The sequence below is a fragment of the Lycium barbarum genome, chromosome 12, assembly GCF_019175385.1.
Source record: "Lycium barbarum isolate Lr01 chromosome 12, ASM1917538v2, whole genome shotgun sequence".
NCBI lineage: Eukaryota > Viridiplantae > Streptophyta > Magnoliopsida > Solanales > Solanaceae > Lycium > Lycium barbarum.
Window position 1 is genome coordinate 100,764,363 of NC_083348.1, and position 144,179 is coordinate 100,908,541.

General features: G+C 35.7%; 10 protein-coding genes and 1 long non-coding RNA gene across 19 annotated transcripts; 6 read left to right on the plus strand and 5 right to left on the minus strand.

Moving 5' to 3' along the window:
• Positions 1 to 7,860: 7,860 nt before the first annotated feature.
• On the minus strand, positions 7,861 to 10,576 carry LOC132622810 (protein GAST1). Its single transcript, XM_060337480.1, has 4 exons — positions 10,325 to 10,576; positions 10,044 to 10,103; positions 9,913 to 9,946; positions 7,861 to 8,326 (listed from the first exon to the last, which is right to left on the minus strand). The coding sequence occupies exons 1-4, from the start codon at positions 10,382 to 10,384 to the stop codon at positions 8,145 to 8,147; spliced, it is 336 nt and encodes a 111-aa protein (XP_060193463.1). The 5' UTR covers positions 10,385 to 10,576; the 3' UTR covers positions 7,861 to 8,144.
• A 3,817-nt stretch (positions 10,577 to 14,393) lies between these two features.
• LOC132622219 (DNA-directed RNA polymerase 2B, chloroplastic/mitochondrial) lies at positions 14,394 to 26,304 on the minus strand. Of its 4 annotated transcripts, none has more exons than XR_009575847.1 (20): positions 25,189 to 26,303; positions 23,045 to 23,254; positions 22,826 to 22,959; positions 22,645 to 22,711; positions 22,449 to 22,507; positions 22,085 to 22,202; positions 21,864 to 21,977; positions 21,583 to 21,718; positions 21,005 to 21,417; positions 20,150 to 20,200; positions 19,634 to 19,704; positions 18,489 to 18,573; positions 18,107 to 18,259; positions 17,558 to 17,632; positions 17,055 to 17,144; positions 16,919 to 16,966; positions 16,598 to 16,712; positions 16,418 to 16,521; positions 15,422 to 15,982; positions 14,394 to 14,690 (listed from the first exon to the last, which is right to left on the minus strand). XR_009575847.1 is itself a non-coding variant. In XM_060336780.1 (19 exons), the coding sequence occupies exons 1-19, from the start codon at positions 26,098 to 26,100 to the stop codon at positions 15,872 to 15,874; spliced, it is 3,066 nt and encodes a 1,021-aa protein (XP_060192763.1). In that variant the 5' UTR covers positions 26,101 to 26,303; the 3' UTR covers positions 15,277 to 15,871. The 4 variants fall into 4 exon arrangements, 2 of the variants coding, with proteins under 2 accessions (XP_060192763.1, XP_060192764.1); XR_009575846.1 differs by lacking the exon at positions 14,394 to 14,690 and adding an exon at positions 14,703 to 15,007; XM_060336780.1 differs by lacking the exon at positions 14,394 to 14,690 and having other exon boundaries at positions 15,277 to 15,982.
• A 1,620-nt stretch (positions 26,305 to 27,924) lies between these two features.
• On the minus strand, positions 27,925 to 35,241 carry LOC132622220 (uncharacterized). Its single transcript, XM_060336782.1, has 7 exons — positions 34,555 to 35,241; positions 32,143 to 32,179; positions 31,819 to 32,055; positions 31,686 to 31,733; positions 30,267 to 30,694; positions 30,042 to 30,127; positions 27,925 to 28,293 (listed from the first exon to the last, which is right to left on the minus strand). The coding sequence occupies exons 1-6, from the start codon at positions 34,854 to 34,856 to the stop codon at positions 30,055 to 30,057; spliced, it is 1,125 nt and encodes a 374-aa protein (XP_060192765.1). The 5' UTR covers positions 34,857 to 35,241; the 3' UTR covers positions 27,925 to 28,293; positions 30,042 to 30,054.
• A 15,336-nt stretch (positions 35,242 to 50,577) lies between these two features.
• Positions 50,578 to 51,627, plus strand: LOC132624733 (uncharacterized). Its single transcript, XM_060339464.1, has one exon. It carries the CDS (start codon positions 50,578 to 50,580, stop codon positions 51,625 to 51,627), a length of 1,050 nt encoding a protein of 349 aa, XP_060195447.1.
• A 3,810-nt stretch (positions 51,628 to 55,437) lies between these two features.
• Positions 55,438 to 57,888, plus strand: LOC132622604 (F-box/kelch-repeat protein At5g15710). The gene has a single exon (XM_060337230.1). The coding sequence runs from the start codon at positions 55,846 to 55,848 to the stop codon at positions 57,160 to 57,162; it is 1,317 nt and encodes a 438-aa protein (XP_060193213.1). The 5' UTR covers positions 55,438 to 55,845; the 3' UTR covers positions 57,163 to 57,888.
• Positions 57,889 to 63,379: 5,491 nt separating this feature from the next.
• LOC132625059 (uncharacterized) lies at positions 63,380 to 65,504 on the plus strand. The gene is made up of 3 exons (XR_009576629.1): positions 63,380 to 63,820; positions 63,917 to 64,051; positions 64,863 to 65,504. It is a non-coding gene; the product is annotated as an uncharacterized LOC132625059 (long non-coding RNA).
• Positions 65,505 to 66,859: 1,355 nt separating this feature from the next.
• On the plus strand, positions 66,860 to 72,071 carry LOC132621345 (calcium/calmodulin-regulated receptor-like kinase 2). 2 transcript variants are annotated; one of them, XM_060335572.1, is made up of 8 exons: positions 66,860 to 67,043; positions 68,142 to 68,529; positions 68,876 to 69,029; positions 69,919 to 70,045; positions 70,761 to 70,843; positions 70,926 to 70,997; positions 71,128 to 71,331; positions 71,432 to 72,071. In XM_060335572.1, the coding sequence occupies exons 2-8, from the start codon at positions 68,204 to 68,206 to the stop codon at positions 71,723 to 71,725; spliced, it is 1,260 nt and encodes a 419-aa protein (XP_060191555.1). In that variant the 5' UTR covers positions 66,860 to 67,043; positions 68,142 to 68,203; the 3' UTR covers positions 71,726 to 72,071. The 2 variants fall into 2 exon arrangements, with proteins under 2 accessions (XP_060191555.1, XP_060191556.1); XM_060335573.1 differs by lacking the exon at positions 66,860 to 67,043 and adding an exon at positions 67,122 to 67,385.
• Positions 72,072 to 72,804: 733 nt separating this feature from the next.
• On the plus strand, positions 72,805 to 75,057 carry LOC132621346 (uncharacterized). Its single transcript, XM_060335575.1, has 4 exons — positions 72,805 to 73,057; positions 73,147 to 73,254; positions 74,023 to 74,097; positions 74,483 to 75,057. Exons 1-4 carry the CDS (start codon positions 72,924 to 72,926, stop codon positions 74,712 to 74,714), a joined length of 549 nt encoding a protein of 182 aa, XP_060191558.1. The 5' UTR covers positions 72,805 to 72,923; the 3' UTR covers positions 74,715 to 75,057.
• An 844-nt stretch (positions 75,058 to 75,901) lies between these two features.
• On the minus strand, positions 75,902 to 99,666 carry LOC132621344 (auxin transport protein BIG). 2 transcript variants are annotated; one of them, XM_060335571.1, is made up of 15 exons: positions 99,215 to 99,666; positions 97,283 to 97,389; positions 97,015 to 97,180; positions 90,853 to 96,917; positions 88,118 to 88,735; positions 87,836 to 88,016; positions 87,234 to 87,468; positions 87,004 to 87,136; positions 82,589 to 86,700; positions 82,273 to 82,495; positions 81,186 to 81,590; positions 80,857 to 81,000; positions 79,564 to 80,589; positions 78,176 to 78,682; positions 75,902 to 77,050 (listed from the first exon to the last, which is right to left on the minus strand). In XM_060335571.1, the coding sequence occupies exons 1-15, from the start codon at positions 99,459 to 99,461 to the stop codon at positions 76,229 to 76,231; spliced, it is 14,991 nt and encodes a 4,996-aa protein (XP_060191554.1). In that variant the 5' UTR covers positions 99,462 to 99,666; the 3' UTR covers positions 75,902 to 76,228. The 2 variants fall into 2 exon arrangements, with proteins under 2 accessions (XP_060191554.1, XP_060191553.1); XM_060335570.1 differs by having other exon boundaries at positions 82,589 to 87,136.
• Positions 99,667 to 108,483: 8,817 nt separating this feature from the next.
• LOC132621642 (vegetative cell wall protein gp1) lies at positions 108,484 to 110,179 on the minus strand. Its single transcript, XM_060335979.1, has 2 exons — positions 109,716 to 110,179; positions 108,484 to 109,616 (listed from the first exon to the last, which is right to left on the minus strand). Exons 1-2 carry the CDS (start codon positions 109,903 to 109,905, stop codon positions 108,703 to 108,705), a joined length of 1,104 nt encoding a protein of 367 aa, XP_060191962.1. The 5' UTR covers positions 109,906 to 110,179; the 3' UTR covers positions 108,484 to 108,702.
• A 27,080-nt stretch (positions 110,180 to 137,259) lies between these two features.
• Positions 137,260 to 142,975, plus strand: LOC132621202 (E3 ubiquitin-protein ligase At3g02290-like). Of its 4 annotated transcripts, none has more exons than XM_060335376.1 (5): positions 137,260 to 137,463; positions 138,548 to 138,701; positions 139,289 to 139,721; positions 139,986 to 140,095; positions 142,666 to 142,975. In XM_060335376.1, exons 2-5 carry the CDS (start codon positions 138,585 to 138,587, stop codon positions 142,690 to 142,692), a joined length of 687 nt encoding a protein of 228 aa, XP_060191359.1. In that variant the 5' UTR covers positions 137,260 to 137,463; positions 138,548 to 138,584; the 3' UTR covers positions 142,693 to 142,975. The 4 variants fall into 4 exon arrangements, with proteins under 4 accessions (XP_060191359.1, XP_060191356.1, XP_060191358.1 ...); XM_060335373.1 differs by having other exon boundaries at positions 137,261 to 137,463; positions 138,394 to 138,701; XM_060335375.1 differs by having other exon boundaries at positions 137,261 to 137,463; positions 138,435 to 138,701.
• The last annotated feature ends 1,204 nt before the right edge of the window (positions 142,976 to 144,179 follow it).

Here is a 144,179-nt window from a genome sequence, read left to right on the forward strand (position 1 = left end):
GATAAAAAATGGCGTTGTAATAGCCGTGCAATAGTATTTCAAAAATTCACAGTAAATAAACGCTATTATTTAATTATGCAAAGATAAATGCGATGTGTGTGCATAAGCTGGTAAAATGCCGAAAAAATTGTGAATTATAATAATAATAATAATAATAATAATAATAATAGTAATAGTAATAATAATAATAATAATAATAATAGTAACTGTAATAGAATAATGAAACGTGGGTATTAATAAGAGGCTAATAATTATAGTAAAATATAAATATATATATTTTAATTTTTTTCGAAATATTAGAAGCGTAACTAGGTATTTCGGAGGAGAGGCGGGACAAAATTGGGTGTCAACACCTATACAATTGAATATGGCTACGATCAACAAGACTAGACCTAGTTGTGCTAGGGTCAAGGTTTTAGTAGATTTGTTAGCGGATTTACCCAAAACAGTGAGGATGGATATTGAAAATGAAAAAACAGGAGCAATAAGGACTATTAATGTTCAGATTCATTATGATTACCTTTCTAAGTATTGCAAGGAATGTAAATTACAGGGACATGATGAGTATGATTGTAGAATTATAAATCCAGAGCTTGCTCAGCATGACAATGAAAGGGAGGAAATGCCAAAGGAGAATGACAACACAAAACTTCAGAAAAGCTCTGATGAAGTGCACAATAGTAAGGAAAGCAATAAAGATCTCCAAGAGGATAAAGAAACTGAAGCAAAAAAGGCCAAGAGATTACAAGCAGAGGAGCAACAAAATAAAAAACAGGCTAATGACAAAGGCAAACAAAAGCAAAAGGAGGGAAACCAACAAGGATATGAAGAGAAAAAGAATTATGGGAAATACAATTATACAAGATACAAAAATTTGTACAATTATTCTGCTAGAGTGTTGGCAGGTGGAAGAGTGTTAGGAAATTCGGGAAATTGGAATCCCATCAAAGACAACAGAAACTTTAATGCTGAGAAGGGAAGTGCAAATCATAGCAAACAGAAAGAGACAACAGTCACTGCTACATGCAATAAATTTAACACTTTGGTGAACTTGGAGGAGGAACAAGAAAATCAAAATGAAACACAAGAAGGAAGCACACATAGTAGCAATCCTGCTAAAGAGACAACTAGGCCACGGGTGGATGCTGCCTTTGGGAAACAAATAGAAAATAACAAAGCTATGAAGGAGCAGGGAAAGATAGATAGCAGACAAGAGCAAGATAATAAGAAGGAGAAAGGGGTAGGGGATAATCAGTCAGAGGAGATAGCCATACAAGATTCAGAAAGAACAATTACAGATATCGTGGAAAATGATAACAAAAAAGAAGATGATAACAAACAGATTCCTGAAGGCCAAGACGTACTTCAACCCATAGAAGTACAAGACAGTGTTAATTCAAGCTCATATCAGCAAGTGGAATCAAATGAATAATATGGGTGAAGGAGATACAACATCATCTGCAAATAAGGAACAAAATAATGAAGCCAAGACACCAAATAATGAAAGGGCAACACAAGCAAGGGATCAGAGAGATCAAAACAACAAAGATACAGACAAAGAAATTCAGGCAAGTTCAGGGAATAATAAGTCTCAACTGGTAGAAAAAAATCATGAAAATACAGCACAAGAAGAAGTGAATCAGAATAAAATAGATATTGGAGAGGAGGAATCAGGTGAAACTATTAGTTCTGATTTAATGGAGGGCAACAATAAAGGAGATATTTCCCCTCAACACTTGACAAAAACTAAAAAGGGTCACAAGGCAAGGGATAAAAGTGTTCCTCCCAAGACAGTGGGAGGAGTACAAACAAGGAAGGCCTATTCTAAAGGAGTTTCTCAATGAATAGCTCATTAATATGGAATATAAGGTCTGTAAACACTCAATAGGCCTTTGAGAGGGTAGTACTATTGCATAGACAGAAACTTTTTAATTATGTTGCCTTACTGGAGCCTTTCCAGCATGTTAGACATATTGACATGTATAAATTGTGGCTAAATATGGGGACAGCATGGCATAATATGAATGGGAAGATTTGGATTTTTGTGGATGCAGAAATTCAAGTAGAAATAATGAGAGATACAGAACAACTGTTATCTTGTAGATTCACTCATTTGGGTGATGGGCAAGAGTTGGTGCTTACAGTTGTTTATGCGAGTACTGATAGAAGTGGGAGAATAACTCTATGGGAGGATCTATATGACATGTCTTCACACATCACCATCCCATGGCTTGTGGGTGGGGATTTTAATGTCATTACAGATGACATTGAGAAATTTGGGGGTCTTCCTGTACAGTTTGCAGAAACAGAGGATTTTAGACAATGTATAGACATTTGCCAACTGATGGATCTTGGTTTTACTGGAAGTATGTTCACATGGTGGAATGGGAGATCTGATGAGGCTTGTATATTTAAAAGATTGGACAGATGCTTGGGAAATCAGGCTCTGCAGAATTGTTTTCCTAATTTGGAGGTAGAACATCTCATTAAACAAGGTTCTGACCACTCTCTTTTGCTGGTAAATATGAGAGCAGACAGTAGACCAATTACAAAATCTTTCAGGTTTCTTAATTTTTGGGTGGAGCATGAATCTTTTCTAGATGTAGTCAAAGAAAATTGGGTGGAATCTTATGGCTCAGACCCCTTCTTTAACTTTCATAATAAGTTAAAAAAAGGTGGGAAAAGCTCTTTCTAAGTGGAGTAGGGAAACTTATGGTGATATCTTCAAGAAAATTGCAACTCTGGAGGAAGTGGTGCAGGTGCATGAGCAGGAATTTGAACAGAATCCTACAGGGCTTAACAGGGAAAGGCTACAAAGGGTATAAGCTGATCTAATCAGGTTTTATGCTATTGAAGAAAAATTTTGGAGACAAAAAGCAGGGATGCAGTGGTTTCAGGATGGAGATAGGAACACAAAATTCTTTCATGCTCATGTCAATGGAAAGAGAAGAAAGCTACAGTTACAGAGAATTCAAGATCATACAGGTACATGGCTGGACACTGAAGAGGAGATTGCGCAGGAAGCAATCAGATTTTTCTCAAACCAATTCAAAGAGGAAAATATCCCTACAGATTTATCTATGCTTGATAAGATTCCTAAAATGGTTACAGAAGAACAAAATCAACAGCTCTATGAAATGCCAGATGAAGCAGAGGTGAAAAGAGCAGTTTTTGGTTTAAATGGAGACAGTGCAGGGGGTCCTGATGGTTTCACAAGAAGATTTTTCCAAGCTTGTTGGGAAATTATTGCAAATGACTTGGTGAACATGGTGAGATCTTTCTTCTGTGGGCATGAACTCCCAAGGTATGTAACTTGTACCAATTTGGTATTGATACCAAAGAAGAAAGAAATTAATACATTTTCTGATATGAGGCCAATCAGCTTGAGTAACATCACTAGCAAAGTTATCTCAAGAATCATTCATGAAAGGTTGATATATCTGCTGCCTGAGATCATTTCACCTCAGCAATCAGGATTTGTTAAAGGTAGGAGTATTGTAGAAAACATTTTGTTGGCTCAGGAAATTGTACATGATATTAGGATTAGAGGAAAGCCTGCAAATGTTGTCATTAAGCTTCATATGGCAAAGGCTTATGACAGGGTATCATGGTTATTTCTAACTAAAGTCCTGAGGAGAATGGGGTTTGGTGAATTTACTATTGATCTGGTGTTTAGAGTTATCTCAAATAATTGGTATTCCATTCTGATTAATGGGCAACCTCATGGTTTTTTCAAATCATCTAGAGGAGTAAAGCAAGGAGATCCACTGTCCCCTACTTTATTCATTTTGGCTGCAGAATGTTTGTCTAGGGCTCTGAATGCATTGCATACTGAGGCTGATTACAAGGAATATGGGATGCCAAAATGGAGTCCATATGTCAATCATTTGGCATATGCAGATGATACTATCATTTTCACCTCTGCTAATGAACAGTCTGTGAGATTAGTGATGAAGACTTTGAGTAATTATGAAAAGGTGAGTGGTCAGAAGATCAACAAGCAGAAAAGTGTTGTTTATATGCATAATTTGACATCTCATAACATTAAGGAGTTGGTATTTTTTGTCACTCAGATTCCTGAAAAGGATTTTCCATTCACATATTTGGGTGTACCAATTTACTATGGAGAAGAATGAACATTCACTACAAGGAGATAATAGAAAAGATTCAGAATAGACTGAGCCCATGGACTGGTAAGTTGCTATCTATTGGAGGAAGGACAACATTGATTAAACATGTTTTACAGAGCATGCCTATACACCTACTATCCGCTTGTGACCCCCCTAGTGGTGTACTTGCTCAGATTCATAGATTGTTTGCTAAGTTCTTTTGAAGCAACTCTGTGGGAAACTCAAGTAAGCACTGGCAACTTGGACAACCTTATGTCATCCACAAGAAGAAGGTGACATGGGGTTCAGAAGCCTGCAAGATATATCTAAAGCCCTCTTTGCTAAACTGTGGTGGAACATGAGAACTAAACAATCCTTATGGAGAACTTTCATGAGTAATAAGTACTTAAAGAAGTTTCATGCTGTGATAGCCCCTAGCGGGTCAGGTACTTATGTGTGGAAGAAGATAATTAAACACAGAGATGAGATGGAACATGAGATATGGTGGAAGCTTCAACAAGGTAATTCTTATTTTTGGTTTGATAATTGGATAGGACTGGGATCCCTATACCATATTACTCCACCAGATTTTGAGTGTGATCTCACAATCATCCTTGTAAAAGAAATTGCAGAAGTGGGGCAATGGGATGAACAGTTGCTAAGAAGAATCCTTCCTGAGGATCTAGCAGACCATATTGTGCAGCACATTAATCCACCAAATGAAAATGGCCAAGCAGATAAGGCTTTCTGGAAGTTAGATTCGAGGGGGAAATTCACAGTTGGGTCTGCATTTCAATTGCTCAGACAGAGAAAGGATCCCAGTAATTTGTATAAGCAGATGTGGATTAAAGGACTACCAATAAAGATATCTTTTTTTATGTGGAGATTTTGGAAGTTCAAGCTACCACTGGATGATAAGTTGAAGAAATGGGGACACCAATTCCCTTCCAGATGCTATTGTTGTCAACATCCAGAAGTGGAAGATACCTCCCAGTCTTTTTACACTCACCAACAGCTCAGGCCATCTGGAAGTATTTTTGTGGACCAGTGGGAATAAATATTGAGAATTTGCAAGTTACCCAAATAATTAACAGATGGTGGGATATGCCTAGTAGACTACATGTCAAATGCATCAACCAAGCTATCCCTGCTATTATTATTTGGGAACTTTGGAAGAGGAGAAACACTATGAGACATGAAGGGAAGGTGTCAATCACAAAACTCATTTACCAGGTGATGCATACTTTGATTCAATTCATGAAGGTGAGAAGGAATTTTTTTAGATATGCACCATATAATTGGAGTGTGATTGTGGAGTCATTACAGAGATATTCTCCAAAGATAAGAGTAACACCAGTGACTTGGAGAACTCCAGATATTGGATGGATAAAAGTCAATACTGATGGAGCCTCAAGAGGAAACCCGAGTAGGAGTTCATGGGCCTTTTGTGTAAGGGATGAAAGGGGAGATGTGATACAAGCACAGGCCAGAGAAATAGAGGATCCTCAAAGCACCAACACTGAGGCAGAGGCCCTGGCCATTTTACAGGCTCTCAGGTATTTAAAAGACAATCAATGAGATCAAATAATGATAGAGACAGATTCACTATTGCTGAAGAACATTATTCAAAGGACATGGGAAATTCCTTGGCAAATCATTAATATGGTGGAAGAAATTTAGAGAATAATTGAGGAAAAAGTGGTGGTGATAGAGCATACTTATAGGGAAGGAAACAAATTAGCAGATCACTTGACTAATTTAGCTTTGGACACAGGGGACATACAATTCAATTCCTTTCATGACATGGAGAGCCACTGTAAAAGAATGGTGAACAGTGACAAATTACAGCTGCCCTATCTAAGAATCAGATCATATTAAGGAGACTGAATATAGGGGAAGGTGGGAGAAAAGGAGGTCCTCACACTCAAATCCTTTAGGAGGAGAATGTGAAGGATTTGGTTTATACTAACTGTTTGCTAATGGTTGCAGGTACACAATCTAACATAAATGGAGGATTTTTAATTCAACAGGTACCACAGAACAACCACACTGAAGGAATACCAACAAGCAGCGAAACACAGTGTAATCAGGATACAGGAAACAGAAAAAAAAGAAAAAAGAATACAGATGCATACCAAATATGATCAAGATCCAACTCAGGAAAGCCTCAAAGGGGATTTTAATTAATATAAGGTTGATCGATGTTCAATTCGTGGTATTAGCACCAAGTTGTGCTCAATCGAATGGACAAAAGTCAATTTTATATGGGTTAAATCACAAAGAGGAAGATACATATTTGCTCAGCCAAGCTTTTCAATCGAAACATAGAGAAGACAGAACAATGGATATTACAAAACAAGCAAGAATCAAATGCAGAGATACAGAGAAGGTAAATATAGCAAAGAGAGAGGAAGGGACATACCAGATCGAATAGGAGAAAGGCAACAACAAGCTCAGTGTTCATACAACAATCTCAGCATCACAAACGAGCTGGAATCGAAACAACAACTTCAGCAGCGGTGGTTCCCGGACTACCTGATACTTGGAACTAGTTTCTTTACGCAACACTGATTATACCGTCAGCTCAAAACAGCAAACAATCAGTGGCTTGAAATGGAAGGAAGCGGATAGGAGTGGAAATGACAAAATTAAGTGAAATCAGTTACAGCCTCTCACCACTCATTTCAAAGCAGAAACAGAGAAATTGCCATGGAGAGCGCTCTTCTTTCTGCTTCCCGCTTCACTACTACTCTACACAAAGCAGAAAGAGAAGATACATACAGAAGCAGGCCAACAATGTCTATGATCTTGTCACTCAACAAGAAAGAACATCATGGCAAAAGGAATGTTTGGTGGTTGTAATTATGGGTAATTATTATGTCACTCTTTATCCCTATTATAGTACTTCTGGACCTGGTCCTACTATTAATAAAAAAAAATAATAACGTAAAAAAAAAAATGCTATGGTGGCACCTACATGGAAATTAAAAAATAATTCTGCATTATTTTTAAAAAAAAAATCAGCATTTTTTATTTAAAAAAATCTGGATTTAAAAAAAATATGAAAAAAAATAATATTTTTTGTAAAAAAATATCAAAAAATTTAGAAAAAAAAATGATTTAAAAAATGGAAAAGTTGATTTTCTTTTTTTTTTTTTAAATTTGAAAACTAAATAATCAGTTTTCTTATTTTATTTTATTTTAAAAACTTTTCCATTTTTAAAATTTTTTTTTCTATAATTTTTGATATTTTTCTACAAAATTTATTATTGTTCAGTTTGTTTTTTAAAACAATTAGTTTTTTTTTTAATTTCCATGTAAGTGCCATTGTGACATTATTTATCCACGTGGACAACACTTGGCAACAGTTTTTATATAAAATGGATAGTGTAGATCACATGCCATTCAAGAATAATTTGAGGTGTGTTTTGCAAACTAAATAGTGATAGTTTAGGTAGTTTTCTCAACCTTCTGATAGTTTAGGTATGAAACTAAAAAAAAAGTGATTGTTTTAGTGTGTTTTTGACCCTTACCTCTATAATTTAGCGAACGAAAAGGGAAAAAAAGAAGAAGAGAAACAGAGACTATGAAACATCAATTTTGTACTTTCCACTCAGAGACTATGAATCAGGAGAATTCACTGTAATTCAGTTATGCTACAGCCTTTCTGTCACTCCCCATTCATTTTGTTGCTGTAACAATGAGTATAAAAATTGCTATAATATAACATCATTGATTCACACATTGGAAGGAACACCAAATTGGCCTTGGATTAAATGACTTAAAATACATGTTAATTCTTACACAAAGGTACACCAATAAATATAGTACTAACATATTACCATAAAATGGAGTGACATAAAAACAACTGCATAATGTCATGCTATACTATGTAGCATAATCTTCTTGGCTTTTTGCCAAAAAGAGATAATATCGGGGCCTAATAATTTGCTCATTTACTAGCTAATAATACAGCACTTGAACCAAGTGTTGATTAATTACTACTAATAGATTTGACAGAAGTAGGGTAATGGATCATGGGCACTTGGGGCCACCTCTCTTGGTCTTCCAGTTATTGTAGCAAGGGCAAGTTTGCTTATTGCCATAGGTACCAGCAGGAACACAGAGACACTTTGCACAGCATTTCTGGCAGTAAAGCATGCATGGCTTCTTGAATGATGTCTTTGAGCACCGATACGTGCATTTCGGTTGACAATCTGTAAACAACAAAAACAAAGTTAATAGAGTAACCTATATTACAATTGAGTTCAAGGGCAGAGCTACCTTCAGTGAAGCGATTTAGAGCCTGTTTGGATGGGCTTAAAAAAAGCAGCTTATAAACTGCTTTTTTTTAAGCTAAGCCAAACGGGCCAACTTATTTTTTTGGGCTTATTTTAACCACAAAAGCAACTTATAAGCTAAGCCAAATGGGCTCTTAATTGAGTTCTTTTTCGTAGAAACATTATACGGTACATAAATGATAAAATCAGCTTTCTTATATATATACTAGTGGCATTTGGCCCGTGCTAAGCCCGGGCCCAAACCTAAAATGAAAAGTTAAATTTGTAATTATTTTTATTATTCCCCGCTCTTTGTAACATTAAGTTATAGAAAAATTAGTTTGATAGTTTCGGCAAAACTCTATCACGGGCCCAAAACTAAGATTAAAAAGTTAAATTTGTAATTCTTTCCCGCTTGTTGTGATATTAAGTTATTGAAAGATTAGTTTGATATTTTCTGTAAACTCTTAAAAACTAAAGACTTCCCATATATTTAGATTGCATAAAAATACTTAAAAATTGAACAAAATTTCCTTTTTTGTCCTTACGTTAGACCCCTTTTTTTTTTTTACCTTCAAAGAGCTATGTGACATAAAGTCCTTAATTTCTAACATCACCTAATATGAACTACAACGTTTTCTTCCAAAAATAAGACATCAACTATATATGCTATATTTATTCTTTCGTTGAGATTTTAATGAGGTTACTTATAAACAAAGATAAATTTCAAATAAATAAAACAAAAATTTTACACTTTACTAATATTTGTAGACGACAATTAATTAAATTATGCAAAGTATATTGAAAGGATGAAGAAAATCATTCACAATTTCTTAAGCGTTTTAAGAGGACTTTAAAAGTTTCTAAATTTATCAAAATTAGGTGTGGCACCTCAAGTAATTAAGAAATAAAGTAGGATTAAAATAAAATATATGAAGAAGTTAGTACAGTTAGTACATGTTAAATCACCTTAAAAAAAAAAAAAGTTAGTCTAGGGAGTTTTGATTTTTTTTTTTTAAAGTGTCTAGATATTTTTAAAACACCCTATAATAGATGAAACAATATAAGACAAATATAGGGATAAATTTGGAAGAGGCAACCTTTAGTTGGCAACCCTTAGTTGTAATGTAACCAAGACTCTAACTAAGGACTACAAAAAAGTAACATTAGCCCTTATTATATATAGTAATATATATATATATATATTGTTGAATTTCCTTTATAGAAGAGGGGGTAGTAGCAAATGTTGTTCAAAATTTGTTTTAACTTGCACGTTCAAATGTAATCCATGTGTGGTAATCTTGCACTTCTTTTATCCTTTGTTAGAATTTCTTGTTCTGCCACTACTTGTAATTTAAGCTTTAGTAGTAAGTTATTTGCTTTATTTTCTATGTAAGTAGTTTCCCTAATTATATATAGGCATTTATTTACCGTAATTATATTTTAGATGATCTGATAGTTATAGAAGTTAAAAGTGAAAATTAGTAGCTGAGCGTATGTCAAGTTGAAGTGAGTGTCTATACCTTGAGGATGGAGGCTTCCCTGACTAACACCATACTGCAAACACCACATTTTACAATATAAATTTAGCCATGGAAATTAAATTACCTAAAAAGTCCATAAATCATAATGTACAAAAAAAGATGGATCTTACCATTTGGTTATTTCTCTGTCGTTGCAGTTGCTCATCAAGCATTTCTTTGGCCCTTGAAACCTGGCCACACAGTTCGCATTATTATACCATAAAATTGAAAAAGAAAAAAAAATGCATGCCTGAACCGTATGAAAATGAGACAAGAAGCAGAGCCCCGACAATATTTTTTAGAAAATGTTTTCCTCCATACTGAACACACTCTTCATTTAAATATACTTTCAACAATATATGTATATAATTCGAGTCGAATAAATAGGGATACACAATAAATTTGGGCTCACCTGATTTTGGATCAGAAAAACCACCAAAAGAAACAAGACAATGCTCAGTTTCCCAGCCATTGCAGTAATTTGTCTGAAGCAAATAGAATATTTTGAAAGAGCTAAGAGGAAGTGAATTGTGCAGAGCTTTGAATTAGGAGGCTGCTATTTATAGAGAGGACTTCACTACTGGATTAAGCTCTTTAGACTAACACTTGCTGTTGTCACACTTGAACAGTAATCCCTATGCATTTTTCATATAATTCAAAAGTTTTCTTATACTCGAGTTCAAAAAAGACACTCTCTTTATTTATTTTATTTAATATAGTGGTGTTTGATAAAATTTTAAAAACAAAGAAAAATTTATAAACATGTTGGATGGGTGGGGTCCATTCATATATAAAGGGTGCTTGTTAATCCATCAGTTTGTCCTTCTACTAAACCTAAATGTAATCAAGTATATAAAAACACCACTATGGGTGTTGGGCAGAACTAGATTTTCCACCATAATATGACTCTCTGCATCTTCCTAGACCATATCTAGTCTGTGAAGATGGAGAAATTCATCCGTCTCCTAAACTAATATGTACAATTAATTAAATACGACATAACATAATCTAAAAGTATATACATTAGGTACCAAAATTGTCATTATCAACAATTAAAAGAGGATGTAAGAGCTCACATGTCCTTTTTATATTTTTCTCTCCTCTTAAAAAGGTGGACTTTTGCATGAAGTGGCCCCAACTGGTCATGCCATTAATGGCAATTGTTTAATTAATTTCCAAGTATAGAGATGCGCCAAACAATTTGTTTTTTTAAGAAATATGCTATATAAATTGAAAAGAGCCCCTGGTATGTGAAAGATGTTTCAACTTGATCATTCAATTCTTAGTACCAACTACCAAGCAGGAAGAAGTGGGAGGGTCACTAATTCATTAATATCTTCTCACAATGCACATGGCGCTGTTCTTCATTTATTCGGGATAAATAAGGACGAAAATTTGAAAGCTAAAACGTTTCTCCAAATAGTGATGCAATGAAATTGAGAAGGACAAAAAGATATAAAACACAAAACTGCTGGATCTTGTGTTTAATCGATGAAAATCACCGCTTTAATCGCAATTCACCCACATTATTTAATCATTTAATTAGTAAGTGAAAAAAAGCACTCAAGTGGTTCATTTTTGGGGAGAAATTGCAAATTCAAATAATTTTAGTTCTAATGGAAGTTGCAAAGATTGGGCACTGAGTTTGAAGAATAAGGATTTTTGAAAGTTGTGATATGAAATAATTGATAGATTTTTGTGTGATTATAAATCATTTCATTAAGCATAAAATGAGAAGTTTAAAATAAAATTATTAAGTGCTAAATTTAGAAAAATATCAATCTTTTTTAAACTGACTATTTAAAAAAGAAAGAGTGTCACACACGGAAAGAGTATTATTTTCCGGCAGCGAGTGAAGCATACTCACTTACTTCACCAAGCAGTCAATCAACTACACTTCAATTTTAAATAGTTTGGACTCAATTGTATAAATCTTATGTAATACATACACTCTATTCAAGTACATTTCACAGGCGTTTGGACATGAATTTGAAGTTTGACGAAATAATGTTTGGATATCAGAGTCGTATTCGAACATGCATCTTATTTGAAAAACTCGTTATAATCAATTTTATAAACTTGAAAAATTCAACTCCAAATTAAAGTGAAAATTAACTATCAAAAAATTTATATATCGAAAGGGCATGTTTAATCATCATCAACACAAAACTTTTACATCTATTTCGATATTTTCTCCTCTCAAAATATGGTAAGAATTTCGAGAGCGGTCTATTTTGATATTGCCATTTAACCTGCTATCCACTTTTTAAAAAAAGTTCACACATGTATCCACTGCAGACATACAATATCTATTAGACTTGATAAAACCAAACTTCGAACAGAATGTCTGAAGTTCATGCATTTCTAGCTGAAGTTCAGACAAAAAATGATTGGAATTTAGTCAGTTTTGTCTAAACTTCAGCCATATATGACAAGTTCAGTCATTTTTGTCTGATTTCACCCATTTTTGCTTGAACTTCAGTCATATGCGCATGAACTTCAGACAAAAATGATTGAAGTCGGGGCAAAATGTCTTAACTTCAGCCTTCTGTACTTGAAACGAAATTTGATGCTGTCCTAGAGTAGGTACACGTACAAAAGAAAAATTTAAAAGCGGACAGAAGTTAAATAACGACGTCAAAACGGGTATCAATGCACTTAAGGAACTATGTAGTAAAATTAACTTGTCATAGCTACTCCTAAGACTTAATTATGGATAGTAACTACCTTTTTTAATATTTAAGTTTAGTAGCTATATTATTCAAAATTTACATTTCATAGCTACCCCACCTTTTTTAATTAAATGTGCTGCACCATAATCCCTAAGTTTTTGCTAATTTAGCTTCATGCCCACCAAGCGTATTTTCAGTGTATACAATCGTTTTCACGCCTATTTTCAGTGTATACAGCCGTTTTTTACTCAACAACGATTTTGTATTTTGTTGTATTTCGAAAACGCGAACACGACCGGACTCAACAGCGATTTTGTATTTCGTTGTATTTCACTGTATTTTGAAAACGCGAACATGACCAGACTCAATAACAATTTTGTATTTCGTTGTATTTTTCGCTGTATTTCGAAAACGCGAAAATGACCAGACTCAACAGCGATTTTGTATTTCGTTATATTTCGAAAACATGAAAATGACCAGACTTAATAACAATTTTGTATTTCGCTGTATTTCGAAAACGCGAAAATGACCAGAGATACAACAAAAGCAGCTACGAATTGTAATTTTACAACTTGTATGTTATAAATTGTTAGAACCTATTAAAAGGTAGTTATTTGTGCAAGTTTTACAAATATGTACCTACAGAAAACTTGGACCCATTGTCATAAAAGTACTAAATAATTTTAGAGGAAACAAGTTGGGGTGAAGAAGTTTTCTATAATCTAACATCAGCATGTGCAAATGAAAACAATGAAAGCGATAGGATACCTTTCACCATGTGCAATCACATGCCCTTTCTAGAGGCACACATTTCAAGCTTTCAATTTATTTGCCCACCACACTACTGTAGGTACCAACAACAACAACAATGAACAGCAACTCCCAAAATATAAATGGACTTCAACAATATATCTTCTATATCCAACTAACTACTAATAAAGTGCCTGACTCACAAAGTTATATCTACAGATTGTTTTGAGTGGCTACTATTCTTCTTTCAGAATTTGAACATGATGGATTCAATTTTTAATTTTCTTAACTCACATACTTTTGAAATTGTGAGTTCGAAATTCAATAAATCTATATTTCGTGTTGAAAATACTGAGTTCGGTTGAACGTTATAGCTCAAAAGCTACATTCAACCACTATTTAATGGGGCCATAATAGCAATTTCCATTTTCCTCTGCCACTAGCTCAGCCCATGATACATTTCTCACTCATTCCAAGTTCAATAATGCAGTCCAAGTTTTGCATTTTTTCTCTTCAAATTGGGGTTGAGTGTGGGTCAGGGAAGGGAGTAATTGGGTGTATTCATAGAACAATAGAGAAAGTTCCAGCTTTTCATAAGCTTGTGCAGGTACAATGCCTGCAGGATATTAACAAGTAAGCGTATGTATACTACACATCCAGAATATATTCAGATGATTGAAATTCCTCCACTCCTTATCGGAAGACCCAGATTCTAAGTCTATAAAATCGTCCACACACTCGCACTCTACACATCATAAAATAAAATATCGGCCACTCTAGATCACAATAAATACAAAACATATCGCCCAGACTAATGTTTAGATCACAATACATATAAGACATATAGCTCACATATAAGCCTTTATCACTTATTATTGGTTAATTAATAGATTTTCCTACTTTAATATTTGACTCCTACAAATTGTTGAGTTTGATATAAACATAGAGAAGTAATTACTAGCACTTTACACCCTTAACTGCCCTATTCAGCACACAATTTGGATTATCTCACCAGTGAACTTCTGATATGAGATTATTAACATGAAGTAAAGAAAGAAAGAACATCCATATGGTACCATTTGCATACAATTACAGGTCAATTGGCTTTGTAGCCAGTAACTCTTTACAAATTTATTCTTTGTTTTATATATTTTTTTCTCGCGAAATCTTTATGTTTACACATAAAAGATCTCCTACTAAATTAACACACAAGAGATCTTTGAAGCACCTAGACATTTATTCAAGAAATTACCTAAAGCTACTGTAAAGAAAAGGAGTCGTTCTTGATCGCGTCGTAGACTGATACATAAATGCGAGATCCGGATAACTTTTAGATTAAAAAAGATGTTGTAGCATCTATATACAGAAGATATAAACAGATTTTGTTAGCATCAAAATACAGAATTCACCACCAGAGCATCTTGTGACAATATTTAATGAAAAGACAGATAACATTGTGTCCCAAATGTTTTTTGTGTGGAGATAAAGCAGAGACAGTTAACCATCTATTCCTACATTGCGAAGTGACTGAACAGCTGTGGAGAATTTTCTTTAACCTTAAAGGCATATCCTGGAAAGATTACAGAAGCTTTACAGAGTTGGGAGGAAGCAGGGTCTATGGCAAAGAACAGAAGTAGATGGAGAATTGTCCCTGCTTGCATCTGGTGGACAATCTGGAAGGAGAGGAATTCAAGATGTTTTAAAAATATAGAGAATAGTATGCAGAAGATCAAACTGAATTGTCTTTTGCTATTATGTTTTTGGTGTAAACAGATATTTTCAGATGATACTGCTACCATAATTGATGTGCTAGATTCAATATGAGGTAGATCAGTTTAGCTTCTGAAGTACAATTGTAAATATGGTTTCAGTACAACCCATGTACTGTGTTGCCCACTTATATATATATATAAAATAGTTACCATTATCAAAAAAAAAAAAAAAAAAAAAAAATCTTGTGACAATATTTTCTCAACTACTATACATCTTATAATCTCAAACGCATGCCTCGAAGCTTGCAAATTTCACATCATCAGTTAAAGCAAAAACTTTTTCTATTTACAATTTGAAAATACAAAGAATATCACCTGACCAGAGATATAGGCGAACAGCCTGCAAAACCTGGAGATCATTTCTATCCTTGCACCTCAAAAGCTTCTGCGGTAGAGTTTAGACCCTACAGGCTACAGCGATCATTTATATTTCTCAACAAGCTTTCTTGGAACATATTCTCCATAATCTGTTAGAAACAGGTCGGGAAATCTGTCTTCTCATTGCATACAAGCTTGGACTGGAAACTTCTGCCCCAGGTGCACTAGGGAGTGCAGGCTACACGATCAAGAAGAGAACCAGAGCATCCGGGGTTTAAGATGCTGACCATTTTTATATATACAGTCAGAACCTGCATCTCACCGAATACTATGTAGTAGCACAAACTTTTCATCATCTTCCCCACTATGGCATTTGAAAGCACAAGAACACACTGGCCAGTTTTAGTACTTCAAGGGTGTGAGTATGAAGGCTACTCATGAACCCAATCAATTGAAGAAATAGGGAGATTCTAGGACATCTCTCAAATCAAAGTCTCCACGTTCAGGCAAAGGCGGGAATGACAATGTAGGATAGGAAATTTGGAAGCTCTCCAACAACTGCGGAAAGATGGAAGAAACAAATATGAGTGGACAATCAAGTAACATATCAAACGCTTTAAACTAATTTTAGTGAATGGTTTCAGTCCTTTGATCACGGGGCAGGTTCTCATTCTTGCAACTATTTCAGAAGGAAAAAGAAAGCGAAGAAATAAAATATGATAGACATTGGGTTATTTAAATGAAAGAAATTAGTCATTCTCATCAAACTTCATCTTTGATGTAACGAGGAAGAGCTGCAATCAATCTATACAGAATTAGTTCTTCCAATGCTCAAAGGCAGACACACACTGCTAATTTTTTTAAACGTTCTAATGCCCCTATTATACTTGTTTAAAAGGTGGAGTGCGGATTGTTAAGTAATACTAAGAAGCACCGGAATCAATATAATGATATTTTCTACTTTTCTGGTTATGTTGACAGGTTGATACTTACTTTCTCAAGAACTGGCGTTTCATAAAGCTCTACAAACTTCTCTCTCAATATCATGTTCAACTTATCAACATCGCATGCATGCGTCCAATACGAGTCATGAACACCTGCAGCAAAAAATGTTCAATTGTTTTCTTTGACAGAGCAAGCATAAAGTGAGGCAAAAAAGGGAACTAAAAGAACCTGCAAAATTTAATCCTGCCCTTCTGCATGCAACAGCAGTCATCATCATATGTGAACCATCAAGGGAGTGAATGAAATTTGGTGGAAAAGCTGTCCTTTGCCTCTTGGCCATTACCTGCAAAGGGCATAGAAATATACACAATTTTATACTGGAAGTTTACCAAGTTCAATCTCAATAAGAAGAAACATTGAAGAAGAATATACAAATGAAAGTGAAAAATGAGCATTCATTTGTATACCCAGCAGTTCCCACCTTGTTGCTATAGAACAGAATATTACGTAGATAACATAAAGCATGAGAGAAAAAGACCAGAAAAGTACCTTTTCTGTGTCGCGTTGCAAAGTCAAAATTTGTAAAGAAGTCTTAATCTGCAACAAGATTTACCAAATAGAGATTCAATGACTCAGAATTTCCTATAACATGGGGACCAAAAATGAAAAACATAGTAATACTCACAAGATGTCTTCCAATTTTGCGGTAAGGTTGAACAACAGGAAGTCCAAGAGGAGTTGTCCATCTGACTGGTTCATTTTCAGAAGCAATTATCTGTTGAAACTTCGAGGTCAATGAAAGATAAATTGAAGCAGGAGCAAGATTCTTGCACCATTTATCACTGTGATCTACCTCACCGAATCCATTTTATCAGAATAATAAAAAACCTTTCGCCAATTAAAATCGTCATCATCATGTGTCAAAACAACATGAACATATAATTACAGACATCACCAGAAACAAAAGTAGAAAAACAGGGTCAAGCGAATTTACACAAACAATTTTGACTAAGATAACTAAAAGATGACCACTGAAGTTATTACACACTAAGAGCTTGTGCAAGAGTTAGCCAGTCCAGTAGTGACACCATAGCGAAACAACATTTTAACTGCTTGTCTGACCTAAACAGAAGAGGAACTGAACTTACAACACATTTAAATGGTGGTGAAGTACAAAATTAGGCATACCTTAGCACACTCTCCAAGCCAAGTCATGATGCTCCGCGCAGCTTCAAACATCTCTCCTAATGCAGTTAATGTGACCTAATCAATGTGTCAAAAGGTGCTAGTCATTGACCAAGATAAGAACTAATTATATGATGTAATGGTCGTCTATTTACCAACCAAGTTCGTTAGCACTCTATAAACATCACGACATTGGTGATATCTTTTTATAGAATTTCATGTGATACAATACATCGATTATGTTTAGATAAAATAAACAAAGCACGTGACAAGTGGACTAAGTATGGGTAGTTAGTGTGAACACACACAAATTAACGGTCATTCAAGGCAAGCAGAAACCAGATCCAACTGCCACCAGAAGTTCAGCAGTTCTAATTAATTGGTTTTAAGCATTTGAAGAGTCGATTTTCAACCGATGACAGTTAAGCCTAGAAGGAGCTACCAAAGGGGTATAAATTATAATAACAACCCATTTATCATGTTTCAATATATCAAGATATAGTAGACCTATCAAAAAATGTATCAACATATAGTACTCCATCTTGCCCTTACTTTTGCAGCATAGCAAGCAGCACCAAATAGCTCAGAATCATCAGCAATTGCTCCACGCTCCTTTAACCTCCTCTTTATTTGATCACGAGCACCAATGTAAGTGACGCCATAGACTGATGTCATCACCGTCTGCTTCACCAACTTCCTGTCAACCTGTATGACAGCCATAAACCAGTCCTCAGTGATTTAGTTGCCTTATCAACAAGCAAACCGGTCCTCAGTGATTTAGTTGCCTTATCAACAAGCAACTGCAACACATTAAGCTCGTGAATATCAAAAACAACAATTATCCATCTGTCAAACCTCAAACTGCCAACAAATGCGGAAATAGGGAGTTGGTAATGAAACGACAGTGGCCTTAACAAGGTGAGCAGTATGATACCTGATTAACTAAAACCCTTGCACGCACAGCATCTGGAAATTCTTCAGGATCTCTCTGTGCATCTCTTTTCATAATATCAAGGACCCTGAGAAATAGCAACATCAAAATATTGTTATCTTTCCTTATTCCTAAATACTTACTTCCAAAGGTTTAAACTTAATTAGCCAGAATTGTTAGACAAAGACAATGAAATATTCCAACTCAATGCTGCTTTTGACAAGAACAACTCTGAACCTATAAGCACTTGAACCCTGTCATCACGACAAATAGAATGACACTCCAAAGTGAATACGAAATTTTGAAAAAGAAAGAGCTTCTAGTTATAATTCTGATAAGGTCAAAAAGTGTATGTATTGTTGTCACCTCCAAAACTCTGATATTGATCAGTTCTCTCGTGCACATACTGAGCAATCGTTTTTCATCTTTTTTAAGATTTTCATGAGCACAACATGGAATCTCGGAAAATTTCGTGACATTTCCTAGAGTTCATAGATGATAGGTTGAGACCTCCACAACTATTATTCCAGAAAGTTCAGTTAGCGACTCCAGATTGTCTTACACGATTTGATGCAGCTCAGCAACAAATTTTGAAACCAAATCATGTCATGTGGGGGGTGTCTGTGGCCTATAGGTTGACTGTTTAATTTTAAGTGTTGCTTTTTACATGCTGCACTCTTTTATCTAAAAGATCATGGCAAGCAATAAAGCAAAGCATAAATAACATTGACACCATGTTCAATACAGTTTGTTCTCTGGCATGAACAGTAGAAACTACCAAAAGCTTTGTTATGGCAGGAAAGGTCAATCTGCACCACTCCTAATGTTTTCTTAATAAAGTTATAACATTTCATTCATGAAGGGCATAGAAACCCGTACAAGAAGTACACCAGAGAGAGAGAACCTCACAAAAAATATGGCTCTCTACGAAAGCCACCCAATCATCTATGCTTAAGGGTAACTCTTAATGTTGTAGTCTGAAGCTGGTCGCTGGTTTGACAAATGCTAATGATCAAGTGTCGGCATTCACTATGCTTAACCGTGAGATTATTGTTTGCTTCACTTGCAAGTAGAGGTTAAGAGAGAGAACACCTCATGGTCTCTTAGTCTATTATATATCTTACAGGAGAAAGGATTAACAAACTCACCTAGTTGCTATGCCAGAGTAAACATCAGCAGGTTTTTCTCCAGCAACCAAATTGACTGCAGCAGCTCCCAACTGAACCGATGATTGTCAATAGAAGAGTTGATTCAGTAGACGCCAGAGACTATAATAGATAACAAAAATAGAAGTGCTAAAATAGTAGTGTGGCTTATCTCACAAAGAGAAGGAAAATGAACTCTTCATGCTTAATTAATGAGATTGATGCAAACACTCTAAATGTGCATTTGTTTTGTTGATTGTGACAAATGTTAATTGTTCATTTTACTGAACCACCTAGGATTCTGAATCACAAAGGGGGAAGTAGCGACGAAGATACAAGAAGAAAATAGCGGTGGGCTAGGTTTTATTATTAATTCAAGCAAGTTAAAATAAGTTAACCCCACCATCCCCCCCCCCCCCCCCCCCAAAAAAAAAAAATTAAAACAAGTTAACAATATTGTCACTCGAGAGATGCCGAATGTATACTAATGTTAGCGCCACACTTCATGCTTTTTACTACCTCATCTCTTCCAAGGGCAGCATAATGTTGTAAACCATTGCAGGAACCATCCTGAAGATTACAACAGAAAAATACAACAGAAGTTTATGAGATAAATTATACACACAAATGCAAAATATTACAGAGAAATTAATCACAAAAGATGAAGTACTCGGGCAGCAAGTGGTCTCAAAGCCATGAACATATAAAATCTCTTCAGTTGAAAACTTATATCAAGTAAAATTTCTCGAACAACAGTTAGTTTGAGACATAAATAGGTGTCCAGGTGCAACTTGAGTTGTCTAGCCCAACTCCTGTAATCTACATGATATAAATAGACCAATTTCATCAACCTATATCCAGTGAACCTGATATAAGACCAAAAAGAGAATCCTTTTGTTTTAACTTTTTCATTAGTCTGGGACCAACTAATGAAATCTGCCAGCTTGTTCACAATATATTAGTTTGTTATGGAATTCAAACCCCAAAAACTGTTCGAAACACATGCTCATCAACTTGTGAAGAAGGTAATATATGGAGTTTCCTATGGACCTTTTCTCTTTTCTTGTGAAATGGTAATATATTATCAATATGGCACTATGGAAGTGCAGTGAAATATGCACAAATAGTTATCCGAAGCAAAGATACTAAGACAGAACTTCAAACATATCCCTAGCCTTATTGTTTGTATGGTTTCTAGGAGTTCTAGCGTAGATTCTTGCATTATTTTCATGTAATTCTTTACACCACAATGAAAAACACGACTTGATCTTGTGTATATTGTTGAATTTGCCCACAAGGCATCTAAGGTTTCTTTCTCCCCAAAACATCAACAGACAAATTAAACATGTAGGACCCAATAACAATGAAACTTACCTGGTGCACAGGAAGATGAGAAATCATCGTCTCTGGGGATGAGCTTCTGACAGCTTCACTAAGATTAATGCATGCAGCCAGGCACTGAAGAGGATCCTCTGCATTCAACCACCAGCGTCTTCCTTCGAGCGGTTTGTCAGCAGAATCAAATATATCATCCAAGTGATTTTCAGTAAAAGCTATTCTGCCCTCAAGAGATAATTTATCCACACCACCAGCAAATAAATTTGCAAGATGTATCTTCAACCAGCGCAAGCCCGACTCTCCAAGAGGACGACCTTCTGCGAACTCCAGGACACCCCGACAGATATCAGAACCAAGATGGTTTAAATGTGGATGCATGGGGTATGCACGACCTCGGAAATCAACGTTGTGCGGATAGAAGAAACCTTCTTCATCTTTCATTCTACGTGCTACCTGTTCAACCATGGAGAAGCAAACCTCAGGAAGAAAATCAAACAGACACAGAAATTATATGAACTGTGATGCACCTGTGCCAAAATAAGATTTTATTTGTGATTCCAGATGTTATTGGAAGTTTAGTATCTCAAAAGATAAAAGAGAGAAGCAATTGGAACCTACAGCAAGTTTGAGCTCGGTGTCACATCGTTGTGAGTGCCTTTCTCTGTTCTCTTTCTTGACAGATTTTACTTTCCACCTCCACTTTGTGCGTACTGCCTCATCTTCCGTATCTGGTTCTTCTGGCAAAGGGACCTGCAACAGAAATATTAAATTGATTGGCAGTTCCTTCAACATAAACCATATTACACAACTTATGAAATTCATTTACTTAACAATGAAAAAGAAAGTAGCTTTTGAATCTCAATATAGGACAGTTAAAAATTATAGAGTAACTAACATCATCACGGTCAACCAAATTAGCCAGACGACCGCCACCAGCCCATATTCTATCAACAACAGAAAGTACCCTTTTGTTTATCCTCCATTTGGTACTTCCCAGAGTATCAAGAGCCTAGATACAATTAAAAAGAACACACGCCTTAAGTTTCATGAGGTGAGCAAACAAAGGAAATACATGATCTCAAGATTTAAGATTGAATAAATCATTGGCAAATGAACCTCAAAAACTGGTCGCAACTGGTTCCGGGAGGCTCTCTTTACTGCTTCACGTTGTTGTCTTGCTCCGTGTGTCCGCATCACATACGAAGGCAGATAGAGGTGTCCACCCTTGTCATAACTGAAGCCAGAAAAACAAGATATAGTTACATTTTCTTATAAGGAAAAACAAGATATAGACACGTACATATATACAGTGTGTGTGTGTGTGTATCTATGTACATATATATATATATATATATATATACACACACAACAACATACCCAGTGTAATCCCGGGCTCTATATATATATAAAGTGAAAGAAACAGGAAAGGGAATGGGAAAACAAACTTGATAAAAGATAAATCTAAAAGAGATTACTATACCCAGTCCACTTCACTGGAGGCACCAACATTGGCATGTAAGGTATCACCATGTGTCTGGCCTGTTTGCAGGACAAAGGTAAACAAACCACTGAGGATAGTTCTCATATCAGGTAGCTCAACAAAACATGGCTAGCTTAATCAGAACGAAGTTTTTAAGTAAGTCATATATCTCCCAAATGGGAGAAAAATTACTTACAGTTTTTTCAAGTCCTTTAAAAACCAGTTCATCACATTGGATAATACCATATCTTCTGCTCGCACTCCTGTGAGGGAATAATCCAAGAATTAGCGCCAATTGTTTCTTTTCGAAATTATCATCAATTAGTAGTCAGAATTAAAATTAAAAATAATTAGACATAAAGGGAGTGAACCAGTACTTTGTTTCTTTGGATACAGTTCTAACACTGTGTACAAAGGCAGGTCGAATGTCAGGTGGATCAACTGCTAACTGATCAGCAGGAGACTGTATATAAGCTGTCTGTAGAAGCAACTCAATTAAACGGCTTCCAACCTGGTGAAAGAAAAAGCTATGGTCAAAGTTGAACATATTATACATAGCATAATTTTGAATTTTCAACAACAAGGGTAAGCCCAACCTTTGCTTTAGCATCTTGGCCCCAGGGCTTTGAATCGTCTTGACTTCTCACTATCTGGTTCACTGCACGTAACTTCTGTTTTTTCATTAGACTAGTGACTTTCTTGCGTAGTTTCTCTTGTTCTTGAGTGACATGCTCTCCATCTTCCATTTTTGTATCTTTCTCGGCTTTATGCTTCTTTGTTTTCTCTAAGAACTTGTGTATTCTAACCTGATGCATGAGGAAGTGCGTGATCAGCTCCAGGTACTACCAAATGGAAGTCTCTGTCCTTTTTAAACATTTCTCCCCACCATTTCTTGAAACTTGACACAGGGTAAAGCCAAAATAAAGTCGGTCAAGGGTTAGCCAACATAACACCCAATACACTCAGTTCCAATATGCTCGGAAACTATCTTCTATAACATTTAAGATGTTGACAATACAGTTTAATTTATCAGTTACATAGATCTAACATACAGACATTTCTAATATTCTTGTCATCTAGAGCAACCTTGTACAGTTTAACCCATCAATCCAGAGTTAGTTAAACTAACCTGACACATTTACATCACTACAGTAATTGAACATTTTGAACGTGCAAATTAAGAGGCTAAAGTATGTAATATTGTGCACTTATTATGACCAGTCTTTGTTTTCAAAACTTGCAGTTCATTTTCTAATAGTCAGACTTCAGAATCTAGTCCAAAAAGCTGTGAACTTTGCATTACTCGAAGAATATTGCTCCTCCTTCTACCTCCATGGTCTTCATTAGATTCATTTCCTTTACATCTCCTTTCCAGTTTATACCCCTAAACGTCATTAGTTCTCTCTCCTAAACCTACAAAAGTAACTACTCTACAGGTCCATAGGAGAGATTGAATTTAAAAACAATCAGAATGGACAAACGTCAGCAATATCTTACCGAGGTAGTCATATTTGTTTCAATAATGATGCTCTCATACCCCTGAACCTGCTGGATTTTATCTATACAAATCAAAGCAGGTGAAGTTTCACATTCTAATTTTACCTGGAACTACATTGACAACTTCAACAAGGAAATTCTAGACTATAATATTCAAACTGGTAGCATGACTTTTTCTTTTTGCGCTATATCATGATTAAAAACACTAGTTGTCATGGAATTTAGGTTAAATGTCCAATGATTCTATTGCAACTAAGTTGTTTAAATGGACAACTAATTAGAAGTATAAAATGCTTAAAAGATTTTGATGTAATCCTCTTTCGTGTTTTCAGGTGCTATAAAGTCCCTTAATCAATCAAGACGGATGTCAGTCCAGATACATAATTAATGCCTTTGGACCTAAGTGGAATTGTATTACCTTACTATATTCATTCACATATATGTCCTTGGACAGTAGTGCTTCCTTCACTTCTACACACTTCTAGCTTTGTCGGTTCTACGTGAGTATCACTGTCCACTATTGATAGTTTTAAGTGTTGTATAATTGGTCCACTGAACTCCGAAGTTTCTATACTGTCTTAATATGCTGACACAAAGCTTTTTCACCATTTATTTGTACAAATTTCACAAAAGTCAAAGTGATATTCTCCCAGACACTCTACTGCTCCATCACACTACACAGAATAAGAGGGGCTGAATATTACTGAAAGAGAAACTTATGAGAAAGTTCATAATGCAGCAAGTTTGATGCAAAAAATTGTGTTCTAAAGCGGTGTGTTTGGTAAGGAGGATATCATTTTCCAGAATGTGTTTTCCAATTTTCTCATGTTTGGTTGATCAAAAAGTTTTGGAAAATATTTTCTCTAGGAAAATGACTTCCCTAATGGAAATAGGGAAAACAAGTTTCACAAGTGACATTCCAAGTTTATTGTCTCCTCCCCACCGGCCCGCCCACCCAATGCCCCCAACCCCTCTCCTTGACAATCCCACCCCACTCCACGCCCCATTCCACAACACACCCCCCCCCCCCCACCCCCCACAAAAATAGTGTTTTGCCACAATACATATAAAGAGAATAATATTTTTTGCTTACATACCAAACACTAGAAATGAGTAAGAAACCACTTGTTTTCCAAGAAAACTCCAGGAAAACATCATCCTTCATACCAAACACACCCTAGATCACACACAGAAATTTCATTTCATTAGACTCACAGCTGACATAAGTTTCAGGTTAACCAACCTCCTGTTCAATTGCATCACCAATAACAAGCGCAGCTTGGACCACTCTTGCAGTACCATGGTCGCCGCCTGTCATCAATAATCCCATCAACTTATGCATAGTGATAACCGCCATCATATCTGCAGGTAACTGGTGAAAATACTTAGAATAAGCTGCTTTACTCTTCCCTTGACTACAAAATTCCTGCTCTTCAGCTATCTTATCACGCAAAGGCTCAAACCATCCTAAAAACAATGACTTAACATATGGCAAATTAGGTGCTAATTTCTGCTCACACATATCAAACAAAAGCTCCCTGTACTCTTTTGCTGCTAGTTCCCATGCCTCTGTCTCTACCTTAACTTGCCTCCTCTTAAGTGAGTTATACTTCCTATGGCCCATACCACTAGTCAACATCCTTTGCTTTCGCCGCATAAAATCAAACTGTTTTTTCTCTTCTTTCTTAAATTCTGTTAACAATTCTTGAACTTCACCAACTACAGACACATCTTTTGTGTCTTCATCAGCATCAGTGGAAGATGCTGCTTCAGCCTCAGCTACACTAGCATAGTTCTTTCGACAAAAATCTTGACTTTTCATAGCATACAATAAGGGTCTGTTTAAAAACTCATCCCCAGGTAAAAATTCACCAAGATTCTGAAACCCCATTTCAGGAAATCCACTATTTAAACAAGAAACAGGGATAAATGATCTTAATTTTGTTTTATCTTTAAAAATAGAATCTTGGCTAAAACCGAGAAAGCTATAAGTACGATTCTTGGAGTTAAGAAGAAGCTTTTGTGGGGTTCTTGAAGAGAACTGTTTAACTATGTTTCTCCACATAATAGAGGAATTCTGATATGGTTTTGTTTCTAAATCAGTAAATTGATTGAATTTAATTGTGAGGGAAATGGGGGTTTTAGTGCTGGACATCAAAGTGTTCAAGAATTTTTTTGTAGGAAATAGTGTTGTAACGAAGAAAAAATATAGTAGAGAAACAAATTGATGGATTAATAGAAGTGCAGATATTCATGAGACTGAAATGTAAGACGAGAAAATAGCGGAGGTTGATATTTCTATAGCAAACCGACCTTATAAACCCTTCATAAACCTTTGGGTTCGTTGTGGCTAATAAGCAAAGCTGCAGTCTATGCCCTTTAAGTAATTTTATTTGTACTTTGTGGTTTCATTCTGCTTTACGAGCTAGCCCCAACCAAACTACACGTCACACGTGTATGCCTCTCAGAATTTTGGACGAAACTTTTGATTCATTAAGACACAAAAAGAAAAAGCCATCTTTTTGTTTTTTTAACGTGTGTTGGGGTGAGAATTTTTTTGAAGTGGTTAAATCCATTTTAAATATTTTTATCAAATCCGTGTACAATTGTTTGATATAGTTTTTGGGTCAAGTCTTCTTTCATGACAAACATTGAACTTTAAAAAAATATCATTGTATAACTTATTTTTCATACACAAACTTTTTGCGGACGTTTTGACATAAAAATGTGAAATTTGAAAAACAAAAATGAGTATTTGAAAAAGAAAAGGATATTTGAAAATTGTATTTGTATTTGGACATGGATATAACTTGGGAAAACGTTGAACTTTTGTGAATGATTTGGAATGAAAAATGTAAAAACAGATATATAGAGTTTTTCGAATTCCAGAAAATTACAACAATTTTATGTCCAAACACGATTTTGAAATCAAATTCCGGAACAGTGTAAAATTTATCCATGGCCAAACAGGCCCTTACATTAGAAAACCTTTAAAAAATAACCAAAACAGCAAAAACTCCCTGTAATATTTAACAAATTGATAGTCTACCAAGCTTCTAAAATCAACTTATTTGGAAAGAAAAAAAATCAATTTTTTTTTTCAAAATAAGTACATTTGATGAGCAACAATTTGTATTTGATCAATTAATTTAAAAATCACTTTAATTAGCAATTAGTGTTTGGTCAAGCTTTTAAAAAGTGTTTCTAAATGTATTTTCTCAAAAATATTTTTGAGGAAAACAATTTTTTAGCGTTTCTTCTACTTCCTAGAAATACTTAATTCCTCCCAAAAAATTTGGCCAAACACTGCAATTTTTAAAATAACCACTTTTGACCTTCCAAAAGCTTGACTAAACATGCTATGAGAACAGGTTTTAGAAAGCTAATACGTCATTACCGGCCCAGATAGAGGACACGACATGTAGATGATCTCCTTCAATGAAAGTATTAGTCGTGCTACAGTAGTAGTTTTGAAAATGAAAAAAGAATCTTAATCATTAGATCAGCTATATTTTGAAGATTAATTTGAAATAGGCATTATCACGGCTATGCATTTCTGAAATTTAACTTAAAAGATTAAAACTGTGTTTCATTATCTTGATCAAGTTCAATTTTCATCTGATTTTACCGAGAGCTTTTTTTAAGTTAAATTTAAATCCAATAAGATGGGAAAATTGCTGTTGAAACAACTATCAAATATTACACATTTCCAACTTCAACCTCAAACCCAAAAAAAAAAAAAAAAAGACAATCATCATCCCTGGCCGTTACAGTTTATTTCCCCTCAAACGAAAAAAAATAAAAAATAGATCTAGAGGATCCCTGGTCATTACAGTTTATTTTAGTTTCAGCCGCTGCTCCAACCTGGTGTCGGAGTGGGGTGTTCCATCAGGATTGTCTGAATCCACAACAAAATTGGTTTCCTTCATGGTATTCTAATTCTAGCATATAATTTGGCAGAGGCACGGAAGAGAGAGAATGGTATAAAATAACTGGTTATGATTTAAATAGAAGAATATGACCATACAAAGATTTCATGTCTTTTTTCATCATCGACCTCCTACGTCATAACATATAGATCTATGAAATGGGTCATATAATTAAAAGAACATTTGTAATGGGTCATAAAACCAGCTAACCAGACTGGAGAAACCCCAATCACTTTTACCTGGTTATTAACCCAATTCATCTAATTGTAGGATCCCCTGTGATAACTATCATGCTAAGATCATTTTGGTTCGCCGTGGTATCTACAACCAGTGTTTGCATTGGAATGTTCAGTTGAGCTCGGGAGCATGCACATTCTTGGTAGAAATTCCAGCATCGTTGCATGGTATAAAACAGGTATCTGAAAGCAATCGAATAACTGTAAGCAAAAGTGTTCCACAAAACTCTACTAATAAAACATATAGGTTTTTCGTGGTCCATCAAAGCAAAACTGGGCAAAAGTTGAAATGAAAATATTACCATCTCCAATCCAAGTGATGAAACGACAAATCAAGCATTACATTCTACAATCAACCCATTAAAATGTTTATTTTTTATTCACACCAGCTCATCAAAGGGGCTTAATGGATGGATGTGGGATCTCTAAGCAAAGCTACCAGCAAAGCAGTGGCAAAATGCTTACTTTGAAGATGATTTATGACCTGCATTCTTCCAGTAGAAGGGCCAAATCCATTCCTAATCAACAGAAGGAGATCCTTTCTATGATTTCTGCAGCCTATTACTTAATCACTAGAAATTTACTCCTTAGGTGGTGCTCAGCCAACTTTTAAGAGATAAAGGTTTTATCTGAAGGCCTTATTTCAACAAATAGTTTAGAAAATCTTATTAGTAGGCGCATTAGCGCATTATAATTTCTTGTGCTTTGATTTATGTTATTATTTGCTACTTTCTGTACTTTGATTACTCTATTTTATCTGTGCCGCTTTCGTGATTTGCATTTCCATATCGCTTTGAATTCCTTGATTATCCTGTTTTACTGTGTCGCTTGCATTATTTCATTGCAATATCGTTTTAAATCTTTTAACCTTATCTGACCCCCTTTTTATGCTTCTATTGAGCCGAGGGTCTCTCGGAAACAGCCATCCTACCTTGGTAGGAGTAAGGTCTGCGTACATTATATCCTCCCCAGACCCCAAGATGTGGGATTTCACTGGGCTGTTGTTGTTGTTGTTGTAGTTTAGAAAATCTTCCGATACATGAACACCTATTGCAGTAACTTTATACTGCACAATGCTGAAAAGAAACATATAGCAACTACAAGAACCTCAATTGCACTTCAGTTTAGTGATTCTTTAGAGATTTCAGCTGAATGATACATCAACGAGGCTGCAGGCACCAAAATTCACACGACACACACATGACCTATTTCGGTATCAAATATATGGAATTGTTTCCAGAACTAAAAAAGAACATATACTCATGCAGACATTTACATGTGAAAGTTTACCTATGCTGACATTTGGCAGGAGAGAGTCAAAATTTAGGCAATCAACAGATTCTTTTTGTTAGTGATAAGTAAATTAGGCAATCAATAATTCAGAGAAACAGAACAGATTTTAGCCACAGATTACAAATAGGAGTATATACAGTTGGTATTATAAGCATTCTTACACTCTTCCGTTAGCCAGGTGCCAGAATAACAGATAAATCTCTTTGCTTTTGAATTTTAAGAATTGTCTGATAAAGGAAACATATTGCTAAAATGCATAGGAAGAGCAGTTACAATGTTACAGTCATCATGACTGTGCACTAAAAAAGGTTGGAGATTAGGTAATCAGATTAAATATTGAGTTATTTGAGGTGAATAAACCTAGCCCAAGGACTTCAAACATTGACCAAATTGCTAGCCAATGTATTTTAAGAAAAAGACGTAAAGACTCCAAAATTATGAAGCAAATCAAGCATAAGAAAGAAGAGAAAAATCAATTAGTTTTCTTAGGAACATATTGCATACACAATTAGCCTTTTTAAAGCAATAGCTCGTAGAGTTTGGAGAAGGTAAAAATCGAAGATGGCACCATTAAAACCAAACAAATAACCAAAATGCTCAAATGCCGAAAGTGGAAAAGACTGCCCTTTTAGACTAACCTTCATCAGACATTCAGCCCTTTGCTCCGACAGGCTTGAAGCAATCAATATTGCACAATACAGCAGATTTCATCAATTCGCCAAAGCTGCCACCAATAGCATCCGTCAGTTATTAAAGCAGTTATCGCATTTTATACACGATCAGGCTATTCTGAATTAATTTAGCGGTAAAAGAGACTTAAAAATAAATAAATTGAAGAACTCTTTAGCCAGGGGTAATCTAACCGATCAATGCTGTTTCTAGCTTTCTCTGGTTGTTCTATATTATTATTCGTCTTCTCTGAGAGATCCATACTCTTGCTTGATTTTTCCTTGCGGTCGATGCTAGCTCTGGATTTATCTCTTCGATCTGTGCTTGTTCTAGGCTCTCTATTGTCTGTGATTTGCCTATATTTCTCCCTGTGATCTGTGCTTGACCGGGGTCTACAATCTGTGCTGCTTCGAGGGTTATCTAGTTGGCTCATGAGAAGTGCAGATGAAAAAATTGATTTCTCAATAGCTGATATGAACTTCTTCAGATGTTTTATATACTCCGGGAAGAGCTCCAAATCACAATGATTACCAGCTTTAATCCACAATGGCTCATATTTCTGCTTAGATAGCTCAAAAAGCTGTTTGCCATGGGAGCAATCAACTACATCATCTGCAGTGCCCTGGATACTCCCAAAAAAAAAAAAAAATCAGATATCAGCTAGCAATTGTGAATCCAAGAGTTACCATTATAATATAACTAGGAAAAAAAAAAGTTCTAGAGAGGGTACATCCAGAAAACAGAACACTATTTTAGAATATTAAAAAAAAAATGGATTTGTGATGATAAAAAATGATAGGGTACGGAATCAATTTGTCTCCGAGAAACTACTCTTAGCCTTTTTGTAAGGCAAATAACTCAAAATTATCTGTACTATTTGCATCACCTGCATCGACTTGCATAAAGCTCTAGAGGAAACAGTCCAACTGAGATTTTACATTTGAGTCTTCAAAGACATCTTTTAACAAAATAGCTGGAAAGTGTAAAAAGGGAATAAAAATGTAGATAAAATTTAAAGAACCAAAAAAAGGATGTAGATACTTTCAAGATAACATAAAGTGGCACCACTATATGTAACTTGACTATTGGAATATGGAGGACATATGCCATTGAAGGAAAAGAGGTCATATCAATGGGATAGACTAAAATAGAAAGGTCAACCAAAATAGGATGAAGGGCATGGAGTATGAACAACCCAACAAATAGAAAGGCACGACTTTATAATAAACAATTCTAATAAGAAAAGAAATGGTTAAAAACATTCTAAAACTCAAAACTTGTCCCAGAAGAAAAAACGATGTGAAGATTGGCAGGGGCGGGGGTGGAGTAGACTAGTAGAGGTTCGTAAGTGGAGGCTAAAATGGAGAAATCTGAAGGCATAATTGCCAAGAACACTAGATATTAGTCCAACCTCTATTCTGGTCCTCCTTAAACACAATCTAGCAAAGAAGATTTTATATACCCCAATATGCATAATCCTAGTGACCCATTTTATATCTAAAGATCACAGTTTAACCAGTGAATTAATTTTGAAACATATGACAACACTCAATTTTATCAATATAAATGTGGTAGTAAATGTTGAAATTTGAAAAAGAAAAATGAATACTCACATGAATAACTAGGACAGGACATCCAACCAATGGTATTTTGTCAATATTCTGCATCATATACAAGCAACTAGTTACACAATGAGCTCCAGTCCTTCAAATGAACTTCACAAACTGCTAGAAATATAAAGTTAACCTTATATATGTCAAACCAATATGTACGCTTCACTGGATACATTACACGAAGTCCAGAGAGTATTGGGCTGTGAAGAACCACTGCCCTCAATCTTGACAATCGTGATGCCAGATCCAGTGTGGGTCCACTACCAACTGATTGTCCGTATAGTATGACATCTTCCTCTTTCACCCCATATGTCTCTTCAAGACATCTATATGCAGCTTCTATGTCGGCATAAGTGTTCTGCTCACTAGGCTGTAAGAGAGAAAGAAAATAAGAGTTTAACACTTCAATCTCAACATACTTCTCTCTTAATTAATCATCAAAATAAATCTTTAATACCTTGCCTGTGGACCGCCCATACCCTGAATAGTCATATCTGCCAGAAGAAAGGTTTAAGGTAATTTGAACTTCAAATATGCATAAGCCCGTGTACTAAACACAGGGTTCAAAATCAAGTTTTTCACTAGCTTGTTCAAGAGGATGAGAGTAAGCAACTTTTTCCAAAACTCAGGGTAATCTTTCCCTCCAAGTTCCATCCAGATATAATTTACGCAATCAGGAAAAAGGACGAAAGGACCTGAACACAATGGTCCAAGTAGGCAGATCTCACTCGGATATCATAAAAGTTCCAAAAAGAGCTTAATGATTTCCAAGCCAATACATGAGCAAGGTAAAAATGTTACTTCTACAGCCCGTGGAGTCCAGATGTAAGAAATGCTTATCTCTTACCATAAAGAACCAAGCTTTTCGACATTACTTCTCATTCACCAGGTCTGACTGGAAAACTAATCCTAGCTTTCATCAACTTCAGCAGTACCGCAAGGAACAAATTCTCAACCAATCTTCTCTTCATATGAAATAACATATAGAAAAGCATCAAGAATAATGCCCCTTCATCCCAAAGTATTTGACACCATTTTATTCACATACAGCTTTTACAACTTTCAGGAAATAAAATAACTTCCGAATGCAAAAATTTGATGGGATGTTTTCTCACACAAACTAACTTTATTTATATATAAGACACAGATTAATGTCTTAAATCCGAGCGTCCAATCACATAAAATGGAACAGACGAAATATTTCAACTTCAATTGTGATGTGAGAACAAATTTTTCAACTGGTTTTCTCTATGTATCAAGCAACATATTAAAAAAAGTCAAGGATAATAGACAACTATGACACTTGCGAATAGGGATGGCAACGGGGCGGTGCGGGTGCGGGGTGGGGCAGGTTTAGACTTATGCGGTGCGGTGCGGGTATAGACATATGCGGGTGTGGGGCGGTGCGGTGCGGTGCGGGGCGGGGCGGGTCGAAATAAATTATTTTAACATTCTTTACAGTGCGAGGCGGGTGCGGGTTAGTGTTTAAAATTTTGAATGTGTTTGCTTTCATCGTGTCAGCTGGCACTTCTTCCGTGTATTTCTCAACTCTCTAGATAATGGTATGAAAATAAATTTGAAAGGCAACTGAGTGCCATTTTTCTCGGCATATATACTAACTTTATAAATAACACTTAAATTTACATGATCATTTTCATTTAATTTTTCCAGTAAGAAAAAATAATTTTGATATAGTTTACTTAACTAAGACAAGATTTCATTACCATTTCATGTCCACGTAGATAATATTCGCATAAGTGTGTATCTGATTATCATTTTAAGAAGATTCCGTCAAAGTTAAAATAAAGTCCATCTTATTTTAAAGTAAGGGCCATCAATTTTCACTGAGTAAAAGTAAACTCTTTGATAAAAATAGCATTACATGTGTACATAGTAATAATTCTTTTAATTCCTAAATTTTCAGATTCCCCCAAAAACAAAAACTAAATTTTTATATATTAATTAGTAAAGTTAATTTTTGACTAACGTAAACTAAAACTAACTATTATATTAGTTACTGAAAGTGAGCCTAGATTTATTACGTGGAGGATTATTACACTTAATAAGATCAAATAAGTAATTTTGGATGAAAGCAACAGAAAGATTAAAATAATAACTTAGTTGCCAGTGGGTGGTTAACTGGATATTATCTAAAAGGACTCATTTAAAGTCCAGTTATTCTCAACAGAGTTAAAAAATAAATCAAGAATGGATCATCATTATTGGGACAAGTTATACCCGCGGGTGGATGCGGTTTGTGCGCGGAGCAGGTGGACGCGGGTATAGATGCTTCGCGGGGCGGGGCGGGGCGGGTTGAAAATTTGTGGGTTAAGATAGAACCCGCCCCGTTGCCATCCCTACTTGCGAATTTCCTGATGCAAGATCTGAGATGCATCATTTGGATTAGACTTAAGGAAACTTAATTGTTCTAGAAATTGGCAAGGATAAAAGGAACTTCTAAACTACCTTGATGTATACACTGGATCCTATTACTAAATCAAAAAACAACTGTTTCATTCTCATCCGACAGCAAGGCATCTACTTTTCACCCCAAAAAGGAAAAAGCAAAAAACCTTAAATAATTAAAGTTAAAAAACAAATATTCCCTCTGTCCCAATTTATGCGAGACACTTTTCGCTTATCAAGAGTCAATTTGATTAATTTTAAAGTTAAAAATGGAGTAGATCAACTCAATAAGATAGCAATTTTTCTTATCTAATAATTTATACTGAATTCTACTGTTGAATCAAAAAAGCAACTAACTGTTTCATTCCATCTACTTTTCACCCTAAAAAAGTTAAAAGCAAAAAACTTTAAATAATTAAAGTTTAAAAAAATAAAAATAAAAAGTAGTAAGTAGTAAATATACCCCATTAAATTGACCCGAAGATGTTGACTGAGTTCAGTAAACAAGTCATACATCTGGCCTAGATCAGCTGCGTTCCCATGGGAGTAGAGCACCGTCAATATCGCCGCCGGATTCCTAATATACACCGCCACAATCTCCGTTCCTTTCTTCGTCGGTAACTTCAAGACGTCCACGTTTTCCTTCCCTGCCACGTCACTCAACTTCAATTTCCCCGTCGTTTCTTCCACCACCACACGATATGACGGTGGACTTGGCGGAAAAAACGCAAACTTTGCTGCCATTGATGACGTCACCGCACCCATTGCGTACAACAATATTTACACACACACAGCAAAAAGGTAAGAGATTTTATAAGTGTAGAATCCCACTAAATTCTAGATTTAGGGTTCCGAATCGAAATCCGTAATTATGGTAAGAATATCAACGTATATTGGTATGTATAGATTTATGCGTTTGAACGGGGAAGAAAAAGGAAGAGCGTGAGGGATTTCCGGCGTTAAAAAGGAAGAGACCACGTGTAATACAAGGCTGCTTGGAAAATTTTGTGTTGTACGCTGCTGTTGTACGGTAGGACAATGTACTACTCATGTGACTGTTTGACACGTGTCAGATTGGGTTTTACTGGTCCGTTGATGGCACACAGATGTGTCTGTTTTACTGGCGATGATGAGAATTGTGTTTGTATTATGTAATGCAAGATTACTACTTTGTGTAGTTTTACGTTTATTTGTACTCCTTTTATTTCTAACTTATTTTTTCTTTTTAATCCATTTAAATAAAATGTATTTTTCCTTTTCAGTAACTCTTTAATTTTAACTCTCCAAATAACATATTTAATATCACAAAATTAAATAACATTTTGATACATTTCGCATAGGCGTTTGGCCATGAAAATTAAATATCTTTCACTTTTTTTAGAATTATGAAGCTGGAGTTGGAGACGGAGTTGTATTTGATTATAAAATCATACAATAAATTGAAATGGAGGGAGTAATTTTGTAATTAAACTATTTAATTAAAATAAAAAACGTAACAAGTAAGTAGTACACTGGAAAATGTTTTTTAGTGAAGAAAGCGTGGATGATTTGGTAATAATTGACTTATGAAAACATGGGATTTTGGAGGGTTCGAAAACAACGGCTTTGGACAGTGTTGGGATTAAATAGTCTAAAAGGCTATCATGTTTGTCTAGTAAAGTCCTTCTCGGTTGTGCACAGCTTAACGTGTGGTGTATACCTTTTTATAATGATGAAAAGGAAATGAACAATATCCTGCTTGAATTTGTACTTAAGTTAGAGGCGATCCAGGATTTAAATTTTAGGATTTAACCTTAAATTTTTAGTATTTAATTCATTATATATTTAAAGTTATGAGTTCATATCTACTATTTGTTAGAATTTTAATATTCTTTTATACATAAATTTATACTCCGCATCGAAAGTTAAGAATTCAATTGAACCCATTTACTATGCTAGATACGCCACTGCTCCAAGTGTTAGTCCACTATTATTCAAATACTATTTGAATAAAATGATGTATACCAACTTTGCAGTTATCAGTCTTTTTCTTTTGTATAAGCATTTACTATTTGATACCACCTAACAGGATATTTAAATGTGTATCGCTTAAGATTCGAAAATGCTTCTTATCAGGAATTTTTCTATTCTAGACTAAAATTTAGAATGCCGGTCCTATTCATCCCACTACACTCGTTGATGGTAATTATTTGGATGTGCTTTCAAAAAATATGTTGTTTTTGCTCTTAAAAGAATTTGTTTGGCCAAGCTTTTGGGAAGCTAAAAGTTTTTTTAAAATTTAAAAAATATTTATCTTAGATATTTGGCCAAATTTTTAGGGCGGGGGAGGGGGTAAGTGTTTTTTAGTTATCTGAAAAATATAGCTTCTCCCCGAAAATACTTCTGGAACCTTGGCAAGCACAAACTAAAGCTCTAATATTAATAAAGGTGTTTTTCAAATTGATTAGTCAAATACAAACAACAACTGGCCAAAATATTTTTGAGAAGCACTTATAATGTAATGCACTTTAAAATAAGTGAATTTTGAAAGTTTGGTCAACTAAACTATATTTCTAGTAATCTACACAACTCTACTGTCTCGTGTGGATCATGTTACAACTTACAACCTTCAAATTCCGTTACGTAATTTTTGTTATAGGTAATACTACTTATTAGTGAAGTAACTCTTATAAATGAGTTACAAAATTACCACATGTAATTGATAGGAGAGTACTTTTATAAAATTACCACTTCATTGGAAATTTTGGATAGAGATTTACTATAAACCTATTACGTGTTCGAGGGCTTAAATATTAGTAAACTATTTCTCATTAACTCATTCGCATAAAATAAGTCAGTGTCAACATCAAATGACTCGGGATCTATTAACTGATTGATTAAGTAGTCAATATGAACTCAACATTTCAAAATTAATTGACGTGGATATATTTTTACCACTGTGTTGATGTTGAGCTTGATAAGTCCTGCAATCAATAGAAACTCTACTATGTTGACTCATGTAATGTAAATCACACGACAACCCTCGAGCTCTACTAATTTTTATTATAGGTGATGAAATCCTTCTTTGAAAAATTGAAGTGCCTATAATTATATTGCACCGACGTCACTTTTTAACACTCGATAGCATAAAACATTTTATTATTTCATGTGCTAAAATTCTTTCTTTCTTTTTTGAACTTATATTTGTGAATAGATATATTTGATCTTGAGCCAATCTTTATTGTTCTGAAGAAGAAGAATCCACCAAAATAATTTTGTATATTGGGTTCATATAAATTGATTCACATAGCTGGAGCTATATCAAGGACCCCTTTACATATTCTGATTACATTATTAGTGAAATTATTCTTCAACGATTGCAATTTATTCTTAAACTTATATTTGTGATTTTCTTTTTTTTTTCATATTAGCTCTGGTCAATTGCACTATAAATTAAGTGGAATTCCAATGTTGGAATAGTTACAGTATTGGGAACAAGAGTCTCCCATCGGTGGAATTAGAAGAAATGTAAAGGTTTAAATGTGTTACTTGATCAAGTGTCTGTGAATGTGTGAGCCGCCAAATATATTAGTATGTGTCAAATAATTTTATATTATATACTAATAAACTTATCCGCGCTTCGCGCGGTCAAATACAACATTAGTAAAAAACAATCTACCTTATGAAATATCTTATTTATCTAAAACTTCTTATAATTTACACAAAATATTAAATTACAATTTATATAAGTCAAGATATACATATTACCTTATGAAATATCTTATTTATCTAAAACTTCTTATAATTTACACAAAATATTAAATTACAATTTATATAAGTCAAGATATACATATGAAAAGATGACACCTTCTCAACAATCTTTCCCGCATCACTACATAGAGTAGATTTTTGATGAAACAAAATACCAAAAAAAAAAAAAATAGAAGAATTGCTTCGCTCAATTTAAGATGACCGATTAGGACATGGGGTAAAAATTTACCCCCACCGAGTATTACACTAAATCAAAAACAAAATAGAGGCAAAACTTCCTCCGATTCAGCATGAGTAACGGTTAGCCAAAGAATACTCCACCTGGGCAAAACTTCTCATTGCATAAAGGATCATATTATTATTTTCATGGCTTTTGGCTTCGTAGTGGAAGGGTAATTAGAAATGGGGTAAAACATAGGGAGGGAAGATGAAGAGTGTGCCGTGGCCAAATAAAATTTACAGAGTATTTATACTCATTCATTTATCATGAGTTAATGAAACTTAGAAGAGTTACAATAAGTCATCTTGGCAACGTATGAACCTCTTATCATTTTGACTAATGAAGACCATGTTTTAATAGCATTAACTGAGTATTAGTGGAGTAATTAAACCTTACTCCAATAAACGTACAATTTTTTAGAATGGAAGAAAAAAAATTAAGTTTTTACAAAGAGGTACATAACTGACTAATTAACATAGCACATTTAACATAATTAAGAGGGTTAAATGAGTGACTTTGATTTGTTTTTAATATAGATAAAACATGGGGAAAATAGAAAAAATGCCCAAAAAAAAAGAGGAAAAAGATAATTGTGTTTCTACGCCTTAGAGAGGTGACACATCATCTTGTCGATGCCTAGCTTTATATTATATTAGAGTACTTGTCCGCGCTTCGCGTGGTCATAAAAACGAATTTAAAATAAAATTGAAATCATAACAATATGTATAAAGCTACTTGACCGAAAGATTTTGGCCCAAGAGAGATGTCATATCACCTTCCATATTCCCAGAATTTTTCATATATCTCTGCTATTTTGTAATCTTTTCTTAGCCTGCTCATAGTGAGAAAAGTCATGGTCATGTACCTATTCCAGAAGGTCCGATATGAATGAGTACATTTAACTAAAATATCGGATGATGTCAAGTAATTTACAGATAATGTATTTAAATATACAATCAACAAATTCATCACACTTTGCATGCGGATATTGTTTATATATCCACGAAAAAAGTTTAAAGTCCCATAATCATAGTTACTTTGAGTCATAACGTATATTAGTTAACCATTTTTCAAATGAAAAGTGAAACGGGAGAAGCAATTCAGATCAATATTTAAATTAACCAACAACGAAAGCTGCATGAACAAATTTTCCAACAATCTCTCTATTCTCAAATAGTCACCCCCTTCTTTCCTTTCTTTGTTGCCCAACAGGAAGTTTGCCACAGATTTAACGTCAACTTATCTAACTTTTGTATTGTTGGAAAATGACTTCAACTTGATAAAAAAAAAAGTAAAAATAAATTAGAAAAGAAAGTCAAAAGTTGGATGGAAAATGCTATCCAAAGAGAGGACATCAAAGCTTATTTAAGGAGATGAAAAATGTGAGGATGAGGCGAAGAATTAATTCTCCAATATCACCACATTCAAAGATATATTAAACTAAAAGCATTGATTTGCTTTAGGTTTATAAGAACCTTGTCCATTTCTATAATTTTAATAATCCACCATTATTCATTCAATATAATCAACTGTTGGCCATTGTTACTCTTAATTGCTTCACACGTCTTCAATTAAGAGAAGCGACTTTTGGGTTTTTATCCCAACACATATTTTTTTAAATGAGATTAAAGAATAGATAGTTTTCTTGGCCAAAGGAAGATGTCACGTCACCTTTTCTATAACAGTTTCAAAAATACTAACTCATAAGAAAATGTACATGAGAAAGAACATCAATACATATGAAGCACCATAGGTATATGGTTAACACACCCATTATTGAAAAGGATGCTACTGATTAATTAAAACCATACATGTTTTGATAAAGTCAAATACAATGATAATAATATCTCGATCCCAACTCCAAAACATACCAAAAACATATGGTTATGAAACATGATCTGAACACAAATAATACATACCAACTGACTTTCAATACATCAACCTCAAAACTAAAGAAAAAAATGCCAAACTTTTAATAACTTGGCTTAAATCTTCATTATTTTTTGGTCCTCTGTTCTCAATACTGTTTACCCCGAATTTGGTAAATCAATTGAATTTATACGCGGGTATAGGATATGTGTTTGAATCTCGATATATTTGATGGATACAAGATTCGTATGGTTAAGATGTGAAGAAAACGATGATGCTTAGAGGACCACTGTGGATTTATACACCTACTAACATATAAATATTATTTGTTTGAACAAGTAATAGAGATGAACACAATGATTCCGGACCAAAATCTAATATTGAGAGAGAGATTTGTATATATCTTCTAGTACAAAAATGTTGATGATCCCAGGGAGCCAGCCCCTGCAAAGGAAAGGGATGTGCTCTATTTATAGTGTGATCTCCATGGGTCTCATATGATGTGAGCTAATAAAATAATATCAACAAGGACAGCTCTGCACGGATTTGGTGGGATTAGACTGACGGCGCCGTCTGACACACGCATAGTTGGTAGCCGACCATGATGTGACACCACTGATGCGCTTTAGCAACGGTCATAACGGACCAACGGATACACGGGCAAACGGCTGTCCGGATCAATGGTGATGAACCCTCAGGAAGAGTCTCCGAACCATCGGTGGCATAGAGACCGGGCCAAAACGGACTAGCGGCCACGATTTCCCGGACCAACGGCCACAATCAGTTCGGACCAACGGCCACGATCAATTCGGCTATGGAGGAACCGGACCAGATGACGATATTCCCTCTTTTCCTTCGATCTCTGGTCTTACCAGTTCTAACATATGTCCGATTTTTACCGTATACAGATAGCCCCCACACTTTCCGGACCGTAGTTTTATCGGAGTACGGGAAGTGGATGAATCACGGCTTCATTTCATTCTTCCTCCATTTTATTTTCTTCACTTCACTTTATTCTCTCTTCATTTCGTCACCTCTAATCATCTTCCATCTCAGGTTTGTTACTGATTTAACCGTTTATCCCCTTTGGTTCATCGCTTGTATTATGAATGGTGGAAGTCTCGGAGGGTCACCCTTGAGCAAGCCGGGCATAGTTTCGCAGATCTTCCGGCCCTGATACTTGAGGCTAAGAGGGTCGAGGAAGAAGCTAAGAGAGTCCTCGAGACTGACTCCCGCGACTCCGAGCGGACAATGTCCGAACACTCCGGATTCATCCATATCGAATAGACCAGGGGCTGTACTTAGCCTTTTGTTTTTTGCTTTTGTAGGGGTTTCCGGTGTAAAGACCTTCGCATAAATGGAACACACATTTTTCTTGATTTTCTTTATTCTTTTGCTTGAATATCTGTTATGACCTTCGCCCGAGTTGTCGGTCCGATTTAAGGGCAAGTAGACTCGGAGTCATTATTCTGCGCTGTGCCTGAATATTGGCTTTTCTCTTCATCTGGTATGTTTTGTCCGGAAATTTGATGGAGTTTTTGCCTGTGGGACTTATCTTATGCTTTGTGAATTCAGACGTCTCCGAATCACGACAGGCATTTTTAGGGCCGGTATTTTTTGGACACCTGAATCTCAGCCTTAACTAAATTTCGATGTAATAGTCCCCGTTTGAGGGGTTAACGATTTTGGCTCGGTTCACTATGACCTTGTTGCCTTTGTCGAATTTCGACCGTAGTGCCCGGAATAGGGTATACGAATGAAGTAATGCCGAAATACGGCGATAATCATCGGGGTAGAGTATTTTAACAAGAAGACACTCGAGATATTGTTATACCAGCTTTTGCGTTTGCAAAATGTTTGTACATATGGGAATTTTAATTCCTTCTGCCTTGTTGTAGTAAATGAAGAATGGGACACGATTCATTATGATCGTTTGGTCCTTACATCGGAGGCTGTGGCCGGTGGCCGGGCCTTAGTTTTGCCGTAGCAAATGTTGAATGGGACACGATTCGTTATGATCGTTTGGTCCTTACGTCGAAGGCTATGGCCGGTGGCCGGGCCTTAGTTTTGCCGTAGCAAATGTTGAATGGGACACGATTCATTATGATCGTTTGGTCCGGTCATGACTTGTTGAGCCCCTCCGTTTTCCACTAACCGGGGTAAACCTCGATGTGGGTATAAGTCCCCTAGTATTTATCCGAGCTGCGAGGTCGGGTGAGTGCTATCAAGCCCCCACTTCGGAGGGTGTGACCTCGAGTTTCCGGGTGCTGGTCCCTTATCTTTGTTGAGTAACACGTTGTACTTGTTGCCTCATTAAAAACCTAGTTGGAAAACCCATTTTGGGACAAAACCGTACTAAGGAAAAGAGTGCAACACGTGTTTTCAGACCTAGATTCTAACTTTATCCAGTACTTGACTTCCTGCAAAAAAAGAAAGAGGTCAATAGAAAAACACGAGGAGTCCATACCTTAGTCCGACCTGAAGCTTGGTTTCTCAGGATGAGAATATGGCCGATACCTCTCCCTTGACGATCTGGCCTCCGGTTCGTAATTCTTCCTTGGTCTCTCCAGACTTTTATTCATATTTACGGGCCCCGGGGGAAGCTCGAGTTGGTCATCCTCCACCCGAATCTTCGACTCGTACCGGTTATGGACATCTGCCCATGTCACAGCCTCGTATTCCACCAAGCTTTCCTTTAATTTGAACGAAGCCGTCGAGCTCCGAACATTGAGCCCCTTTGTGAAAGCTTGTGCAGCCCATTCCTCCGGAACCGGGGGAAGCTCCATTCGTTCCCTTTGGAACCGACTGACAAATTCACGCAGTAACTCATCATTTCTTTGGGCAATACGGAAAATATCCGCCTTCCGAGCCTGCACCTTTTTGGCTCCGGCGTGTGCTTTTATGAAGGCATCGGCGAGCGTTTCGAAAGAAGTGATTGAATGCTCGGGCAGATGATCGTACCAAGTCAATGCTCCTTTTGCCAGAGTTTCCCCAAATTTTTTCAACAACACGGATTCGATTTCATCCTCTTCCATATCATTGCCTTTTATAGCACAGGTATATGAGGTCACGTGTTCGCAAGGGTCCGTTATGCCGTCATATTTTTGGATTTCCGGCATTTTGAACCTCTTCGGGATCAATTTCGGGGCCGCACTCGGAGGAAAAGGCCTTTGAATGTACCTTTTCGAGTTTGGCCCTTTTAGCAAAGGTGGAGCCCCCGGTATTTGATCCACCCGGGAGTTATACGTCTCGACCCTCTTTTCGGTCGAGTCTACCCGTTTCGCCAAAGTTTCGAGCATCTTTAGAACCTCGGTGGAGGAACCGGCTCCGGAACCGTTACTCTCGACCATCCGTGGCTCGTTTCTTCCGATTTCGACAACACCCTTCGTCTTCCCCGGGGTTGCTTCATCTCCTCTGTTTTGCAACCGGGCTATTGCGATTCCCTGTTCATCAATCGCCGCTCTCTGTTCCTGCAATATTTCAAAAATTAAACGCAAGTCAATATTATCATTCGGGGTATCCGGTTCTTTCCGGACTTGTGTCCCGGACAAAGTAATCGAATTGTTAGCATTTAAAGGGTCAGTGGGGTTTGGCAATCCTCGCGGCCCGCTGCTTTCATTTTCGGCCACGATCTCGTTGTTGTTGACGTGACCAGATTGCCCACTGTTAGCCATTTGGTCCGTTTCTTCCGAGACGGACAACAGATGTTTCCGATTTTGATGAGTAAGATAGAGATCAAGATCAAAGACCACTATTATCCTAGCCCCACGGTGGGCGCCAAACTGTTTACCCCGAATTTGGTAAATCAATTGAATTTATACGCGGGTATAGGATATGTGTTTGAATCTCGATATATTTGATGGATACAAGATTCGTATGGTTAAGATGTGAAGAAAACGATGATGCTTAGAGGACCACTGTGGATTTATACACCTACTAACATATAAATATTATTTGTTTGAACAAGTAATAGAGATGAACACAATGATTCCGGACCAAAATCTAATATTGAGAGAGAGAGATTTGTATATATCTTCTAGTACAAAAATGTTGATGATCCCAGGGAGCCAGCCCCTGCAAAGGAAAGGGATGTGCTCTATTTATAGTGTGATCTCCATGGGTCTCATATGATGTGAGCTAATAAAATAATATCAACAAGGACAGCTCTGCACGGATTTGGTGGGATTAGACTGACGGCGCCGTCTGACACACGCATAGTTGGTAGCCGACCATGATGTGACACCACTGATGCGCTTCAGCAACGGTCATAACGGACCAACGGATACACGGGCAAACGGCTGTCCGGATCAATGGTGATGAACCCTCAGGAAGAGTCTCCGAACCATCGGTGGCATAGAGACCGGGCCAAAACGGACTAACGGCCACGATTTCCCGGACCAACGGCCACAATCAGTTCGGACCAACGGCCACGATCAATTCGGCTATGGAGGAACCGGACCAGATGACGATATTCCCTCTTTTCCTTCGATCTCTGGTCTTACCAGTTCTAACATATGTCCGATTTTTACCGTATACAAATACAAGCTCTTAAACCAGCCTATAAACACTAAAAGAGGGGAATACGGAAACTAAGAACTTCAAAATAAGAACTCCACTATTCAAATTCTACATTACTTCCCAAATGTACTGAGAGCAGTTATTGAAAATCCTCCGTCCACTTCATTATTTAGAATCCATATATTTGAATTCGACAAAGAATATGATTTTTCAGCAACAAATTATTGCTTAATGATAAGAATCAATTCATATTTTTAAATGAAGCGAGATCGAGACCAGCCCCTTGTGTAGGTATAGGGTTTAATAATTTAATTCATTACTATATTATGTCTTTCTTTCTGAAGGGCGACCTCTACTCTAATCCAAAGACTAAAGGCTCCTACTGAAGAGAGGTTGTCAAACTACGACCGATAGTTTCGCCTTTTGAGACACACATCATTTCACATTCAAAGATTTTCGTGCCCAACTAAGTTGGAGAAAATATAGTCAATTTTGAAGTCTTTATGGAGCAAATAGAACTCACTTTTCTCTTGATCACTTCCAGAATAAATACAAGTAAGGAATTTCGTTTTAATTAAGAAAGCATTTTATAAAATGGTTAGTAAACCAAAATATTCATAACTTATCAAAGAAAAGCAATGTAGGAAAACAAAACACAAAACATAAGCGCATGAGAAGAGATACAATAAAGTGTAACCTCTTAAACTTTTCGCAACACTGAGAACCGTTGGAGAAAGGAATAAATTCATAACGTAGAAATACAAGGAAATAGTAGCCTTGTCGTACTCATCGTAAGTGTAGCGTTTACTTATTTGGTTGAAACTTGCAACATATACAATATATCCATGGATTAAGATCCATTCGAGAGCGTCATAAATTATCACCAAGTGCTTACGGCCATAGGAAAAAGAATCTATCTAGACAATAAAACAAATAAGATCATCAGTCATATGTATAAAGATAAACAAATTAAGTGCACGGTATGAAATGATTAATTCACAAACATGAATGAAGGAAAACAATAATATGATTATTCCATTTTCGCAAACTTATATATAAAGGAAATCATATGTACAGTTGCAGAAAAAGAATGTGTGCTAAATATCATATATCCCAACAAAAAACACTGGATAAAAAATAATAGAAGGATTAATATAATGGGAAAAATGATTAATTAGTATATACAACAAACACCAGAGGAATGCATGTAAAACTTGTTGGAGGACATGCCAAGAAAGTAATAACGATTCTAGCCGCTTGGTTGTAATCATCTATGAATGATAGTGAATGGATTTAGACATTTTTTGGAGCATGGTGACACGCACCGACTCTTCATCCTTAAATGTTGTAGCAATTTTGTATTCCACCATAGGTTAGCCTTTTAAGATGCAAACATATCCAAATACTTAAAGCGTCGGTTATGGGGCGTGTGGAAGTTGTAAAAACGTTTTTCTTTCTGTTGTGGTTTCATTCAAGTGCACATAACAGTCTAAAGGCAAGGGACGATTATAGTTTCTTAATGGATGTCCACGAAGAGACACAAGAAAGCGAATGTTGGATGTCAACGAAGAGACACAAGAAGGCGAATGTTTTATTGTTTAAATTTGTTTTTCCCCTTATTTTAAGATGGGAAAAATGCTAAGTTCTAGAAAAATAGATAAATAGGAATGCTGGCTTTTGAGACATGCCACGTCACCGGGCCTATGTCCTTGCTTTATATAGATATATAGATATAGAAGATTCCTGAATGATTGAATCCTATAATTGTAGAAATTCTGCAAAATGAAAAAAAGTTTTTAACTAAAGAAGTAATTATGGAAAATGAGGAAAAAGGATTGTTAATATTGTCGGTTTCAGTGAAAAATGCTACAAAATCAGTCCACCTGAAATTTTTTGAAGCCTTTATTTACGTGAGAAAGAATGCAAGGTACTCCTTATTGTGACTCTTCATTGTCTTCGATTTACTACAATTCTTAATTCTTAATTATCTCTTCAATATTGTCTTCCATTTACTACAATTTTTAATTCTTGATTGTCTCTTCATTATTGTCTTCCGTTTACTACAATTTTTAATTCTTAATTGCCTTCATGACTCTTCATTTCCCTTCTCTTTTACAACAATAACGAATCAACACAATCACTCAAGACCAAACATGGAAGAAACACTGTGATAATCACTCACAATAATATTGAAGAAGAGGTTAACATGGAGGATTCATCAGTAGACATCTCACAAGCACCTCAAGAGACAGAACAAATTAGCTCCATCATGATTCAAAAGACCACCAGATGGGACAAAGCTATGATTTCCAAAGAAAAGAAAAAGACCACTAAACTTCCCACAAACAAAAAGAACTACAAGAAGACTACACCAGAGAAAGAAGTTGAATTCCCTGATGACCTAGACAATCCACAAATCATGAACACTAAACTGGTAAATGTGAACCTGGAGGAAATGAAGAAGGTAAACCATAAGGGAAGGAAATTTAGCTCTAAAGTTTCCATTCCTAGTGAAGTAATTTTTGATAACGGGGGGACTCATGCAGAGCTCATCAACATTCAAAGACCACCCCTTTTTGGCTTGGACCCTAAGCTTGTAGAAAAATATGCAAGCTGGAGGAATCAGGAGAGGGGGCATGATTTTCATTTTGTGGAGGAACCAACAGTTCTATTTGATCCAGGAGACAACAATCAAGGGACTCTTGGCATAGAATCTGTTTCTATCAATGGACCTCGGGATCATGTTATGGCTATGGATATTTCATCTGAAGACATGAACTACTCTAAGTCTGATGATGAATTAATGAGGGGAGCAGGAGAGTATCTACGTATCAAATGTAATCCTGAATCTTCTTCCATATCCAGACAGAATATTACTTGTATTCATAACCTCTCTCCAAGAGGCCTAGGTGATCAGAATGGAGAAAAGTCCTTTTTTGTTCAAACTGAAGGATCAAATCACATGAATTCTGAATGGGACCTTAACTCCAATGTTTTCCAATGATTAATACATTATCATGGAACATTAGGGGAATAGGGTCCCCAGGAGCAGCTGACAGACTCAAAACTATCAAAAATCAATACAACATCCCTATTATTTTCCTACAGGAACCTTTGGTGATGGCAAGGAAGATTGAAAGGTTCAAAAGAAAGCTTGGATTTCAATACAACTTTCATAATTGCTCTAACAAGATCTGGATATTCTGGACTTCTGATTATGAGGTTAATATCATGGAAGATAAAGAACAACAAGTTTTACTTCATATTTCTCAAGCTCAATGTACCTTTGCATTTTATGTCACGGTTGTTTATGCTAAGTGTGATGAGAATCTAAGAGGTGTCCTATGGGATGAACTGAGAGATTCAGCAGGCCGAATCAATGGCCCGTGGGGCGTGGTTGGTGACTTTAATGTTTCCACTAGTCCAGAAGAAAAAATCGGAGGAAGGCCATATAGGTCTGAAGAAGGTTTTGATTTCTTATCTTGCCTGACAGATTGTCATTTGCAGGATGGTGGTTTCTCTGGGACTCCCTTCACTTGGAGTGATAATAGAGATCCCCCGAACACCATCTGGAAGAGATTAGACAGACTAGCTTATAATGAAGAATGGTTTGACTTGTTTGGGCGTACAACAGTGACTCATCTTTCTAGAACCTGCTCAGACCATGCCCCTTTAATTATTAAATGTGGAATTCCTGTCAATGACCATATTAGCTATTTTAAGTTCTTTAACATATGGGTAGAACATGAAGACTATTTGAATATCTTCCAACAATCTTGGTCTAAAGAAGTGCAGGGACATCCTTTGTCTGTTCTACATCAGAAGACCAAGAATGTGTGCAAAACTCTCAGTGTTTGGTCGAGATATACATTTGGAGATATCTATGAGGAACCAAAGAAGCTGGAAAAACTCATCAAAGACCTTGAAGATGAGGCCACTATTAACGACAATCAGGAGATCAGAACTAAGATATCTAGTGCTAAAGTTGAGTTCAACAACTTCCTGAAATTGCAAGATAGTGTTCTCAGACAGAAGGCCAGAATCAAGTGGTTGACTGAAGGAGATACCAACACTGCATATTTTCATGGTGTGATTAAAGACAGGAGAAAGAAACTCTCCATTCTTAAGATTAAAAATGATGAAGGAACCTGGGTGGAAGGGACTAATGATGTAGCTGGAGCAGCAGTCCAGTTCTTTCAGAAGTTGTTTAGTGCAGAAAACACCATTGAAGATTCTCAAGTCCTTAGTGTGGTAAAAAAAATGGTGTCTGATGCAGACAATGAGACTCTCACTACTATCCCTACTTTGCAAGAGGTCAAAGACAGTACCTTCTCTATTGAGCCTGATAGCTCACCTGGACCAGATGGTCTAAGTGCCAAATTCTACCAAACTGCCTCGGATATTATTGGCTATGATGTACATAAGGCTGTTAAAGCCTTCTTTAATGGTGCTACACTGCCTAGATTCATTACCCACACTTGCCTTATCATGTTACCGAAAGTTAATTCTCCTCAGCAATTCTCTGACATCATACCTATTAGCCTATGTAATGTATTCAGTAAGATTATTGCTAAGCTGATAAATGCTAGGCTGAGCACTATCTTGCCTAGAATTATCTCTCTTAATCAAAGTGGCTTTGTCAAGGGAAGGGCTATAAATAAGAACATATTGTTGACTCAAGAGATTGTGCATAACATTAACAAACCTAGAAAAGGGATGAATGTTGTGATTAAATTGGATATGTCCAAAGCTTATGACAGAGTATCTTGGCCATTCCTATGCTTCATGCTTAGACAACTTGGTTTTAAGGAAGAGTGGGTTGACTTAATTTACAGATTTATCTCCAACAATTGGTACTCCCTGATTGTAAATGGAAGCAGACATGGGTTCTTCAAATCTGAACGGGGACTGAGGCAGGGTGACCCTTTATCACCCTCTTTATTCATACTCAGTGCCGAGCTTCTTTCTCAGATGCTAAATGAGCTCCACGACAACAACAGATTCAGAGGTTACTATATGAACAACCAAGGGCCTCAGGTTACTCGTCTTTCATTTGCTGATGATACCATCATTTTCTGTAGTGGAATTAAGCAGTCTCTCAAACTTGTCCTGGATACTTTGGAAACTTATGAGAAAATTAGTGGACAGCTTATCAATAAAAATAAAAGTTGCTTTGTTATGGCTCCTAAAACTGCTCATAGTACTATCACTAGAGTTGGGAGAATATTGGGCATGCGACAGGGCAAATTGCCTATACAGTATTTGGGTTGTCCTATTTACAAAGGAAGAAAAACTCTTTCTATCTTCTCTGACATGGTGAACAAGGTTATTAACAAGATTAAAGGGTGGCACTTGAAATTTCTTTCAACGGGAGGTAGGGCTGTGCTTATTAAGCATGTCTTACTTGCTCTCAATACTCATACACTTGCCGCTATTCAACCCCTTAAGGGAACCTTGGAGATAATTGAAAAGTATTTAGCCAAGTTTTTCTGGTCAGGAAATACCAATGGTGAGAGACATCATTGGGTCTCTTGGGAGAAGCTTTGCTCCCCATACAAGGAAGGAGGGATTAGTTTTAGGAGTTTGGTGGATATTTGTAATGCCTTCAATGCAAAGCATTGGTGGAAATTCAGAACTACTAACTCTCTGTGGTCCCAGTTCATGAGATATAAATATTGCAGTGAGACCAATCCTATCTGCGTAGAATGGAAGAAAGGGCAGTCCCATTGCTGGAAAGATATGTGCTCTATTAAAAACAGTGTGTAAAGTAACATACTTTGGAAAATTGGGAAAGGAAATGTAAGTTTTTGGTTTGATAATTGGTCTCCTCTTGGACCTCTCCATACTAACATGCATGATGAGATTAATATTGATGATATCAAGCTGAATGAAGTGTTCAAAGATGATCGATGGGACTGGTCTGTGCTACAGATTCAACCTATTGATACCGTTAAGGAGACTCTTTCTACTATGCATAGCAATCTACAACATGAGATTGAAGACACTCCTATTTGGACTGGTACCACAACTGGGAAGTTCACTGTTGCCAGTGCCTGAGGACTAACTAGAAAGAAGAATGATATATGTTCATTTGATGCCAATATTTGGCATAAAGATGTGCCTTTCAAAATGTCCTTCATGGCATGGAGAGCTATACATAATAGAGTGTCTACTAATGATAAAGTCAACAGACTGGGTATTGATAATGATATCATGTGTAGCTGTTGCAAAGGCAATGGTATTATCCCAGGCCAGGAAACTGCCAACCATTTGTTCTATGATGGACAATATGCTCAAAGGATATGGGGCCATTTTGTTGGCAATCTAGGTATAGATTACAGAAACACTAATTTGAGGACTCTTCTTCTCAGATGTTGGAATCACAAGGCCAAGAATCCCATTGCTTCCTACATTCATAAAGCTCTTCCTACTATCATTATTTGGGAGCTATGGAGATCCAGATGTAGCTCGAAATTTGATATGGAAAATCCCTCTTTTCAAAGATCTAAGGATTTTATTTCTTTTAACATTTCTCAATTGATTAGAACTCAATTCAAGAAGATAGATAGTGGAAACACATGGGAAGAAATTTGCACTCTCTATGAAGTTTCTATGAATGTTAATAGCTTTATTGTGGTGACATGGCTCAAACCTCCCTTACCATCTGTGAAACTTAACAGTGATGGGTCATGTATTAATGGAAAGTGTGGAGGAGGTGGAGTGGTAAGGAACTGGAAAGGTAAACTCATTATGGCCTACTCTATATCTTTGGGACAGGGCACAAGCAGTGAAGCAGAAGCTGGTGCCCTCTTATTTGGGCTTGACTGGTGCATCAACAATGGTTTTAATTCGATCGTAGGGGAGACCGACTCTCTATTGCTCCAAAACTCTATAAGGGGTACTTGGGAAATTCCTTGGAAGATCAAGGATACAGTGGATAAAATAAGGATACTAGTAAATAGTCATGATATTAGCACAAGACATTGCTACAGAGAAGCAAACAAAGTTGCTGATAGATTGGCTGCTCAAAGTCACAGCCAAGATGGACTATGTATATTCAATACTTTTGCTAGCCTACCTGAACAAATTAGGGGCCTTTTAAACACGGATAGATGGAACTTACCTTCAATTAGAGTCAAGAAGAAAAATGCAAGGATGCTCACCTATGATCCACCTTGAATGTTTCCAGCTTTATTGTCACTTTGCTACTGCCTTTTGCGAATGGCTTTTTAGCTTGTAAACTTGGTTCTTCAATGTCTTATCTTGTAGTAAAAGGTCAGGTCCGACCCCCCTTTTACATGATTATTCTCAAGTGGCAATAAAGTGTTTTTACTAAAAAAAAAAAAAAGAATAGAAGAGGAAGAGAATTAAGAGGGGCAATTAAGAGAGTAATGTTTTATTTTTGATTATAGCAAACTATTTTTTGAATGAGAAAAAAACTCTAAAAAACATAAATGTCAATGAAGACCATATAGAGGTGCCACATAGGATTGACTATTCCTAACTTTATATTATATATAGATTTAAATGACTATGACTTGAGGCTTGGGGCTTGCGAGTGTTACGTACCCTGCCGGTATCTGTTTGTCTAATAATGTTTGTAGACATTTTTGACATAAATATAGGAATTTGATAGATACCAAATAGTTGGCTAATATAAGTCATGCATCCACTCTCGTAATACATCCTACGTTATTTTGATTTACGCGGTAGTATTTCATTACACCTAATTTATTTGACTGGCTTTAGATTCATCCCGTTCTTTATGACTTGAAACCTACTACTATATGATTATGAGGCACTGTTAATACTGATTAGATTTGAAATTCTCATTTATAGATATTATGGTTTAAATTCAAATAAGCTACAATTGAGTTAATTTGAAAAGGGTTAATTTAATTTCGAAAAGGTACTTTGAGGTAACTTATAAGTTCCATACAACACAGTCTAAGAAAATTTTACACAATTAAGTCACATTTACCTGTAAATATCCTTTGAGAGATATGCCAATGTAAAAAATAAGGTGTATATAACTTAAACTTATTTGAATCTATAGATCAAACATTGTGGAGAAATTTTTGGTGTATATATGCAACTTATTGAATGCTAATAAATCGCATGTCAAATGGCATTTATAAATCGCATGTCAAACGGCATTTATAAATCGCATTTGTTAGACGACTTAAAAATTGCGTTTATTTGCTACTTATAAATGCTTATCAATCGTATGTCAGGGGCATTTATAAATTGCATTTGTCAGACGCGACTTATAAATCACGTTTATTAGATGCCACTTATAAATCTCACTTATCAGTGCGCTTATAAAGCACGTGTTTGCCAAACACAACTTATAGAAATTTTAGGAAAAATGAAAAAAAAAAATGCAAAAAACAAGTTAAACAGATGATTAAAAAAAACTCAAATTTATAAAAATTTCAAATAAACACCACCCAAAGTATGAAATACTAACTAGTAATAATGTAGTACCAATTTTTTATTTTTTTTTGTTGACCAGTGAATGGCCAGCTAGCGCCCGTGGTGTGGCCTCCACCAATAATAGGACAAGCCTATTGGTGCTGTCTAATCCCATATAATTTTATATAGGCAGCAAATTAATTTAAACTAGTTTTTTACTAACGACAAAAATAACGAACTCTTCTAATTTTGCCCTTCTTTCTATAAACAAGTCTTTTTTTTTCATTGATAACCCTGAATTGTTCAATCATTGCAGCACTTACATTATTTTAAAACATTGGAATTACTTTTAAATTGCATTTCGTTTCACTTCAGTTTTCCAATCACAAGTTTTGCTTTGTCAGAAGAGGCAAGAAGCTAACCTTTCGATTCTTTGCATGTGAAGCGTGAAAGTGTTTTTGTCCTGTTTTGATTTTTTTTTTCTTTTAGGAAAAGAAATAAGTTGAATTTATTTTTTCATTATTTTCTTAAAGCTGTTTTTATTATTTAAGTTTTTTTGTAGGGAAATGGGGAGGTAGTTACAAGGTGGGGAATCGAGTTCAAGTAGCCGACCAGCTAAGGTACTAAGGTTTAGTGTTTGAGGAAATTGTTTAGGCAGATTAAATGTTATGATTTTGTTATTTCAAAATGAAAAAAAAAATTGTTTAAATTTGGTTTCACTTTTTCTACCGACCTAAATTTAAAAAAAAAAAAACCTATAACGAGTCTATCACCTATCTTAAATGGGATATTTGGTGCGTGGATATTTTGGGATTATGGAAGAAATAGAATATTTGGGATTATGATTCCTTCGATAATTAATGTTCTTTTACTAGAGAAAAATATACTTGAAAAGACAAATTATATTGTTTTACTGAGATAAAAGAAAATATATTTATATAAGGTGGAATTATTCTACGATTTACACTATGAAGTCGTTCTTCAATTTAGACCTAATTGACTTAAGTGTCAAAACATTTTATACCATATTTAACCTATAAACAAAGTGAAAACCATTTCTTTTTCATTTTTTGTATTCCATAGGGCCATAAGGGTAGGGGAAGAGAAAATTGGAAAGGAGATTACAACGTTGGGATTCGAACACTCACCAACAAGGTGAAAATTCAGGTAGCCAATCAACTAAGCTACTAAGTGAAAACCATTTGGAAATTCAAAACTTAGATGAATTTTGTCATGCCACCATTTGAAATTTTGAAGGGAGAACACGCACAAAAGGTCCTCCTCTAGGACATTTTTTTTTTTTTGTTCAAACTTAAGTTTCAATATTCAGCACAAAAAAATTATCTTAATATTGGAATTATGATTTTAAAACAATGGATGCGAAATACCATCGCAGCCACTACTATTTTGTGATAGTAGCGCAAATGTAATATAAATATATAAAAATTCTAAAATAACACATTTTTTTATGTTTATACATAGTCTTTACAAATGATACTGGAGGTGGAAAGCCATTTTAAAAAGTAAATTCTCTTCTTTAACAATTCCAATTATTCCTGCAAGGATGCTTTGGGAAAAATATCTTGAGAAGCTTCTTTTGGAAATAATTATTGATGAAGTATCCTAAAATGAAAAGAAAATGTGCTTGGATAATAATTCTCTTGAAAGTTACTGCCTATCCATTTTATATTCTTTCTTTTTTGGTGGAACATACATTTTATTTTTATACAATCCCTTTTGAGACGGAACTAAATAAACTTAATCGGGGTGTTTGAATTGGCTTTTTAAAAGTAACTTACTCTTTCCGTTCATTTTTACTTTTCATGTTTTGACTTTTCACGCTGTTTAAGAAACAATGATCAAGGTAGGTATTTTACCACAATACCCCTATTACATGGTGTATAATTGTATTGAAGTTGGGAAAATGATTTGAAATGAGTAATAAATGCTAAGGGTAAAATAAAAATTTTGATATGTGAAAATTGACAAGTAAAAATAAAAATCTATAAAGAGAATAGTGGATAAGTAAAAGTGAACACGAGGAGTATAAGCCAAAAACTATCATTAGTTAAAAATACCCAATTTTTGACTTTTGACTTATTTTTATATATTTTTGCCTAAAAATAAGTGTTAAGAACACTTTTTATCTTTCTTAAACACATCAGTCAAAATATAGAAAAGAGCTTAAAAATCAATAACACTTAAAATAAAAGTACTCTCTCCGGATAAAAAAAAGAGTTCGCTTAGCCTTTTTTTCTTGGATTAAAAAAAAAGTTCACTTAGCAAATCAAGAAAAAATTAACCTTGTTTTACCATATTTGCCCTTATTAAGTGTTATATGATCAAATTTCAATGCCTATTTAATTAGGGGTAGTTTAGTCAAATTATTTATTTTTATCTAAGAGTTAATATTTTCTTAAGGGGTGTACAAATGATTAAGTAGATTTTTTTTTTTTTTTTATCCGGAGGGAGTAAATCCAAACGCCATTTATTCTTGTCAAATTAGCAAACATTTCCGAATTACTGTATATTTTTTACTCTCTTTACGAGTATCTTTTTTCCTAAAATTTACCGAGCTGTATTTCTATTTCTGAAAAATTAATGTACTACCTACTCTGGAGTTCAAAAACACCCAAAATACGAGAGACATGACTAACACAACTCACGGTTTTGTATAATCTACACATCAAATTCTGATTGAGGTAACCCTTTTTTTCCCAACTCTTATCATTTTCGATTTTGTTCTCATTATGCATCTTGAATTGTTCGAATCGGATCTGTGAAACCCAGTTGGAAAAAGATTCGATCCATAGGTCCATGTTCCTTGTTGTTAGTGTTATAATCAATCAAGATTGCACATTTCTAAGTTCAATTGAGAAAAATGCATATCACAGTGGACAAGAATTGAGTTTAGGGTTGAGAAATTTGTGTTTGGCAAGTGAACTCATTTAGGATTGGGTTTTGTACTGGGATTTTGATTGAATGGTTGAAATAGCGGAATCTTCGGAATCTGGGTCGGGGTTATTGAACTCGACTCTAGTAAAAATTGGGTGTTTGGCTGAAGAGGATAATTGTCACAGGCAAGTTAGCAGCTTTGGAAGTAGTGGGTCCAGGAATACAAGCCCATTAGGGCGTATATGCTCAAGAAACACGAGCCCTTCAAGGCAGAAAGTGGTTAAGACGAAACCGAGGGGGTTGGATGAAGAGACAGTAACCACTTTTGTTAAAGCTGTTCAACCAGATGTTCAAATGGAAGATAATATCTGGCCGATGCTCCCAGAAGATTTGCTGAATGAAATCTTAGCTAGAGTTCCACCATTCATGATATTTCGTCTCCGATCTGTTTGTAAAAGGTGGAATTCAATTTTGCAAGATCATAGCTTTTTGAAGTTTCACTCGCAAGTGCCATCCCATGGACCTTGCCTTCTCACGTTTTGGAAGAATTCACAGACCCCTCAGTGTTCCGTATTTAGCTTGCCACTGAAACAGTGGTTTAGAATACCATTCACTTTCTTACCGCAGTGGGCATTTTGGCTAGTTGGTTCTTCAGGTGGTCTTGTTTGTTTCTCTGGATTAGATGGGTTGACATTCAAAACTTTAGTTTGTAATCCCTTGACACAGACTTGGAGGACATTGCCTAGCATGCATTATAATCAGCAGAGGCAGTTGATTATGGTTGTTGATAGAAAGGATAGGTCGTTTAAAATTATTGCCACCAGTGATATATATGGTGACAAGTCTTTGCCAACGGAGGTATATGAATCAAAGATCGATAAATGGTCGCTTCACCAGACAATGCCTGCTGTAAATCTTTGCTCCTCCAAGATGGCATTTTGTGATTCAAGGCTGTATTTGGAAACTCTCTCCCCTCTTGGTTTGATGATGTATCGGCTCGATACAGGGCAGTGGGAACACATCCCTGCTAAGTTCCCACGCTCATTGTTGGATGGGTACCTAGTTGCTGGCACTCATAAACGCCTATTTCTGGTTGGAAGGATAGGGCTCTATAGTACTCTTCAAAATATGAGGATATGGGAACTAGATCACAAAAAAGTTGTCTGGGTTGAGATAAGCAGGATGCCTCCAAGGTACTTTCGTGCACTTTTAAGACTATCTGCTGAAAGATTTGAATGCTTTGGACAGGATAATCTAATATGCTTCACATCGTGGAACCAAGGAAAAGGTCTTCTTTATGATGTCGATAAGAAGGTGTGGTCTTGGATTGCCGGGTGTGCTCTTCAATCATATAATAGCCAAGTCTGCTTCTATGAGCCAAGATTTGATGCTTCAATATACTAAACTAGTGCTTAGCTTAAATTTCCAACATACTTTTTACCAGGGGACATTAGCTATCTGGATGATTTAGCTATCTCGGTTCCTTCAATTCCCGTACTGCCTGCTGTTCACCGCTGAACTTTCCTTAGGATCGATTCTCAAGCTTAAATTTAATCCGTCGTAATCTATCTGGTAAAAGTTTCGAACTCGTGTGCTTATTCCCCTAATGAGCTGAAGTGATTTGGATAAAGGTTTCCTTCTGCACATTAATGGCTGAGTGTCATTCAAGGAGGAAGAAGTTAAAAACATTTCCTTGCTTGGACGAGGGTTCATGCAGACCTGAGTGTCGGGAATCTTTGTGAGATGACCGTGAGGATGGACAATTCGGGAGTATGGATGTAAGATAAAGTTTTGTTTCCAGCTTATGTACATTGATTTTCTCTTTGTAAGTAATTAGCACATTCTTGTTGCGTTTCCTAACTGAAGTAACAAAAGATGTCTCTTTATCTTACATCTCAGCTCTTTTTTTTTTTGAAAGGATATATCTCAGCTCTTCCTTATCTCACAACTATCAAAAACTGCTTTAATATACACTTTCATGTTGATTTAGCTATAGGATTGTTAGACATTGCATGCTAGTTATTATTTTTCTTTTTTGAGAAAGGTAACAGCATTGCATGGTAGTTATTCAGATCCACTTATCTTTTGTGCAGGATTGATGTTTATAAGGGTTTGCTGCTGTCTTAATTATGTTACGTATTTCTTATATTTTGAAATTGTGCCTTTCTTAGTGTGTCATTATCAGTAACACACTAGGTTTAAATGGGTAACTCTCTTGTGCTTGTCTTTGTTGCTCTGCTATTTCTATGGTTGATACTTCATTTTTCCCCATGTTCATTCTTAGCTTCATCTTGCGCTTGCTAAGATGCTTACTATAGGGTATATATGAAACATTATTTGTCCCACTTAGATAGCATTTTGTCGGTATAACATGAAGTTTAAATGGGTAACTCTCTTTTGTCTTTGTTGCTATGCTCTTTAGTGATTGATGCTTCATTTTCCCCCATGTTCATCCTTAACTTCATGCACTTGCTGAGACACTTACTGGAGGGTATATATGAAATAATACTTGTCCCACTCAGACATCGTTTTGTCCCAATGCGTAACCCTAGTGAGTTGATGAACTGTATTCTTGTATTTTGATGTATTATCCTTCCTATTTCATGTTCAGTTGAACATTCTTGGCGAAGCATGTTGTTGAATCTACTGGCTAGGAGTAGCATCTCTTCATAGCTTCTTTTTTTTTTTGATGAAGTAATTAAAATGTATTAGAATGGCATCAAGAAGATGCAGAGGTTACAACTAAACATAGATCTGCTTCAAACAAGAATTAACATGAAGCGAGCTGAGCAAAAATTTGTAAACCAGTCAAAAGATCCAAAAAGATATCCCCTAAGACCCTACTGTGCTAGAGTTAGGGAGCTAACAAAATCCAAAAAATTATCCACACTGTTTACAGGGGAGAAAAAGTGCCAACTGAAAAGAGTAACTAAACATCTAGCCTTAATGATACTTATGGAAGTTGATATTCCATCAAAACATCTGCAGTTTCTCTCTTTCCAAATTCTCCAAAAGATTGCTGCTGGGATCATCCTCCAGATCATTTTGATGGTCTTGTCAACTCTCCAGCATATCCAGCTAACATAAGCATCTTTGATGGAAAAGGGCATCACCCATTGGAGGCCAAACAAAGAGAAGAAGAAATGCCATATGTTAGCTGTTATGGGGCAATGCAAAAAAAGATGATTGACACTCTCATTGTCTTGTTTGCAGAAAAAACATCTATTGATGAGAATGATGCCCCTTTTCCTGAGATTGTCTTGAGTAAGGCAAGCCTTATGAAGGGCTATCCAGGTAAAACAGGAGACCCTAAGAGGTTGTCTTGTCCTCCAAATATGTTTCCGGGGAAAATCTTCAAGGATGCCATTCTGGGCACACCCAAACTTGTAACTTTGTTTCACAGTGTAGACCCCTTGCTTGGTGCTGCCCCAAAGTAATCTATCTGAGATTTGTGCATCTAAGTTGCATTCTTCAAGTGTCTGTAGCAGAAGAAGAAGTTCATTAATTTCCCAATCATTCAGGTTCCTTCTGAAGATTGGGCTCCAAGTATTGTGCAACTGTTGCTTCCTTGTTGGTAGATATTGGTAGCTATCTGGAACAGCCTAGGAAAGGATTCCTTCAGAGTAGTGTCCCAATCCATTTGTCTAACCAGAATCTTATCTTGATTCCATTACCAGCTTTGAAAAAGACTTTCTGGAAAAAATCATCCTGAAAACTGCTAATGTGTTTCCAGACTCCTACACCATGAGGTTCTGTACTCTTCTTTGGGCTCCAATGGTCATGAGATCCATGCTTTGCTTTGATGATGTCCCTCCAATACCCTGCCTCATTCTGCCCATATCTCCAAAGCCACTTCATAAGCAAACTTTTGCTATGCAGCTTTAGGTCTCTAATTCCCAACCCCCCTTGAGCCTTGGGTAGAATAACTTTCTGCCATTTCACCAGAGAGAACTTATGAGTTTGGCTGTTACCTTCCCACAAGAATTTTCTCCTTAACCTGTCTATCTGCTTCAGGACTGAACCTAGCAAAGGAAATAAAGACATAAAATATGTAGGAATACTATCCAACCGCCTTTTCTCCCTCCCTTATTTTTCCTTCAATGCATTTGTAGTACCTTGGAAACTAGGCCAAGTATAAGTTAAGAGGGTGCAAAATTGTGTCAATCTCTGTCAAATGCATAATCTTCTGCTGGAATCCATATTTGCAAGTTACAGAGGATGAACAAATAGAAGAAAAAAAACTAATCCTGCTAAGCTTACAGGGATCCTATGGTTTCTGTGAATAATTCAGCTTCATCAACATACTTTTATACTTTTCTTTACACCAAAAGTGAAATAACAAAATATATTTCATCTTAATCTTCTGTAATGAGCTGCGTCTGTCTTCAAAACTCCTTGTGTTTCTCTCTTTCCATACTGTCCGCCAAATGCATGCTGGGATAATTTTTCACCATTTCTTCTGTCTCACACTGCCACTTGCATTGTCCCAGCAACTCAAGAGCTCCTTTGTAGTCCTAGGCATACACCATTTGAGTCAAACCATGCTAAGAAACAGCTGCCATAGTTGATCAGAAACCTTACACTTACAGTGTAAAAATAGTTGACTGCTACTCTCTGTTTCAGCTTGACACTGACAAGTGCTGGAGAACATACAAATACCCCTTTTCTTCAATTATCCTGAATAACACAAGTTTGCTTAGCCACCAACCAAGTGAAATAGGCCACTTTCTGAGCACATGGTCAATATTCTTTTTGTATTATCTTTTACATAGATCATAACTATCAACATGCCAAGTCATGTTTTAAGCACTAGTATGAAGTTGCTAATTGTTACTGGCCAAATAAGAAAACTTGAACTTCTGAGGACAATTAATTTTCCAAATCCAGGTCTAAGTAAATTTACATAAGGGTGGTTCCTTGAAGGGTAACGGTTCCTTGAAGGGTAACAGAAAGGAACGTCAAATAATGAGAAGATTGGGAATTAGGGCCTAGGGGGGTTCCAAGAATTTTTCATCAATCTCTTACATTGAAATAGTTTTAATCTGATCAAAATTTCTATTCTGTAAGAGTAATAATATCAGCAACAGTAAGTTCATCAAGTTTCCAATCAGGATCTCTGGATCCATAACTGTAGTTTCTCCGTATATTCGACATTCCACTTTATTCCTCACTTAAATCTCATCCATCATCCTTATCTTATCAAGTATTGCAGTCGGTACTTTGCAACTACCAGTCTCATCTGTCATATTGTTTGCTTATAAGCTTCTGCCTTTTGTGGAGACGAGTTCTAAAAGTTGCTGATTGTGTGTGAAAGTCAAAAGAAGCAATTTTTCTTGTTTCAGTTCTAATGTTTCTACTAGAAACCTCTGGAATAGAAATAGAGATAGGAATAGCTAGCTTCATAGCTATGATGCCATTCCTATTTGTTGGGGAGACTTCTGTGTTGTCTGTTGACAGGCATGTTCTGTCTGCACAAAGCTGATCGTGTTTAGATGAACCTTGAATTGCCTTTAGCCAGTAGAAAAGTGGAGAAATGAGTCTGTCCCTTAGATAGTCCACTGTAGTCCCTGGCCTTGGTTATCGATTGCCATGTCGTGGCTAGTCCCTTCTCTATCACAGAGGCAAGATCGATCATGTACTAGATTCGTGAAGATGCAGATGATAGTTGGAGTCTGTTTAAACGTGATATTTCCTTGTTTCTCTGTTGCATTGTTTTCAGCTTAATTCCTGGAGTTAGGCTAAGGCTGCTTTATGAGATAGCTAAGAAGGGATATGTGTTCCTTTCTCTCTCTTGCATAGCTTGGGAGCCTCAATCTGAGCTTTCTTTCCATCTCTACACGCCGTTTTAAGTCCTGAGCCTGTCGCTCGTGGGACTTTGAAATGGATTTTGGAGTTTATTACTACTAACATTCTCTAGAAAGATAGTGTTAATATGGACTTTTATATGGTTAGAGATAGTGGCAGAGCCACCCTTGTCCAAGGGACGCCAATTTATCCTCTTCTTTGGAAAAATACACTGTATTGATAGTTAATTTTCTTAATGTTCTTTGTACTTTAACTCATCTTTGTGAAAAATTTGGCTCCGCCACTGGTTACAGAAGCAAAAATTTACCAGTTATGTGCAGGTCCCTTTGGTAGCAAGATTTCGAATTCTAAAATCCGCAGCTCCCTGTCAATTAAAGCGGATGATACTTGTGAAGTGGTGATTTATCAACTAAAAGTAATCATTGTCAGTAAAGAAGCATTATTAAAGAAAAAGTAAGGAGCTAGTACAATGTTATCAAGAGAGAATCTTTTTTAGGGATGTAGAAACAATAATTTCTTGATCATATTGAATACAAACATCGATTAGCCGTTCTTTTTAGTAGTGAGAACATGGATGTATCCTCATTAAAGTACTCAAAAAACTTGTGGCAAACTTGCCGGAAAAGAATAGTTTACATTTAATTGTGAAGATATTTTGCCTAGGAATCCTCTGCTCTAGAGCATCGAGCAGTCAATTTTTTTTTGGTAATTAAAAAACTTTATTGACCAAGATTTTTTTTGTTTTTTTGTTTTTTTGGTGTAAATTGGACAGGTTGTCACATTCTACAAAATTTATTTACGTTTAGTTTGTTTAGAATCTATTTTACTCGCCATGTTAAAAAACTGACAATTGGTTAAGATAAATAGGGAGACAAGGGCTTTGGTACTCGTAACCTTACCCATCCTACACGTGGCTAATCCTTACCTATGGGATTTAATTATCTCCTAATTGGCCTAATTTCGTACGAGCAAATACAAAACCTCCTCATGTAGTTTATCGTATCTTAATTTGTCATTTCTTGATGCTGGTCTGTCAAATATGTCTATCTAATGTTTTGTGAATGTTGGAGTTGAAGTCTGTACATTAATAGTGTATAAATTTTCTACTTCATTAGGATAAATTAATCTATAATAGGTATGCTCGATTTAATGTATATAAATTAAGTAGTAAAAAATGTGTTGATTTCCGTTAAGACCCTGCAGTTCCCGCAAAACACAGCAAGTGGAACCAGCGGGGAAGAAGGCAAGGAAACCGAATAGGAGCAGAAACACAGTTTTCAAGGGAAACCGACAAGGATGCTCATATTTGATCTTTGGATTTGAGTTAAATAAAATAGTAACAGTTATGGGTAATAATTTTTTACACCATCAGTGCTAATTAAATTAGTTATAATACGTTACTTATCATTTACTACTAAATATAATCACCTGCAATGATCCTTAAGTGACATGATTATGATTATGTAAATGCTTTTTAATCGTTAGTGCGTAAAACTAGATACCTTGTACTTATTAATTCCATTCATATTAACATCACTAGCCCAATATGGAAGAAAACACTGGCGCCCAAATGGCATCCAAGGCAGGTAAATACTAGTAATTGTTTATGGTTCTACTGTAGAACTTGTACACACTGTTTTACTTTACCAAAGATGGTGCAAAGAATCTGTGACTCATGTTAAAGTACATAATACATTTACTGATAATAATTCACTCTCCGTTATCTACTGATGATTTGCATGGCGGGTGTGGAAGTATAACAGCTCATCATCTCATATAAATTACTGACAAATTGTGTGTAAAGTTTTTTTAAAAAAAACTATGACTTGTTTAAAATATTTGATGAGTTGAGATTTCCCAAGTAACGCAGAAGTCGGGCCGGGTTGATATTAGAATAAGACAGGTGTCGGAATCCTAACTTTGACTCAAGTTTGATTTTTTAAACTCTATATAATCCCACATTATGCTTCTTCCACTATACTACTCATTACTCCCTCTCTATTGATGAGGAAAAAGAGAAAATTAATCTATGCTTCTTAAGAAATAATGGTGTCACTTAGTTTCATTCGGTTGGTACTCGTGGCTTTGCTCGTCCTACATCAGCTCTCATCAGCTCATGCTCTGTTTGGTAAATAGTCTTCAATTCGTACATATTCTCAATAGCTAATGATAAATCATTTACCTATTTTGTCCCCTGTCTTTAGGAAAGCTAAGGAAGAAAGAGTGGCTAGAGTTTACCACTATTCGAAAAGATCATGTATGTATATATAAGAAAGTTTCATCTCCTATTGATTTCCACTTATAGTAGTTATTCTAAGTAGTACCACCATATTTCCTTTTGAAATTTATGTAGGATTCTGTTTCTGTGGATGGTATCATTGGCTCTGGTGGAGGAATTAGAAAAATGCTGGTGTATCAATTTTCCGGTAAGGTTGTGAAACAAGAGCATATGGCTTATGGAAGAGCCTCTCACATGAATGCTGATCAGGTTCTAATCTCTCACTTTCAAGTTCAGGAGTTAAAAAATATGAAGTAAATACATGCAAAGAAACCAAGAGAGTTCAACATGTATTATATATGCATAAAAAATAATTTTAACGTTATATATACATTGTAATTTTTCGTCCTCCACCCCGGCTCCGGCCACAGGGGAACAAATAGACACACAAAGCTTAAAAGATGCTAGCATCCACGCTCTAATTCACGGGCACACACAAGTACTGATCAGTCTGCTCTCACAGTTTATTAAATGGATTTAACTTAATTACCTGCAAACATAAAGAATAATATAATACTAGCAGGTAACATGCCTTCATTACTTTCAGGATATTAAGGTAGTTTGATAGAGTAGAAATTCTTTTACAATAGATAAAGTTTAAACTCCAACTTTTCTATATCACCGTAGAAATTAACATGCTCGTTGTAATTTCACCGGTTCCAATAGGCCGTTTATCCCTTTTCAGGAAATCAACCTATTACATTGCAATTATAAATATTCAATTGACTTTTAACAGCTGATTGTGATTTTTAGCGGATAAAATTTAAACTCTAATGTTATACATGAACCACATAATTGTAGATAGAGACGCTCGAGTTTGTACGTAACTTAGTACGAAGTATAACTTAATATTTATACATGCTAGAAACTTGTAGAAAGGTATCACCTACTAGTAATTTTTATCTCTGTTGAGATTTGAACCTGATTCCGTAGATTTGCACAATTCATCGACCACTACACCTTTGGATGTAGCATCACCCTTTTCGTCCACTTGTCTACTAATAAAGTGAATTTACGCTAGGTGGATAGCCAAATATTCGAGAAGAACACACGAAATTCCCAGGGCACAGTCCACTTTCCAGATCAACAGAATCATGAAAGAAGTAAGAAAGAAGAATCAAAGGAGTATGTTCATGCAGAAGATGAAGTAGCAAAGCTTATGAGCAGAGACTACAGTGAAAGAAGTGGACCTCGCCGCAAGCCGCCCATCAACAATCACAAGCCTACAGACTAATCATAACCTATGTTGCTCGGACTCTTTAAAAATGGTGTCAGGTGCGTGTTGGATCCTCCCAAAATAGTGCATTTTGAAGGATCCGTCACGAGTGTGATGGTAATATTGGAGAGTCCCAGCAACATAGATCACAATATCAATAAAACTTTATACTGACCTAGTGACAGTATTACATTTTGATATAGTAGTAGTAGCTTTGTAGCAGTATTCAGATTTGGGCCTCACAATTTTGCCCCCTACAAGTGAAGGCCCAAAAAATTATACCTTAATTAGGATCAAATAGTGATAAAATTACTGTTCTTGGTTTTCTTTTTTGGTCATGAGAACAGTAAATAGAAGTATTGTCTCTAGTGATTCTACCTTGACTGGAATGTCACTGGCGGCCGAATCATGTTTGTTATTGTACATTTGTTTTCTTTCTTTCTTTCTTTATATATATCACTCCATTAAATTCCGTTTAACTTGTATATGGTGGTAACTTATTAAGAGGGAATTTGAGGAATAGATAGTCAAATAAATTATTTTCTGGCATTCTTCTCTTCCATTTTCTAAGTTAAATATTTTAATTAAGAATTTATGATTGGTTCTCTTTATGGTCAAGGGGAATTGCATTATTTCCTTTTAATTAATGTTCAACCAATTGTCAAAACTAATCTAATGCATGACATAAACTGTTGGATACAATTATTCTTTTTTCAAACAGACACAAGCAAGCAACAACTAAATTAAGTTTCTCTAACATGTTAGTATTTTCTAACATGCTAGTATTGTAGTATTTGGATGACCAGTTCAGGAAAAGGAGGAGCGTAAGCCAATACGCACGTGACGGCATCAAAAACAGTATTTATGAAATGATTTTTGGGGACCAATTCTTGGCACAACCACAAAACCAACCAAAGGAATATTAATTTTACTTCAATTTGCAATCTGGCAGGACCCTTTCTAGGTCACTTCAAACCTAAGTAACATTGATCTGCTTTGAGAAGTGGTCTTTGGGACCCACATTGCCCCATATACTTATATGATGCCAATGATTCAAGTATCAATTTAAGAATATACTCTAGTTGGTGATTTTTTCTTATCAATTTAAGTTTTGATAATAAAACTCGCATAACTATAAGTGTAGATAAAGATGTAGTAGAATTACACCCAAATTGAATCAAACAAGTCCCTGTTAAAAAAATGAAGATTAAAGTCTATTGCTCCAGGATGTTTACATCAAACCAATAAATATAAGAGATACATCTTGCATATACAATTTTTAACACTCAACCATGTTTGAATAATTACACCCCCTCCCCCCGCTCGGTTCATTTTTACTTGTCACGTTCCACTTCTCAAGAGTCAATTTGACTAATCTTCGAAGCTAAATTGAATTAGATTAATTCAATAGCCTATAATTAAAATTACATATTGAAAAATTATACGAAAAAATACATTAAATTGCAATTTTTCTCATATTAATATAATAAAAAAATACATCTTAAAACGTTGATTAAACGTGACAAGTAAAAGTGAAATATATATTTTTTGCTCTGACTTATTAATGCTTAAATTTAATTACGTCTTTAATAAGGAGAAAGAAAGCAAGTAACTAAAAACTAGGAGGCGACCAAAATGGGGGTCGCAGTGGTACATTGAAAAATCAAAGAAAGACAAACATGGAAACTAGGCAACTCCAAAGGCGGACTCGTCCAAGTTGACTCAACCCCCTAACATACGGGCTCATTAATGTGTCCTTTAGCCACCGAAATCTAGTGGGTTTATTTTTTTATTTTATTTTATAATACTAAACCCATTCACTAACATTTGTTCCTTCTAAAGTAAAAAGCCGCGTGCATTTGCTTTTTCCATTATTCCTTTGCACCAAAAAGGATCTAAATCCACAATTGGTAGCACAGTTTCTTTGTCATACAGTAGTTGGTTTTGATGGAAACCCAATTTTCTCCTTTTGTACCTGCTCTTTAGGTATGCCTTTTTCATCCAGATTCTTGATTTTCATTCTCTGCTTATTCAGTTACATGTACTCTTCTTATGAATTTTTTATTTATGGGGTTAGGGGAAAATTCCTAACTTTCGCGTATTTGCTAGATCAGTGAAATGGGGTCTTAATAGTATCTTTATTTTGTGATGGTACTGGTAGAAAGAGGAGAATGAAAAAGAATTGTTTGATCTAGTCGTTTACTATAATCTTCAGACTGCAGGCTTTCTTGAAAACTGTTTTTTCTTTGTTTGTGTCTCATGAAATAAAGTAAATAAGACATTATCCAATTTGTCTCTTGTGCAGACAAGAAATTATGGTATGTAAGGGTAAGTAGTAGTCTTGAATCTTTGTTTTCACAAGATTTCAGAGCGTTTTCCACACGGAAAGTCAATGGTATATTTTGACCACTGTGTTGGAGCTACAATCTTTTGTTATATGTGCTAATGTGGGTCTCTTTGTGGTCTTACACTGTTAGATGCCATCAAATAAGTTTGAAATTCACCACCAATAAATGTATCTTATGCAAAGCCAAATTTTCGGATTAGCTTACCTGATATTCTTTTGTTCTTTCTTTTCATAGATATGCTTTTTCTTTCTTTTCATAGATATGCTTTTTCTTATCCGTGAAACATTAATTAGCTTTTAATCAACTAGTTCCAAAGGAATGATACTATCAGTGTACTGTTCATCCTTCTAGGGATTTTCCCCAAAACAAAGAATAACAAATAGTCACATTCACAATTCTTAGGTCACCGCCAAAAGGAATAGGTTTGTCCGAAATTTGTCTTTAGCTGCTTTTGACATGATTCTCGGGGGGGGGGGGGGGGGGGGGGAGGGTATTTCCTTGCTGATTCAATTGACAATGTATATACTTTTTGCTAAACAAAAACACATATTCCTACTGATTCAATTGTGCTCTCCACTTACCAATTTATTGATAACGCGTAATATTTCTTCCTTCTGCCAATATCATCAAGAACCATATGTGCTGCTAAGTTTTATGTTTTTCTTATTTCAACATTTAATTTGGAGAAAGGTACACTATTTCACTTCCAAATGGATATTTACCTTTGTTATGACAGCCAAGCTCCATCCTGGTCTTACAACATGGTCAAATTTCTTGCTTTTGGGAAAAGATTGAAGAATGGTTCATAAAGCTGATTTAGTTATTATTGGCATCTGTGTCGGTGTGGCTTTTGGAATTCTCATTGCATCACTTGTGTTTTTTGGAATTCGGTGGTACACAAGGCGTGTTCATCTTCAGCACCATGCAAATGAGCGAAGTGTAGCAACTCTTCCAATACGGACAAATGGACATGAAACAAGCGTTGACTTTAGTGCATCTCTGTCGAATTCTGTAGCTATTAAGACATCAGGGTTTCCTGCCACAAATTCACAGCACAGTTGGTGGAGTCACCCTAGTAAAGATCAATTTGCTTCAGCATCTGGAATACCAAGATACTCTTACAAGTATGTAATCTATAGCTCTAAAGGGATATTAATATCTTTTTTCTTTTTTTGGGGGGGGGGGGGGGGGATTACCTTGTGGAGTCAACATCTTTTCAGAATGCAGTGGAATTTATTATCTGTTGTTGTGTTTTTTTTTTTTTCGTTCCAACTAATGAAAGTATTGGTCCTTCAAAAAGACATAATGTGTTAGACAGTCAGGTTTGAAGAATGCCTTGGAGATGCAATTGGCAATTTTTCTTCGCATTGTGAAAATAAGCTTTTTGTTGGATACATTTGTCTCTATGAATTCCACATTAAACTGCTTAACACTGCCAACTACTTGGGCTGATCTTTTGTGGGACCCCAGGGACATTCAAAAAGCTACCCAGAACTTCACAACCATCCTGGGAGAGGGCTCTTTTGGCCCAGTATACAAAGCTACAATGCCTGCTGGTGGAGTAGTTGCCGTGAAAGTTCTTGGTACCAACTCAAAACAAGGAGAGAAGGAGTTCTTTACAGAGGTGTGGATTGCTCGTTTACTTTTTCCCAGGAAAATAGCAATATTGTGACTTTTATGAAGAATTATCCTGCTGCACGTTTCGTATGACATGACCTCATCCAACTGTGAAAAATAAAGTGGCTGTAAACTGTAACCGTATATCCCTTTTATTGAGATATATTTCCTTCCTTTACCATGCAAATGTCGTTTACATAAATCATGAATTTTGTTCGAGATATACAATATTTCACATTAGATGCATACGGTTACCCAAAAGTGGTCTATGAAACTCACAGGTTACCCCACTAATTGTCTTAGAATTTTGGTTGGATGAGAAGATTCTGTTACATGCATTAGAGGTAACCGTGGGTGAAGTTATAAAGATTTTGGGTTACTCTACTCATTACATATTCATTGCCTCAAGGTTTTGGATGAGACACTCAATTTCTTTCACCAGTGTTAATGAACTATATCAAATTTGTACGTTGGTCCTGGAAAATGATTTTATCATCTTGGCCCCTCTAAGAAATTAGCTCAGCATCTGCCACCTTATTTTAGGGATAAAAAGGGTTATCTCAAATGAATCTTTAATCTCATAAGGCGGAGATGATGTTACCTCACTTTAATGTAACTGGATGAGACTTGCAAGCTAGGGGCTCTAAGATGACGGTGAAACATGGATTTACTTGCGATGTCTTTAGGGAGAAATGCCTATGTAAATAAGGTAAAACAAAAGAGCAAAAAAGAGAAAAACTATCACATAGGTTCTGAAGGTCTTAGAGGTTCTTGGAAATATATTAACTCCCAACTCGCAAGTAGTATAATAATGCATCTTTATGCTCCTCTATTTGTACTTCTAGAGAAGGTGAACGTTCTCGATCAAGTTTTGATTTAAATGGGTCTTTTTGCAGGTAACACTTCTAGGTAGGCTTCATCATCGGAATTTGGTAAATTTGGTGGGCTATTGTGTGGATAAGGGACATCGCATGTTAATCTATGAATTCATGAGTAATGGAAGTTTGGCAAACCTTTTATACAGTAAGTGTATTGCTCCTTTTTATTGATAACATTACTTCTAAGTTCTAACGGGGACAACTATTGATGAGAAACTTCTAGACATCTTTCTCCTCCTAGTTTTAAGGCAGGTGTTTATTGGCATAAAAGATTGTTTTCTGGGTAGCTAAATTTAGAGGTGTAATTATCATTTGCGGAATAAGAGACATTTTTATTATTGGATAAATCTAAAGCATTCACTTATACTGAACCAAGAAGGGATTTGCAAAGGTGTGATTTTGAAATTTAAATCAAGTATCCCCAAAGTCAAGTAAACAAAAGATATAAAAAGAACGTTGAACAGTGACAACAGATTCTCATTGCTATAAAAAATCATCCTATTTCCTTAACCGAAATAAAAAAGGAGCTGGGCTTCCAGTGGTTGTTTTTTCTATCTCTCAGATTACTTAACCTCCAATTTGCCATCATTTTTGCCGCAACTATTAACAGCTTTATCCATCACTATATCTAATATATAAAATCAGAATTCTTTTTGTTGCAATTGGACTGCTAATTCCCGTAGAATCATCGGTTAAAAGAAAAGGAATCTGGAGTGGATGGTCAGTAAACAGAAAAGAATCTGAATGTTAATTGTCTCTATGGTCATACATTCAATGGAGCTTCTGTGTGATTTCTCTATTTTTTACCATTTTGTTGACTATGAAGAGGTGATGAAATTGTTTTGTTCTGCACATTTCAGGCGAGGAATACACCTTGAGTTGGGAAGACCGGTTGCAAATAGCCCTTGATGTTTCACATGGCGTTGAGTATCTCCACGATGGGGTAGGCTAGCTGACCAATTTACTTCCATTTTCCATGGTCACAAGACTGGTTACTTATTGTTGCTTCACATTTCTTCCAACAGGCAGTTCCCCCAGTGATACATCGTGATTTGAAGTCTGCCAATATATTGCTAGATCAATCTCTTAGAGCTAAGGTCTGTGGATTAGGTGTTTATATCATGCATAAGCGAATTAGCTGCCAGTGGATCACTAATAACTTACTTCCATTGCATATAAGCCGATATAGTTGTCTTTCCGAGTTTTTACCTCTTCCTTTATGACTAGGTTGCTGATTTTGGGCTGTCAAAGGAAGAGGTGTTTGATGGACGGAACTCAGGCCTTAAAGGTACATATGGCTACATAGATCCAATGTATATATCCACAAGCAAGTTTACAACAAAGAGCGACATATATAGCTTTGGCGTTATCCTTTTTGAACTGATTACAGCTATTCATCCACATCAGAACTTAATGGAATATGTAAATCTTGTAAGTTCTCAGATCACCTCAACGCAGATACTTCTTTTTTATGTTTTTGGATGCAAATTTTCAATTTTAAAAAATTGTTCTTGATTTTTTATCTACGAAGGCGGCTATGAGCTTTGATGGGGTTGACGAGATCCTGGACAAGAAACTTGTTGGGACATGCAGTTTAGAGCAAGTGAGAAGTCTCGCTGCAATTGCTCATAAATGCATACACAAAACTCCTAGAAAGCGTCCTTCCATGGGCGAAATTTCGCATGCAATACTGAAAATAAGACAGAGGCGCCTTGTCAAAGAAGATACCATGTCCTTTACCAGTTCAAGAATGGCAGATAGGATAGAAAATCAGCAGGTTGAATTAAGAAACATGGCCAGTATTAATGAGAGAGAAGCTGAATGACTATTTACAACCCTGAGCACTTTGTCTTTCATTGCTTGAGCTTATTTTTGCAGCATCAAAGATATAGGAAACCCATCAAAGCATCATGCAGAGTGTCGGGTTTTTTTTAATTTTTTTTATATGGTTTAAGTTATATACACTAACAAGGTAAAGGTTTTTTTATATGATTAATTTAATTTAACAAATTGTAACATGTTTTCATCTTTCCACCTTATTTAGTCACGCTTATTTAAAAAATTTCCTTTAGCAACTGATATTGTAAAAAAGGTTGTTCATGTAGCGGCTACCATGCTATATCCCTGTGTAAAGCACGAGCAATAATATCCGCACGTGGATTGCTACTTCCTTTCGTTCTTGTTTTTGCGTAAGTCACATTTGGGTCGGTATTTTGATGGTTATATTTAGTTCATTGAAATCGTTAACTAATGGTTAATTATTATTTCAAAATTACTCAACGTTTAACTGCATTTTAATGCAAAAATAAAGTTTGGATAAAAATTTCCTAATTAAATCACGAAAAAACTCTGTTTTTTATGGAGTTTGGTATAAAAAAAAATTAAAAATTATTATTATTACATAGGAGGAAGGGGAATGGAAAATGGAAAAGGGGATTACAAGTCGGGAAATTGCGCCCTCACCAACAAGGTGAAAATTCAAATAGTCAACCAACTGAACTACTAAGATTCTCAAATTTCCTGAAGCTTACCGTGTTTAGTTAGAGATATTTTTATCTATATTTTATCGTTCACATTAAAAAGTGGCTACCTTTTAGTTACATTTCACGTAGCGGCTAAACTTTAAATAACAGTCCAAAAAGAGGCTATCCCACCCAATTTTTACGGGCAATTTGCAGGATTTCCTTCGCTGGGGGGTGGTCTTTAATTTTTGTCCCTCAAAATGGGCAAAATTTACAAAAAAAAAAATTATTGAGTTGGGGTTCGAACCCACAACGTGGGTGGGGTATTAGGTGAAGGACAGAATTTAAAAGACAAAAATTAAAGAGCACACCAAATGAAGGACAATCTGCGCAAAAAAACAATCAGTGTTGTTATGGGCCTCTATATGTTGTTTCCATCGGTCCAACGCAAGACCAACCCACTGAACTATCTCCTCCTGCTCCTCCTCGTTAGGTTAACCTAGTAGTGTCATCGCGAAGCTTTTTCCCTTCCCCTGAGATAGCTCGAAATCGGTTGCCAAGATGAGGAAGCTCAAATTTCATGAAAAGAAGCTTCTGAAAAAGGTCAACTTTCTTGATTGGAAGAGAGAAGGCGGTCACAGAGAACCTAATGTCATGCGCCGTTACCACGTTACTGGCAGAGATGACTACAAAAAGTATGCCTTTTTCTCTTCAAAAAAAAAAAGGGTATGTCTTATTGTTGTATAAAGCCAATTCCTTGTTTTTGTTTATGTATGTTGTTTAGGTACTCGAGTTTGTGCAGAATGGCACAGAAGCTAGTGAATATACTGAAGCAGATGGACCCAAGAGATCCTTATAGAATAGACATGACTGATGCCCTTCTAGAAAAGCTGTGAGTGCATTAGCTTATGTTATTTATGGTTTTTTAATTTTAATTTCAAGTATCAAGTTTCGAGCCCCCTGATAATTTTATTTGGCAAGAGCTATTACATACATACATGGGCGGGAGCTAGGGGGGGTGGAAGGGGGGCAAAAAATTATGAAATTGTTTTTTATGTATATAAAGTAGGCGTTGAATTCCATTGGCTTCTTTGTGTGCTTATTCCTATATATTTTGACTCCCCTTATTGAAAATTCTAGCTCTGGATATCAACTTGTAACCTTCATTGTGTAGGCTAATTACTTTAGACCTACAGTTTTGCTTAGAATATATAGTCAATGGCTTGATAAGAAGACAATGGTGCACGAGTGATAGATCTTAATTTGTCGTAGCTATAGAATAACTCCAACTACAAAGCTTTTGTTGTCAATTAATGAACATTAGATACTAGGCAAACATCTGATTTCTTCTGAAACGGTTGATGACTAAGTCTATCTCTGCCTGTGATATCCTTTTTGCTTGATTTCTATGCGTTTAGTGTATCATCTATGAACTTAATGCATAGATGATGATTAGCAGCGTAATATATGTGCACAAAACTTTTCCCCTCGTCCTCTTTTCTAGTTTGAGGGACAAGGTTTTATTGGTCCCGGTTTTCCTTGTGCTGAAAATCTTTCCTCAAATCATTTTCCCTGTGCGCTGTTATTCCCCTTGTCTCTATTTAATAATGCCACAGATGTCACTGGATTACAAATCCTGATAGATGTCTCCTTAACTCAGGTATAACATGGGCGTAATAACTTCAAGGAAAAGCTTAGCTGTGTGTGACAACTTATCTGTGTCATCCTTCTGCAGGTCAGTGAGCTCTATATTTCATATTATGCAGTTCTATACAACTACTACTATGCCTCAATCCCAAACAAGTTGGGGGGGCGGTTATATGAATCATCACCAACGATATCACTCCCTTTAAACTCCTCGTCTCATGCCAATATTATGCAAATACAGAAAGAAAAAAAAAATCTCTATCTGAAAGGCAATATTATGCAGTTGTATGTGCATACGAAAAACACTATCTCACCTACTTATCTTCCAAGCACAAGCAATCATTTTGCAACTCTTCTTGGGTTGTTAATTAAGACAACATTGCAAGTCACCACTAGTTGGTCATAAATGGAATTGTGTTATTGCATGATATTGGTCTTGGTAATAAAGACATGTATGCATTCTTCTTTCACAGGCGTAGGTTGTCCACTATCTTGGTGAGGCTGAAGTTTGCTGAACACATGAAGGAAGCAGTGACATATATAGAGCAAGGTCATATTAGAGTTGGACCTGATACAGTTATTGACCCAGCATTTCTTGTGACAAGAAATATGGAGGACTTCATCACTTGGGTAGATACATCCAAGATTAGGAGAAAGGTCTTGGAGTACAACGACAAGTTAGATGATTATGATGCAATGAATTGATGACTAGTGAGCGATTTTTGAGGCAATTAGAATGACAGAAACGGAACACATTTATCTTGTCCAGCACTACGGGTCCCGGCAGGTTTACCTCATGCTAGGTTGCCTTGTACCACCCCTCTACATTTTTGCTCCTGCAGACTGTTGAAGATTTATGTAACAGACACATGATATTCAACAGCAAAGTTTAATAGAACGTATCGTTGCAATTTCTAGCGAATGGAAATAACTTGGTTCACTCTGTCCATTTGTAATATATGCATCATGATTTTGTTGATTATCACAGATTTGTTACTTGGAGTTAAATCTATTGTAGATATGGATGGCAGATGCTAATTTTCCATTATGATGTGCAGTATATTTGGCAGCACTAATATCAAACTTACATGACTTCATTTATTAACAAGTACCAATCAGTGCTAATTCACCTTTGATTCCAGTATACCTGGTCAAACTAAAGCTATGAATCTAAGATGACATGAATTAGCTCGCACAACATCCCCTTCGTGAAGATTCTGGCTCCGCCGCTGGATTGAAGGACGCATAGAGGTAAGGTCCGTACAGTGGAAGGATGAGATTCAGGTGCTGCACAGTATTTTCAAGTAGATTCCGCCTTCCCTGAGGATATCAGACCGGGGTTCTGAGAGTCAAAACGTCTAAGTTCACCCCATAATCTTGCTATCATCTCAGAATTTAATGTGCTGGCGTGGCTGATGTGACTGTTGTACCATCATCCAGGAAGCAATTTCTGAAAACGGAATGATCTGCGACTAATTCAGTGTTTTTGAGGAGGAATCCAAGGTCGTCGCAAGGGATTTTGAGAGTTCTAGTAAATTACAAATCATTTTGATCGTCTACTTCCACGCGTATGGTCCACCCGTTTCAATGATTTTTCATGAACTCGGAGCAGAGAAGTCCAGTCCTCATTATCTTAATTCGCTTAGTTGCATGACTATGAATATCATCCTCGTGTGGAGTGATATTATGAATCTTCAAGTTTTTGTTACTTAGTCTAGGCTAAGAGTTCCATATTAAGTTTTTGTCATGATAATTAGCTAAATTTCAACTGTTTCAACGTATTAAATACCAATGCCTGCACGATGTTAAAGGACTAATATAGATGGTAGGCAACTCCTCCAGACGGGTAAATTACTGAGGACAGACGTCAATAAATTAGTGCACTGATGCAGTAAACAAAAACTAGCATCAATTAAAGTCGCATGTGATATTCATCCATAGCATCAATAATGGAGGAAACAAAACTCGGAGGCTCTTCTATGGTTCTCACAAAATCATTCCAATTTAACACTATACGAGCAACTCGTGTAACAAGGGAAAAAGAGATACACCTACAAAATAATATTTCACATACACTGAACCAAGAAAACTAAGGAATCAATATCGAACCAAACTGAGCCTTCGACAAATACTCAGTTTGTCCTGCTACTGAATAAAAAGCATTTACATAATCCTCACATTGACTGAACCCAGAAAGCACATCACAAAAACACCTCTGATCAGTTTTTCCCACCACTGATTGCAGCATGTACATAATCTTCACATCGGCTGAACCCAGAAAGCACATCGCTCAAAACACCAAGAACATCAAATGCCTCCTGGAAATCCGTTGCTGATGTCATGTCATCAAGCCACGATAACAGTTCAGAGGAGAAATCTGCCAGTTCCTTAACGTTTAATAGTCTATCTTTCATGACTACCTCCCAGCCTTCTAACTTTCTGCTCTCGTCATCCTCTTCCACATTCTTGGAAGTCGCTTGGGTTCGCAAAGTAGTCGTACTAGATGATTTTTTGACCTTGAAGAAGCGCTGCAGCTGTTCTATCAAACCAGTGTAGACAAGCATTGGTTGAATAGTTGAGAATAACTCAATTGATCCCCCAGCCTCAGAAGCAGATGAACTTGTACTTCCCGACTCCGGTTTCAAAGCCCCAGACAGATTAGGTGAAGAGCGAGGCACTGGCCTACCATGAGTCCGCTGGATATATGCATGGTATATACCTCGTTGTAAAAAGGAAGACCGATGCTGCAACCACGACTCATAGGATTCTGAAAGAAGTGAGGTAACCATCATGAATTGGACCGTCTCCTCTGTACCAGCAGAATTCTGAGTTCCAGCAGTAGCGGAGGGTCTCGATTCTGATGCGGGAGAACTTAAATAAGTTGAAATAGACTTGATCATGATATGCCGCTGAGACGAATCATGATCTAGAAAGTGACGAGCCATTTGCATCATGAAAGGCAAAAATCGAGCATTACTCTCTTTTCCACCACCCCTGCAATCTGCACTAAATGAAGCACCTGTGGCAAACCGAGCAAGCATCTGCAAGTCACCCAAAAAAGATTTGCATTAGCATCAGCAGTCTGTCTAGCCCAAAAACGTTCCCGCAAAAAAAAAAAAAAAAACCTTGAATGGGTTGGGTCACTAACAAAGAGAGCTAGTGGGTCAAGATGGGTTGACCCATCAAAAAATTGGGTCGGGATGGGTAACAAGTGTGACCAAATGGGTAATAATAAATTAGTTACCCAAGCTGGTGAAAAGAAACAAGCGGTCTCAGCAGGAATGATAGATTTTTAAGCAGCTTGTGGGTTTTCGTTTTTCTAACAAAAGTAGCATTTTTACTTGGTTGCGTTTCAGACCTTTTTGCTGTCAAATTTTAAGCATCAGATAAAGTCTGATTTGAAATTATGTTCAACACGTTTTCTTACCAACCTTTTCTACAAACATTCTACTGTATCAAAATACTATGAGAAACAGTAGAAAAATTGAATAAATTGGAAAAGGTTTAGAAAAGAAAAAAAAAGTCCTGTTTTTCCATCATAAAGTAAAGTCCATTAGCCATAAGAGAACTAAAAACATTTGGCCAAGTTTTTGGCTCTTTTACTCCAAACTCAAATTTCAAGAATGAATTTATGAACAAAATCGAATCAATTTAACCTTTCAAATCAACAAAAGAGGAAGTAGACAAAATCTCATGTGAAAATTATAAGTAGTAATCCAACAAGAAAACTGTTTGACTGGTAGAATAACAGAGAATAAAAAATAAAGTTTAGAAAGACCGTGCTTTGGTAGTTCAGAAGGGCATTCTGCGAGATTAAATTACGATAAATTACTGTAGAACATGTAATGTTAAGTATGGTTGAGCAAGAAAATAGCCAGGTCAGGTTATAACCCATTGTGACCAAAACAAACTTTTTTTGTGTGTGTTGTTGGGGGTGGGGGGTGGGGTGGGGGGGGGGGGGGTTTATATGAGTTAACCCATTTTGACCCGCCTAAATTAAGCCAAGCTGACCATTTGGCACACCACTAACCTACCTCATCGTAGAACAAAACCACTCCTCCCTCAACCCCATCCATAAGGAAAGGGAGGGATTAGAATAAACAAAAAAATCAGGAGAGGAGAGATGTAAACATGGTAGAAAGGTATAATAAAAGATGGCAGCTCACCAGAACAATGTCGTAAGTTAACAACCGGAGCCGACTTCCATCAGCACGCCCAAGAGCATTCAGGTAATCCCAATATTGGTCAACATAGCGTATATATTGGCCTATTGGTACTGACGGACCTCTCAATGGGAATAGATTATTGCATAGTGTCTCGTTGTTTCTTAGGGCCGCTCCATCCCATTCTTTTTTAGGAGTCTTTAAGGCTGCATCTGCTCGTTTAGCCTCCTGATGGCACTGAAAATGTATGATGTTGAAATGGCTGACCGTTGTGTAAACACAATCTCCTCGAGCATTTCCAGGGCTTCCAATACCAAGATTAACCCGTTTACTATAAGTGTAAACGCCAAGCAAGTCTGTAGGGCGCAAGCGGTAGCCTTCACGACAAACCATGCAAGCCAATCCTTCCTCTTCCTCGTCCTCAACATCATCCAAACCTTCCAAGACTGGTCGAGCAACAACAATACGTTCACCACCATCTGAGGACAGTTCTTGCCGCATACCAAGTCCCTGGTACCATAAAAAATGAGAAAATTCTCCACAGTTATGATATTGGCAACCGAAAAATCTTCTTTTTTTTTTTTTGACAAGGAAAATCAGCTAAGTTAAACGAAACAACATCTATAACCTCCATTGTTTTTTTTTTAATAAGGTAAATAATTTTATTAACAGTTGGGGAAAACCCCATATACCAAAAGAAGAGAACCCACACCAAAATATGATTCTCAACAAAAGAGATACAATCCTCTATACAATTTGGAACCTCGTGACCTCCATTGTTAGATATTAGATGTTGCTTCTGGAGAAACTATCCCAAAAAAGCACATGGAATAGAAAGAAGCATATCATGCCACTAGATTAAAAGATATTCTTGCCAGAAAATAATTAGATGCTTGACAGAAAACTATTCTGCTATAGCATCTGGATATAACAATATGTAGTTGCCTACGTACATTGAAGGAGTTCTAGCTTCAGCATCAATCATTTCCTAAGAGATAGATACCGCTTCTAAGCTTCTGTACCATCCCCAGTGTCTCAAACTCAGTTCTTACATTCAAGACAGACGCCTCTAACTTCCAATTTTAAAATTCTATTCAGTAACATGTTTCAACTACTCAGGAAATATTTTTAAGTAGTGCTCCTGTTATGTCTATTCACCTCAGGATCTCTACTGCTGGGAAATGCTTTGTTAGCAAACAGGAGACTATGATATGCAATTTTGCTGGGAAGATTTGACCATAAAATATGCTTTCAAATGAGGACAAGCGGTCTTAGTCGTTTGCTAAGGCACACATTAGTTGTGTAAAGTCAAGCTAAGACAAAAATGAAGACACAATGGACATTAAGAATGGTAATGTAGGAGCCAAGTGTAAAGTAGTATGAGAAGGAACCTGCAGCAATTCTGTTCTCTTCCTCAATGCACGTCGCCTCATCTCATCCCGTGTTGCATGACGTAGTTGGTGAACTTTCTGTGCTAAGAACCCATCACCTTTTCCCTCCTTATCAGACAATGTGTCCAATAAGTTTTCAGCCCTGGCTCCAATCTCATTTTCACCTGCGACACCCTCTAAAGCATGAAGCAATGGCAAGATTCCTCCTTCATCAATGCACTTTTGAGTCGCCAAATGGCCCATTGACAAACCCCTCAGCATAGATAAAATAAGAGGAATAGATGGAAGCTTTAACCCCGATGCGCACTCGACAGTTAATTTGAAACCAGCCTGTCCAGTGAATGCAAAACTCTCTTTTAGATGGCTGACTGCAGCCCCAGTAATCCCCTTTTCCAATATAATATCTTTCAACCTCTCTCCACAGGAACTTGTCTTGAGGGATTCTGAAACCCTAACAAAATTCTCTAGGGTGTACTTTTGCTTTGAGGCTTGCTCCGCAATTGTTTCATCTTTCATATTGTCTTCATACAGTTTTTGTAGCCTATCAAATTCGGGCCAATTCTGTAAGCACGGTTCAAAATGCTGTACAAGAGCTTCCATTGCTGCAGGCTCCCCATAAGTCAAGTATGGCAATATTCTTGCAACCATCTCAGTGTTCCTCTGCTGCTTATTTGACTTTCTAAGTCCAGAAGGTTGAGACAATCTTTCAAGGAAAAGTAGTACAATTTTCTTGGCCTGTTCACCAGCACCTGCTTCATCACTGGAGACTACATTAACACCAGGAGTAATGCTGATGTTATCACTCTCATTTGCTTCTAGCGTTAAGCTCTCCACAATCAAAAGAATACCCTCAGCTGGTTCCATGGCATCTACAAAGAAAGCACGCCTAGCAGTCTCGAGAAGTAAGCCTAAGGCTCCCAGCTTTAGCAATGCCTTTCTGTTTTCTCTTATCTTGCAACAAAGCATGAGCAAATTAAGCACTGCAACCAACTGCTCCCGATTGGACTTAAAATCATCTTGCAAACGCTGCAAAATTAACAGTATAAGGTCACAAACAGAATATGTCATGATCTATCTATCACCAGTATGTAATTTGTTTAAGCTACAGAAATGAATAACCTTTCTGGCAGTCCCTTCAATTCAACATCTCATTTACACCCAGAGTTCCAACAACAGGAAATAAAAACCGAAGGAAAGCAGGAAACACCAGACAACAAAAGGACTACTAGGAGGGAAATGAGTTACATGTACAAAAAGAATAACCCACTAAAGTTTGAATCAATACGTATATACCTGAACCATCCCTAAAAGAATTTCCAGTCCACCACAATCCCGCACTGCACCAGCTATCGCAAATTCCACTTCTGGATCTTGGGTCTCCTCTCTATCCTCATCAATTTCTTTAATCATGGGCTCAGTAGCTTCACCATCTAAGCCCTGAATAGAGGATCAGGCAAATGTTAGTGTACCAAAGAAGCTATAAAACTTCCGATAAAGCATAGAAGTTAAACAGATTTTTAAAGGACAAAAACAAAAACAGACATATAAAGAGCAATTTTTCCTTTAAGGTTTGCATCAACAAAATTTTACAATATAATGGCAGCTAAACGAAACAAGAGAACCTGCAGTCGGTAGGTCACTGTCATTGGAGGACAATCTCTAACTGATACAGCAGCACTAGAAGAAAGTGAAGTTGTCGAGGCAACTACACTTGCAGACTGACTGTTGGATTTCTTCCACACTTGCTCAAAGACTTGAGCAATACTCAAATCTAGAGAGATAATATTCCCAGCGACTAGCAATTCCATGCCATAATCATCTTCAATAAGACCCAAGAGATCAAGTTGCTGGCAGATTTTATTTTTGACATCGCGCATCAAGGGACCAATTTCGGCACTTGAATATGGATTCTTCGTCATTGATCCCCTGATAAATTCTTCCTGTGTATGAGCCTTGTTCAAGATCAAGAGATACACTGGATCTGGTTTTGAAGGGCTAATCAGATTGCAGAGCTGTTCCAAGATGAACTGCATGACAAACAGAAGAATGTAAATTCACCAATTAAAATACTATGACCAAATAGGAGAGCAGAGGAAGAAATCGAAATGACTCCCTATATAACCAAAATAAATAGGATCCAGGACTCTCTCAAGGTAGGGGTAAGGTCTGTGTACACTCTACCCTCCTCAAGCCCCACTTATGGCATTACACTTGTTATTGTTGTTGTTGATGAAATAGAAATCCAGGCAATGATCAAGTATACAGCAAAAGGAAAAGTAAAGCCTTCACTCGGCTTTATAAACCGTCTTCCTCAATATCAACTAAAGAACAAACATTCCAGCATTACTAATAATAATAAAGCATGTAAACCATATCTCATTTCGACTTGAGAATATCTGATGAAGCACCTTGTGGAAAAAGAAATTCATGAGATCATGGACAAACTGTTCCATTGGAATTGAAATTACTATCCCTAATAAGTAGTTTGGCAGGTGCAATCTGATACTCCAGCAAAAGAGGAAATCAGATCTCCTACCTGATTCCGATTGGTGTGCCTAAAAATTAACTAAAGAAGAAAAAGAAAAGTAAAAGTAGGAAATCAATTCACAGACCAGAACATTTTCTCCACAAAAGGAATTCAAAGACCAGAACACTTCACTAATATTGCTTCTTTTTTCTTTTGGGAAAATCAAGAAATTCATTACGTACCAAAGAAGTTCGCCCTCTATTCTCATCTCCGTGAATTTGTAGACCAGAGATGCATGCTTGGATGAACTGACGCTTATTTTCATTGCTCTCTAGCAGAAGACTATCAAGAAGATCTTTGAGAAGTCTATTACAGTCATTTATAAGTTTTGTCTTCTGCACAACCAACCCCCTAATCACAATTAGAGCCTCAAGAACCTCTGAAAGCAAATGCTCCCTCATGAATCTACAAGAAAACAGTCGAGAAATATTGATCAGCAAATATGTCAGCAGTGAACAATTATATATTCAATATATTAAGAATGTGAAGAGTACTTGCCTGGATCTGATGTTTGGAACCTCCAAAAACTTGCCAAGGAGCTCAATGAGTTTATGAAGAATAAAGCCCTGAGATATGTCAACATGCAGGCTCCTCTCCAATTTTTCAACATTAACCAGTTCCTGAGTGATCAATTTACATATCGTTGTCAAGCAACCACGCACGGTCAAGAAAAGACGAGCATCTTCCGAGTCTATCATTTTAAACAGCAGTTCAAAGTACTCAGCGGCATTTTCTCCGGCAGCAAGAGTTGCCGATAACAAAGACATAAGCAAGTTTAGCAAGCGAAACCGTCGTGATGAACTCTGGCCACAGAGTAAACTAATCAGCATACACATCTCCGACCTAATAGACTGTGAACAAGCACTCAGTATGAGTTCTGTAACCCATGAACCCAGTTCAAATGATGATATCTCATTTCTAGCTGTTTTTGAAGCACGTCGCTTCCACTTGAGAAGATATTTTAGCGCAAGATAGTCATGTCTCTGAAGACGAGATCTTTGACCACTTTTCCCAGCTGGAGAAACCTTATACTGTCGCCTCACAAAATCCAGATAGGAGGCTCCCTTTTCCCACTCTGAATAGCTCAAAAGTTGTATATCTTGAGCCTTCTGAGAACCATTCCAACTTTTCTCTGACGACCCTGACATAGACTTACTCCCACTAACAAGGCTATTAGATCCAGAGACATTTGAACTGTCATCTTTCACTTGCGTGACATGAGAAGATTTTCCTGCCCCTTGCTCTTTGTCAACAACTTCAGGCTTTGGAGGAGTACAAGCCTGAGATACGATCCTCAAGCAAGGAAGAATCACATGCTCAGATATTGCAGGATGTTTAGCTCCCACCTTGATAGATGCAAATAACAACTGGAAAACGATTCTTAATCTTGATTCCCAGAATTCATCCGACAATGAACACGCATCAGAAAGCAGTGATAACTCTTCACGTGTAGCCAACGCAATGTCCATGGAGCGATGATGTTCAAGGCAATACGTTACCTTCTTCTGTATTAGACTGTTCAACTCAGCTACTGCACCAGTGTCACCCTCAGAGAAGGCACAAAGAGCTCCTCTAGCTTGGACACGAGCTGTTTTAGGGCCCTGATGGATGTTATTTTCGAACAGCTCAGACAGAACACCAGCAGCAACTAATTGTTTCTTGGATGCTGGATGTTTTGATAGCACCTGTAATATCTCCAAGCATTGGGTGACAAAAGTTGAAGCACAGCCGTAGCAACTATTTGGTACCCTCGAAACAACAAATCTAGAGGCTGGACTAGCATTATCTGACTGTTTCTGATGCAGGTAATTCATCAAAACTCGCCGCAGACCTTGGAGGGTCTGCACACTCTTACTGACAGAATCAAATGCTGCTTTGCATTTCTCACCATAAAGGACACCAAGAAGAGCAATTTTACGGTTTATCTTGCATGAAGGTCCAGGCAAAGAGACCATCATTTGTTGAACTGAATCCTTCTGCTGAGAGTCCATCTCATTTTCACCAACACTAGACACAATCTTCAGCAAAGGTTTTTTGAATCCTAAAAGCTGCTGATATCTGCGATGAGCATTTTCCGACTCTGCCTCTATTGCAGCCAACCCCCTCTTCATGTCTTCTTCATTTTCCATGCTATCAAAAGTGAAACTTGGCTTTGCCATAAAATTAAATTCAAACCGACCATATTTGCTGTATCCACACTCGTTGCATAAGAAGGAATCAAGATTTTCATAATTGATGTTCCGGCACTGCCTGCATTGATAGGCATTCTCATGACAATTACCGCAAATACCGTGCTTATCAGTCACAGCACGACTGCAACGGGGACATTGCAGTGGCTCGAGGGACAAAGCTTGAAGATTTTCATAAAAAGAATCCAATTCAATCATGAAATTACACGCTGTAATTGGGATGGCAAAGTCAACTTTCAGCTCAGTCTGATTAAAAGCAAGATGGCAGCTTTTTGCACGCTTCCAAAGGGACCAATTGTTTTTCAACTCTGACAAATCAGCCACAGGCCTGTTATTGTAATAAAGGTTCAGAACTTTCACTGACTTGGATTTCCGAGCATCATGAACAGTCATGGCCACACTCTGAATGGTGTAGCTACCAGTACATTTCACTATGATGCGGTTGTCTGTGAACTTTGTTTCTGACTTCAAACTCTCAAGCTTCATCCTACTATAGGGAACCTCAGGGGAGCTGCAGGCTACACAAGGCTCACTCTCAAGGTAGTAACCATCAAATTCCACCAAACCACTCAAAGTGTTGTATATTCGAGAATTTGGATGGTTAGCCAAAAGCTCATTTTGTGAATGGAGTGTGTCAAATATGCAACTAATCACATCAGTGGTCAAGCATTTGTCAACAACTTCAGCACTCTGTAGCTTTGCACCATGATCGGGGACCTTCCCTAACAAGAACGTAACAAGTTCTGTATATTCAACGATGTTCTGCCCATACATCGGCAAAAACTTTACCTTCTGTAAAAGTGCAGTTAACAATGTTTCTTTGAATGCCAGATTCCCATGGTACCAGACACCAAGGAGGACTGATTTGGATTCTGAGCGTACAGAGCTTGAATTCCATTCCAATAAAAAGCAGTCAATAAATTGTCTCAACACATCACCTTTTCCACTGAAAACATCAACCGCTGCTTCCATATCCAACTGAGTTTTCTCAACACCAGATTCACTTTCTTCTCCCTTCTTCTTCTTTTTAGATTCAGGGGCTTGTGACCCTAACTTAATTGCAGTTGTTCCAGCTTCCGCTGCCTCAGCTTTCTGTGATGAGTGGGTGCTATCCTTCCCAGTATAGAAGGCCAGATTCAGAAGCTTCAATGTCTGAATAACACACTCCTCTCCAAAATAAAATATTCCATTCAAAAGGAAAGGAAGAACTTCACCATGCCTTAAACAATACTTTTGCCAATTTCGAGGACGAGCTGCAGCCACTTCAGCCATGGTTGTTAGGCACCTTACTATCTTCACACTTCTCTCGTATGAGATATAACTTTGAAATCCACCAGATTTATTTATGTGTTTGTAGAGCTTTTTCACTTCAGTTGAGAACTGCCAAGAGTCTCGAACACTGTAGTAATGTGTCTTACTACCACAGAGATGCAGAAAAAGTCTCCTGGCATACCTTCTAACATAACTGGTGTTAGGATTGTTGATATAGCTGCAAAGAACATCCTGATATCCATCTAGCTTCAGATCTTTACCAGAAGGCATCTTGTGGAGCTTCTCTTTCTCTCCAGCCTTGTCATGTTTCTCTGGTCGTATCAAGCTGTAGAGTAGACGGAAAGTGTTCTCCAACAACAGCCGATGGTAGTCCACAAATATGTCTGCACGGTGTGATTTTGCATACGAGTCTGAAAAGAATGGAGAGAAGTTACCTGCAGGCACTTCCCTGCGGATTGTCAACAAAGCACCACAACCAGAAGTGGTGTTCAACCCAGAAGATGGATCTGTGCTAACAGATGGAGATTTAAAAACTTGAGTTAGCTCCTGCAGAACGTTCATCAGATAATTGACAAATGCTTGCTGCCTAAGATAGCCACAAGAACGAAGTAAATGGGAGATGAAGTCTATTTTCTCTTGACCATCTAAGGTAGACGAAGTAGCAACACAAGTGGGAGTTGAGATATGCAAGGCAGTTTTGTCATGCACTTCAGTCGCACCACCAGATTTAGTTGCAGAACTATCGGTTCCAGGTTGGTGCCAGTTCCGCAGCATTAAGGTAAAGAACATAAATACCAGGATTGTGACTTCCCCAAAAGGGGTGCGGCTTCTGGATACGAAAGGTTTATTTAGATTTATCTCATCCAAGAACCATTTTATCAAATCCTCCAATCCTATGCTTTCAGGTTCTGAACTGTCAGCAAAGGGGCCACCAACAGCAGAAGACAACCTGTAGAAGAGCTGCATGACTGGAATAGCCCCAGTTCCTGAAGTAGTTTCCATCCATCCTTTCAGTTGCTCAAGTAGTTCAGAAAGAAGAAGAGAGTTAACAGCTCTTTTGGAAGCAGAAATAGATACAGGATCAGGTATCGAAGCTGAAAACTCTTCCGATTCATTTGACTCCAACTCGTGGATTGATGGAGCAGAATTCTGCACGCCAACATCAGATGCAACTGTTAACAAACCTGAATCACTTAAATCATCAGTAGTGAAATGAATTTCACTTCCCTCCCCACCAAATGTTTCCACTTCAATTGGAATAGCTGTCATAGGATGATCTCTAGAATGTGGTGGCGGGAGACGGTCTGCATCTAACACTTCATAACATGCCTCACACAAATCGAAATCTGGGCACACAGTGCAGTGCCATCTTCGCCTTAGGATAGGAACAGTAGAGCAACCATCGCAACAATATTGAACAGATGATGTAATGGAGTCTTCTTCAACCATTACCTGAGTACTTCCACTAGCTCCAGCAGATGCATCAACTCGCGTAGGAACGGAGGATGGGTTCTCCACATCATCAGAACCTATCATTGTTTGCTTTGGGAATGGAACCTGAAGCAATCTTGACGATATAGCCAGGCTGGAACCAAAGAAACAAAGATTTGGAGACATAAGCGAATGAAAAATGAGAATTTCACAGTTATGCTGCTTTTAGAGAAATAGCTAGCCATAACAACCTGCTGGAAGTCTGAACAGCCTCATTGGTAGAGAACAGCAGCTTTTTAAACAATGACACAGCAGGTGCAACAGAAGACCTGCCACCATCTTTTCCATGCAAAGCTAGACACTCTGCATAGCAGTAAATAAGTTCGACTGACGACACAACAATATTGTTCATGGTCTGTGTGTCAGGTTGCTGTATGTCTAAAATTCCCCAAAGGACTTGCATAAGTCCATCAACCACTTCAGAACCTACATTCAAAAGAATAAATAAGGAATTGCCCGTGGAAGCAAGCCAAAAAATTGTTTTCTGAAGGTAAAAGCTGATATGTTATAATGAATTGCAGCATAAAAGTCCCCGAGAGCTGTAAACCATGCAGAACAAACATAATAATCTCTCGTCAGATAGAACAGTGACAAGAGACACGTAAACGAACAGAGAAGGGAAGAGAGCGAGAGAGTTTCTGTGTTTGTGGGGGGGGGGTTCAAAATAGTGAAAGAAACAACGCCCTAACTTCACTATTTTGACCCTATCAAATCGCACCACATGCAAGGGCTTAGGCACACTTGATGCTAATACAAAGAGTTACCAGCAAACCAAAAGAGCAAGAAAAATTACCATTCATCTCAAGAAAAGAGGCAAGGTTTGAGCGACGATGCAGTGCAATCTTGGAGACCACCCGCATCTGTGCAGTAAACTCCTCAATAATCCACCCAGCAGTGGTCGCATCCATGCCAAGTTTTAATGAGAGCATGCCAGTGGATTTCACAACTCCAGCAAGTCGGATGGCATCCTTAACCTATTCAGACAGACATTTCCCACCATGTTAAAATATTGGACAAAAATAAATAAAAAGCAACATTAATTAACTCATTTCAGACATATAGTCCAGGAAGTTACTTGGTAATATATCTCCCTCTTCGGGAAGACAGCCTGCAGGACACGATTGGCAGCTGCCTGCAACAAAGGCTCTCTGTCACTTTCAAATACAATTTCTAACAATGGCTTGCACTTCAATTTGCTCAGCTCCCCCTTAGCTTCCTCAACTTTTGAGCATCCTTGGGGTTTGCACAACAAGTAGATTCTTGACAAGAGCTTCAGTCCAGCGGCCACAACCTGCTCCTGCAGTGATGCAGACTGTGTTGCACGACACTTCCTCCTAGATCCAGCAGGCCACGAATTACAACCAAGTACACGAGCCTCCATATCAAGAACAGCATCCATCTTCTCTTTCCACCCAAATTCATCCTTAGCTCGGCCATAAATTTCTAAGGAATCTATGCGGGGTAAAGTAGATCCACTGAATGTTGGCCCAACAGATATTGTAAATTCTTCATCAGCAAGGAGTGACTCAGCGACTGTAAATGGGACATCATACCAAGAACGCATTCCCTCATCTAATTTTATCCCTCTCTGAAATACAGTAATCTCAGAAGGTATGTGATTCGCTGATGTGTTACCCACATGCAATCGCAGACCGACCATGACAAGGTCAGGATTTGAATTGGAAACAGTTATCTGGTAAAATGGCACAAATTAGAAAGCTGAAATATACAGAGCTATGATCCAGATTCCAAAATGGAGTGCGTCAAAAGTTAGCATGCTAATTTAATGAGAATAATGACAACGACAACAAACAATGGAAAGATTGGGGCAATAAATCAAAACCAGAGAGCTCACAGGAATATCAAACTGTACAAATAACAAAGAGAACTAGACTATTAAAATGTTAGTATTTCTCCCCTCTTGGAGGATAATAAGTCCTCACACAAGAAGATAGAGAAGGCTGAAAAGTGATCCCCATTACGTTATCCACATAGCCAGAAGAGGAAAAACTGAAGAAAACAGTCCTACTCTACTTAGCCCCAAGTTTATCATATTTTCCAAATGGAAACAATAAGTTCTTAAAACTGAAGTTCACTATGGGAGATGAGATTGGATCGGCATCATCAGCAGGATCAGAAAGGTTGTATTACAATCACCAGGTAACCTTAGCTAATACAGTCAATACGTCGATTCAGCTCTCCCCGTCATTCTTACTTTCTTTGTTATCCTAGTTGATAAAATACAGATAAGTTTGCACTCTGCTTCTTGACAAACAGCTCTTGAGCAGTTACACTGTGGAAAACAATTTTGAAGCCAACAACTGCTAAGATGCACTGAGCATTTGTTAAAACTAAAAGCATGGAGATAAGTAAGTTAAACGCTCATTATATGCCTCATTTATGCCAGAACATTACTAACTTTGTCCAATCACTTGAGTGAAAAACTCATACTGTTCCCTAAGAAATTGATCCTACGAGCTAAAAAAGGTTACCCTAAGCAATTGCAGTAATTGGTTTCATTGCTATTCCTGGTATTATAGATGTCAACTCGGTTAAGATCAGTACTGTTGAATTGGTTTGGACTACAGAGGAAGAAAGAGACCTGAGTATGGGATGTTGCCTCACTAGCTCTATGTGGGTCATATGGGAAGAGGAGAACAACTTTTTGGTATACGGCTTGTGCACAGGGTTTCTCCCAATTGTTAATAAAATAATATACCTTGTGAGAAAAAGGGAAGAATTAAAGAAGAGCCTGTAATGGTTATAGAATGACTTTGTACAAATAAGGAATAACCTCTTGTTTCTAGTCTCCTTAGGTGCACCCATAAGGGGTTCAGGCTGTATAGAAGATTGATTGCACTCGTATAGAGCCATGCCTATGTATAGGCTCTCTACTTTTTGGTATACATCGTTGTATATCGAAAATTCTCCATATTAATGAAATCATTTTATCTTACCCGGAAAAAAGGGTAGATACTATTACGCATACAACCATATTCAATTAAATGGATTTGGCTGATCTTAAAAGGGATCTTATATGATTTCGAACGTAAGGTGTTAGTTCTTGGTTTCGTCCAAACTTTTTTTTTTTTTTTTTTGAGATTTGGTTTCATCCAAACTCCAGTCCTTTTTATCTGGCATTAACTTAGAACCACGTGCATCTAAAGCACCTTTTACTAAGATAAACGTAATTGTATGTACCAAGAGATATAGCATGATGAACCAAAATTGCACTCTCTTTACAGTAAATAACAACTTCAGCTAATTTCCCATCAAAACAAAAACACTTGGCTCATTTAAGATTCAACAGGCAAAAGCGGGGATAACAACCTCATATAGAGCCCGTTTGGATTGACTTACCGCTTAAAGCTGTTTGCAGCTTATAAGCTGAAAAAAATAAGTTGGGGTAGTCCAACTTATTTTTTTTGGCTTATAAGCTGTTTTCAGCTTATAAGCTGCTTTAGATAAACTAAGTCAAATGGGTCCAATTATTTTTTTGAGCTTATTTTAAGCATAAAATGACTTTAAGCTGGCCAGCCAAACACTCAAAAAAGCTGAAAACAGCTTATAAGCCAACTTATAAGCCAATCCAAACGGGCTCATAATCATGCTCTAATCTCTACCCAAAACTCCTAGATTGTGTAGTCAGACCACCAAACAAAAAAATTGAGATTGAAACTGGCAAATCATCACTTAACTCCGAGTTCAACCTTTTCAAATGTGAAACATTTTCCACTTAAGATGATGAATCTCCAAAAATTATATCTAGACAGGCAAATTCAATGAATTAGGGGAGAAATATAGAATTACCTTGAATCCTCCAGGGCTAGGACTCTCTAAAAATCCATCTTCAGAAGCCAGGGTTTGTTTAGCTACTTCAGAATCACCATTCCTTATAGCATCGCTACTCAGCTTCACATCTTGTGTTATACACGCAGCTCTCTCAAAAAAATCAAGCGGAAATTCTGGCTTTGCACCTCCATAAGCCTTATTGTTGAGGATCCCAGGGCCAAGCTTCTTAACCTTATCACTAATAGCACTAACACCAGAGTCGACACCAGCTGGAACATGCGAGTATATCTGAAGGCTTCCATCTTCATGTAAAACAAGACAGTGGATTTTGTCTTTTGACAAAGGCTTATAAGCAGCAACCCCTACAACAGGAGATGTTGAACCCACTGAATGTCGCAAGTTCTGTACAAGTACTTCATGTTCACCAAATGAGACAGCACATGCGGTATTTGAGTTCAAACTTGAAAAGCAACCAAACAAGGCACTGCCACCAAATAAATCTCTCCAGCGGTGCAATCCTGCTGACCGAAGTTTACCATCTGTTTCATTCTCCAATATGGCAGAGACCTCTGTTAGGGAAGTTGCATCTGGATTTACTCGGCCAACCAAGGTGGTCCCATCTTGATAGGACAGAAAGAGTAACCGGTGCATTGGTGAAAAATATAAGGAGGAACCTTTTGCATGACTCTCTTTACCCTCGATTTGCAGGATTTCCTTCAAAGGCTTGGCCCCAACATTCCCTTTTGTTGACAACTCCAACCTGTACAAGCTACCATGTTCTGAAAGGACAATCAGAAACATCCTTCCCTGTGAAGCCATACTGAGTGCAGCATCCATAATCATTTCTCCAGGCAAAGTGACATAGTGCACAGGACTAATGTGGTCAAGGGATAAATCATATATTTTAACAAATTTGTTGGTGACCACCATTAGCTGAACTTGAGATCCAGGGACCCAGTCTACATGTTTGATATAAGCACCTTGTAGAGCGAGTTCAATGGCTAAACGATCACTCACCTCGCCTCGATGATTTACCGTGAGAACCTGGCAATCTTCATAGCCAGCCACCGCAAGGTAATTTTCTACAAGAGGATTGAAGATGAGATTTACAATTTCAAAACGGACAACATTCTTAGAAAGAGGCTTCACATTGGTCTTGTCTGCAGTCACAGGAGCAACAGTAGCTTGTCCAATAAGCTGCCCAACATCAAATATGGCTACCTTGTCACCTTCTCCAACAGCAAGCCGGCCTCTGGTGCTAACACTGAGTAAAGATTTAACAAGAGAACCGCTAGCCAAGTGGGATTTAAGTTCTTTGGCATTTGAATAATCAGCCTTTATCTTCAAATCTAATGATCCACTTTTATATGCCTTCTTCAATTGCAAAAGATCAACACTGTTACAAAGTACTTTCTCATCACCCAGGAAAATTTTCCTCTCTCTGGAAAGGCTAGAATCTCTCCGGCTTGTAATAGAAGGCAAAAATGAAGAACAAAGTCTCACAACACAGCTTTCAAGATCAAGCTCATGTAATAAGATTGGCATCCCATCTTGAAGGTCCTTTGGAATAGACATCTTGATTGAGTTGTCTGTTTCCACCAAAACATCCTCATCATTATCTGAATCACTGTCAGGAAGTTGATCTCCATTTTCTGTGAAAGGCAGAAACGACTGGAAGTTACTAGCACCACGACTGGCTGTATTGTTGCTTCCAGCAAATTTTCGAGGTTTCAAACATTGACAACTGGTACCACGAACACCTCCTGCACCACAGTCACAGAAGAAGCGACTGGACCTAGAATAAACCACACGATGACCTCGGTGACAAACTTTTGCACAAACAGAGCAACAGCCTTTGGACACAGTCAGATCACATGTGTAGCAGAAGTACCAGTGTTGTTCCATAAAATTGCTACCACTAGATGTAAATGTACAAACTTTAGAGGCGAGGGCCTTTTCACTGTTATTATCTTCCTCATCATCCTTGTCCAGGCTACCATTCTCACCATCAGATGTTCCATCATCGTCATCCTCATCAACAGATGTTGCATCACACTCAATTGACCCGGACCCACCTTGACTGGCAGAAAGGACCACAGCATCAGCATTCTTCCTGGAGCCTACAGATCTAGTAGGTGCAGACCCCATCCCAGAACTACTGTTAGAAATAGACTTTAGAAAAGATCGTTCAGTGGCACTCTTAGCAGAGCAGCAATCGCTCAAGACACCTGCCAGGAAACCAAAGAGATATTTCAGCCCTTGAAGCATATTCTCATCACCGGCCAGCTTCTCAGTCAGCAACATTGTCTGCCGCATAAGTTGCTTGATTAAATTTTCACCCCCAGAAAGCTGAACGAGAAAATTGAAATAACATTTGGCTACAGTAAAGTCAAATAGCAGAAAAGCCTTATCAAGTGAAATCAGCATGGATTTCAACAAATGCTTATGTAGTTCCTGGGAAAGGATTTCAGAAGACGGAGACAGCAGACATGTTATGAAATTCATTGTTGATTCTCTTAGAGAAGCTGAAGCTCCTTTTGCTACTCCACTAGATTCAGATCCTAAAAGCCTGGTTTCAAGCCACTTCGACAGGTAGACCATGTCCATGTCAAGAAACTTCTTCTGCAACTTCTCTTTGACATGAGCGTACAAATCTCCAGATAAAAGATCAACAAAAAAGTTGAGAACCCTTGTATTGACCTGCTCAGAGTTGCATCTGTCTAGAGCATCAACCAGAACCAACAAATCACCACGTTGTGAACCATAAAGATCCTTAATCTGTTCAGAAACGTCCTCAAGGGAGAGGAAATATTTCAAAACCCCCATCCCGGAAGGCTCTCTTTTTAAGCTATCAACAATATCAATTACCTTGACAACAAGAACTTCATACATATCGCTAGCATCGCCACCATCTCTCTCGTTGACACACCTTAAAAACTCCTCCATGTGTTTTAACATGAATAAGCTACTGTAGTCAACTCCGCCAGAGCCTTCAGTCAACCGGTGGTAAATAGCATTACACTTTCCATGAAGATCTTCAAATATTCTGTCACACTTAATCCTACAGACCAATTCAAGAATCTGCGAGATGACCTGCGTCTCCAAGCAAATAACTCCTCCAGCATCAATGACCTTCAATAGCCCATCTATACAATTCACAACACCTGCAACATTAAGGATAGATGAAAGCAGAATTCCACTTGGAGGTTGCGGAAGACAGGGGAATCCATGCAACAGAGATTCCCATAGAAATTTAGAATGACCTCCTAAAGATAACTTGTCAAGAGTTGTATCCAGCCTTGACAAAGTTCCATAGAGAGGCTTATATTGGCACGGATCAGAACCCATCTTCTCAAGGAGTTCATCCTGCTTGCATTTGTCAAAACCAGTATGCACAAATGACATTGCAGGTGAAAGTCGGTTGGCCAAAAGCTGATCACTGGCAATCGTCACAATTAAAGCTTTCTGATAAACTTCTAGGTATCTCTTCAGCAAAGATGACAGTATTCTAATCAGCTGTTCAACTTGATTGGCGCCAACTAAAGTAGAAATAACACCTTCAGTGAAGGCACAAAATTTACCATCTCTTGATGTCTGCTCTGGTGACATTGGAACAGCAGAAGCTAGTGGTTTATTCATGCAGTGCCCAGTGGTACCAGCAGTAAGCAACGACAGTGACAGAGATAGCCAAGATCCAGCCCTTAGAAAATCCCATCCAAGTTCTCTCACATCCTCTGATATGTGTAAATCATGCAACCGATGAATCAAATTCAACAACACAACAGAAAAAGGACTGTAGTTTATTTTCCCTATTTCACCAACAAGTGATTGGCTAAAGTAGACAAAATGCTCAGCATTTGAGAGTTCAGGAACTTCAGCACTAGTTAGCCAAAGATGCAGATGTTCCGATGTGGATTTCAATACGGGTAGATCACAACAGAGCACAAAAATATATCTTTCAAGTATCAAGTCCTCCACCTTTTCAGATTTTTTACCTTCCCAGAACATCAGTATCCTGGAAAAAGAGGTATGGATGTCATTCCAGGACAAGCCTAGGCATGCTATTGATGGATCATCTCTACATGCAGAAGGGGGAAGGGGTGTGATATCAACCAGATGACTAAGCAATGCACTGTAAAAAGGTGTTTCTTTAATAAAGCCACCTAGCACACCTTCAAACAAAATAGAGACCCAAGATGAAGCATGATTGCCACTGCCACGAGGCCTCAATCTTAAAGAGGCAGCTTCCCTCAGCTTGGTCCTGAACTCCAAAAGCAGGGATGACGGACAAACACGGGGATAAAATACCATGTGGCGAAGCATTACTATCAGTCGTGAAATTACTAGTGCCCAACATGACAATTGCGTACTATCAAAACCACCGGAGGGAACAGCAACGGCTTTAAGAGTAGAGAATACCACATTAACCTGAACAGCCTTTTCATCTTCTGAAGACAGGTGAAACGCCATTAGCAGTATCTCAATATGAAACACCGAGGGAAGAATTTCCAGAAACTCCTTCAGATTAGGACACGCTGAACATATAATCTCTGCCTTTTCATGCACAAAATCAGCAAATATATTGTAAATTTTGGTCCTCAAGCTGCTGCCAGCAGAATCTACCAGAGAGACAACAGCATGTGCAAGTAAACCAAGAGTTAGATTGTTGTAAACAAAAGCACCATTTTCGATAACCAGGATTTTCTCGACAAGTGATTCTCCAACTAAATCAGACAAAGCATGACGCGACAGGAGGTTATGGAACAGATCAAGGCAAATTTCACTGAGCTGTCTATGACTAACTTTCATTTCATTTAGAGCTATCCCTTCATCGTGGCCTCTTTCTTCAGCATCACATCCATCGGAGCTGAGTATAGAAAGCAAAATATCAATGTGGTAGCTCGTAAATTTTCTGCACCCATCTTCAAATACAGGACTACACCATTCATGTGAAAAAATGCAATCATTCAAAAAGCTGAGCAATTCCGTTGCAGCTTGAATGGGCATGTTGCTTATACTTAAACTAGGTGCAACAGCGGGTTGATCATATCCATCCACAGATCCGGCTGAACGACCACCCTCAGAAAAAAGGTCGCCAAAGAGGGCTTCATCTTCATGACAAGCGGTGCTTTCAGACTCAGAAGTAACAGATGTTTTGGTGACACTGGAACATGACCTCTCCAATTTAGGCTTCATTTTGACACCCTCAGAGTGAAGGAACAATTGCAGATGCATCAGATTATCCACCCATTGAACTGATGGTGAGAATATAATTCTCAAGAGTTCCTCCGTTGAGTACTTCTTCAGCAGGTTGACCTTAGCTGAGTGAACCTGACATGAAGGAGGCTCCACCAGTTGGCTGATACTCGCACCTTCACCATCAAGGCCCTTGTACTCGAATAGCTGATATGTTCTATTCCTGACATCTAAAATTAGCTTGAGAACATAAACAACCACACGCGGGCAGTAGGCCAAAGGAGGCTTCGGGTTAGCAGCACCTTTGCTGTACTTCCACAGGTTAGGATCCAAATGATCCAAAATTGCAGCTGCAATGCATGTTTGGATGTTTTGAAACACATAGGTATTGCAGAAAATTGCCGGGACAAGCTGAATAAACTCTTCGAGCAACAGCATTACTTGACTTTCTAAGCCACTCTCTGCAGGATTTCCACTTAAAAAATCAACACCCAGCCTGAACAGGGTGGGCAATACCTCAGTGAATGAAGCAACAGATTGGAGTAACTTGGGGTCAAAGTGAGTGTATGAGCTATTTTTAGTAAGACTGCCCAGTAACTTGAATACTTTCACACAAAATGAAAATCTCTTCCTCAAATTTGGAAAGGGAAATTTCTCATCAAGTGGAACTGGAAGCCTTAGAAGGTCTTTGCAAATAGTCACAAGACGATGAACACACTCCAAATGTACTACTGCCCAGTGCTGAGACATATTATTCAATTTATTACGATCATATGGAACAGACTGCCCAATAGTGGCAGAATTCACATTGTCAGGGTGCATCCACTCAGAAGCTAATGTCATTAGAAGGCCATCAGCTGTTTTCTCTTCCTTTGAACACCTCCCCCCTGCAGAAGCAAATAAACAAATAAACAAAAAGGTTAAATACACACTATAACATGCGATTTCAACATATGAGGCAACTTCAAATGGATCCACGAGTACCTTGAAGCATGCATCTTGTATCATCCTGCCATTTGCTAACACCATCTTCAATTACAGCTATTGGCAACAAATCCATGCTAACATTAGACGAGCATGACTGTGACAGATCAAACTCTTTATCCGTTTCATCAACTAGTGCTATTTCCAGTAGCTGCAAAATATAACTCTGAAAGTACAGAGAATAGTTACATTAAATATATCACAAATATGGTGCATAAACAACAAACTATCAAACTTAAGAACAAACGGTATACTAAATTCAAAATACCTGAAGCACTGAATCATCACTGTTGCAAATCCATTTTTCCAGATAACACAAGGCAAACTCTACACAAAGCTGAATAGCCGCCACAATTACAGGTTCAACTCGCTCAACTGCAATAATATTAAATAAGTGGGGCACGTAAAACTTCTGGCAATTAATAAATGAACATTCAAAATATGAATAAAGTGTCAGAAAATAGTTACAGGTTCAACTCGCTCAACTGTGATAATATTAAATAAGTCGTGCGCATAATACTTCTAAGCAATTAAATTAATAAACATACAAAACACGAATAAAGTGCCGGAAAATAACAGGACATAGTTACAGGTTCAACTAGCTGAATTGTGATAATATTAAATAAGTCGCGCGCATAAAACTTAGAGCAATTAAATTACAATAAACATACAAAATATGAATAAACTGCCGCAAAATAACAGAACATAGTTACAGGATTAAGTCACTCAATTGTCATAATATTAAACAAGTCGTGCGAATAAAACCTCTAGCAATTAAATTAAATAAACATACAAAATATGAATGAAGTGCCGTAAAATAACACATAGTTACAGGTTAACTCGCTCAACTGTGAATATCAAATAAGTCGCGCGCATAAAACTTCTAGCAACTAAATTAATAGTTGCTAACAAAATATGAATAAACTCCCGGAAAATAACAGACCACAGTTACAGGTTCAACTCGCTCAACTGCCATAATATTAAATGAGCATAAAACTTCTAGCAATTAAATTAACAAACATACACAATATGAATAAAGTGCCGGAAAAATAACAGAACATAGTTACAGGTTTAACTCGCTCAACTGTCATACTATTAAATAAGCATAAAACTTCTAGCAATTAAATTAACAAACATACAAAATATGAATAAAGTGCCAGAAAAATAACAGAACATAATTACAGGTTAACTCGCTCAACTGTGATAATATTGAATAAGTCGCACGCATAAAACTTCAAGCAACTATATTAATAAACATATGAAATACAAATAAAGTGCCGGAAAATAACAGAACATAGTGCTAACAGTGTTGCAGATCCATTTTTCCAGACAACACAAGGCAAACTCTACAGAAAGCTGAATAGCCGCCACAATTACAGGTTCAACTCGCTCAACTGTGGTAACATTATTAAGTCGGACTCATAAAACTTCTAGCAACTAAACTAATAAACATACAAAACATGAATAAAGTGCCGGAAAATAACAGAACATAGTTACAGGTTCAACTTGCTCAACTGTGACAATATTAAATAAGTGGCGCGCGCATAAAACTTCTAGCAACTAAACTAATAAACATACAAAATATGAATAAAGTGCCGGAAAATAACAGAACATAGTTACAGGTTCAACTTGCTCAACTGTGACAATATTAAATAAGTGGCGCGCGCATAAAACTTCTAGCAACTAAACTAATAAACATACAAAATATGAATAAATTACCGGAAAATAACAGAACATAGTGCTAACAGCACCTAATAGAGACAGGTTCAACTCGTTCAACTGTGACAATATTAAATAAGTGGCGCGCGCATAAAACTTCTAGTAACTAAACTAATAAACATACAAAATATGAATAAATTACCGGAAAATAACAGAACATAGTGCTAACAGCACCTAATAGAGACAGGTTCAACTCGTTCAACTGTGACAATATTAAATAAGTCGCGCATATAAAACTTCTAGCAACTAAATTAGTAAACATACAAAATATGAATAAAGTGCCGGAAAATAACATCACTGTTGCAAATCCATTTTTCCAGATAACACAAGGCAAACTCTACAGAAAGCTGAATAGCCACCACAATTACAGGTTCAACTGTGATAATATTAAATGAGTCGCGCGCATAAAACTTGTAACAACTAAATTACAATAAACATACAAAACATGAATTAAATTACCAGAAACTAGTGGTAAGAGTACCTGATAAAGATCGAGTGGAGTTGACAACCGCAAGCGCAACTGAAGCTACTGCTTGAATCTGCGATTGATCCCAAAGTTGAAGCCCTAACTTGTTGTCATCATTAGGGACGGGTTGTACGGCTTGTTTAAGAATTGAAGAGAGTTTGTGGAACCCTAGATTGAGTGATGAATCAGAGCGAAGTCTTCTAGAAAGATCATCGCCGCCTGATGAGAGAACATCAACGAGCTTGGCGATCTCATCATCCATGCCGAGAAATTCTAATAGTGCATTACAGTAATGATCGAATGGAGAGCAACAGAGCTCTCGAAGAAGAAATAGTAGGGTTTGAAGTAGTGGGAAAGAAGAAAAGTATTTTGAGATTGAAATGCGCACTTGCAGTGAGAGATTTTAGATTGAAATGTGAAGGTTTAGAACTTGTCAGGCAAGTTCTTGGGTGTTAAATGAAGGACCTGTTTGGGCATAAGAATAACTTTCTCGCTTTATTTAAAGAATCAGCTCTCGCTATGAATATAATTTAAAGTTGTATTTAAAATTTAAAAACACTTAGGGCCCGTTTGGTCATAAATATCAAAAACTTTTTCAATTTTTTTTGGAATTTTTGAAGTTGGAGTTAGAGTTGTGTTTGGCCATAATTTTTGAAATTTAGTTTTGGGTGAAATGTAGTGGAAAAAAGTGGAAAAAGTTGAAAATTTTTGAAAAATAAGTTTTTCTTATTTTTCGGAATATAACTTCGAAAAAAAGTGAATAATTTTTATGGTCAAACGCCAAAAGTAAAAAAAGTGAAAAAAAATTCTGAAAAAAAGTGAATAATTTTGATGGCCAAACGCCCAATTAAAATCCTTTTTTTCTTTCACTTTTTTCGCTTTAGAATTTCAAAATACCTAAAATCCTATTTTTCTTATTTTTTTCTTTCACTTTTTCCCTATCAGTATATTTAAATAATTAAATATGTTTTATAAAAATTATAACCAAGCACATTTTTGATTTTAAATATTTCAAATAAAGCGAAAATATTTGGTTGTCAAATCGCTTAGGAAAAAGAAAGCTTTATACGTGTAAAATTACTAGTGAAATCATGATAAAAGGAAATTACTTGTCAAAGGCGGTTTAAAGCCGGAAATCAAAAGATGAGTGATGACCGACTTTTTTGTACTACCTCTGTTTCAAAAAAAAAAATTTCTTTTTTTTAATCTATTTCAGAAAAATTATTATTTTTTATATTTAAAAATAATTTAACTTTATGAGATAATTTATAATCATATAACTATTTAAAACTTATTTTAGATCACGTATTTTAAAAATTCTTTTTATTTTTTAAATTTTATGTAAATTAAAGGATGATAATCTTTGTGGACGGAGGGAGTATTAGAAAAAACGGGACTCTAGAGTAGGCTCCAAGTCATTCCTTGGAACTTTTTTGTCACCTTATGGAAAGTGTATTGCCAAGGTGTGAACGTGCCATTTTTTGTCTAATAATTCAACAACTCTTTTTGTTTAAACCACTCGATAGAAGTTATCTCAAACTGAAAAAATAGAGAGGACGAACTTAATTTGTTTTTATTATTATATAAAAATTAAGACGGCTAAATTAAAATAAAGATATTTGATTTATGTGAATATTTAAATATTAGATGTGTATTAAAACTTGAGTACTAAATATTACGATTATTCAATTTTTCAACATTTGAATATATAAAATTATTTTTATTTAAAATTGATAAATATAAAACTCAAACAAAATACTAATTAATCTAGTTCGATATCAACATAATATTTTTTAAATAAATTTTATAGTCGATAGTGATAATGGCTGACAGTGATAGTCAAAGGCATATCTAGCACTCTAATTGAACCCTTAACTTTTGAAGCAGATTTATGTGAAAAAAATTGTTAAAATTGTGATAAATAGTAGATATGAACTTATAACTTTAAAAATATAATAAGTCCGGTGCTAAAAATCTTGAGATTGAACCCATAGAGTTTAAATCTCGAATTCGTCTCTGATGGTGATTAGTGTTAATGTTGGTTGATGGTGATGGTTGTGGGTAGTAGCTTGTAATGATAGTGACTAGTAACATAAACGATTAACGTGGCGGCGGTAGTTGGTGATGTCAACTAAAAATTGTAGTGGACAAAAGTGGTAGCTAATCATTCTGGTAACTGATAACGATGATTGTCGATATATAATGGTGACCGATGGTGGTGATCTTCGGTAGTGATTAATGAATGTGTGGTAATGATGGTCGGTGTTGATGTTTGTAAATGGTGGCTAGTGATGGTGTTTGATGATAGTGATAGTTGTGGGTAATGGTAATTGATAATCATAGTTGATGTCATTGGAGGTGGTTAGCGGTGGATATTAAGATTTTGTTATAAATCTTAATAATTTAGATCTAGTTAGACCATCACCCTTAAGTTGTTTTAAAATAGGAAATTCAAGCACACTTAAAGATGAATTATTCAGTTTTTTCTGGATTAATTTTCACTTTATTTTTAAATCAGTGTTTGGTTATAAAATTTTCAAATTCAATTTGAAGTTGAACATCAAATTTGAAAAAGTATTCAAACCTATTTTCCAATTCCATCTTCCCAAATTCCAATCAAAATAATTTATTCTCTCCTTCTCAAAAATACAGTCAAATACTAATTCATATCCAAACTTCATTAATCTCTCTCTCTCTCTCTCTATATATATATATATATATAGACGAGGTAACGTGGCGCTTCTCTGTGACCACCATTGCTATTTATCTTTTATCTCATTTTTTTGACTTTTCTTCTAATTTTTCATGTTAAAAAAACATTAATCGAGTCTCCTTTCTACAAGTAATAATCCATGTGACTGCAATACTGATTATAATGGAGTAATTAACATTTAAATAGAGCTTCAGTTATAACACTGATTATTCTTTCGGGTACCGACTTATTGTTTATGACAGTATGTTGCTCCAAATTCTTTCAGTTATAGATTTATATAGATATAAAGAAAAATGAGAAGAGATCCAAGACCTCGGAGAACATATGCATTAAAGGGTGATTGCAATGCAAAATTTCGAAATTACATCAGCCGTTTCCACAACATCGCAGTATTGACATAAAACCAAAGATGCCAGTCATGTTTGTTAGCATTGAGTCACGAAGCCATAAATAGATTCTAAGCTTTAGAGCATGCTGCAGAAGGACTGATCGATCAGTTCAACTTATATCTTATCCATTAAAGTATTACTTATTATAGAAATACTTTATTTGGGTTTCAATGACTTTTGCAATATGGATGATGATATCAGATTTTATGTTGCTGAGACTCTGTTAAAACAAAAACAAAAAAACAATCGGATATGGGTTGAATCCTCCAATATGGATGATGATATCAAATCTTATGTTGCTCGGACTCTTAAAAAAGACGTCAAATACGGATTGAATCCTGCAATATAAATCAGATTCTGGTACTGTGGCTTTTCATTGAATTAGTCAACAATGTATTTTGTAATGTGATAGACGTATATAATAATAATCGTTTGATATATATCATAAGAGAAAAGTATTCATTGTAATGAAGTTGGATACCTGCGTTTTCCTTTTACGCCGTATCCTTACAACTATATTAAGGTTTCAAAATTTTTGTTAAAAACGTTTGAATATGTCGATAGTATACAGAAGAGAATGTGAGGGGCAAAATTTAGGTTTGTTTATTTTATGGTTTTTTTCCCTGCTTAGATGTTAAAAAATGATGGTCATTTCATGTGTTGCCAAGGTTTTATTCTGGAAGTGTTCAGTGCAATATCCTATTCTTACATGCACGAAAATATATGAGAAACTTCTAATCCTTTCCCGATCCGTACTCTCGAGTTATAAGCTTGGTTTAAATGTGTTGGGACATTTATATGTTCTACCAAATAGAGGTTTCAAGTCGATCAAGCTCGACGATCGGAGTAAGCAAAACAAAATTAGTATTTATTCGGGAAAAAAAAAAAAAAAACCAAGGCTATGGATACCATGGCCAATAATCAATGATAAAGAGGAACTTTAGCAGGGCCTTCAAGCATCCAAAATACAACGGATTGAAAATGACATATCAATATAAAACGGTAACACTTTCGGGAAAAACAAACTTCTAAAGTTTTTTCCAAAGACCGTCCGCCGAGTCATGTATTTAGCTTTGTACCTGAAAGAACTTTATAATTTGAAGTTTTATTTGGAATTTGAAAAATACCTAAACTCTACTTTCATTTTTTCTTTCACATTTTTATTTTCAATACATTCAAACAATCAAATATTTTCTGTAAAAACTATAATCAAACACAATTCTGAATTTAAAAATTTCAAGCACCTACGAAGAAAGTTTTATACGTGGAAAATTACTGGTGAAGTCGTGAAAAAGGGAAATTACTTGTCAAAGGCGGTTTAAAGCAAGAAATCAAAAGATGAGTGACGACAACTTTTTTGTACATTAGAAAAAATGCGAGTCTAGAGTAGTCTCCAAGTCATTCTGTGGAACTTTTTTGTCACCTTTTGGAAAGTGTGCTGCCAAGGTGTGCAAGTGCTATTTGTTGTCTAATAATTCAATATTAGAATTGATTTTCCTTGGTTTAAATTGACTTCATTTGTTTTTATTACGATTAAAACGGAATTTAAATTAAGATATTTGATTTATGTGAAAATTGAATATTAAAATATGAGTAATAAAAAATTATGATTATTTATTTTTTCAACATTTTAATATATAAAATTTGTTTTTACTTAAAAATTAATAAATATAAAATTCAAATAAAATACTAATTAATATAATACGATATCAATATAATAGTTTTTAAAAATAACAATGTAATAGTTTTTAAAAATAATATGATAATCAATAGTGATAATGGCCAATAATGGTAGTCAGAGGCGTGCGTATCTGTCGAAAAATTAATACTAATATATCAAAAAGATATCATCTTTGATGTTAACCTTGAATAGCCTTGATGGCTAATTCTGAAATAATATTGATAAGTTTCAAGCCGTTAAACCTTTGGCGTTGAAACTGATTCTCTATTGTCATTACCATTATTATCCTATTTTATTAACCCATTAATTCCTTTAATTACCACAGCAACCAGACCACATTTAGCCTTGACATTTACTTCTTTGTATGGCCGTTAATTTGCTCTTCATTAGCCTCTTTAATATGATCATTGAGGTTCTATAAACGCGGGGTATCTTTATGCCATTTTATGAGATGGTTTTGTTACCTACATATATTCAAGTCCAGTTCTTTTGGAATAGCAGATCCAGAGAAATTCTTCCTCCTTTGTAATATATTTTACTGGGTTGCTTCTACTTTTATACTGAAAGAGTTTGTTGAATCCTGAGATACACCTACACTGGGTGAAATATCTTAAGGATAGTGTCTTAATTGATATGCTTCAAGCTTTGAAGAACTCTCTACAAATGTTTGTGCTGAAGTATTTTCTGTAGGATTCCATCAGTATCTAACACTCTAGGTACGGGTTTAAATAAATCCCTAACGTTTGACGCAAAACATAAACTTATGTGTAAAATATTAATTACAAAATTGTGATATAGTAGATATGAACTCATAACTTCAAAAATATAATAGGTTCAATGCTAAGAATTTAAGATTGAACCCATCGAATTTAAATCCTGAATCCACCTATGGTGATGGTCGGCGGTGGTGTTGGTTGTTGGTGGTGGTTGTGGATAGTATCTTGTAATGATAGTGACTGACAACATAAATGGTTAACCTGGTGGTTAATGGGTAGTTGGTGATGCCAACTAAAAATTATAGTGGACAAAAGTGGTAGCTAATCGTTGCAGTAACTGATAAAGGTGATTGGCGATGTATAATGGTGGTGATCGGTGTGGTGACCTTCGGTTGTGATTGGTGGATGTGTTGGTAATGACAGTCGATGATGATGATTGTAAATGGTGGCTGGTGATGGTGATTGGTGATCATAGTGTTTGGTGGTAGTGATGGTTGTGAGATCGTAATTGATAATGTCAAGCAATGTCATTAGGAGCCCGTTTGGATTGGCTTACAGCTTAAAGCTGTTTGCAGCTTATAAGCTGAAAAAAATAAGTTGGGTAGTCCAACTTATTTTTTTTGGCTTATAAGCTGTTTTCAGCTTATAAGCTGCTTTAGATAAACTAAGTCAAATGGGTCCAATTATTTTTTTGAGCTTATTTTAAGCATAAAATGACTTTAAGCTGGCCAGCCAAACACTCAAAAAAGCTGAAAACAGCTTATAAGTCAATTTATAAGCCAATCCAAACGGGCTCTAGAAGTGGTTAGCGGTCGGAGCCAGATGTAACATCTTAATGATATTAAAACTTTGTTATAGATCTTATTTCAGATCTATTCAATGCATCACCCATTAATTTGTTTTAAAAATAAGAAATTCAAGCACACTTAATTTTTTATTTTTATTTTTTGGATTAATTTTCACTTTATTTCACTATAAGTCTTTAGTTACAAATTTTTTCAAACAAATTTAAAGTTGGATTCCAAGTTTGAAGAAGTGGCCAAACCTATTTTTCTAATCCATCTCCATTCAAAGTACTTTATTCTCTCATCGCAAATGTATAACCAAACACAAATCCATCTCCAAACTTCATAAATTTCAAATAAAGTGAGAAATATTTAGAATCTATGGCCAGACGCCTATATAATAATTAAGATTTGAACAATTAAAGATGGATAAATGCACTTAATAACTGAATTTGAATAATTAAAAGTTTAAGACATTCGTTAAATATAATTAACTTGATTTTTTAATTAAAGTATTACCGGCAAATTAAGGTCAGAAATAAGTACTTTTTCATTGACAAGAAGTGGTATAAAATATAAATCAAAGCCAACTTTATTTATTTTATCTTCCCTCCAATTTGTTTTTATCTTTTCAAATTCTATCCTCTGCCCGCCATCTACACACCATTGTCAATTCTGGTATGAGGCTTTTAGGGTTCACATGAATCTGAAAGTACTTGAGGCCTTGGATAATGCGCTCAGCCTTTGGGTCAGCAATGGGGGTGTTTTTCTCTGTGTTTATACATGTGTGATTATCTGTCTTGTGGTTGCTCAATTACAGTTTGATGTTTCAAGTTTTTGCTCATGAATCATGACACTTATAATACTGCTTCTGAAAAGTGAACTAATTTTCTAATCCATTTCCTCTCTGTTATTCTTCCCTTTTTTTTTTTTCCTATACATCAAGACACGAGAACATATAAGGCATTTGTGTTTGGCTCAGAAGATTTTTTCTCAGGATGTTATATTTTCCAGTGAGATCCGCATAGCTTTCCTACTGGTTTGTATTATTTCTACTACAGAAATGTTTTTTGGCGCTATTGTTCCCTCTTCTCTGGATAAAAACAGCTCAGAAAATGAGAGAAGTTTGAATCTAACTGTGAGTTTGGTTTCTTATTGATATTGAGTTCGTAGTATCTCAAAGAATTGAATAGAGGTGTTAATTTTGATATGCACATGAAGTCTCTGTGAGGGGCAATTTGTCATAGCAAAGCTGGAGTTCTATTTCATGGTGGATATTTCTTTCTTTTGTTATTGCTACAAATAGAGAAATTGATGTTTTGATGGATAAAAAAGGTTTGTGGATGTTACATTTTTCTCAAATATCTGTGGCTTTTGAGAAGTCTAGTTGCTGAACTCTAGCTGCTGGTATATGATGACATTGCTTCTAAACCATAAGTCAAAGAAAATGTATTAATATTGTTGTCCTAAAGGAATAATTCGTCACTTAATTATTTTTTGGGAAGGGAAGAAGAATGAGGCTAGTGAAAGAAGTTGATGATGGTTATTGTAAGTTTTGATCAAGTGATTCATTTTTTCCAGGCTTACATAATGCTGTTACATTAACATAATTTGTTCTGAACAGAATACACATGCTTACTTCACAGCAATACATCTTACTGCTTTATTATTTGTTGTATATACTTGTGACTGAGTCTAGGACACAGCTATTTAATTCCTCGTTCTTCGCATTATTTTATTCATCAGATCACACATGCAGTTATTAAGGTATGCAGGATCGAGAAACATGTCAGTTCATGTCCATGTTTTGGTAGAGTTAAGGAAATCAACAGGAAATGGGATTATGGGAAACGAGATAGTTTATCCTTCTCAACACACAGTTCCATTACATTAAGTTGACCCTGAAGTGAAATTATTTTCAAATGCTACAATGAATTCAAATTGTGAAATAAAATCAGTTATTTCCATAATTTTAAGAATGTTTGATAAACAGGCATAGTTTTCCATAAAGTCTATGAACTTCATGGTTTCGGTTTATTAATATTCCTGAAACAGGCATAGTTTTCCATAAAGTCATATGAGTTTCATGGTTTGGGTTTATTAATATTGCTTCATCCGTACAGATGAATAAACGTGACAATTTCGGGTTTTGCACTACTCTTCACTCTAAATGTTTGTACTTTTTCCTGTCTAGATGGTTTTTTTTCATAGCTGATAATCTTTTCCGAATTAAGGGAGCCAGGGCATTATACAAATTAGTCATCACCTTGTCAAATATTCCCTTATAACATACTGTTACTTCACTTTTTGCTTTAATGGAAAGCCAGTAAGGAATTCATTAGTTTTTCAAATTTTAAACCTCCAATAACTATGGAAATAATGAAGGTGATTTGATAGTTGCCAGGGTAAAAAAAGAAGTTGATCAATATTGTTGTTATTGCTGATAACTGAAAAATTATTGGTATAGTTCTTTTAGTAATCAGAACTCTACGTAGTGAGGAGAACCGTATACCTGCTTAGGTGCTGCTATTCCTTTTAGGCAATTACCATTAAAAGAATTGCAAGATTCTTTCTGCACAATTGCTTTGTATACGGGACAGGATTTAACATTACAACAACAACATACCCAGTGAAATCCTACAAAAGTGAAAAGTGGGGTCTGGAAAGGGTAGAGTGTATGTAGACCTTACCCCTACCTTGGGAGGTAGAGAGGCTGTTTCTGGTTGACCCTCGGATAGGGTTTAACATTCATAAAATAAAAGAAGTTTCAGTAATATTAGTATTAGCATCTAAGTAACAAATCTAGTTGTAAGTGTTAAGTTTCCAGTACTTCTAAAGCTAAGAATTAGTTTAATTCAGCTTTTCTTTTGATCAGGAGTTCAGAAACTAGATTCAGGCTTTTGGTTCCTGAAGTATGTAACAAGCAGGTTGACCAATTTTTCTTGATAATAAAGGTTAATTATGTACTAGCAATAGCCATGATTTGATATATATACTCAGTTACAGATAAGTTTAGCTTTTATTGAAGTAGCATTACATATCATACAATCACCTTGATGTCTAACAAAAACAAGATGGAACTGAGCATTAGAAAATTACAAAGGTAAACAGAAAGGTAGTAAAACAAAATGGAGTAGGTTTATGGAGAATTACACACAGTGCATAATAAAAAAGTAATAGCTAGCTATATTGCAGGGGTTTGTGTAACTGTATTGTGGACTAAGGAGAATGGTTCTTCTTTTGCAGAGATGAAGAAGTAGCAGCTGGAGGAATACCAGGTATGAGTGGAGGGAGAGGTGGGAAGAGAGAAGGGGGTGGGGGTGGGGGAGATGGAGTTATACCAGGTATGAGTGGTGGGATAAATGGAGGAAACAATGAAGGTGGAGGGCGTGGAGGTGAAGGGATTATCGGAGGAATTATTGAAGGTGGAGGAGAAGGGAATAAGGGAGGAAATATGGAAGGAGGAGGAGAGGGGATGACTGGAGGAATTATGGAAGGTGGAGGTACTAATGGGTTTGGAGGAAGGATTGAAGGTGGTGGAAGAAGTGGATTTGGAGGCAAGGGAAGTCCTCCTATTGGATTGAAAAATCTTGGCTTAGCTGCCGCTTCTGATTGTGAGTACTGTTTGCTAGATTCTTTAGATACTGGAGGTCCTGGAAGATCTGGCAAAGGAGGAAGCAATGGCAAAGGAGGTAGCCTAGGAAGAGGTGGAAGTAAAGTACCTGGTGCTGGTGGATCTTGAATTGGTGGGTAAAATGTGGGATCATTAGGATTTGAAATAGCAGACTTTTGAGGATCTATTAATTTCTTTTTTGAATTTTGGATGCTTGGCTTTTGGCTACATAGATCTGGCTGGTTAAGAGGTTTGAATGTGAAGAAACCAGCAGAAAATATGTGAGTCCCTTGTTTTCTCGACTTGAGATGAAGAGAAGATGAAGTTGCTGTCGATGCCACAGCACAATATGGCTCACTGCTCTTAATCAGCTTCACAGAACATCCCTTGATTTTCTTGACATGTTTGCTTAAAGAGATAGGAAGGTCTACACTGAATTTTCCATGCTCATTGGTTTTCACCTCCTTGTAAAAACTTGATTCAGTGGTTGAGACTGCACATTCTACAGCAACAGTAGCACCTAAAAGCAGAGATTTAAATGCTCATTAATGAACTGAAAGCGCTCAATAGAAACACAAGAAAGATGATATAGTTAAATATTTTGACAAGAAATATGAACCTGAAATGAAGTGACTAGCCCCTGAGAATTGCTGCTGGAAGCAAGTATCACAGAAAACAGTTCCCACAACGACGGCAGTTGGGTGATGCGTATGGCTAGTGCTCCTTGCCTGTGAAGTCGAAAGGTTATGGAATGTGAAACCAAGAAAGAGGACTACAATCCAAACCCAAGATATTCTGATATTCATCATGTTTTGGTCTCCTGTAAAGTTCTGTTTTCAAGATCAGAAACAACCATAAGAATTCTCAGTTTCTAAACAGAGAATTTGGGTCATTTGCTTGGCTTTCTATAGTTAGAAAGGCTAAAGTATCTTATGTGGTTCTTCTAGTTTTGTGGGATACTGAGACATGAAGTTCAGAACTCTTTGACATTAATTTATAAGGGAAGTGGCTAAGCCCTCTTTATGTCATTCATGCAGAGACCAGTGAACTGCAAGCTAGCAACAGTAATTACACTCATCTCCTTACTACCACCAGACAGAGACAAGAAAACGAGAAAGTTTTTTGGGACAGATAAGCAGAAACAGTATTAATTAAAAAGGTATAATAGTAACTTTGTTTGTCTGTATCTCTCTCTTTTCAACATAGGTGGTTTGTCTTTTAGTTGGTAAGGAATGAAAAATACGATGGAGAGACAGTTGAGGTCCCAGTAGGTTCACGAGCCTCTATACCAGCCACAAAAATCTTTGACCCCTCGTGAACTTGTGAAAAAAAGAATTGTCCATTCTCTCACAATAACTAACAATTATAGAATTGGAACAAGAGTAGGGACATGCATATGTATCATAATGTATTACTAAGTTTTTGCTTATCCACACTTTTATTTAGGTCGGCCATGACCACGAGATTGATGCCCATTATAATATTTACAGTTAGGAAATTAACTTTGCCTTTTAACTGACAATGGAATTTTGAGGAAATCTCATTCTTCAGTCATATGAAACTTTTAATACCCTTCATCTCATAGGATCAACAATTGTTCCTAACTTTATATTACATGCCGACTTGACTATAAAAAGTGCTTTACGGCTGAGCGATTCCCACGTGTTTGTTAAACCTGTTTAATCCTTCTTAAAATCCACAAAACAACTTGCAGAATCTCGTTAGATCAGATAAATAAGATTAATACCCTAATACATAGCATAGTTGGCAAAAGAGGTTTCCCTAATAACCTGCCCAAGCAGTTTCGCAAATACTGACTTTGTAATTTGGGGGTGCAATAATTTCGATGATAGTGACATAAATATTCTCTTCATCATATACTTGGAGCTGAAAATGATACTTTTGTCACACGTGATCTTTCTCTCTCTCTTCACGGGTTATTAGAAGAAAATTAGGGACGTCAATCTTTTTGTCAGAATTAGAATAGAGGTATATTATTTCTTCCAACTTGGCTTCAGGCCAGAAGCCGTATTTAGGAAGGAAAAATAATGGACGACTCTGATCCTATCAAATCAATTCGAGTTTGGAATTTGCACCAGGTAATGCGAATCATCACTCATTTTCTTAAAGCTTAATCTTCTGAATTAAAGTCAACATCTTTGCGGATTAAATTACTTAATAAGTTATATATGAGTCCTAGTTTAACTATTATTTTCATCTTTTTTCTGATTCTGTATGAGCTAGTTTTCCCACATTTCACTTCATGGATATTCTAATTTCTAAGCTCAATTAGCGTACATGTAGTTAGCAGAAAATAACCAAACATTAACGTGCATGGTCCAATTGGAACGACTCAAAAGTATATATGTTAGTAGGGGTGTCCGTGGGTGTTATATTATTTTGTTGGCATTCAATGTTTATACCAAATCAATGAAGAATATATATATTTTTCATAGATATATCATATATTTGTATTTATCATTTAACCATGATTAAGTGCTACTCCATCTGTTTAAAAAAGACCGTCTTGATTTGAATTACAAGGGTCAAACTAACTAATGAGGTGTGAATTCGGACATATAATCTTTAAGTTTTTTGAATAGAACTTACATATTTAGAAGCTATATAAAAAATACTACAAGTCACAAATTCACAATAGTTAACAATTTAAAATATTTAGAAAGTATTTAAAAAAATTATGGTAAAAGAAAATATCTTTTGACTGTCTAGATAACCAAGCCAATCTTTTTGGGACGGAGTATATATTTTCACTTTAATTTATAACTATTATGATTAAATTTCTTTGTTCATGTAAATATGCGGGTGTGAGCAAGTATTTATTGTTTGCAGTTTGTTTGATTCGGTGTTTGCTTATGAACATTAAACTTACTAATTAAGCAGACTTAAAATTATGAAACTAAAACTGAAAGACCACATATGCATTACGTAGTAATCATGCTGAGAGAGTTTAACTTGACCTTCTATTAAAATAAATAATAGCAAATTCCCTTGCTTCTCATTTCTCCATATTCTTTCACTGTGCAAATTTGAAGAGGTTGCGGATTTGAAACTCACCTATAGGGCTAAGCTAATCTGGTCCACTATTGAAGCGTGATAGTAATGGGCAATTTGCAGGATTGTCCTTCCCCAGGGATGGTCTTTAATTTTTGTCTCTCAAATTGGTAGTTTTTAATTTTTGTCCTTCGCTAATTTTTTTTATTTCGGATTCGAACTTCCGCTCAGTTAAAAATTTAAAAAAAATTCTCAAGATAGAGTTTGGATTTGCAAGGCAGAGTTTTGCCTTCAAAATTCTGCCTTGCCTTGCGAATCCAAACATATGCCTTGCGAAAATTTCTTCTTCTTCTTCTTCTTTTTTTTTTTTTTTTTTTTTTTTTTTTTTTAAATTGAGCTGAGTTTAAACCCAAAACCTCGGGGTATTAGGCGAAGGCCAAGAATTAAAGACCACCAATTTGAAGGGAAAAAATTAAAGACCGCCCCAAATGTTTGAAGGGAAAAAATTAAAGACCGCCCCAAATGAAGGGCAATCCGCGCATAAAAAAGGGATAGTAATATGTATGCTGGTTAGAAAGGACAATTAGCAGTAATGCCCTTATTTTGGGGTGGTCTTTAATTTTTGTCCATCAAAATGAAAGTATTTAATTTTTGCCCTTCGCCGAAAACCTCAGGGTTCTAGGTTCGATCCCCTGCTCAGGCGAAAATTAAAAAAAAAAAATCGCTAGGCAGAGGTTGCCTACAAACTCTGCCCCATCAGGCATAATTTGCCTGCAAACTCTGCAGGCAAATTATGCCTTATGGGGCAGAGTTTGCAGGAAAATTATGCCTAACAGGCCAGAGTTTGCCTGCAAACTATGCCTTAAGGTAGAGTTTTGCAGGCAAACTATGCCTTAGCAAACTCTATCTTAAGGTAGAGTTTTGGGCAAAACACTGCTTTAAGGCAAAATTTTACCTTCAGGCAGAGTTTCACAGGCAATTGAAACTCTGCCTTGCGAATCCAAGTTCTACGTAACAATTTTTTTTTTTTAAATTTTTGACTGAGCGGGAGTTTGAACCTAGAACCTAGAAGTTTTAGGCGAAGGACAAAAATTAAAGACCAGTGCATTTGAAGGGCACTCCGCACAACAAAATGTTACGAATGTTCTCTTGGGCTTCTTATAACCAAACTTGCAATATTCATAGCTAAAATGAGTGGATAAGCGCACAAATAACAGTATCTAGGGCACTATTATTAAAAAATATAGTTGTCAGAGTTTATAAATTTTTTAAAGTTTAATTGCCCCATAATCAAATTTTAGACTTGTGAATATGAAGTTGAAAATTGCGGATATGAAGTTTCTGAATAGGGAACATCATAACAACGAATTGGAATGGCACATACGAGTCTAAAGTTGGGATTGTCAAGACTAACTTCAGACCCCAATCTCTAAAATTGGCATATAGCATGTGCAATTTGAACTTCAGATAATTGGGTCTAAAGTGAGGCTTGACAATCCCAAGTTTAGATGGCCAAAGTGACACATATAGCCAATTTGAGGACTGTTATTTATCTCATAACTGAAGCTCATAATTTTTTGTAAGTTTAGCCACTTCAAAATAATCTTCACTCACAGGGTTGGAGTTCAAAAAATTCAAGTTTGGAGCTTGACTTGACAATGTCAAACTTCAGACAGTAGATCTAAGGGCAAACATGTCAAGTGAGCTGTGTCGTGCCGGGCCGGGCCGAGCCGTTTAAACGTGGGCCACATAAGGGCTGGGGCAGGGCTGGGTCGAGTTGTAGTTGAGGGGCCCGGCTAGGGCCGGGCTTGGGGAGGGAAAGGGGTGTCTGGCCCAGCCCCTACCTAGATAGGGTGTACCCCCGAGCTAGCTGAGCCGGGTTTTAGTTAGTGGGCAGGGCCGAGGTTTCTTTTTTTATTTTATAACTTTTTTTTAAAGCAAAATTCTAATACTAAAATTGACATTTACATTTACTACTACTAATAATAATAAAATTAACACTTACATCTAATGATAAATTTGCTAAACTAAAAAAAAGAAAAGATTTAGTCGTTGTTTAATTAAAGAAGCTAGCTGTTGCAACTGCAATCCAACTTCCAACCAGGATGGAGTACGACTCTTTAGGGAACAAGCGCTATAACTAAATCTCCAGGAATAAGATCAAAGGAATTTGAAGGAGGACAACGTTGAAATGACTACACTTGGATCAACCGTAATAGAATCATTTAAATGATTAAGAGATGCAGTTGGAAGTGGCATGCCTCTAATTAATTTTATGGAAGATATCTTGTAATGGAAATCATAGGCCTCAATTCGACCACCAAATGATATATCTTTCATCTGATAGGTGCACCATAACCTAAGAAATTGTTATAACTATCAATTAATCTAGCAAGAATTTGGTTAAAAGTAATATACATATAATTATTAATAATCAGGAGATCAACAAAAATGAATTTGGGAAAGAAGTAATTAGACAAGTCTGAAAACATCATAAAAATAAATCAACGTTAATATCATCCGCTTCAAAGTTTCCACTTATAGAACAAGTGAGGTATTAAAACATCTCAATACGACTAAAAGCTTTCGTCTTCTTCCCTCCCAATTTTGTCCGACTAAAATATCTAATTTTGTAACTTTGTCCACCATTTTCAAAGCAGAGGAGCTCCCCGAATAAGGTATATTTCGCACATTTCACGTCCCCAAACGAGGTATAATTGCAAATTTCGCGTATTTGTGTGTATATTGAAATCAACAAAAATGAATTTGGTGAAGTAGTGATTAGACAAGTCTGAAAACATGATAAAAATAAACCAACTTTAATATCATCCGCGTCAAAGTTTCCACTTGTAGAACAAGTGAGGCATTAAAACCTCTCAGTACGACTAAGACCTTCCGTCTTCTTCCCTCCCAATTTTTTCTGACTAAAACCTCCAATTTTGTAACTTTTTCCACCATTTTCAAAGGAGGGGAGCTCCCCAAATAAGGTATACTTCGCACATTTCACGTCCCCAAACAAGATATACTTTGCACATTTCTCGTATTTGTGTTTGTGTGTATGTTGTTAGTTTCATATTTGAAGTTCAAAACAAGTACCACGACAGTCAATATTATACTATAGTTACAAACATTTTATATAATAAATTCAGAACATTGAAACATTGCCTAGATACAATTATTACACAAGAAGTTAGAACTGAAAAAAGTAAAAGAACTAAGCCTCCAAGTAGCAAACATCAACAATAAATATGATAATATAAACTATAATGAACGAGTATCAGTGTAACATTCAAGACTGATGACAACTGCGGAAGCTATTAAAATAGCTCTTTTGGTATAAATTTCTAAGTTCTGATTTTGAGGAGATTAGCAAAAATGAATTTCGTCAAGAATTGATTAGACAAGTCTAAAAACATGATAAAAATAAACCAACCTTAATATCATCGGCTTCAAAAATTCCACTTGTAGAACAAGTAAGGAGAACAGAGGCAATTAATATTATACTATAGTTACCACCACTTTCTATAATAAATCTAAAACATTGAAACATTCCCCAGGTACAATTATTATACAAGAAGCTAGAACTAAAAAAGAACTAAGCCTCCATGTAGTATAAGAAGCAAATATCAAAGTTAACAACACATATGATAATAAATAAACTATATTGAACGAGTACAATTGTGACATTCAAGACTGATGACAGATGCATAAGTTTTTAAAGTAGCTCTATTCGTTTAAATTTATAAGTTCTGATTTTGAGGATATTTATGAATTTCATAGATGCAGATCACATTTCTTCTCCTTTATTAAGAAGGATGTGATCATGACTTGCATAATTTTTCAATGAAACAACATAAACACATGAATTTTGAAATTACAAAACTTAGAGTAGAAATTTTATTAAACTCACCGACTCTAGACCTCTCATTTCCTTCTCCAAATTGGGTTAAAAGGCCCCACACACTTCTTTTTTTTAAGCATCAAAAGACATAATTTACCTATAAAATAAGTAACCAATACAAACTCCAATTCAAAGTAATCGGGGAATAAATATGTGAACATTTGGTTAAAGCATGAAGCAAAAGAGAGGAGAGGGGAGACTTGAAGCTTTGGTTCATTATAGCTAAATGAAGCAAAGAAGGGATGATCTGAAGCTTGTCAATCGTCGATCGCAGCCACTGAAGTAAAGACAAAGACCGCATAACCTATACACTTGGGCAAAAAGCATGCAACTCTCCAATTAAAAAGAGTGCAAATTGATTGTGTCGTTAATAAATTAGGACAAATACACCCTTATCATCCAATACTTGATCTAAATTTGTCCGTGCTACAAGAAAAATGGTCTTTAGCGAGGGGAAATCCAATCGTTAAAAGTCCAATTCCGGTCGCTATAAGTCAATAACGACAGGAATTAATTTGGTCGTCACCGGTCACTAAAAGCCTTGTCGTTAAAAGTTAACGACCGGACTGCAAATCCGGTCATTATTGACTCTTTAGCGACAACAAAAATTCCGGTCGTTATTGCCTTTTAGCGACCTACATTCCCTTCGCTAATTGTCAAATTTCCCTACGTTAATGCTCATTTAACAATCTGACAACCCCATCGTTAAAGACTTGTAACGTCTACATTTCCCTTCGCGAACATGAAGGTTTAATAAATACAATTGGATAAATTTATATTTTTACTAGGTTATCGAATAGTAATCATCATTTCATATTCTTTCATACACACATATATATAAACACATCTGCATCATAAAATATACCAAATAATCAATATTAATATAAAATCTCATTGTCAAATTACAAAAAAAAAAAAAAAAAAAAAAAAAAAACTAAAAGATTACAACTGCGGAAAATGTATACATCCAAATTGTATGACATAATTCTTTTAAACTCCTATAGCAAATCACCCTAACAAAACAAAAAAAAAAGTATTGTGCTTCAACTTGGTATACACATTCTTCAAGGACAAGTTGTCTGACTCCAAATTGTTCATCTGTAAAAGAACAAATTCATGTCAGTTTTAATGAAGAAACTATTACTAGCTACTTTATCTAGAAAACAAATGAATAACTTATACTCACCATATTAACTTAAGAGTTGGAGCAGATATCGCTTGATTGAACTGATGATGACAATCAATAGTATTAAAAAGTTTATCTTTTTTGTTTCAGCAGGATAAATTTAGACTTCAAGGAAATGTCAAAACTTATAGTCCTAAATTAATTCAAGAACTAAAGCATGCTTACTAATGAATGAAGGTGGATCGATTCAATTGCTTTTAACTTACAAAAACATGAACTAAACCCCAGCTAATGAGAAAAGCATCAGGATTTAATCAAAATGACTTTAAAGGCTACGCTCACAGAATACATGCTAAATTAAATGATTATATATACCAAATTAATCCCTCAAATATAAACTTCAATGGTAGAATAAATTGTGAGTTGAATATGAAGCTTACTCCAACTACGGCCTTAAAAAAATGTCAAATGTCAAACCAGACAATCTTTATGCTCCCAAAAGTTTGAATTGTACTCTAAAGAAAACTCCATCAGTCCCATATTAATTGTCACATTTCACTTGTGCACGCCCCTTCAGAAATCATAAATAGGTGTACTTTTACTCCCTTACCCTTATCTCTCTCCAATAAATTGCACTCTAATCAATATTGATTATTTTCAAAGAACACTTAATATTAAGTGTAAAATGGGATAAAAGTGATTAATTTCATCTTGATTTTGTAAAATGACAAGTATTTTGGGACAAGTATATTTAGTAACCTTAACGACTAATATAGGACGGATGGAGTATCTCTTAGCTGTGAGTTTACCAAGAAAATCATGCAGATAAATGATGGGACTGAGTGAGACCAAAACAGTTCCTATCTTTGTTATCTTCCCAGTTATAAAAAAAAAAAAAAAAAGAGAGAGAGAAAAATCTACTTAACAACCTGGAGCTAAAGTTTAACTAAGATGCTACTTAAACAAATTTGGACTATCTAAAAATTATCCCAGACAGGTAACACTGATTAAATACTTTGGTTAACTTAACCATCCTAAAGTTATCATATAGTGACTAGGATTAGATAAATCTAAGAGCAATAACTAAATATTTCCTAACAATATCTGATATGAGAAGGCTTGAAATCAGCAATTCTAGTTCAATTCAAAGAACACGAAGTTTTCTATACATGGATTCAACAGAATGTTGTAACATGTAAATAGACTGAAGCTAAAGCGAAAAGACATCACTACTAAATGGAAGAAAGGAGAAACGTGACCTGGTAAAGACAGAAGACTTCAACAGCGAGGAATCAACATTGACGACAAAGCTTCGATTCAAAAGACGACTAAGGGAGCAGCCGGAGTATTGGGATTCACTTTTGGTTCCATTTATACATGCAAAACAAGGAAATAAAGAAGAGAGGGAGATGCAGACGCAACAAAATAATACGCATACTAACAATATGTGATTTAGTTTTAACAATTGTTTCATGAACTACTAAATCTCTGATTCATTAATAAACTTGAACATACTTAAAGATTTTTCACAATAAGTCCTAAAGGTCTATCCTAACCTAGAACAAATTTTCAATTTCAACAAAAAAAAAACATTAGATAGAACAACGTGCTACCAATGGAAAGAAAATTTCAGCACGTGATGCTAAACTCTAAAATATGAGAAATGTACAGAGCAATTAAAACATCATAGTCGACAGAGAAAGCTCTTAAAGTGACTTCATGAGCACTTGCCTTACTTCAACTAAGATTTGAAATAATTAAAGAAAGGTAGATAAGAAATCTATAATATAGGTTTCTTGGCATCCAAATAAGGATCTGCAGACAGCTCAACATATGTGAAATCTAACAGTGATTCCACCGTATAACTATAGGACAAAGAAATAGTACCAAACTGAAGGTGGTTCCTTCTCTGTCAGTGGTTTTCTTTGTCTCTGGTAGGAGGTAGTTTATAAAAAAAATGGTAGATTCTTAGTTCCAAATGGCTATAATGCCATTCTGTAAAGCCACAGTGCCATAAAGAACACGTGAGAAAGTAATTTTAATAACAAACCATTCGTCTACCAGATGGCATTCGTAGAAAATCATGTATTAGTGTAAGGTTTTCTACTTTATACTTCTATATAGGCTAGCTAATGCCCTTTTGTTAGTAATATTCTTACTTCATCAAAAAAAAAAAAACACTATTTGTCTCCCAAAAATTGTTAAGCATGAAACAGCAAGAAATTTTAGTCTGGACATAACTGCAACAAGAAAGAAAGAGCCTGGACTTCTTAGTAAAGCGAGTTCTTGTCAGTAGGGTAGATCATATATGGTTTGACAAAAATATAACACATTAAGAGGTTCCTTTCACAAATTCTACAAAACTTATGCAGATAAAAGTACTCTATTTAGTTGGCATGCATCAAGCTTAAAAAATAAATCGAGAAAGTAATGTTTTATATCCTTACCGTAACAGCTTTTATGCTACGTACGATCATGAACTAATAAACATAAGTGTCTCGTAAATGAAGCGTGATACTTCCCGATGACTCTGATTGTGGTAAAAAGAGATTCAAGATGCTTCCCAACGACTCGATTGTGGTAGAAAGCAATTCAACCTTCCTCTAGTTTTCAGTTCTGCAGCATTTTTACACATGTTCTTTCCTCTCACTTTTTTTTTTCCATTTCAAATGCACATGAACCTAAAATGTTGATTTAAGTCAAACACAAAAGGTTCAAGTCACACTAATTTTGGGGGTGGGATTTACCATATCACATAATTTTGAAAAGAAAAAAGAGAATACAAGCTAAAATTTTCTCGGTAAGATAGGACAACTTGAATGTAATTCAAATTCAAATGTGTCTCTTATCTAGTCAATCAATAGTTATTAACCAAAGCAAACAGGCAAAAGCCCACAAGTGCAAACATGATATTGAATCAAAATCAAAGTCATTATAATAGAGAACAATCCCCTTTACTACAGAAAATAATATGAATTCAGAAATGTTGAAATTTCTATTGTCACGATGTGTCTCTAATAGAAATTCAAAACACAAAAAGCGGAAAGAAAGATCTTACCCTACCACCCATGAAACCCTAGTACCTCCTAGCATCTAATTTTGAATCTTTGATCTAAAAACAAAGTCTGTTAAGAGCCATAAACCCTAATATTAAAAACGGCAGTGCACATAGAAACAACTTAAAGGGTTTAAACATGTAGCCACAAAAAATTAAAAGAAAAGTACCATGGAAGAATAGCCTACTGACTCATCGCGAGAAAGATACTCAAAAGCAGATTACTACACCAGCAGTTTCTAAAAATGTTAATCAATACCATATATCAAACATAGATCAATACCCAATTCCACAAGCAATTACATGAGATGGGGAAGAAACGGTAAGATCGCAAGTTATTTTATCAGTAGCAGGTGAGAAGATATAGTTTTTAATTCCTCTTTGATTGACAGAGAGAGAAGGCTAAGGAGTTTTTTTTAGAGGGGGTGGGCGGTTGTCTGGTCTCAGGTTTGGGTAGGAAAAAAGAATAGAGAGGGAAAAAGTAGCGCCTGATTTTTTATTAATTAATTTAGTTTAGCGACCGGATATTATGCTTTTTAAAGACCAAATATTATTCCCTCAGTAATATTAAATTAATAGCTCGCTTTAACGACCGGAAAATAATTTGGTCACCAAAAGTCCACTTATAACGACCGAAAAATAATTTGGTCACCAAAAGTCCACTTATAACGACCGGATTGACATCCCTTCGTTAAGAAATGGTTGCTAAAGATCAAATTTCTTGTAGTGTTAACGAGACCCACCGATTAACCTAATTAGATGACGAATATGCGAAAAAAGACCAATTCCCCTTAATGTATGTCAAATGGAGCAGATATATTCTTCATATCAAAAGTAATAAACTTTCAATAATGTAGGAATTTCAATAATCTGCAGTATTTTTTTTTTAATCCCAAGATATGAAGTTAATTTAATGATTTTTTAACCTCAGTGTCGAGCTGCATCAGAGTAAGCTTATACAACTAAAATTGGAAAATTGTAGCTTTGCAAAGAAGACTTCTATTTTCAAAGAAAGGCCCGAGAGTAAGGGGTCGAGGCTCCTCTTTTGGGCCGGGGGTCGAGTTCCGAGCTCGCATTACTAGAAAATTATGAATTATATAGGAATTTTTTTGGGGATTATAAAGGAAACTCATATGTAATTTAATTGCATTCCGACTTCTCTTACCAAAAATAATTCTAAGAAAAACCATTCATAGGTAATTATTACCTGCAGGTTTCAAAATTCCCAAGTAACTTACTTGAATTTTTTTATTCCGCATGTAACTTACCTACGAATCTTTTTTGCAAAAAATACAAAAATTTCGCAAAAAATATTTTGTAAAAATACGTGAAGAAATGAATTTTCTTACATATTTTTCCGCAGGTAATTCTGCATGAAAAAATCTAGGTAACTCTTATAAGGAATTTTGGGCAAAAGTTTATGAGAAATGATTTATTGTTTTAATTGCTTTGTTTTTAATTTCTCCATATTTAATATTCTTGTTGACTACAATATTTTCTGGATAGACACATAGTTTAATTATTTTAATTGTTATGATTTTTTTTAGTTTTTTTTTCCATATTAATTTTTTTTGTTGACTACAAATATTTTCTACATAGACACATTGATTAATTATGTTTACTGTTATGTTTCTTAATTTGTTTAATTTTTTCATATTAATTTTTTTTGGTGACTACAAATATTTCCTGGATAGATCCACCAGTCATTACTTTTGGATCTCCCTCTACTTTCTCTCCCATTAAATCAAATATGTAAAAGTTTATTCCTCTCTATTTTGTTTTGTTCGAATAAAGATAGCCAATCCTGGGCTCAAGAGTGGGGCTCGATTCGTAGTGGCCATTGTCGAGTTACGAGCCCGGGGACGGGTCTCATTGTTCTAGTGCGGGTTCAGGGGCTTTCTGTCCTAGGCCGGTTGAATAAGTTATACGATAAATGCAAGCGACTTGTTTGGGTAACGACAATCTCATATAATCCGGAAATACACTCTGAGGCTATTGAACTATATGAAGTTTGTTTACCCCAAAATTGGATAATCAATTAAATTTATGAGTAGGTATAGGATATGTGGTTAAGTCTCAATCTACTTAGTGAAAAAAGATATATATGGATATGATACGAAGAAAGTAATAAAGATCAGAGATTCGCTATAGATTTATGTATCTAATAATATATGAATATGATTTGATTGAACAGATTTGAGAGATGAACACAATAATCCGGACCAAAATCAGACGTTGAGAGGAAGAGATTTTTCTATTATTGCTATTACAAATGTTCTTGATATGAGGAAGCCAACCCCTCAAAAGTAGGGCAATGTAGGCCTGTGCACGAATCGGTTCGGTTCGGTTTTGGCCATCATCGAGTTAAAATTTCGAATTTCGACTTTCTAAAATTCTGAACCAAACTCGATTCATTCTAGGTTCAATTTGATTCGTTTTTTATTATTTCGGTTCGGTTACACAAATCGATTTGTTCGGTTTATTCGAAATTTAAACAAGCAACTATTTCATTTCAGTTTTAGAGTAAACATAACAAAAAATAATGAGATCCTAAACTTGCAGCCTTATAACCAAGACATTAACCAAGAAAAAACCATAAACTTGCAAGCATAATAGCATATAAATATCAAAACAAGAGCTTGACAACTTGTGCAAGCATACAAATCTGCCAACACCACATTACATATACCAAATTAGTCATATTAGTCACTAGTGGCATATAAATTCGGTTTGTTCGGATCGGTTCGGTTGATAATTGAAGCAAACCGTATCTGAACCGTTAAACCATAATATTTTACAATTGCATTTGTAAATCGAAATCGAATTGTATTATCCAAATTAAATTATCCGAATTGTTTCGAATCGGTTCGGAAATTCGGATTGAACCGATTTGTGCACAGGCCTAGGGCAATGACCCCTATTTATAGTATTGCCCCATGGGCTTCATACAACATGAGACCCTAAAAATAAAGAAAAAACTCTAAAATGGATTAGGTTGGATTAGGTGGGTCGTACGGTCTGACACCCGTACGATTGACAGTTAAATATGGCAGGACGTTATCGACGCGTGACAATCGCGTAACGGATCTCCCGGACCAACGACAACGATCAAACGGACTAACGGCCACGATCAAACGGACCAACGGCCACGATCAACTCAGCTATGGAGAAACCGAACCAAATGATGATCTTCCCTCTCTTCCTTCGGTCTCTGGTCTTATCGGTTTTAACATATATCCGATTTTTACCGTATACAAAGTTGGTTTTGCTTTAGGTGTATTTGTCATCAATGCAATGCACACTTTACCAAGTAAACCCCTATACAATCAAAGCACGTCCACTGCATGAAGATAATTTCCGTTATGAAGTTGAGGTAGTACTTGAAAGGCCATTATGTGAGATATTGCATTGCTTAAGATTAAAGATGTAGATGGTTGCACATTTGGTAAGCTTAGCTTCCACATGATGTTTCGTTGTCCAAGGGGCAAGTCTTAATACACATAGGTGGATCGTTTTTAGGTAATGAAAATTACTATGCATGGTCTTTTTTGGTTGGTAGTACTGCGCTTCATTGTTTGAATAACGTGGACTTGCCCAAAGACGAATGCTATTGTAAAGACCATGTACTCGATTTCTTAGATCTCATGCCTAAATACCAAATTATGGGTCATGTTTGGGACAGGACTACAATTGGCATGTCTCATTGAGCAGAAGTGATATTTATCTTTTTTCCTGTGTTTTTGCCTTTTTAGCTATTATTATTCTGCCTCTTTCCTCTTACTTCTAAACTCAACAGTTGCAATGGTTCGGTTAAAAACTCAAAAGTTGCATCAATTCATTACATTCCTCTTAATTACAAGATCACATTCTTTCAAATGAAGCAACATTTTAGTTTTTAACTGAAACAAAATTACAAGATCCAAAAGTTGCATCAATTCATTACATTCCTCTTAATTCCGTTCTTTCTATTCCAAAAAAGCACGGACTGTCCACAATTTGATTTGCAGTTAGGGCCGTCGATAATTTATGTATTTGCGGACGTGAACAGAACATGATCAACAACATATCCGCCGGATTTCTACTAACTGTGGTTGGCACTTGAACCCACTTGTTCGAATTCCTGGGTCCGCCACTGGTTGGCAGGGTTTAGAGTCATATATAAAGTGAAGGTTAAAGAACGCAACAGGCCAGTGCTTTCGGGATTCGTGGATCTTGATGGTTTAAGTTTATCTCTTTGCGTTTCATGGTGCTCTCACAAGGACAAAATGCATGTTTTGTGTATGGTAACTATAATTCGTGTTTTATATCTAATTATACATTCTGGATTTATAGATCTTGATCATTTTAAGTTCTGACTCTCAAGTTCTCGTGGTACGTTACCTCTTCTTCTTCCTTTGTAAACTTCTCCAAGCATAATAGTTGCTATTCAAAGGCGTTATCATCTCTGATTTAATCATGTATCTATTAACCTATTGCTCCATCTGAAAAAAATTGAGACGTTGCTACCTTTACATGAAGAGGCATATCTATATAATGGCTTAAATATCTTGCTGCTCCTCTTATCTTCTATTCCATCTTCCAAAAAAACTTTCTTTCTATTAGTAGGTTGAATCCTTGCGGTACAACATAGCAAAGGGTGCAACTATTTTTTTAGTGGGCATTTTGTCCTATGAATAAGTTACTATCCTAAAGAACACATCTCCTTGCTTGAAAACGAATAAGGGAAGAGGAGGAGAAACCGATAAAAGTAATTCCTATTCAGCTTGAGTTATCATCCTTTCTCTCCATTTCTTAAAAATATTTAATACATTAGTGATATATGATAATATATAAGTATTATTATTTAGTTATAATATATAAACATATAAAACAAAGGAATACTAATTTAATTTTGAGAGTAACGTTTTCTTCTGTAGGAAACCAACAGTTGTGTTGGTTCATTTTTAAATCATACGTTGCTTTCTATTTTAAGTTGGGGGTTTAAAGCACCTATTAGGAGGAGACATATTTTTGGCTACAAAAGTGGCCTTTGGCAGAGATTAAAAAGTAAGAATAACTTTTTGTTTCATCTCCAATTTTCAGCCATTTCCTTTTTTTTTTTTTTTTTGAACATTAATATTCAGCCATTTCCAACTTAAAGATATTATATCATTTTCTTATTTTTCTTCCTCCAAATCCTTCATTTTTTTGGTTGAGTTATTGTGGTTGGAGAAATCAAAGAGTGCAACTTTGATTTCTATAGTAGGCATTGTATCCTGAAGATAGACTTCCTTTTAACCATTTACACTGTGTGGAGGAAGTTATTTTCTTAAAGATAGTTTCCTGGAAACACTTTGCCTACTCCATCATTATTTTTTTAAAGATAGTTTCTTGAAAACGTCTTGCCTACTCCATCATTAATCTATAATTTTCGTTTAGATTCTCTTGCTTGATTTTACTCCATTGGATTATTTTCAGAATTTTCTACGACAATTAGTATGATATAACGTACACTTATCACCATTAATTCAATGTACTATTGCAATTTCTCACTGTACGTTACTACGTATTTTACTTTTTTTTTTTTTTTTTTTAACGTCGTCGACTATTTCTATTCATTACTATAAATAGTGGATGTTCATCTCTTTGATCCTTTGTTCTCTTCCATCTGTAGTAAGCTCATGGAGTTGTATATAGAGTTTGATAGGAACTAAGGTTGAATGGCTATGTTCTTGAGGCATTGAAATAGTACAATTTACTATTCCAAACATAGTTTTTTGGAAATGCTTTGCCTATATGCTTTCAATAATATTTTCGCATGTCATTTCGGTCCTTTAAATTAATTTTTCAATATTCTATAACAAATCATATTCAGTCTCCCTCTGATCAAAGGGAATAATCTGTCAAGTAGAAGGGATCGTTCATTTGTCGGGGGTTCAACCAAGATTTTGACTAATATATTGGCAGATCGTTCATTATACATACTCATTTCCTACTCCGACAAGACAAAATCCCCATTAGGATTTTAACTTTGATTCCAACGAAAAAAATACACTGAACAACTTCTTCAAGTAGTGAAGAAATTATGGGTGAAGAAATTATGGATAAAGTAATTTAACGTTTGTTTTTTATTTGGACTTCACAGAAAAAAACTATTAAGTTACAAGGCATCACAATAATTGTAATAGAGAAAATTACAATGAAGATTGAATATGGAATATGCAAAAAATGTTTGGCTCAAAGAGATGAAATAAATGGGATAAATAATCAGGTAAACTGATAAGGAAGCAAATAGATAGGCAAAGAAAAATTAGAAAGAGAGAGAAAAGTTTTTAATATATTTATGGACAAGTTATTAATTATTTAAATCATGGTCAGGACCTTGCTTTAGTCAATTAATTAAATCTTAGCCATTAATTATAACTTGTATCATGTGTCCCTAATCTAAACTAGAACATAGAGAAAATGAAGAGGAGCCGAATCCAAAAAATAATGGTGCAATATAATTAAGAGGTTGGATTACGCGACTAAATTATGAAGAGGAAAAATAAATGACAAAAAAAAAGGAAAGGAAAAAAGATAGATAGTTGAGAGACGTAAGAAAATGGATAGAAGAGAATTTCAAAATTGTCAACAACGTTGCGAGAACAGTAAATGCAGCAACTTTTATTTTATTATTATTATTATTATTATTATTATTATTAAAAAGGTAATAGAAAGATAAAGAGTAAAAGCAAAAAAAGTGAAAAGGAAAACTAATAATAAAAGAGTACATGACGGGAATGCAATTCAATGGTTGTTGTTTTAGTTTCTTTCTTTCGTTTCATGTATATTTTAATTAAAAAATCAAAAGTTTTACTACAGTTTGTGACTGGAAAACACACACACATATAAATATATATGTGACTTGATCAAATTTATAAAAAGGTTATTAAATTCAGGAAATAAATTATTACATCGCGCGAAGCGCGGGCAAATTGTCTAATTTAACAATAAAGGAGAAGTTTTGGGCATGATGGTGTTTGGTCGAGAGGATAGGTTTTAATTTACTATTCATTGTTCAATGTTGAAAAAAGCTTTAAGGGGAAAGAACAAGACCTTGCTTCATCAAAAAAAGGAAAAGAATTGTTGATGAAGAATATATATCATGAATCTTAATTTTCAAGTTTGACACTATTATTACCTTTGAGGTTTGACAATATCAATATCTTTTCATTTTTTATAAGTAATTTATTTTATTTGACAAGGTAATTTTTTTTATTTGACAAGGTAATTTTTTGTAGAATGGTGATTACAAGAAACTCAAGGCACTTTTACTTGTCGAAAAGAAAAAGGTAAATTACCTTTCTATACATTGATTCTTTTGACATTTTGAGCATCGTTAGATTTCTAATAATTAATTATTGCACTATTTTTATTTTTTTTACTTTTTACACATTACCATGATTGAAAATGTTACACATTTAAAATTCATGAAAGTCTTCAACTGCTGCTTGGTTGTACAAACACTTCATAATCCGATATATCTCCTATTTCCCTCTCCTAGAACTATCTCCTTGACAAAAAATGTTACATTTTTCCCTTCAACATGAAAGTGTGAGGCACTGGAACAAGAATATATAACTTCGTGCACACTCTTGAAACTGCAAATTTAAGTTTCTCGACTCCACATTTGCAAGTGTTTCTTACTTATGCTTTCATTGCAAAACTATTTTATATTTGTCAAGATATTATATTCCTTCAGAGGAGTTTGTTTTGCGGACATATTTATCAAAAAAGTGTGTCATTAGGCCTTGCGGTGAAGTTTATTTTAAATAAACTGGAGCAATTTAACTCGATCATCATCAGTGGACGAAGCTTCTATTGCTCACCCACTTCAAATATTTGTATCATAGATTACTGTGTTTGTTAAAAGTCAAATGGCTTTAGAGCCTCATATATTAATTGTTTTATTATTTTGATAAGTGCCTTCACAATGCATCATAGCTAAGCAATCCTCCCAAGTTTTTCTATAACTTACCTTATGATGTTTCATAAACTTAAATTGCATCCTTAAGTGATTAACTTCATATGTTTTGTGAAGTAAAATGACAGTTATTGATGTTATCTTTAGAAATGTAACCCTCCAATTTTCTCATTCTAAAATTGTAGCAAGTTATCTGTTTGTCCTCTTGAATAAAATGCCTATATTATTTAGTCCGCCGTAAAAAGAGCTACAACTTTACAAAATCGTAGTGTTACGATTTATGTCATTGATGAATTATGAACGAAAGACAATATTTACAAAATAGCAATATAAGTATAACTAATTATAAAAAAAAATCATAGCTTTTTAGTTCTTCTTTTTCCGTCAACATTAGTGTTTTCAGTGGCGGATCCAGAATTTTAAGATCTTGGGTGCTTGCCTTTAGTAACAAACGGTGGTCGTCAAAAAGGCAAATCGGCAAGAATGAAAACACGATTGTGTTCACGTTAGGATAGTGAAGAGAAAGCTAAATGTTTAGACCTATGACGAACCCACTTAAAAATAGGTGTTCAAACTGAATCCGTTTCGTCAAAAAATTGTATCTTATACAAAGGCGAGTGTCATTTAAAAAAGTGAAGCAACAATTACCTACGAAAGTAAGATTCACTTGAAGCTATACAATATTGTGACCAAGTGGTTAAGCCGGTTTAGAACCTCGCAGAGGTCCATTGTTTAAGCTTCTTCAGTAGCATTTTCTCTTCAATTTTATAATTTTGTTATGCTTGTAAGGCGCTTCTACAGCTTCATGATGTCTAGAACATGGGCCAAGTCAAATTATTTACTCTGTTAGCACTAGCATTAGTAATTTTACTTAAACTTTACACGTCATCCATAGTAGATTTGTCTCTTTAATAATTCTTAGTAAGACATGCAAAGGATATTTGTTGAGATGATCTATTCTATTTAGTTTAATTTGATTTGGTCTATGTTGACATTGTTTATTGCCCGGTTTGCCTTATAAACCCTCTTCATTAAATCTTTTTTATTAGTTTAATTTAGTTCATTACTCTTTCTTTTAATTGTTTTATGTTTGTAAATGACAGTTTTTTTAATCTATAAACATTCAAAATATTTAAATATCGCTAAATGTGTTAAAGATGGTTATTTGAAGTAGACTATAGAGGGGAGGAATCTAAAAAAAGTAAGGTAATGTTCTAATTGAGAAAGGAAAGCCAGCAGTAAACAAGACTTATTTATTATTACTAAGAAATAAGAACCAGTAGACCTAAACAGAAAATGCTTTAAAGCCAGCATTTCATTAAAAAAATGAAAATGCTTAAAGCCAGCATTTCATTAAAAAAATGAAAATGCTCTAATTGAGGATCGAACCCATATCCCTTGCACGCAACAACTTTAACTATCGCTCCAGAACCAATGCACCTACCATCACTTATGTGCAATGGGTGCTTAGTAAGTCTATACATTTTTCCTCCATTGTTTACCACCACTAATACTACAATCCTATTCCCATCCTAGTTGTTGTCATGCACCCTCCAAAACACTCGACAGATGTGAAGTACCGGCGATCCATTTATTTTTTTGCTAGATCTGATTGTTATTTCTTTCATTAATATTTTTTTTTAATTAATTTGATAAAAGAGAGAGAGAGAAAATAAAATAATAAAAGGAGACCCTTTCGATTTAATTTTAAGCTATCTAGCGAATAAAAAAGAACATTAAATTACTTACTAGCCTTCATTATCAATGAATAATTGGCAAAGTGTAGATATGACGATTTCTGAAAAAAAGTAATACGAATATGACTTTTTGAAGATAAATTAAGTTTGAGGTGAAAGAGCAAATTGGAATAAGATTGAGGGCTTAAAAAGGTTTTAATTCAACAAAACTTGATTCCTGGGGTACTAAAAGAAGAAAGAAAAAAAAAACGAGAATGACTGACATGGATGGAAAGAAAAAAGAACGAGAATGATTGACATGGATGAACTGCCTAACTTTTCCTTTTCATATGCATATCGTTCATTTTTTTTCTTTTATGGAATTTCACTAACAAACTCTAAAAGTATGAGATGAGAAATAAGCTTGTTTTAGTAACAGATTCTTTCAGTTAAATAACTAAAATTTTCCAATGCCATAAATATAAGTGGATTCATGGTTTATATTTGATGGTTTAAAATTTTAAGTTTTGTAGTATTATACTTTCAATTTATATATATATATATATATATATATATATATATATATATATATATATATATATATATATATATATATATATAACTAACTAACATAGTAGGGTTTAGATAAGTGTTGCACTCCCCACCGATATTAAGTGTTGTACCCCTAAATTTTATGCATTAAAAAACAAAATAAAAGGCTTTTATTTTCTGATGTTTGTTGATTATATATATACTAGTGAATTAGCTCGCGCTTCGTGCGATTGTTAAAGAAAATTATTTATGACTGAATTTATTGTTATAATTATTATAAAAAAAACTAATATTTATATATTCTTTGATCAAGTTTATCTCCATCTCTTTGAGCGAAATCATAGCCTTCCATCCATTTCTTGCACTTATAAAAAGCAAAAGACAGTAAAAAAGAAATAAAAAATCTAGACTTGATGAGAATGTGACAGGAAATGGAGAGATATTGTATCCACTTACATATATAGAAGCATATGCCGAATGATATGAGTCATTTTAACTTCTCATTAATTGAAAGAATATTTTCAACCTTCATTTCTTCCGCGTTTTAAATATGAAGGCATAAAGTCTTCACCTTCACAAAATACACTATATACTTTTTCTCAATAATATAAAAATTCTGATTACAATGCAAGTGTTTTCTCAATACATGAATTTAGATGATTAATCAAGATAATGTGTCTTATATGACATTAGCCATAATTGGATGATATCATGTATCATATTAAACCAAAAAATAAATAAATGATATTTATCATATTGAACAGTTCAATTTAGAAAAAGAGAGAAAAAAATTCAACACAACATATAGTTTTCTTAATATTAATTTCAGAATAATTTAAAAAAAAAAAAAAAAACATAAACACAAGGAAGTTTTGTCCTTTTTCATTGTTTTCATCCTTGTTATTATATTCTTTATTCATTTGTTATATATATATATATATATATATATATATATATATATATATATATATATATATATATATATATATATATATATATATATATATAGGAGAATTATTTTATTTCCAAAAGGTATAAGATAAAGGAAAATTAGAGAAGATACTACGCTTAAAATTTTAAATGAAAATAGTGAAAGTATCACTTTTTAATATATTGAAAGAAAAAATTTAAGATAACTTTTAGTTTTTTAATGGTTTCTATAATATTGTTAAATCTAAAGAAAACGAAATATAGTCAATTCCAAACAATTAGGGCAAAAACATCAGGAAATAGGCTATTCAGTCATAAGATTTAAACTATTTTATAGAAAATTACACAAAATTACCATTTCCCAAAGTGAAAGAGACGTAGTTAGTTTTTCCAATTCTGATTCAAGTTCTTTCTTCAGAATCTTTAATCACGTTCATTTTTTCTAATATATTCCTGCATGGAAATATAAAGAACAAATATTAGCAATATTACAAAAAAAAAAAAACACATATAGGAAAATAAAAATTTCCAAGCACAGCATGTAAGAATGTTATAGACTATTTGATCACATATTTTCTCCATTCAATTGTAAATCGAAAAATATAACTAAGTCTTACATATCTACGTATATGAAGAAGTATTTACATATATACACTTATGTATTTAGTGGGTAAACTTTACTAAAAAAAAAAGTGTAGATTTTGAACCTTGTCGCAACTCTTCCTCTCCTTCTCCTTAAACTTAATCTGCTCTAAAACAGTCCATGCAATATTATCATCAGATCAGTAGCAGTAAATGCTCTTAATCTGCTCTAAAACAGTCCATGCAATATTATTGTCACGACCCATCCCCATGGGCCATGACTGGTGCCCTAGCTGGACACCCATACACACTCACTTACCAAATCGGTATATCAAGGACTTATCCGCATTCGGCATACATTAAGTTATGCACATATTGAAATCAGATGTCGTCTTAAGCGGTCATATATAGCAAAATATCATACAGAAGCCGACGAGGCTGGCGGAAAACACATCGCCCAAAATATATATGTCCAGACACACACATATAGGCCGTTTCGGCCATCACAGCAAACGGACCGCTTAAGACACCGATCACAGACATAAACGAACAATGATGACCCATGACCCACATATACGTCTACAGGCCTCTACAAACCACAACAGAAACATATGATGGGACAGGGCCCCGCCGTACCCCAAATAGTCATATATATATACACAGAAACATGTACAACAAAAGATATGTACCAAAATATGGGCTCCGGATCAAAGGGAGCACTCCAAAGTAGCAGAATATGTATCCTACAATGGCGGGTCACCAGAACGAACGTCTGTACCTGCGGGCATGAAACGCAGCCCCTGAAGAAAGGGGGTCAGTACGAAATAGGTACTGAGTATGTAAAGCATGAAATATACTATCCAAAGTCATAACGGAAATACGAAGTATGGAAAATAAGAATAAAATCAATATGCCGAGAGCTCGTTTTTAAGACACAAATAATGCAAATATAAGAGTCATGCATAGGGCTCAGGAACGTGGTCGCCACTCCGACGCTGGCGCCACAACACATCATACTCCAGAAGGTTTCAAATCTCCGTACAAACCCGAACATATCGTATCATCATAACATATCACAACATCATAACACATCATATGCCATATCACATCATAACGCCGTATATAAGCGGTACCCGGCCCTATGTCGAGGAACTCGGGAACCGTAACACATCATACTGCCGAATATAACATAGTGCGCACGATAACAAAACCGGCCCGGGACCCGGTGAACGATATCATAGTAGTATGCACGAGCAGAGTAATGAGAAACCATATGCACATAAATCAAGACTCAATGGATATGTATACTTACCGACCCCCTGAAGGCTCAGAAACAAGTTTCGGGTCGATCCGACTTAGTATGAGAAAGTTACGAGCGTTTGAAGTACAAAACGTTCTATAGGCATTTCGGAAGCCATTTTTGGAAAATCAAGGTCAAAATCATATCAAGTACCTTTCGGTTATCGTTATGGATTAAATCAAATAGTACTTTTAGAATCATATGTACGTATCAAAATATATCAAAGTTTCGATGGAACAGTCGAATGTGTTAACATTTGGAAGGTCAAAACTATAGTCATATCATTTGTTTCTCAAATGCTATTCGGAAACATATTGGCCAATCTTCGGACATCATAAATACACATCATCGGACATTATGGATACATATCAAAACCATACGGAACAGCTTATGGGAAATCAAGAACGTTAGCCATCCTAGTGGCTCTAAGAATAAGAATCTTTCCGAAACCATACATATTCATCATATACTTATTTCATAAGGATCATGCCAAAGAAGAAAAGGTTACGCTTTACATACCTCGCTCGCCTCCTAAGCTAATCGCAATTCAAGTCTCGGGCTCTCCACGATCTACAATAACGTTATTAATTACCCAACATTAGCTACAAGTACTTAGAAATTCAATTCTAATTAGCACTTGTCTACAAAAATTTCGGCAGCATCTTCCCTGTAAATTTAACATCCCCGAGAATTTTACTCGGCCAAAACATCCACAACAATACCAACAACCATACTAATAACATCAACAATCAATTTAAAACGCATTCTAACATTAGTAACCTTCTTCTCTACGTAGCTTATCAACATTCAATTCAACTACGTACATTCAAGCCAATATCAACGCTCACATATTCATTACTAATTCGAGATCATTCAAACACAATTCAAGAACATTTCAAACAATTTATACAATATTCAAACAATTCCACCAACACACCATACTCCACCCGAAATCTCCCCAACTTCCCTAGGAACAACAACAATGCATTTCTTGTCCCCAAATTCATCAACTATCCCAACAACACACACATTAGCAACATCATTCTCACAATTACAAGAACTACACTAACGGCCACGGTGGCTTCCAAAACAACCCACACTAGTCCCAACTTCAACTTAAATCATCAAATTCTCATTTTCATCATACAATACATATTAACAACAATCAAATTACTACATAAAAATTTGTTCATCTTTCCTACACAACATACATTTACACGGCTAACACCAACATGCATAGTTTCATGATTTTTATTCATTTCTACATACTACAACATACATAAACCTTGCATAACATATAAAAGAAGAGAAATTCTTACATTTTTCCTCAATTTTTCACTTGACTAGAATTATTGGACTTGCCACAAAAGTAGTTTTCTTGCTCTAATACTTATACCACGTTGAAGAGGACCTTTGAATTAGCAAGAATACTAGAAAAATATAATTTTTGGATCAAAGATTGAAGGCTTCAATTTTTTTTTTCTCTCCTTTCCTCTTGGCCGAAACCCTTGTCTTTCTTGCTCTCAATTTTCTTTTTCTTGAAGGTTCTTGAAATGTGATGATTAAGTAGTGGCCCTCTCTTTTATTACTAGGATTTAAATTCCACATGGGCCTTGGCCCATCCCCCTATGGCCGGCCCCCCTTTGGGCCTCTTTTTTTTTGATTTTTTTCAAGCCCAATTACTTATGACTAATATTTGCAATTCATGAAACTATTTTTTAAATTTTCAATTTTGCCCTTAGCCTTCCTCAATATTTCCGCATCAATATTTTCATGAACAACTTATGTATTAAATAGGATTAAAATATTGCCTTATCTTTTACTAGTCACAATTATTTCAAATTATCCGAATGTGCAAAATACGGGATATAACAATTATCTTCAGATCAGTAGCAGTAAATGCTTGATCTGATAGGATTTTATGTGTGCCAGCATGAAAAGAAGAAGCAAATAAGTCCTCCCAAAAAGTAATGAGCGATGTAACTATCGTTTTTCATAATAGACTTAAAAATTCACTTGCGGAATAATTTTAACAATATCTTTAAAGCAAAAATAATCCAAATCAGCAAATTCACAAACCGAGTAACCTGCAATAATCAACAAAGCTAAAGTTAATAAAATATAAAAAAATCATAGAAAAAGTGGAAGAACGAAACACTAGAAACCAACACTCTAAGCACATGTAATATTCCAATTTTCAATAATTAAATTAGGAAAGACCTCAAACAAAGATCAACAATATAACATTCCCAACTTAAATTAATGGAAATGGGAAACAAAAACAAAAAAGAATAATAACAGTTGACTTCTAATTTTAAGCATTTCTGGAAAAGGTTTCAAGTACATTGCAAGACACAAAATCTACCTAAAAAGAAAATGGGAAGAAGAAAGGAAAAGGTAGATTAAGAAGATTGTTTGTGGCAGAAAACGGAGGAATAGAACTATAGAAGGAACAGAGGAGATTCCAGGAAAAGAATAAACTTCTTCAGTTTCAAAATGACTCTACCACTCTTCATTATCATTTATTACTGCAATTCTTTATTGCCTCGGAGCCTTGTTCTTCACTTTGTAGGTAACGGTGCCCATACTATGACTCTTCATTGTTCTCAATTATTTATTATAATTCTTTATTGCCTTTACATAGGCTTTTGAATATAATCAATGAGAAGAATGATGCAAAAAATGTTAAAAAAAAGGAGATAAAAGATAAATAGCAATGGTGGCTATAGAGAGGTGCCACATCAACTTATCTATGTCTAGCTTTATATTATATATAGATATAGATATAAATTTTTGGAGCTAAAAAATGAAAGTTTGTGACAAGTAAATCATTTATTGAATTAAGTATTAATCACTACATATCCCACCCATCAACAAAACAAAGAATAATTCAAACAAAACCCAGTGCATTAGTGTCGGCAATTGCAGAAAGTTTAATGATAATGACCTCATCTTTACTTTAAAATGTCGCTACCTACAACAAAGTACTGCTACGAGTAGTTTAATCTCACTCTTAAGCCAACTTTATTCTCTTTATTAAAAAAATTAGTGGTCGATTAAACAATATAATAAAGTCATAACACAATAAGATAAAATATTTAATCTCTGGTACTAAATCAGGATTACTCTATTTGTCTTTTAAGTATAGTCTAGATTGGTGTACTACTCCCTCAGTCATTCTAGTTATCGTGCTTATTAAAAATAACTGGTTCGAAATAGTTATTCTTTTTAAAAAATAAAAATAAAAATTGTTATTATTAATCTTCATTTTGATTCTTACTCAGTAACAATAACAACAACATACCCAATGAATCTTATAATGTGAGGTCTGAGGAGGGTAGAGTGTACGCAGACCTTACCTTTACCTTAGGTAGGGAGGCTGTTTTCGGAAGACCCTCGGCTGAAGAAAAGACATAGGAAAGGTTAGATACGGGCAAACAATTCAAAGCAATTATGAAAATGAAAACAACGAAAGTGAATAAGCCATGATAAATCATTCTGTGCAAACAGATACTCGCAGAAATCAAGGGACAAGAAATTAAAGATCAATGCGTCTACTCGCAAGAAAGTATAAACGCGACTACCTATTCTTACTCAGTAAATGTAGAGAGATTAATGTGGTAAAAAAAAGTATTATCAAATTGAGATAAAATAATAAATTAGAAATTACTTATTTAGTTAATGTTTCTTAAGGGACTTGAAAAAGAAACATGACAAGTAAAATAAATTGGAGCGAGTATTAGATAAAATACTCTCTCCGTTCCAAAATATGTGTAGCTTTAGTTCTTTTCACGTCCATTAAAAAAAAAAATAAATAAATAAAAGGTAACTATAGTTTATTAAATTACGCCTATTTATTAGATGTGTTTTTGAGAATTGAACACTAAATTCTACAATTTAAGGGCATAGTAGGAAAAAAAATACTAACTTTTATCTTGAATTCCTAAAATAATTTTTATTTTGGGTCAAGTATTTTTTTTTTTTTACTTCGGATGGAGTATTTTATTATAGTGACAATATATATCCCAGTACTACTATACTATTTACATCTCACCCACTATATTATTTTACTTTTTTTTGCACTAATCATGCATTGGATTTTGGGGTAACTTTAATTGGCTAAAAGACCAAGAACATTGTTAAATGTGTACATAGAAACAATCAAAAGAGCTTTTGACCTCTAAATTCTAGGCTTAATGTCTTCCAAATCCAAAGAATAGAATCATCCATCTAATTTTTATTTTTCTCTCTCTATAATATTATCTCCCGTAATCTACGCAATTTTAAGGTACTTTTCTTTATTTATTTTTTTTCAGTTTATTTTACACTCTTTTTTATTATCCTTCAACTGATGGTAGCTTCAATCGGTTGTAAATCTAATGACCTGAAATGGGTATTATCTAAATCGGTTGATGCATAGATTTTCACTATAAAGTTCTTTTTTTTGGGGGGGCTAAAAAATGCAATTTCTTGAATCTTTTTGTGTGAATAATCTTGAATTCTGTGATGTTCTTTAGCTGATCATTTTTTTTGTTTGTTTTAATTGAACTGTTGGTATGGGGGATTCCTTTGCTTCTTAATAAAGAAATTAAGATGACAATAACAATATTCTTGTTTCTTTATTGGGTTTAACTTTGTTTTTAGTGCTGTTCTGTGAATGAATCCTTTGCTCCAAATTAGGATATCAATCCTAAACTATTTTGGAGTTGGTTATGTGAATTTTCTATATCAAGTTTGCTCCTTTTGATAATGTAGTCAATATTTTGAGATTCATCATAAATTAACTAGATTTACATTGACTCAATCTACTGTAGTTAGCAGTGTGAGATGCTAAGTTCACACAAGTGGATTTTAAAATAGGAATTAAGAAAATTCTTTTCTGTAATTCCATGGACATAATAGTGTCCATTTTATTTCGTGCATACTGTTTGGTGTTTTAAAAGTAAGATTTTTGCAATTTTGTCGGGTGCTAGGCAGATGGATTATCCCAAAGAAGCTTTTTTTTTTTTTTTATCAAATTTAATCTGATTTTTGCACGCTCATATATCGGATTTAATCTGAAAGCTTTTTCATTTCATATACTGGGGACCTCTGTAATTCATCCTTTCTCATTCATCTGAAGCTGCAATTTTGCAAGAATTATGTGTCATTCGAGGCAGACCATCCATGTATATATACATATCAGTCCTTATATCATAGTTGTTCTTTACCTGTACAGGTGAAAAGCAGCAATTTTTTTTTTACAATTTTTTTCTTAAGGTCTTGGTCACGAAGGGCATCAACTCATTCAGGGTTTCCTGAAGAGATAAGGTGCCCAATTGCAAATTCCGTAGTTCCTATTCTAACAAGACTTGGAGGATTGCCAATGAAAGGTTTTTGAGTTACGGATATTTGATTGAAGAGAGCATCATGGGTGCACTTTGTTGCTGCTTGCGAGATGAATGCGAAGATTTTGCCAATCCAAACAGCTCAATATATAGGAACTGCATATGCCTTCGATCTTTGGTTCAAAACTTCTTGCACGTGGTATGCATGTTTTTTCGCACTATTGTTCAGTACATCCAAATCATAGCTGATCTCACTTTTAACTTTTCTTTGAATAATCAAACTGTATGTCTCCTAATCTACTTAAGGGTGGTTCTAATTGAACTTGTCATATCGCTCTGCTATTTGAGCACATAACTGGTCACTTTCTAGCAATATTGTTTATATTTGGCAGTCTACAATCAGAAACTCTCGCTTAGTTGCCTTGAGTAGACAGACTTAGGGTCATTTTCTTTGACTTCTTCTGAAACAGAACTGCGCTGAAATGTTACCTAAAGTTGGTTAGCTTTGTGGGGGCTTGTTTGCAAAAACTCAGGCATGGGATAGCTTACAATTATGGTTAAATTACATAACTTCGGGAAGCCTTGTACACGAGACAACTTTATGATTTCTCTGTGACTGTTCATTAAAAGATCATACATGGAACATGAAGAATTAAATACTGCAAAATCATTTCAGTAGCTATTATTTGGACTTAAATATGTAAGCACGTTATCTTAGAACAGTAATCAACATCAAGACTTCCTTCATTGCCATAGAATTTAGAGCACTCCATCTTTCTCGTGCAGTATACATCTTTGTTTCATAGAGGAGAACAACATGCCATTACTTCATCCCCTCGAGGTACAACATCTTTGAGTTCTACAGCATCCCTTGATAACTCACTATCTGATATGTACCGCTCTCCTCCGAGACCACTTCCTTACGATGCCGATCCCAGATACTTTCGGTTGCAACGAGATGGACTAGTCTCAAGAAGGGAGAAAGGCTCAAGTCACTCACATGAGGAAACTGAACCACTACGAAGAAGTGATATTGATGATGATGATTCCGAATCCCTGAGTATGGGTAATAAATGGAAGGAGAAGTCTGTGTGTGAAGAAGGATCAAAAGAATACAATTCCAAATCCTTGAAACTCCCAACAGCTAAAACAACTACTGAATTTACTCAAATTTGTTACTCTTCAGAAGATGAAGATGTCTGCCCGACATGTCTTGAAGGTAGGTCATGCTTTAGGTGTTTTATGATCCATCTTATTGCACTTCATTACAGGGTGATTCATGCACTCCATCTGCTAAAATAACTGTAAGAACATTTTCTTTCTGGCCTGCAATAGGAAATATAGTACACTAGTTGCTCCTATGATTTATTTGTCTTCTAAAACAATTTGGTTTCCATTTTATATTTTAGTTCAATGTTTACCAAAATTCAGGAATATCTCGACTATTAATTTCTTGATCTTGATGATACTCTATCTTTTTCAGAATATACAGAAGAAAACCCAAAAATAATGACAAAATGCTCCCACCATTTCCACTTGGGTTGCATATATGAGTGGATGGAGAGAAGTGACAACTGTCCAGTATGCGGCAAGGTAATTGTGATGTCCTTTTACTCTTACATTAAATGGATACTCAATAAATATTCTTGTTTGACTTTGTGTTGAAGTTGGTCCATTATATGCTAAAGCAATTCCTTCCGGGGCAAACTATTCATGTCTTTATTTTTCTATAGCAGTATCAACTGATGTGGTTAACGATCTACTGTGCCTTCACAAGCTGCAGAAAACCACTCAAAGTTGCATTCATAAATTTGACAAAATTACAGTAATGTGTAAGATAAACAGTTTAAATTGCTCTGCCTTTGATAATTGAAAGAAAGTAACTGAACGGAATTATCCTACTTGAGTTTTTTACCAAGATCGTAGGGACTCGGTTACCATGTGAGAGAGTAAACTAAGAGAAGGATATATTGAGGACTTAAGGATATGTTGAATATGAGGCACGCCTTAAGGATATGTTGAATATGAGGCATGCATACTTATTGGTATTGGACACAATTAATACTTATCCTATATGACGGTAAGGCGCAAAGTTCAAATTATTAATTGGAAATGCATATTATATTAGTGATGGTGCATGAAAATATTAAAGTAATAATTAAAAGCTAGTTTGATAGAGAAAACATCACATTAAAGTTTAAAAGTTCAATAGTTTAACGTCTGAATTAGTGAAAGTTGTAAATAAATGGAATGGTGTCAAACAATTTGTAACATCCAAAAAATGAGAAGAGTGTAATATAAATTGGAGTAGAGGGCTATATGATATTTATCCAGTGCGAGACAATATCCAACTTTTCCAACACTCAAATGCAATGGAGGAAGCGTAGCGCTTGTAGCTATTTTAAGTTTTTCATAAATTTGGTTACCCTTATTTGTTTATGCATCACATTTGTTCTTTTCTATGATTATGGAATTTTATCAAGGCAAAAAATCATGTGTTGTATATTTTACTTTACTGTTTAGGCTTTTCCAGATCATTGAACAACAATGCCACTAGAGAGCAAGAAGGAAAAAAGATTAGAGAGGCGAAGTATCTATAGGTTTGGAGAATTAGTTTGATCAGATCTACTGTAGAAAATATAACGTTACAACTGTATGTTGAGCATTTCAGTTAAAAGCAGTAGTATAAAAGATGAGAATATAAAAAGACGAAGCGCTTCAAACACTTGTGCTATTCTATTGAAATCTGAAGGTGTTCTAGAAAATTTTGGTACAATCGGCTAATATAGTTACTTGGTAGAGTTGGTTTTGTATTAGAGATTTGTATGAGTGTACAAAAGTTTCTTAAAGGGCTTATAAAGGTGTTGGCTACTGCAACATTGCCTCAACGTTTGGGAGAGAGATGGTTAGATTCGTTTTCATGGCGTCAGGGTCAACTTTGGTAAGTTTGTTCTTTTACCTGAAAGTCCGATCTTCAATCCAGTGTGAACCAAGGTACAGGAGGGTGTTAGAGATATAAGATGTCCTATGTATAAGAGGTCGGCCATTATCCACAGAGTTTCAAACCATGCATCGCTCCGGTATTTCTTGGTTATAAAAGAAAGATGTCCAAAATGGCATCAAAAAGATTTCCGAAATTGTTCAATAACGGTTTTTGGATTATTCCACTCACTGTCTAGGTTCTGGGTAAGAGTGGACACTGGCCTAATTGGCCGGTCCATTCAGGTTTATGCTTGGCTAGGAAAATTAGTCTATGCTTGGTTTGTGCCCAAATATTTGCCCTCTAAGATATCGAGTCCAATTGGTTTGGGTCCATGCTACGGCCTTCCTAGATCATTTATTACTGGATTCTTTCCTAGTCAAACTCTGTACTGATGCCTATGGGATTAGGCTGGTCATTTTTGTAGAGTACTTTGGCTCACAAGCCTGTTCTCTGCTCATATAGAAATCTCCGTTCAGCTTCGCCGATACCACAGTTGACCGTGTTCTTGGGGAGCTTTTATGATGGGATTTAGAGTTACAGTGGGTTGGAAGTTTTGAACTATTAATGTTATTAAAGATGTTAAAATACGGCTCTGGCTTTATTTAGAACAAAGGTTGTTGAACCTTGTTGATTCTGATTCCGTAGCATAATATCAGGCTTCAGCCTGATGGATAACAAACAACAAGGACAAAGAAGCAGAAGAAAGCTGTTGTAGGTACTTGTAAGGAGATCATATGCATGGGCAGAGAAGTACAATTTGTTTACTAATATCCACCAATGTTTACATTAAGCAACATAAAAGATATGCCTGGAGATATTATAAAGTTTAGAGCAAAATATATCAACGTGACTTCCAACGGCTAAATGTTTTGTTGATACTGCTTTACTATAATACCTTAAACCTGCCAAGACTGCCTAACATTTCACTTTCAACTTCAGAAAACATCTAAGAACTTAATTGGGGAGGGGGGGGGGGGGGGGTGATTATGTTGAGGAGCAGAATATTTGAGAGCTTACAAAGTTGTTCAATCTATCTAAGAACCACAGTTCTTGTTCAGTGTAGATTTTGATTTTTCAAAGTGTTGTTGAGTAAATTTCTTTTCGTTCTTATGTATATAATACAATGTAGTATATGATGGATAATATTTTCTTCTATTTCAATGACCTCTTTGCTTTGTAGGTGATGGTATTCGATGAGTCACCATGATCTTTGCTCTCAAAAAGCTCCAGTCTTGGATGAAACCGGCAGGAGATGAGGGCAATAACTAATAAACCAGAAAAGCTAATGTAAAGTCATTGTGAATATCCGTCCAGCTAAATGTGTGACCATACATCAGTAAAAATGAAATTATTATTCAATGTAACTCTTGTTTGGAACTTTCGAGTTCATACTGATCATTGATGCAACAGAAAGCAGTTTCAAATCACTTCATGTAATCTTCTTCTGATTTGATGAATGGCTTGTATAGCATATTGGTCTTACTTTCAAATTTGCCATATGAATGTTGGCACATTTATCTGTGAAATGGTGCATCACCATAACTTGAAGTAATAATCCTCTCTTTTCCTTGCTCAATGGAACCCTTATACTTAAAATACTAGAAATTCATGTATACAAGTGCAAAGTATAATAGAAAAGTAGTATATTTAGTAGTACCATATATAATACTCCAAATAAATTCCTGAGTTGAATGATTACAACAAATGTGAGCCACTTGCTTGGTTAATGAAAATCCAATTTATCAATGAGGAGGATGGTTTTATTGAAATATATGCTACTGGATTTGCTTGAGATAATGGATTTATCATCAGTACAACATACATTTTACCAAGTAGTCCCTTGAAACTCAAACTTGCAGCATCCAAAAGTGCACATTAGAGGAATCTTCAAAAGATTTCCGTTAGAGGTGTAAGAGATATCTCTTGTTTCATGCAACACAGTTCCATGTGAATGGAAAATGTAAGATTTTTGGTGAGGGGTTCTATTTTTTTCCCTGATCAACTACTATTTTTATATTACTCGCTCCGATCTAACTTATATGTCATAGTTAGACAAGACAGAGTTTAAGATAGAAAAGAAAAAGTCTAAAAATATATCGTAACATATGAATGGTTATAAAGTATTTGAAACATGTGGTTTTATGGCTATAAAAGCTTTTCATAGGGTAATATTGGAAGTCCAAGTTAAATTATTCTAAATTTAGTAATGTACCTTTTTTTTAAACGAACTAATAAGAAAATTTTGCCGTTCTTTTTAAATACCATTTTATGTAGCAGTAATATTTGAAAAATTAAAAGTAGTACAAGAATTAATTACAAGAAATCTATCTATTCTCAAGATGTCAAAATATCAAAGTACAAGAAAGGGCATAACTTACCTTTAGGTTTTTCAATATATCTCTTGAAACCAGCCTACAGAAAAAATCACCATGTCAATTTTATCAAGTAATAAGATTTCACTAACAATCGACAAAACACCAACCATATGCAAGAATTAACTTAAAAGTCAACCAAAAAAAATTACTTATACAAATTATTTAGGGTATTGATAATGCTGCATCTGAAACAGCCAAGTGTTAATACGTTTAATTTTCCAGTGAAGCTGTTTTTGTGTTGAAGAATTCTTAAGAACACGATCTGACGCAACAACATGAATGGTCGACTTTTGTGCTAAATAATCTTTAAGAACACGAT

Coding starts and splice junctions, on each gene's coding strand:
- LOC132622810 (XM_060337480.1), bottom strand. CDS start 10,384: ATGGCTGGGAAACTGAGCATTGTCTTGTTTCTTTTGGTGGTTTTTCTG. Junction 9,947..10,043: donor GACAGAGAAATAACCAAATG/GTAAGATCCATC, acceptor TGGTGTTTGCAG/TATGGTGTTAGTCAGGGAAG. Junction 8,327..9,912: donor GGGAAGCCTCCATCCTCAAG/GTATAGACACTC, acceptor TGTTGTTTACAG/ATTGTCAACCGAAATGCACG.
- LOC132621345 (XM_060335572.1), top strand. CDS start 68,204: ATGGTTCATAAAGCTGATTTAGTTATTATTGGCATCTGTGTCGGTGTG. Junction 68,530..68,875: donor ATACCAAGATACTCTTACAA/GTATGTAATCTA, acceptor GTGGGACCCCAG/GGACATTCAAAAAGCTACCC. Junction 69,030..69,918: donor AGAAGGAGTTCTTTACAGAG/GTGTGGATTGCT, acceptor GTCTTTTTGCAG/GTAACACTTCTAGGTAGGCT.
- LOC132622219 (XM_060336780.1), bottom strand. CDS start 26,100: ATGTCCAGCACTAAAACCCCCATTTCCCTCACAATTAAATTCAATCAA. Junction 21,418..21,582: donor CGAGCTCAAACTTGCTGTAG/GTTCCAATTGCT, acceptor TTGAACAGGTAG/CACGTAGAATGAAAGATGAA. Junction 20,201..21,004: donor CTCATCTTCCTGTGCACCAG/GTAAGTTTCATT, acceptor TGTAATCTTCAG/GATGGTTCCTGCAATGGTTT.
- LOC132621202 (XM_060335376.1), top strand. CDS start 138,585: ATGGGTGCACTTTGTTGCTGCTTGCGAGATGAATGCGAAGATTTTGCC. Junction 138,702..139,288: donor TTCAAAACTTCTTGCACGTG/GTATGCATGTTT, acceptor TTTCTCGTGCAG/TATACATCTTTGTTTCATAG. Junction 140,096..142,665: donor ACTGTCCAGTATGCGGCAAG/GTAATTGTGATG, acceptor TTTGCTTTGTAG/GTGATGGTATTCGATGAGTC.
- LOC132621344 (XM_060335570.1), bottom strand. CDS start 99,461: ATGGATGATGAGATCGCCAAGCTCGTTGATGTTCTCTCATCAGGCGGC. Junction 81,591..82,272: donor ATAGAGGGCGAACTTCTTTG/GTACGTAATGAA, acceptor TTTGTCATGCAG/TTCATCTTGGAACAGCTCTG. Junction 81,001..81,185: donor CAGTGACCTACCGACTGCAG/GTTCTCTTGTTT, acceptor TCCTCTATTCAG/GGCTTAGATGGTGAAGCTAC.
- LOC132622220 (XM_060336782.1), bottom strand. CDS start 34,856: ATGGGTGCGGTGACGTCATCAATGGCAGCAAAGTTTGCGTTTTTTCCG. Junction 31,734..31,818: donor ATTGGTTTGACATATATAAG/GTTAACTTTATA, acceptor TATATGATGCAG/AATATTGACAAAATACCATT. Junction 30,128..30,266: donor GCTAGAAACAGCATTGATCG/GTTAGATTACCC, acceptor TATTGGTGGCAG/CTTTGGCGAATTGATGAAAT.
- LOC132621346 (XM_060335575.1), top strand. CDS start 72,924: ATGAGGAAGCTCAAATTTCATGAAAAGAAGCTTCTGAAAAAGGTCAAC. Junction 73,255..74,022: donor GATGCCCTTCTAGAAAAGCT/GTGAGTGCATTA, acceptor TCCTTAACTCAG/GTATAACATGGGCGTAATAA. Junction 74,098..74,482: donor TCTGTGTCATCCTTCTGCAG/GTCAGTGAGCTC, acceptor CTTCTTTCACAG/GCGTAGGTTGTCCACTATCT.
- LOC132621642 (XM_060335979.1), bottom strand. CDS start 109,905: ATGATGAATATCAGAATATCTTGGGTTTGGATTGTAGTCCTCTTTCTT. Junction 109,617..109,715: donor GGCTAGTCACTTCATTTCAG/GTTCATATTTCT, acceptor CTCTGCTTTTAG/GTGCTACTGTTGCTGTAGAA.
- LOC132622604 (XM_060337230.1), top strand. CDS start 55,846: ATGGTTGAAATAGCGGAATCTTCGGAATCTGGGTCGGGGTTATTGAAC.
- LOC132624733 (XM_060339464.1), top strand. CDS start 50,578: ATGTCCTTCATGGCATGGAGAGCTATACATAATAGAGTGTCTACTAAT.